The sequence below is a fragment of the Chiroxiphia lanceolata genome, chromosome 16, assembly GCF_009829145.1.
Source record: "Chiroxiphia lanceolata isolate bChiLan1 chromosome 16, bChiLan1.pri, whole genome shotgun sequence".
Lineage (NCBI taxonomy): Eukaryota > Metazoa > Chordata > Aves > Passeriformes > Pipridae > Chiroxiphia > Chiroxiphia lanceolata.
The window spans coordinates 6,591,511-6,729,200 of record NC_045652.1 but is presented as its reverse complement, the minus strand read 5'-3'; the positions used below and the strand labels follow the sequence as shown (position 1 = coordinate 6,729,200).

General features: G+C 38.6%; 3 protein-coding genes and 2 long non-coding RNA genes across 11 annotated transcripts; 2 read left to right on the top strand and 3 right to left on the bottom strand.

Moving 5' to 3' along the window:
* Positions 1-54,385: 54,385 nt before the first annotated feature.
* Positions 54,386-58,979, bottom strand: LOC116794693. Its single transcript, XR_004359859.1, has 2 exons — positions 58,059-58,979; positions 54,386-55,617 (listed from the first exon to the last, which is right to left on the bottom strand). It is a non-coding gene; the product is annotated as an uncharacterized LOC116794693 (long non-coding RNA).
* A 471-nt stretch (positions 58,980-59,450) lies between these two features.
* Positions 59,451-61,664, top strand: LOC116794694. Its single transcript, XR_004359860.1, has 2 exons — positions 59,451-59,821; positions 60,727-61,664. It is a non-coding gene; the product is annotated as an uncharacterized LOC116794694 (long non-coding RNA).
* On the bottom strand, positions 60,505-108,958 carry PARN (poly(A)-specific ribonuclease). Of its 3 annotated transcripts, XM_032703578.1 has the most exons (25): positions 108,887-108,948; positions 108,577-108,654; positions 107,581-107,660; positions 106,577-106,644; positions 106,414-106,495; positions 105,703-105,763; positions 104,894-105,059; positions 104,618-104,683; positions 103,812-103,850; positions 101,905-101,947; positions 101,199-101,279; positions 99,360-99,416; positions 98,570-98,647; positions 97,366-97,409; positions 96,839-96,881; positions 95,122-95,197; positions 94,645-94,755; positions 94,490-94,559; positions 88,518-88,573; positions 85,722-85,808; positions 80,384-80,458; positions 70,368-70,557; positions 63,748-63,941; positions 62,643-62,691; positions 60,505-61,681 (listed from the first exon to the last, which is right to left on the bottom strand). In XM_032703578.1, coding segments are annotated over exons 1-25 (1,914 nt in total). In that variant the 5' UTR covers positions 108,906-108,948; the 3' UTR covers positions 60,505-61,680. The 3 variants fall into 3 exon arrangements, with proteins under 3 accessions (XP_032559469.1, XP_032559468.1, XP_032559470.1); XM_032703577.1 differs by having other exon boundaries at positions 60,505-62,691; XM_032703579.1 differs by lacking the exon at positions 60,505-61,681 and having other exon boundaries at positions 62,542-62,691; positions 107,600-107,660; positions 108,887-108,958.
* A 20-nt stretch (positions 108,959-108,978) lies between these two features.
* On the top strand, positions 108,979-117,533 carry BFAR (bifunctional apoptosis regulator). Of its 5 annotated transcripts, XM_032703568.1 has the most exons (10): positions 109,067-109,436; positions 110,624-110,683; positions 110,975-111,038; positions 111,708-112,038; positions 112,857-113,058; positions 113,400-113,569; positions 114,192-114,336; positions 114,587-114,757; positions 115,276-115,478; positions 116,369-117,533. In XM_032703568.1, the coding sequence occupies exons 4-10, from the start codon at positions 111,773-111,775 to the stop codon at positions 116,559-116,561; spliced, it is 1,350 nt and encodes a 449-aa protein (XP_032559459.1). In that variant the 5' UTR covers positions 109,067-109,436; positions 110,624-110,683; positions 110,975-111,038; positions 111,708-111,772; the 3' UTR covers positions 116,562-117,533. The 5 variants fall into 5 exon arrangements, with proteins under 5 accessions (XP_032559455.1, XP_032559460.1, XP_032559459.1 ...); XM_032703564.1 differs by lacking the exon at positions 110,975-111,038 and having other exon boundaries at positions 108,979-109,436; XM_032703569.1 differs by lacking the exon at positions 110,975-111,038 and having other exon boundaries at positions 109,060-109,436; positions 116,530-117,533.
* Positions 117,534-118,467: 934 nt separating this feature from the next.
* Positions 118,468-126,095, bottom strand: PLA2G10 (phospholipase A2 group X). The gene is made up of 4 exons (XM_032703570.1): positions 125,861-126,095; positions 121,856-122,021; positions 120,493-120,599; positions 118,468-118,774 (listed from the first exon to the last, which is right to left on the bottom strand). Exons 1-4 carry the CDS (start codon positions 125,910-125,912, stop codon positions 118,629-118,631), a joined length of 471 nt encoding a protein of 156 aa, XP_032559461.1. The 5' UTR covers positions 125,913-126,095; the 3' UTR covers positions 118,468-118,628.
* Between the last annotated feature and the right edge of the window lie 11,595 nt (positions 126,096-137,690).

Genomic DNA, 137,690 nt, shown 5'->3' with positions numbered 1-137,690 from the left:
TGAAGCTGAATTTCACAAATCTTCCCTTTCTGACGTCTCCCGAATTTCTAGGAATACCCCTTCCCTGTTACTATATTTGGTGGTAGTTTCTAGGAAAAAAAATAATTTTCGGACGGTCTTGGACTCACCACACCTCCTCTCGGAGGACTGTGCGCCCCGGGGCTCCTGGCACGGCCCCCGCGGAGTTGAGGAGCTCACGGCTCGGGCTCACAACTCCCGGCGCAGACTGCACGTCTTTGTAGCACTGTTGGAGGAACGAGCATGGAGAGGGAGTGGGAAGGGGAGAGGTGTCTTTGTGGCAACAATGAGTGAATCTTCTCTAGTTTTTTTTCCTGGTGACTGCTCTTATTTTTTTTTTCCTCTGCACTTTGTTGGTTTTTGTTGTGGCTTTTCTCTCTCTCTCTCTTATTTTTTTTTTTTAATCTCCCTTTTTCAAGGAAGAGAATCTTAAGGAGGAAAAAAAACCTCTGGATTTTTTTTTTTTTTCTCCTCCGCTTCCCCCTCTCCCCCCTCCCCTCGATGTGGCCTCTTGTTTAGCTTGTGGCGTGACCGTGATGAAGAAATGTTTCAGGGCGCCTGGCAGGGTGATCTTTTTATGTAATGAGTCAGGATTTTGCCAACGGAAGGAGCCGGCTCGGAGCGAGGACCGGAGGGGCTGTCTCCTTTCAAGAACGCGGACCTGCCCGGCGAGCGGCTCGCCGTGCCCGGGATCCCCGCTCGCTGCGGGCGTGGATCCATCCCCGGCCGGGGGGCCCCGCCGGGGGCACTGACAAGCGGTGAGTCGCGCCGTCCCTCCGCGCCCCCGCCCTCCCGCGGGAGCAGCGCGGCCCCCGCACGGCCCCGCCGAGGCCGCAGGTGCGGCCGCCGCCCCGCGCCCGCTCCCGCCGCGGGCACCGGGGCCGCGCCCTGCCGGGGATGGGGCGGCTCCGCGCCGGGGCGGGCGCGGCCGAGCCAGCGCGGCCGCGGAAAGGCGCCCCGGGGGGCGGGGGCGGCGCGGGGCCGCGCATCCCGGAGCATCCCCCGCGCATCCCCGGGAGCGCATCCCCGGGAGCGAAGCCCCGGGAGCGCATCCCCGGGCGGCTCCCGGCGCGGCCCCGAGTCCCACCTGCCGCAGGCCGCGGAGGGGGCCGGGCCCGCCGCGCCCCGCGGGAAGGGGCTGTTCGCCCGTGCCCCGCACCCTCGGGAGCTACAGGTGTGTTCGCTCCCCGCGGGGTCCGGCCCCGGCCCCGGCCCCGGCCCGCCGCCTCCGGGTGGCTCCCGGGGCGACTTTCGCCCCGCACGAACAACTAGAAACGCGCGGTGTCGATGCGAACCGTCTGAGCGGCTCGTGTGGAATCATGGCCAGCAAAGCCACCTAAATCAAATTAGTCGGTTAAAATGTGTGGCCTGTAGAAAGGGGAAATATTTAAACATTTCTACTTAGCCAGAATTTCCATCAACTTCTCTGTGTTTTCCTGTCAAGGTGTGTTTGCTGATTATGCAGCGGTTCAGCTAGGACAGCATTCTTCGGCTCTGTGTTTTGATTATCAATAGCAGAATGAATGTAATAGTGGCTTTTCGAGCACAGTAATTAGTTTCTTTTAAAATAACTGACAGCATTTACCTACTTCAGCCATCCAAGTGTAAACTATAATGCTTTTAAACTTGGATTTTATTTAAAAGTTCTGTTGGAATTATAAAGTGAGGATTTAGAAAACACATTCCTTTTGTCCATGAATCTGTTTCCTCTCACCTTGGAAAGAAGTTCTTAAGAAACATCATACTGAGGGTGGTAGACACATAGTTGAATACTTGAAACTACCATTGTTAATGGGAAAAGACTTGTTTCAAGTAAAGTGAAAATATTTTCTAGTTTATCATACAAATAAGAAATGCAGACTATTGACAAACATTTCTCTATAATGTGTCAACTTTAGTCTGACACAGTGGAAGAGATACACAATAATTTGTTACCCACTTTGAGAAGTAGTCTTAATAGATAGTTTGAGTGCTGGGTCTAATAAATAACTGTTATTCTGGGGAGTTCCATGTCATTTTATAGACACTTAGAGGAGGTACTTCTTACCTGCCTGATAAATAAATCATGAAATACGAATAAAAACAAATAGTATCTCTTAGTAATTCCCGCTGTCCAGAAAATGAAGGAGTGTGTATTGTGACTTGGCTACAATTTTCTCTTTTTATTAGTCTGAAAATTACCCACTCTGTAAGCAATGACTCAGTTGATTGGGCATATCTTACAAAGATACTTTACTTACAAATTGAATCTTGGAAGGTTGTGGTTCCAGAGTCGGGGTTTTGGGGGCGAGATGAGCTTATGTTTTATCCAACTGGCCCACAAAGTCCCGCTTTTGGTGGTCACTTTGTTCTGCAAAAGAAAACTGCACATTATGGCTCTTACACTGGACATTAAACTTAGTAGTAAACTACTGCTGCACTTAGTAAAAGGCTGCTACACTTTAAATAAATAACCGTGTTCTAACTTTAATGTTGTCTTTAGTGATAAAAAGTGGATAGAAAATATTATCATTTCAAAAGTTAAACATAAAAGCTTTCTAGCTGTTGGTGGTGTTTTTCTCTTAAAAAGCCAGCAAAAGATGAAGAAAAAGTTATCTTTCAAAGAGTGGTCACTCAGTACAGGTGAATTGGGAGAAAAGGAAGTCCCCAGAAAAGAGAGGCAGTTTAAACCTTGAAAACATATAAGCACTGGTAACATTTGTATTGTCAATCCCCTTCTCATTTTTTTTGCTCACAGAGTATTCAGTTTTAACGTATCTCTTCAGCTGTTTCTTTATGTGTGTCTGTTTGTGTGTCTCCATGTGTACAGTCTGTATCTATGGATCAATTTAAAGACTACTAATTTTTGTACTGGTAAAAGCCATAGGATATATTTTTATGAGTAAGGCACTGTAAACCTGAGCTTGGTAGAGCTGTTTAAGTGCATGTTATTATTTACATTTTAGTATCAATGTCCTAAAGAATTTAAGTATAATTTTTACTCAAAAATTACATAGCTGTACTTTCCTCATGGGAAAATGACAGTAGATACAGTGGACTTTCTATGGTTCCAAATACACTGCACAGATGTTTAACACTCAAAGAAACACATGACACTCACACAGTGTAATTTCTACAATGGCTCATGTATGCAGCATGTGCACACAAAATACACACAGGAGCATCCTCTCAGTTGGTGTAAACGTGTCTGTCATAGTTCTGACATTTTATGCCAGCTAATCACCTCCTTAAGTTACACATTAAACATCTAGACATTCACATTGTGGTCACATTGTCACTGCAGTCAGATTAATTTTAAGTGCTGACCTATTCAGACTGAACCAATTTGAATATTTCAAAAAGGCCTGGAAATTCAGCTGAAGTTACCCAGTGATACACTGTTCAAGTAAAGTTGTTCTACATGTCTATATGCAGGATCTATACATTTATGCAAATGGATATCAGGATGAATTACCAAGATTTTTCTGTAGAATTCTGACACTTTACATTTTATAGCAATACAATCTCTACACAAGTGAAATAGGACATATCCAAACCTCAGTGCAACAAATTCCTCACTTGTTTAAGACCAAAATCTGATTTGGAGGAGCTTAGGTCAGAACTGTGCTGCTAATATGCCTTTTAGCTACTGTTCTGCATGAAATAATGCTGTTCAAAGGCAGCATTTATGAAAGGTTAAATTTTCATGAGGCAATTAAGCTATGAACTTAACTGTAGAAATTTTTCCTTTTTGAATTATAGTACTTAGTTTGTGAATACATTCCAGACCTGTCCAGTCTTACAGGTTGTCAGATCTGTATTGGTTTAATTCCCCTGGTCTCTTCACCAGGATTCTGAGAACATAAGAGCAGAGAATCAGAGATTAGAAAGTGGATCAATGTGAGGATCTTTAAGGGAAAAGAGAAACAAACCTACATACCCAAACAGCAGCAAAGATCAGCTGAAATACAGCAGTTGCTTCTTACCAACTGTTACTTTGAAGATCTTAAATTAAAACCTGTAATTTTGCACAGTTACTTTCAGTAAGATGTGCTTTAAGTAACACACTTTGCTGATCAGCTATTTTTAGATTATTTTTTAAAACGGGTTCTGTTTGATTCTCTATTGATGATATATAAAATTAACATGCATTCCTGCTAGCACCAATAACCCAGCTGTAGAATTAATGCACTATTTGAATGATTAATGAGCAGTGTTAAAGAACACAGTTACACTTCTCTAGGCCTTCCTCATACAACATTTTTATTCACATTTTTCCCCTTTCCTGAGCTTACAGAAGCAGCTCCTGTTTGTCTCTGGTGTGCAGTAAAACAGACAATTTTCTACTACCGTGGATATCACGCATGTATTTTAAACTTTAAAAGTGTGTTTATTTTCTATGTGTTATTTAAATTGATGATGATTAGACAAAACAGTGATAGATGCCCTAAACATCTGTGTTATAAAAACTGGCTCTCTTTCCCTCACTCAGGTTTTCCCCCCCAGGTTTGCGTGCAGCTTGGGGTGGTGGCCTCAGAGCTGAGACTCCTGAAGTGCACTGTGTATCCAAAGCATTAATAATTAAATGCCTGGGATCAGTCTATCTTGCTATTTGTTATGGAAAAAAAAAAAGAAATTGACAGAAGATAAAAAGTAGATGGTATGTTTGTAATAAAAATTAATTTTTCTTGAGGTAAAAAAATGTCATGAATTATTGAAAAAATAATGTTTAGAAATATCAGGCCCAATTATTTATTGCATTTATAATTTATAAAATTGAAAGTCCTACCAGCTCTCTTTCTATTTAAAATAAATTTAAAACTACATTTTTAGAATGACTTTTCTGCATTTTTAAGCAAACCTTTAAAAAAACCCCCAGCTTACAAACACACTGAATCAGCAGAGGATTATCAAATGGCCTAATCTGTTTACTTTTGAAATTTTATTGAAAGCAGTGAAAAGATCAGGATCTCCACCAGAATCCAGTGGCATGGCTGGGGATTGGTTTGTGGCCTGCATTTTCTGAAGCAGGGCCTCAACCTTTGACATCTCCTGACCTCGTGTTGCAACAGAAAAGTTTTGTGACTCCCCTCTGATCCAGCCATAGAAAAAGAGAGAGAGAGGTAACGACCTCGAGTTTGGAAACTCATGACCTGGAACAACTAAAAATTTTGCCTTAGTAAAGGCTACAGAATCAGTCACCCCTTCCTAGGAAGCCATCCAGAGTGTTTTTCAGGGCAAGAGCACAGACACCCAAGGGCTGATTTTTAAATTGTGCCTTGTCCTTGTCTCCCTGCTGCAGTGTCAGCCACCAGCACTGCTTGCCTGTGTAAAACCTGGACCTCACACCACAAAGAAAATCTATGTGAACACACAGCTGTGTGTTCAGGCATAATTTTGAAAGACATCACTCAAAGTATCATTTTTTATTTGCCAAAAAAATCATATTTCATAGGTTATGAAGCAAAAAAAAGAATGGATTTTTTTTAAATTGCTTTAAAATGTTAGTGGAAAAACACTGCTGTCACCTGGTAGCTGCACCTGTAGTGAAAGAAGTGGTAGAAAAGTAGTTGTATGACATGAAATGCCAAATCCACTTCAGAGACTATGTGGCTTGAAGCTTCTGGTGAAATTATTGAATTGAAAGCATCATTTGCCCAGTTTTCACAGCATATCAGTTAATAAATGCACTGATGTCTTGCTGCAATGTCATATGCAAACAATGCAGATGTGGAGGGAATTTGGTAAAGGATATAAACATGAAAAAAACAATCAATCAGGTGTTTTACCTGTTGTCAAAATGCCCAAGTAATTCCTGTTTCCGAGGTTTCTTTAGGTGTTGTGTGAGCAGATAGGCCTTATTCAGCTTGTGGATTTTTTTCAGGACCTTTCTATAACATCCACAGAGTAAATAAAGATAATAGAAGCAGGACTAACATGTATTACTGAGGTGACTTGCTTTGTGAGCAAGCTGACAGGACTACATGTCAGCAGTTGGCATCAGAAGGTTGCTCGTGGTGTCTCACTCCCTGCTGGATATAAAGCTCTTCAGTCACTAACATTTTATTTTTTACATTGGAATCAGGATTCTCTACAGGCAGGCTCCAGAGTTTTTTTTTCTTTTCCTGTTTGGAGCATACTTGCTCTTAGCTGAGCTCAAAAATCTTAAAAATGATACATCAATTCTATCTAATTTCCTAACATACCAATTACTTACACTGTGGATGCACGTGAAAAACTTTAAACAAAACTATTTTGATCTTTCAGTTAATACTGCTGTAATATTTTAATTTAGCTGTTAATGAGGGAGACTGCAATTCACCAGTGTAAAGTAGTATTGATGCATTTTTTTCCGTTTAAAGCATCTAAGCTTCAGTCAGACAGACCAAATCCTTTCACTGAAATCACGGCCTTTCTATAGGAACCAATATAAAATAGTCTCTAAACACTGAGTTTTATAAGTAAAACTTTTCTCTTGTTTGTAGGTCAGGATAAGAATTAAAACAAAACACACACACAAAAAGGACAAAATGTGTTCTGTCATCTACAACAAGGCCCATATAAAGGGCTTTAGGAAAGGTTGAGAAAAATCCATTCGGGATGTTTCAGGATTGGCCACGTGTGCCAAGAAAAATAAGTGAATGCAGTAATTGCACTGAAGGGGCATTTCTATTTGTTATGGATTGCTACTGTTAAAATGGCTATTAAGGTCAGCAAAATCCAGATTTTTGCTTTGATGCTGCTGCTGTTTGTATTAAAGCTTTCTTTTGTAATCCAAGGCCTATTTCAAATCACACAAACTGCACACACCTGTCAGTAGGTGCCTGGATGCTGCTGTCAGTCAGAAGGATCTCCACTGAATTCACTGGACCTGCATCCATAAAAAATGCAAGTGAGATCACATGAAAATTTCTGGAACCTGAGGAAAGAATTGGGTTAATTTTTTATTATATTTTAACACGAACACAGAGCAAAATGTATTACACAGTCCGTCCTATTAAATAATATATGAGGAATTGGGCATTGCTTTTTTTTTCAGTGATATATTTTATACCTTATGGTACAAGAATCTGTGAAGATTATGTCTGTTAGGTGCTATTAAATGTGGATTATTTTAAAACAGTAACTTTGGGCATGTCAATTGAATAGGCATAACTCAGAGTTCAAACATGCTACCTGTTTTACTAAGGATATTTATAAATATTGAGTATTCAGTCTTTCCTAAGTTGGGATTCCTCTTTGTATTTTTACTCTGAGTGGTCTTTCTGTACGTATAGAAAATTGCCTAGGGAGTTGGAAAATATCTTTAAATTCTTTAAAATGAAAGTTGCTATATGATTCTATTATGTATAATTTTCTTCTATAAACTAATGTTCACTCTGTCACTGAAGTATCCTTAAAAATAAGAAATGCAGGTCAATGGTTAATGATGATTATTCTGTTTTATTTTTTGCTTTTGGGGAACTGAAAGAAGAAAAATTGTCCTATATTGCCTGGGCTTCCTGCAAAATGTTTTGCACTTCCCAATACCAACAGAATTTCTTAGAGTGTTGCCTAAGAATTCACTTTGTTGAATGGACAGGACCATTTTATACATTCAGAGCAATGACTTAGAGGCTGTTTGAAAAACTACAATTTTCCTGTGTAGTGAACTAACAGAAAATGATGAAATCCTGAGGTATTGTTGGAAAGTTGTTCTAACTTAAAAATCTTCTCTTTGTAGTTTCATTTTTGATGTTCCACAGCATTCACCACTTCCTGCATGGCTCTGAACCGCAGGGAAAATGAGGGACTTTTGGGGGCAGATGTGTTTCCTTTACACTATCATAATGCCCCTAAAAATCCTTATTGCTCTTGCAGTATTCTTCTGTGTTGCTGGGCCTGGTGAGAACTGCTCGAAGACCTGGCTTAAAAATACAGCTTTTCTCTAAAAACACTTTAAAAACGCCACTGAGTTTTATTTTGTTTGTCTTATATTATTTTTAGTTGTGTTTACTGCTGCTTAAAATATAAATGGCAAGATATGCAACCACCTGTTGGTAAAGAAATGTCATAAGTCATAAATCCAAGGGACATGCTGATAACTGCATGGTATTATGAAGAGGGATATATTTTAGCTTAAGAGTGAGAGCTTCATTCTTTTGGTACAATTAACTTGTTTTTAACATAAGAATTTAGCATCTGTGTCTCTGAAAAAATGACAGACATTTTGCAAGCTGACTTGAATGACTGCTCAGGTGGACCTCAGTTAGAATATCGATTTTAGAAACGTGCATCAGGTCATTTATCAAATGCATGGATCTGTCCAGTACTTTTATTTAAATTAAATGTACCAAAATACCCAAGTTTTCATACAGTCCCAAAATAAAATTATGATTAAACCTAGAAAAGATATTGTGGGTTCTCAGCTGTTCTGTGCTCATCCAACTCTAAAGGTCTTTGTGTGGGCATTCCTCTTGCTGAGAGGCTTTGGAGGGAGGTGGGATGGCCCAGTCCCTTGGGAATGCTGTGTGGCTCCTCTCCCTGCCCCTCTGGGTGAGCGTGAGAGATCTCCAGGGATCTCCTGGGCACAGTTTATTCCTGCTGGGTGACAGGTTCCCCTGGAGCCTGCAGTTTCCCAGTTCTTGAAGGAGGAGGCAGAACACCCCCCCTCCCGTAAACACGGTTTGTTTGTGCCTGGGTATTTCAGCCCAATATATCATCAGCTTGACATGTGCAGTGCTGGTAACATTTATTTCAGTAGCTGTGTGTGGGACAGCACTGTCACTGCTTTGTGTTAAATGGACTCCTGACTCCATTGACGAGCTTAAAAGAAATAATAGATGGTGTCACTTCGTCCCTCTGACAGGGACTACTGATATCCTTAAATAGCCTCCAAAATACTGGGTGACATAGGAAAGAAACTAACTGGGTGGCTTCACCCCCCCCTTTTATATTAAAGTTTAATCTCCAAGCAAATGCTCTTCATTCTGCTGAAGGACTGTGTCTCATTTTTCAGGCAAGAAAACCTTACAGGTCAAGTCATGTCCTACAGGTCACAAAGTGGACTTGCTGTTACAGCTGAAACTCAGAACTTTTGATGCCAAATAAACACCACAATAACAAGAACGTTCCTTTCTAGGAGGACTGAACAAGCAGTGTTGAACAATATTGTACTCACAGGTCAAAACACACTGGCATATGCATTCTTACAAGGTATTAAATGAATCAATTAAATTAATCGTAATTGTAAAGTTTTTGGCATGTTTTTTTTCTAACCATGCAAAAGTGCATGTTCAGCAAACTTTTTATTTCCAAGTCACATTCCTTAGGTAAAGACTCTGCATCTAATTGGAAATGTTAAAAAAAAAACAACTTGAGACAGCATATATTCTATGCAGTTCTGCAGTGTTAAGATCAGTGAAGGGAGTATTCCCAGAGCTGCAAAATGTATCACCTTGCTACAGAAGACCTAATATGAACAGATTGGAGTTTTAATTACTTTTTAAAAGTCTTTTGGGGGCTATGCTAGTCACAGGATGATGTAAAGAATACTGTGATGATAGATTTGAGCATTAAAAATGATCTAATTTTGTATTTGTCCTGTGTCAGCATCTTATCTTACACGTAATCTTTCAAGGATATCAGAATTAATTTTTTTTCCTAATGTAAGCAATCTTTCATAAAATTTCTTACCTGCATAACTTGTAGGCTTCAACAGCTGATTCTTGCATACAAAACTACTTATATACATCCAGGCCAGAGCAAAAGTCAGGTTCTTTCTGAACATGTGTTCTGCAAATACATAAAAATATATTTATCATATGACATTACTATCAAGAAAAATATATGGTTAGATCTAGAAATCCTGCGATTAAATTCAAGGAAAAGAATCAAAATAAGTAATACTAAATTCCAGTCCCTTTTATATCTAAGAGGAATCACCTGACATACATTTGTCATTTTTTTGCACAATTTTATCACTGAAGAATAAGCATCAGAAAAGAGAGCCAAGCACATGTTTTGAGACGTATATTTAAGCTCTTGAATTCAAACACTTGCTTCAAGTTGTTTATTTTAAGTATTTAAATCATTTTGGTTTGAAATGGTATGTCACAAAAACCTCTGGATCTGACAGAGCCCCAGAGGAAGGCCTGCAAAAGTCATCTGTAAAACTGTCCACTGAAGCTAAAAGCACTTTGGGAATAGGCTGGGAGTAACTTTCAGTATTAAACATTCTGTAAAAGATAATTTTTTTTCTCTGGTCGTTTTTTAAATATGAGCAAAGCAAAGATTTCTATTAGCCTCTTCTTAGGGGTTTCGATTTCTTTTAATTATAGGGCCAAGAGACATTAACCAAGAGACAAATTGCTCTAAAAGTTAGAACAGTAGCAAGTAGGTAATATTTTTCAAATAGAATTTCCACAGTGGAAAAGATATTATGTATTTGCTTTGTGCCAAGAACTGAGTAATATGAGAATTCTTTTATTCTTTTACAAAATGGAGGAGAATTAACAGCATTTCAGGTTTTTATTATATATATTTATTTTATTTTTTTATTATATATAAAATTCTTGTGATTACCAACAGTCTCCTAACAGATAAACAAAAATAGCAGAAAAGACATGCAGTTATTAAATAGGCTGAATAAGAGAAAACAGTCTCATTTATATATTGAAGAAACCCATTATTATCTCAAGTTTTGAACATTGCCTCAACTGTATGTACACTATTTAAATGTTATTTAGACTACAGAATTAATTTGTTGCCATTGATGGCTGATTAAAGAAGTGTAAATGGTTTTGTTTTCTTCTCCTTAACTTTTGAATCCATGCAAATAATTTTATTCCCATATTTAAATCACCAGTGCCAAGATTGTGACTGAAGTGGGTCTTTATGGTTGTATTTTAAACAAGTGCAAGTGTCAGTTAGGAAGCACAGTGCTGACAGAATCTCAGTTAGAGTTGGAAGGGCATACAGGAATCATTGTAAGTTAATAAAGATCATTAAAAGAAATCACACGTTTCATAATCATCAAGATAGATAATATGACCTATTTTACACTTAAGCAATTAAAAGATGAAATATTTGGAGATGATTGATTTCTTCAGTAGTTAGACTTAACAGGTGATATTGCCCAAGAAATAATCTACTGAGAAACTCAATTCTTAATCAAAATTGTTTTTTGGTTGATTACTGGGTATTGGTTTGGTTTCTTAAAGAAAAAGCCACTTTAAAATTTTCCTTACTTTTCAAATGACGAATAGTATTTCGTATATTCTTTTAAAAATGAAATCTACAGCCTTGTTGTGACTGCTGACTGAGGCCTTTGGAAATCTCGATAATGAGAGCACCATAAATATCAAACTAGATTGCAGCAGGTTAATTTTGAACAGAGGAAGCAATAGGATATTCATACACAAAGCCAGGGAATCTGTGCTAGTCGTTTTTGGAGTTCTGAACTAATCCGTAACAGAACTATCCCATGACTGCAGTTGGCAGTAAGGAGAACTGAGTGAGCCCAGAAGATCCCCAGATTGTAGTTTGAATCAAACATAGACTTTGTGGTATAATCTGGGCTCATAGTCAAATAATCTAGATTCAGTACCTTGATAATTCATATAAAATCATCTTATCTTAGAAATTTATTCTAACTTGTACCAGAATTTTATTCTTTTAAAACTCTGGGTGTATTTAAAACCAAAAAAGGAAACAAACCCCTTCTTAGAACATATCTGAAATGAAAATTATAGAGTTCTTGTTTCAGTCTGAGCATTGGGAGATGAATGTTGCATCAAGGGGTGCTGGATTCAGGGTCTGGGCCCTGATTGCCCCCTGGCCAGTCACAGGAGGGTGGAAAATGCCCTGACTAGAACCTAAACCAGGTAAGGTACTGCAGGCACTTCACCTGTCAGAGGCAGCAGTGCAGCTCCCATCTCATTTCAGAATGCATTTTAATCTGGAATAGTCAGCTCTGGCCTACAACACAGTATCTCTCTGTACCAGCTCCATTGCTATCCTCTCCTTTCCAGATTACTCAGTTAATAAACAGAAAATTCCAAGAAATCAAAAAAGGCCCACCCCAAAGCAGAGGTAGCTCCTCCTGCCAGAAGGTGAGGCCTGAGGCCCCTGATAACACACAACCCTCCTGCAAACACCCCAGAGCGGGGCCGGGGGGCCAAACTGCACCCATGAGGCAGCACAAGGCTCTCGATTTCCTCCTAAAGCAGGACCCTGCACGCGTCCAAAGCCGGGGGGTCCCAGGGTGGGCTGGGAGGGGACAGCGGGTCCCTCCGGCAGGGCCGCCGGTGCCTCTGTCCTTTGTGCTGCAGCGGGGCTGCCCAGCGCACACGGCTCACTGCGCTCCCCACACTGCGGCTCACATGTCACCCCCGAGACAGCAAAGAGGTGGTGAACTGCTGCCTCGGGAGTTTCATCCCACTTAACAAAGAAGATTAAGGAATCTTCTTTGTCACTGTTAATAGTGGGATTGAAAAACTGCCTGCAGCCGTGGTTGGCAGACAAAACAAACTTTAACGACAAAATTTTAACTGATTTCACTACGAATTAAGATGAGGAGAGCAGTGCACTTGAACAGCAAATCTGCCAGGTATATTACAATACCTGTAATAGCAAATTTATCTTAATGCAAAAAAAATTAACATTTCTAATGAAGCATATTAATTGGGTGGTATTGACATAATTATATATTCCAAGGATATATTCTCACCTTCTCACAGAGAGCACAAAACTGTATTTTCCCATTCTACCTGTGGAACATTTAAAAACACTTCAGTATTTTACACTAATGCACAAGAATACTACTTGTGTTATGGCAGAAACATGGAGCTTTGAACCTATTTGGGAGACAGGGACTTTGTTTCTCTTCTGTGATTCTGCATCTCCCAGTCCTGATCTACATGTTTAACACTGAGGTATTAAAAGGTTGGAAAGAACAAATAATAACTTTAAGGTGCTGCACCTTATGTTGGAACATTTTTTAGTCTGTAGATAATTATTACCAATCTTAGAGCACCGAAAAATTTGGGCTGAGAAAAACAATTTTGGGAACAAACAATAAAACAGAGTAAACCAAAGTCTCTAGACTGCAGGCCACTTGCCAGCTCTTCTCACAGGAACTTTCAGTTCTGCTGCTTGCTTTGAGTGTAGCAAAAAGATAAACATTTTCTTGTTGCAAGTGAAAAAACACTGCCATGCGTGACAAGTTGATAAGCACTGTCGGCAGTTTATTAGTTCATTGGAACCAGATACAAAAAGTGGTGGAAAGTTTTGATGTGTTGCTGAAAAAAGAAAAATAACTGGTCAATGCCCACAACTATTGCGCTGAAAAAAGGTTTTCTGTTCTTAGTAACTGGAGTTTTCACTGCTATAGACAATTTTGCTTTCTGTTGGCAGTAAATTCCTCGATGTGTCTGCCTCCTTTGTATCCCTTGCACCACTGTGTGGTGGGTCTGTATTTCCAGGTGGGACAGATACAGCAGTCTAAATTCTACACTGATAAGTAACTATGTTCAAGTCATGGCACAACAGGCAGAATTTGTTTGAGTGACTTAGTTATGTTAAAAATAAGCTTTTTCTGCTCTAGGTCTTTTCACATTAACTGCAGATATTGGGATCTTATTGCTATGTTTTTGCCTGTTGTAGTTATTAAAAATTAAACATAGTGTATGTAGGTATGGTACAAAATAGGTGCTATGATAGGTCCTGCTATACAACTCTATTTAGCACTTGCCTGATTAAATTCTTGTCTGATTATTTTTCTGCTGTTGGCCTATGTGCCTTACAACAAATTGGTAGCGTTTGACTCTTGATATTGTCACCAAATCTGTATCTGTACTAAGATCTGCCAAAGTAAATATTAAAAATCCTGCCATACATCCCAAATGTCACTTGTAGTTTCCCTTTTGTAAGGGTATGCAGCATAGTATAAACAAGGAGAAACAAAGAGATAAGGCAGTGATGTAGTATCAGGGTTTACCAGCCAAACTTGGATGTGGGTATATTAATCACAGATGATAAAAACATAAGGAAAGAGGTTGCAGGTTTCAGGAAGAGACTTATATCCTACACTGTAATGACTTTTTGTATCATTTATTTTATTGAACAATTATTTTAGAAAAGTTTTCATGTTTTTTCTTACAAAAGTAACCATGCTATTTCATAGTCCTTTTCCCCCACTAAGACAGGCTTTTTAAGCACCACTGACATTTGTGGTATGCCAATTTTTATGGCTCTAGAGAAATAACAATAACACACTTAGGAGAAAATTGAGACACATTATGTCTGGAAAATGTTGTTACACTCCGTCAAAGAAATAAGGAGAACTTATTTTAATATCCTGTCTCACAATATGGGGTAAAATGGACAAGAAAATTAGGATGGGTAGATGAAATGTATACTTTAGCACATTGTGAGCAGTGACCAGACAGCTAATATTTTCAGTTATTCGCAAGATTTCAATGATTCCCAGATGCCTGAAGTAGGGCAAGGAGGAGGACTAGGAATTTCTTCTGGATTTGATGGTTGCTTGGCGCTGTGGAATGTAGATACCTTTGCCCATTTGTATAAGAATTGTGTCCTTTGCCTTGGCTTCCCAGTGGGAGCTCACAACTGAATACACAGACAGTCTTTCAGGATTTCCTTCCTCCTTTATTGAGGGCACAGACACAGGAGATGCATGTGCAGGATGTTTATGGAAAAGAATTAGAAAGTTCTACTCTTACAGCAACTGAGTGCTCCTGAGAGTGTCACACACATGTGGATATTTGGTGAAAGTAAACACGCTCCTCTCTGTTTTGAAGGAGAAAGAGCAAAGGCTTTTTTTCCTCTGTGTTTTCAGACATTATATAAAATTCTGCTGCAAGAAAGAAATTGTTTGTGTGCAGATGCTTGGCTGCCTTGAAAATATAAACAGTTTTCTTGGTAGCATATTTATTCACCATATTAGTATTAGTCAACTAGAAGTTATTATTTTTTTAATTGAACTGCTCTCAGGCTAATAGCACAGAAGTATTGCTATTGGCATGCTAGATATTTTCAATTAATTAAGTAAATAAGTTCACTAATTTAATAAATTATTTTTCAATCAGTTATTTATTAAATTCATTTATTTAATTGCTTATCTTGGTTTCTTCTGATTCTCAAATCTAGAATATTAAAATTTAAGCAACAGACCAGACACTGACATGTACATGTAAATTCAGGAGTGGGATATGGCTTGAAATTAAAGCTCTCTTGATAGAGGAGACAGTTCCACTATTAAGAAACTGGGGCTAAGAGCAGCTCTAAAGGATTCAGAATGTGAGCAGTCTGGTAAGAGGGCCAATAAGGTGAACATTTCAATGGAAGTCTTTTGTGAGCTCAAAAGCTTCTTGCTGTGCAAAGAAATTCCTCCAAAATGTCTGGTATTTGATGGCAGCAGACCTTTGTATTGTGATAGCCAGCAGATAATCTGTTTTTTTATAATCTATATTGTGATAATCAGCAGGTAACACCTTATGAAACTACTGTACCTTGACTGGGGCATGAAGAAAGCAGGATACTGATGGATCATCAGTCCACTGGATCAAGGGAATTGGTGTAGACCTGTAACAGAAATAGTAACCTGTGAGAATGCAGAAGCAAAGGAGGTATGTCCCAGATTAGCTGACTGGCTGCCTACAGGAGCATCACATTGCTTAAAGAATAAACTGTCTTTCAACTTCACACCAACAAGTTGGGTGCAGGTATTTCATAAGCTGAATAGATCACATATGGCAAGCACAGACACACCAGACAGATGGCATTTGTCTTCTGAGGTCTAAGAATACTTTTCCTTAGTTTGTGCCATAAGGAGCAAATAAAACTAAGATAAAATGGAAGAGAATACTGTCTGATAACATTTGTCTTATGCTGTGCCTGCTGGAGTTAATGTTCAGGGTAGAATAAAGTTCATATATTATAAGAGGTCACTGATCTAGCACTTTAGACTCACTATCCTGCCTAAACAAGATTTTTTAACTTTTTGTAATCAAGTTCTTCTAGGTTAGGTTAGGTCTCCCAAAACAAGTATCCTCTTCTAAGAAGGAACACTGATTTTAAAACAAAATTTTACCTGAATTATCTTAAAAGACTTGTTCAATTTTAGAGTAATGACATGAGACTTCAATGGAGAATTTGCTACTTGTTCTGTTACCCTGACTTAACTCTAGAGAAAAAACTAGACTCCCATGGGAGCTGGTACAGCATTAAGTCAAGTAGTAGTATGGAAGTTCACATTAACTGAAGTTTTGGTTCTGATTGTTCTGGAACTCAGAAAACACCTTAGCACCATTTAGGGGAAAATCTCTCTTCCAAAGAATTATTATCAAGCCAGTTGTAAAATGTCTGAGAGAGATAAACCTAAATCTCTTAGGACCTTTTTCAAAGAAAAGTAAAAGCAATGGTCACACAAAATTATATCTGCATATTGAAGTGTAAGTCAGCAGGAATGTAGCTAGGAAATATTTTATTGTTTTTAACTAAGAGATATTTGCATTTGGCCAAATATGTAATGTTTGAATGCAGGATTTACTTAACACTAAGTTAAAATCTTCTGAAAATAATGTAGACAATGAATGTGTGTTAAAATCTTTTTCTTATCCAAGAATTTATGTACCCTGTTCCAAATGCTGACATGGTTTGTAGTTATTGTTTTTTATTTTACAACGAAGTTCAGACAAAATCATTGAGCCATGGTATCAGTTCATTGGTCTTAACAAATCTAAATTGTGCAGTGGCCTCCAAGTCTTTTTACACAGGAATGTAAATTCACTACTAATACAGACTGAATAGGAAAATATTCAGAAATAGGACTTTAAAATAAAAAGAAAGCTAAACCAATGTTTATTTGCCTCCATTTAATATTTGATGTAATTCTGAAAGATTATGTAAGTATTGACTTTAATGTATTTAAGACAACAAGCTGTTGTCTCATTTTCATTTTGGTGTTGGATCTACTATTTTTGCAATACTCACCAGTTCAAGTAATGACAACGAGCTTGTGATTTCCACTGGTGACAGTGACCACAGAAATGTGGTGAGGGGGAGAACAACAACTCATTGACTGAAATGACTCTCTGTTTTTCAGAACACTCTTGCAAGCAACCTGTTGGCAAAATGAAAATTATATAACTGTTACTATTCCATCTGCATCTTTCAAAATTATTAAATTAAATGCATGAATGAAGGAAAAAGCAGAACTGTTTTATCTGTAAAGATATAAATACATATAAAATTGTTTTCATGAATTACTTTATATGCAGTCAAATGCATAATTCTTCTTCTAGAGTCAGCTTTTTCTCTTGTTTTTTTTTGTGTTCTTTTACATTAATGGAAAAGACATAAAACAATAGTAAGATACCAGTAGGGATTTGCATAATGCCCTGTTATATCACATCTCAATGTACAACAGAATTTGCAAAATTTCATAGGACAGGGCCTTGTATTGAATACTGCAAGACATATTTAGTGTCCAAAGGATTCCTAATTATCCATATATTTGCATAATTACCGTGAAAATTATTTCCTTCTCAATGCACGAACATTTCAAACTTTGGCCTTGAATTTTGTCACTTTTCACACACCTGCCACCCCAGTACTCTGCAAAACTTTTCAAAAACTTAATTTTGGAGAACCAAAGCATTGGCAACCTGTCAGGGAGACAAGCAAAAGAAGACATATGCATAGAGAAGCAAACAAATGTGTGCATTCACAACTCACCACAAATTCATGGAGAAATGATGTGAATGGAGAATAAAAACAATTAAGAACTGCATTTCTTAATGTCTAAGTTCTCTGAGAATATCCAACATTCCTTAGGCACAAAGAATATTCGTGTTGTTCCAGCAGCTGATTTAATTTGCAATATGTGTGTCTCCCAGAGCAACAAACTGTATTTGTCTTTAGTCAGTACAGTGATAACCTGAAATGTATGAGGAACTGCAGCATCACAGGCCTGACTGCACAATTAAGTTAACAGGAGCTGTGCTTCAGCACTGAGACTGGATCAAAATGAAGATCTGAGTGTGTCCCATGTCACCTTTGAGAAGGCATCTCTCCTCCTACTCACACATCATTGCAGAAGTATTTAGAAAGGCACTTCTAGGACCATTTCATTTAAAACAACAGGCCAGCAGTATTTTTTTTTTTTGGAGGATGCATATTGGGAGCACTCCCTGATTCTGAAACACCTCATTTCAGAATATTTTGTAGGGAATTCTGATTATTTGGTGGAGAAACTGTTGTGAAGCAATGGCTCAGACGTGGTGCACCAGGAGTATTGCAGCAGGAATTCATCTCAACGAGCTCTAGTGTTTATCTCTGCTCAAATATCAATATCTCTGCACCTAGATATCAATACCTCTGCTCCTTACCTAATGTATTTCTGCCCTGATAGGAAATTACATAGAGCTCCCTTCTGAATTTCCAAAAATATGAATTAAATATGAATCCTTACAAATTTTCATGAAACTGAGACAATTGCAAGGCAATAAACCTTTGTTGGAAAGGTGCTATTTAGCTGTGTTTGTAGCCTTGCTCACCTCCAATATTATTTGATCCTCTACATTTAAAACTGAACTTTTCCACATTGGAATTGTTTTAATAACAGAAGAGATGTGTTAGTTAGTCATTGATAGCCACAGATTATATCCCTGAGTAAGAATCCAGTCTTTATTACCATAGTAAAAGAGCTCCAAGACACAAGAATGTGGTAGCAAAGAAAGGGCTCTTCCAAAACCTATGTAACAAAAGTACTATCAGAATAATTCTCTAAGTATGTGCTGCTTCAGTATGCAGTTTTTAATCATTAAAAAGTGCAGTCTTTTGTAACTTGAAGATAAAGACTTTAATGAGAATTTTTGTGAATGTATTACTTTCCTGTTAAAATACTTGGAACGCCTTGTTAATCCTAGTAAAGCAGCAAATGGCATGTAAAGATGAATGGAATTGAAGAATATAGTCCTCCTCTATGGAAAAAAAAGTACTACACAGCTGAATGATAAGTTCTTCACAGAAAAGTAGAAACTGAGTAGAGTAATAGAAAGAATTCCTATCAAGTATGGCTAATTTAGTTCCTACTGAAGTAAAAAATGTTACAAATGCAATAAATCTTGATTAAACAATTTTTGATAATATGGGAACATTATCATACATTGTATAACATTATCTGTACTCCCATGGGTGCAATATCTATTACTACTTAATTTTTAGATTACAGCCATATTGATTGTTCTCAGCCAGGGCCTAAATTTGAGTGATTGAAATAATGACCAAACATTTCAGAATACAGGAAATGTATTGTACCAGGTTCTGCCTCACTGCAACAAATGATCATTTAAGGAGCAAGATCCAACCATTGCCTATGTATAGTTATAGCTACACAGATACACACACATATGGTTTGCTTTAGTGAATGTGAAGGAAATACCCCTTTTCTATAAAATCCACTTTTAATGGCTCCAGGATGATTTAACAGCGTAACCTCCCTAAAGATGATGGTCTGGTTTTGCAGAATAAGTCCAGATTCAGAGTAGAATCTTTCAAAACTCAGCAAATTCCTCTTTGAGTCCCAGCTATCTCTGATTCTTGTCATATGAGAGGATGAATAACTCTTTGACAGCACCCATTTCTCTTCACTGATAATAGGGTACTCCTCAGTCATCTTGTTCATCACTGTACCTAAGTTTTAGACACCCAAAGTAAGGAGAGATTAATTATCCTTAAATTCACTATGTTCCTTAAAGGATTAAGAAATGAAAAGCCAGCACATTATTTTTCTTACAATACAAGACCAGAAGAAATAGTGGAAAACAGGACTATTCTAATATTGTCTCACTGTAGCTGCCTATTCTATTTATGACACCACTTTATAAAGTGCCAAGTCTATTCATGCAACCTACAGATATTCTAAATTACAAAATAAAATTAAGCATGAATATAGAAAAAGTCAAGTATTTCTCATGCAGTAATAACTTCCACCTATAAACACATTCTAAATTGTACTAGACCAGGCTAATATCACATAAAAAATTAAGCAACTTCTCACAGAGAAGCAACATGATCAAAGATAAAGTCTAAATGACAAAACAGTTTTACTTAGTAATTGTCTACTTAAAATTATGGGCAGTAATATTTTTGTCATTATCATCATATTGATAAAACTTTAGAGAGTACAAGACTGTACATGAAACACTGTGTTGTAAAAACCCCTGTAGTATGAGGTTATAATGAAACTATTGAATTTCCTTATTTATAGAAGCCCTGCTGAAAATCAAAGACTGCAGAAATAAGTATCTTTATTAGCTGACATCTCCACAAGGCATAGACCCATTTGGAAAAGAAGAAACTGATCTGCACAAAAGTTTAGAATATCTTCGAACAAATACATTTGTAAGAGACCATTTTGTTTCTAATGGAACACAGCAAAATGTTATTCTGACAGAACATTTTATTCTGAGTCCCTATTTCTGTATTTTACCCTATAAATCACTTCTATAAATTATGGGTGTTACATAGGTCAGTGTGAATTATTCAAACCCAAACCTTAATCTATGGAAAAGAATCTTGATTGGGATAGGTTTTGCTTTTAAACCAACTGGAATCCCAGACCAAATTCCCTTTAACACATTCAATATGCCTGAGCTGATTTTGGTTTCATTTCAACACAGCAAATAGTTCTATTGACAGGTAATAACGTGAAACTCGAGACATTTTGGCCCTGATTCATGTGGAATATGGAGCATTAGTAAGTCTAAAGTGTGAGAAACTAGTATGGAAATTAAGGAATTATCCATGCTAATATTTACATGCCAAATTATTTACCAAAATGAAAAGTTTTTGCTACATTCATGAAATGCAGATCCCAAATCGTAACAAGTTCCCTCTCTTATTAAATGCAGAGTGGTTAAACATTGGAGCCTGTAAATGCTGCTTGATAAAAATGGCTGGTGCTGGTCCCAGAGGAGCTTCTCTCTGGAACAGACTCTGAGAGCTGGATTAACACACTGAATAAATAAGGATGATGACCTTCTAGATATTACTGCTGGCAATTTCTTTGTACTCCTTCCTCTGGAATACTCCTGTTGGTTTAGGAGGAGAGGGCTCAACAAATTAACCCCAAGCCATATGCTGAATTCCACATGTAAACAGGCTCCTTGGCTGCGTGGGGAGCTGCCACTGCCACGAGGATGTGTCTGTGTGAGGGGAAGTGTCACCCAGCTGTGTGTCTGTAAATCTGGACATCTGCCTGTCCCTTCACTCCCACCAGTGGCTGGGCTGGGGCTGCCACAAGAGGCAAAAATGAGACTGGGAATGTCCTGCTGACTCCCTTATAAAAAAGCACGTTGCCTGATAACTGGAAAACTATTTTTACCTTCTTTCAGTAGTTGGACCAAACAAAAAAGCTGTTGTGACGTGTTATCCCAGAGACATATTTCAGGTACTTGCTTTGAGCTGCAGCATGCTATGAAAGGACCTGCATAATCCAGAAATCATCCAGGAAAACTACACTTTTTCCTTCAGAACTTTTGGTTTATGTGTTATTTCACACTGTGCAGGACAAATACTTGATTCCATGTTTCAATGACACAAATACATATTTTCACCAAATATTTACACTCTTCACATGTGCCCATTAACAATGTACCTCTCATCCCAGCTGTAGCATGGATTTTTAACTGTAGCATGGATTTTTAACTGTAGCATGAGGTTTATCCTTAAAGCAACTGCTTAACTGAAGTGAATAATGTAAAAAGCACATTTTCAGTCCAGCCACCTTAAACAGTGACCTAAAGGAATCACTACTGGCTAGTGACAGAAAACAACTTGGTTTTAGTTTGCTACTGTTTGGCATTAGAAAGGTCTTTTAATGCTTGAAGTTTTCTGGCAAAATCTTCACTGGCTGCACTTGAATAAGTGATAACCACTTATTCACCAAAACAAATAACTTACACACAATTCCATCAGAATTCCTTGGGTTTTTACCAACATGGACAAATCACAATTTACAGAGGCTTTTGCCTGAAAGGCAAACTCTGTCCTTAGGTGAAAAGTCTGCCCTAAAATGCAATAGTCTGTTTAAAACACACAGAAGAAGCCTTCATGGTGCTCTCTGCACTTCATTTGACTGCAGCCTTCATTTGACTATTAATCTTCTAATGCCATATATACTGTAGGAAAGACATGTTAATAAAAAAGACAGCACTGACACCATTAATCATGCATAGGAGTATATAAATACTGCAGAAATCTCTCTCACATTTAAAAGAAAATCAGCATTATAAGAATTTTCTGAGATGATTTCACTGTGGAAAAATATTTTTACTCTGAAAATATTTTTACTGAAAAATATTTTTACTTTGAAAATATTTTTACTCTTTTTTATAACCACATGATTTTAATTATCATTGTTATTTCTCTGTCAGCTTTTAGTGAAATACTTATGGATATGATATTATTGTATCTGCTCTCTGTTCTGTTCGTGGGAAGGTTTGATTTAGTTAGCAATGAAGTTTGCTCCAGCTGAAAAAATGCATTTCAGCCTCTGTGTCAGAGCTTTGTAAACCTGGATTAGGTCAATCTTCAAATGGCTGATAGTTGGGAAAAACAGGTATCTCCTAATTAAGACACATCACAATGAGGTTGTTCAAATAAAATACTTCTGTGACAAAAATGCCCAAGTTACTTACATTTAGAAAAGATTCAGCAAATAGCTGTTCTCTGATCCAAGTTTGCTGCAGGGTACTCTGGAACCTCACTTGGTTTGTGGAATTTAAGGGCACTGGTGGAATTCACAGATTCCATACACCACATTCCTAAAATGTTGATAAAGACTGAGTTTCAGTTACTTACATGAAATTTTTAAAGGTCATCAAAATAAAAGCTGCAAGTTAAAACTCATCAGAACGCAGCATTATTTTTACAGCAATCTCTATTTTCCAGGTATTTATAAAGCTGAGTTGTTCAGCTCATTTCCTGTTATGAAGAAATTCTTTGTAATTTTGAGGTATGGATAGAGGCATCATTCATAAAGAGGCAGAGAATAAAATGACTTAAGGTAACTATTCCAATATATAACTTTTAGGGGTTTATAGCAATCGATTTCATGTTCTACTTACAAGCTATATTGAAGAATGTTATGTTTGTAAAAGAAATACTTGACCAAAATCGTCTTCCACTGTACTTCTCTCTTCCCCCTTCCCCAGTCACACTGAAGCCTTTACTCTCTTTTACCCTGGAGTGTAAAAAGACCCCATTCCTGGGGAAGTATCCAGTCCAGCTCTCATCAGGGAGTTGGGAATGTTCAAAATATTCAAAAATACATTTCAAAATCGAGGCGTGCAAAATCAGAAGAAAAATAATCTCGTATATGAAAATATATTTTGTGCTGACTGTATGTAGATAATTGAAAACACACATGGGTCTATTACAGTAACATATGTTAAATCTCATATCTTCAGATATTAAATCCTGAGTATTGAACCTGAATGTCAAAATAAATGTAAGGTACTACATTTATGTATTTTTGGCTATGTAAATATTCCTAAATATTACATTATGCCTTCATTTTACTTTATTTTTTGAAAGAAAACCAATTTTACTTGCTTGTGGAACTTCAGCATTGATAAACAATTTCTCTTTGAAGCTATATAAAAGCTCATAAACTTGACTTTTATTGCATTTTTATAGAGCTCTTGTCAATATTCCAGAGTTTGTCTTCTGGTCAGTCTTCTACTGTGAGAACTTTTGTGTCAGAGAACACACAGTCCATGTCACAGCAAGACTTTCAATTATACTTACGTTAAATAAAACTGTTTTCCTGTTTCAGGTGATAGAATTCTGTGATTATTTTTAAAAATGTGTTCCTTACATCTAATATTTAAAATAGTTTCATCTCATCTGGCATTATTCCTGGTTTGTAAGCCTGTGTTCATTGCTTTCCATATCCATGGGTGGTATTCACTACCCAGAGCTAAAGTCTTGTTCTAAGTATAGAGGTGGCTTTGGCTCCAAAATCTAAATCCTAAGTCTAAATAACATTGTAGAAGTAGTTTTTATTTATGATATATAAATGCAATATCCTTCCCTGTGCAAAGTGCACTTTTGCAAGCAGATCTGTAATCTGAATTGAATAAATTCATTTGGTGGAACTCCACAGAGGAATGGAGCTGCCTGGATACAATGCTGTGTAGAACTGAGGATTTTTAATTCTTTTTACTCAGCAGAAAATAAATACATTTGGCTATTGTTTTGCAATGTTTATGGGAAAATTAAAATACCTAAATTTTTTCATAATCCTTTTTTTGCTTATTGCTTTTCTTATGGGTAAAATATTCTATTCTGTTATTCAAAGCTGTGTTGAAAGCGGAGATAATTCATGTCCCTACAAATGTCAGGATTATGTATATGAGTTTTAAGTATTCACACTGAGTATAACTCTGATATGAGTAGAAAACATAGAATATTTTTCCAATACAAACCATAGATTTTTGAAGGACTGTATAATCCTCACAAACATTCTGGGGCCCACTTTTCTCTGGGGCAGGTACCCTGTCTTACATACACTGATTACACGAATAAATGCTAATAAATGAGGCATCTTTAGCTAATAATAGCAAAGATATAATTTATAGTACTACTGGAATTTACTGTATGTACTGCTATGGATTATACTTTCCCACTGTATAATCTGTTTTATTTCAGCTGTAACTCAAGGATGGCAAAGGAAGGTCTGAATAAACATGAATTGGAGATGTTGCAACTGAGCACAGGAGTGTAATGATGGGAAATTTTTCCTACAAATGATCTCTTTGCAAAAAGCTTTAAATGTCTGATTTCCTCCAGAGAACTCAATCCAAACCCCTGATGTTATTAGAATGAGTGTGGCCCTTACACCATCATTCCTTGTGACTGATTTGTGCCATACAAAGATTGCACAGGAGGGAGTTTGCTCCGACCCCACCTATGCAGTTCCCACAAAGGCCACCACTGAAACTTCCCTCAGTGCCTGCCAGGGATTTCTGCACTCTGGAAGCTGAGGAAGATGATGACTTTTAAAGAAGCCAACAGGATCATCAGCTGTATACAATGATTACATTTTTGCCTGCTGATATTAATCCATTCTTAAAAGGGAATGAAAACAATATGAAAAGATGGGAGTTACACCAAACCAGCAGTTTTACTTCTCTCATACTTGGGAATCAGATTCCAATTAAACAGCAATGATGGTTGGCTTTTGTATTTTCATTTTTCCCTTCCAGTAAGATAGAGGACTAAAAAAAAGGAAGATGAGAGAAGGACAGAGGTGGTAAGGCATCTAAATATGACCAAGATGGTTTATGTCAATGAGCTCAGCAAAGGGATTAGCATGTGTTTATGTGGCTGTCTCATGGAGCTGGTTTGCAATGCTCCCTTACCCACTACATCCTTCATTGCTCATATTTCAAAGGTCTTTTTTTCAGGATTCCAAACATACAAATCAAAAGTCAAATTGTTAACTCAGTAGTGGAAATTGAAGCTGACTGTCTCTGTCAAGTCAATGTTTACTATTAGAAATAAGTTTAAATTTCATGTCATCACCCAAATCTTGCACCCAGTAGCTTTGAGTGTTGACTGTGTCACTGTGCTGTGATACATGTTCATGTGTTTGGGTTTAAGCGACTGGGAAGAGCAATTTCCCAATATCAGGCAAATGACTAAAAATTTTTTAAGGATAACTCAGCCATTGAACATAAAAGACCCTCCCATTTCATGTTACAATTCTCATCTTTACTGTGTCTCAGGAATGCTCTGATTCATCCCTATGGAACACTTCATGTACTATAGTTTAACTTTATATTTCCATCATGATACCAACAATTTGCCAAAACGGCAATTCCTCTCCACACCAAGCATTGCTCACTCTTAAATCAATGTATACTGTCTGCTTCCATCCCTGCTCTCTGTCTCAATTATTATTTTGTGTAAGATAAGAAAATCCCATTTTTACCACTGGAGAGCCAGGCTGCTTAGGTCACAAGATTCTCTTGGATTAATCCTTGAGTATGAATCATGAACTTTCCCTAATAAGTCCTGGCATTCTTCAGATGATCAAGCGAGCTTACCAAGGCTTCCAGAGCTTTCCACATTAATTATCACCATGTTTAAAGTATCAAAAGCAGTAGCTGATTAAGAATTATTAAGACTATAAGTTGTTTATTCTTACTTTTCCTTTCTGTCCTCTATTTCTCACTCTCATGTGGCTTGATATTGTGAATGGCAGTAATACAACTCAGCTAATAGAAAACAACACATTAAAAAGATTATGAAAAATATAAAACAGACTGAAAATTATCAATGTGAAAAACTGGAAACAAATTTGCTTGCTTTCTACATTACACAGATCTAAATTAAGCTATAAATAATGCCCATGATTTCAGTTCAGAAAGAGCTTTTTTCTCATATTTAATATGAGAAAATTGTAAGAGAATCAGACTAAGAGTAACCCTCTACTCTGCAAACTTAGAACCTCTGCAACAGTACACACTACTAAGAAGTCATCACAAATGCCATGTGGTTAAATGAGTATTCTGTTAGAAATAAATAAGATAAAGACCTTAGAAAGAAAAAAAAAAGAAATTATTTTTTAACACTTGAAAGTGGAAACAGAATATTCATTCTGGATTTATAGTACAGAAAATTGCTAGAATAAGTTTGGATTCTTCTAAGTGCTTTAAAACTGGAAATGTGGGCATGGGAAAGATTTAATATTCATGCCCCAAATTTAGATACTAAATTTAGCAGAAGTTAAACAAGAATGAGTAATTATTACTTCATTAAGCTTAGCTACCAAAAATATTTTTGCATTTTTACCAGGATTAACACATCTAAATAAAGATTGAGTAAATTCCTCAAAGAGTATTTTAAGTGTGGCACAGCACAACAGGATAAAAGTATATCTTATATTTGGAGAAAATAAGTTCTGTACTTAACTGGCAGTTAATTAACCATGTGTATGTGTGGGTCCATTACACGACACGCCCAAGGCATAGTCAAAATCATCAGGGAACTTTTGTGGAGACAACAAATATTTTTACAATAATAGTGATTAAGCCTGAAAATAAAAGCAAAAAGCCCTGAAAGGAAATCAAAAGTGAGTCAAACTCACTGGTGGTTACTTTCATACTTCTCATCCAAAGTGAGTCAAAATCACCAGGCGTTACTCTCACATTCATCATCATATAAACTGTAATATAAGAATGCAGTCAAGAGGGAAAGAAGAAACAAGATGAAAGGAGCAAATCCAAGACACGGCTTTCAGATTATTTCCAAAGCTGACAAATTTGAGAAGAATACTACTAAAAGTGGCATTAAATAGGAAATCCCTCTTTGAGTGCTCCAAAGAATGAGTTCTCAAAGAGAACTAAAACCAGTGGAATAACAAATCCTTCAAAACCAAATTCAGGTACTGTATTTAGATATTTACAAATTTTAAAAACACACAAAATATCATAAAGGTTCAGTACAGCCCTTTTTTGAGGCATGATTTAGTGACACACTCGAGCAAGTGAGTAGCTGAACATGAGTCTTGCTTCCAAGGACTTGCATAATTTAGCACCCAAGTTCAGGAAACAACTCTAATACCAACCTGATTCAATAAGCTATTTGAAGACACAGGGTGCTGAGCATTGAATTTAATATTTCCTATGTACTTTATCAGATAAAGAGAATCTTTCTCTGGAGTGAAGGTGTCTCTGCAGACACAGAAACATTCTCTAGTTCTATTGTTTTTCTGACAGTACAGTATACAGAAATTGTGTAGAAAATCCAGAATGTATGGGTAGAGAGCGATGCCATCCCAGTCTTAAAACCCCATTATTTGTTAGAGATAAGCTCAAGCCACTTAAGTGAGAGCTAGACATAGATAAGCAACACTTTTGGAAAAAACCTTAATGTATCCTTTCCAGACTTGCTGAAAAACATTGAAAAGTCTTATAAAATCATGCAAAAATTTAAACTAAAATTTTAGGCTACTGCTGCGATGAATGTTTAGAGAAGTATAAAGTTCTCCAGAAGCTGTATTGTTTGATTGTTAACTCTTTTTGTTCTAGTCCTCATTGCCTCTGAAAATATTTTGGTTTGGTTTTATGGTACAGATGTGCTTTTCAGCCTGTTTCACAATTCATGTAAGAAAAAACCCCAACTCTAAAGCTCTGAATTCAACAAAGCACAGCATAACATCTTAACCAAGTAAAACATTGCCCTACATTCTGATTTGCAGACCTCAAAATAGAAATTAAATATTTTACTTCAGCAATGTGGCAAATTTACTTCCTAAGACAAAAGAACTTAAAAAAAGTTACCTTATCTGGGTACTCCTTCCAACCCTACACTAGAAACTGTAGAATGAGAAACTGTGACCAGAAGTGATGATGTACATGAGGTACATGATGTGAATTAGTGGGAGCCACGTTCAGTTACTGTCATACAATGGCATAAATAAGAGGAAAAGATGACAGAAAAGAAACTACTTCCAATGTTGTTTTTTCTTTTGGATGAACTGAGTTTGCACAGAGTTACAAAAATGAACTAAAATTTTAAGGCCAGAGTACAGGCATGGCATGCTCCTAAGAAGAATCTGTCTGTTTGTGTCTTCCATATGGTGTACAAACACAAAAATGATGATGTATCTGAGCAAAAATACAACTTTTTATTTATGAAAAGCAAATTATTATTAAAACTCTTTTCAGATGGCTTTAAAAGGAACGATGATAAAAATAAAGGTAAGAATATAGCAAAAGTGAGGTGATTTTGAGTGCTAGACAGATATACAACTAATTTCCTAAAAGTTCTCTCAGATATTATTAAGCACATTTTTACCCAGAGAGCTCCATCAGGGATCCAGTGCAGATTGTTAATTAATTCTTCATATTCTCTATGTATGACTACATTAAAGTATTAGAAACCTAGCAATCTGAATTGCAAAATTTGGAAAATTATGCTCTTCTGTCAAGTGAAGATACACAGGACTTACATCATCGTTCTCCTCAGTCAGCAGTAACTCCTCAGTTACTTCTGTTGTTTGTTTTGTTTCGTCTCTCAAAGGGACAAGGGAAGGAGAACAATATATTTTCTCTGAAAATACTGCTATTAATATATTATATCTACTTCCAAGTATTAAATTCAACTTAGTGTATGCAGTGATCAATAGAAATGAACTTCCTGGGGCACTCAATAAGGCAGTAAGGCTGCAGTGATTAAACACCAACATAAGTCACAAGTACTGTTGGCTGGTCTCTCTTTCTGCCCTGAGGGTTTTCTTTTGCCTCATGTACCAGCAGTTTTACATGAGAAACCCAACTGATTTTTTTTCTTATGCATTTAATACATTTTAATATATAAGTTCAGCAATGATAATTATATCAGTTTAGCATTCTACACTTCTCCAAGCTGTGCATGGTCTTCATTTAGCTCCCTTACTTATTATGAGATAATGCATATGTATATGCACAGGATTCTTGCCACATCCCACCACTGTTTATGAATTCGAAAAGCAACTGAGTTTATTCTTTCTTCAGAACAAAGAATGCAGCATGTTATTTTTATGTACCACTAGAAAAAAAAAACTGATAAAGAGGAAATGAAGCAGGGGAACAGAAAAACAAAGTAAGAAATGAAATCCAAGTTTCTAATGCAGCGACGTAATGCCAAGAAACAGCTCCAGAGAAACTGAGTAACTGCCAGCTTTTCTACCTGTTGCCAAGAAAACGTTGCTGTGTTCACTGATCCTGTAATTAAACTGAGTATGTTCTGAAACAACTTCTGAATTGTGCCATCTCCTGTGAAGGGGGAGGGAGCTTCATTCCTACAATACACCAATAGAAAGATGCTGCTTCTCTAAAAACTAGGTAGAAGGGTGAGCTTGGTTTAATCATGTACACATATTCTTTAAAGAAAAAAAATTAACATTTGGAAGGAGAAATCTTATTGCATACAGACCTTTGAAGGGAAGCACAGAACTATAATTTGCATAATTCAAAATACTAATGTGAAGGGCAAAAAGTTTTAATAGCCATCCTTTAATGTCCTGTAAAACCAGCAGTCTCACTGCCTCCTGTTCTTTTACCAACATTTTTAAAAAGGGAGTTATTAATTGTAGTGTCTTGTAGTAATTTCTAGCTAGGATTTTTAATATTTAAGTCATTACAATTACCCATGCTAGGCAATATGTTTGTAGATAAGTCTGTCAATAAACCAGATCACACCAGTACACTGCTGCCACAGATTGTCTTGTTCAGCCCAATGTTGTTTAACCAAGATTTCCTGAAGGCTGACTATATTCTCTTTACCTCCACTGTAGTCCTCTGGGGTCTTCTGCTAACGGTTTATTTTACTTTGCACAGCTTTTCTCCATTCCTCCTTTTACATCTGATGTGTTAAAGAAATGTTGGCTTTTCTTGGCTGAATCACCCCTTGCTCTGTGGCTGGCTGTGCTGGGCAGGACAGGCCCTCTCAGACATCAGTCACACAGAATCTCATAACAACTGGGCTTGGAAGGGACCTCTGGAGATCATGTAGCCCAAGCCTCCTGCTGAAACAGGTCCACCTGGAGCAGATAGCACAGGATCTCAGCTTTATTGCATCAAGAAATGTCTGGATCATCTACTAAACACGTGAGAAAGCCCTTGCTTCCAAGACAGTTCCAAATATTCAGCAGAGGAAATTTGGAATCCCGATGGAGGACACCTGAGTTTCCCCTTAACTCCATAGCTCCTTTACTCTTCCTCTGTGATCCTAAGCACACTTGTACGGAACCATTCCAAGTAAAAACATCCCTGTAAAGCCTCACTGCTTCTCTGAACTGCATTCAGCTCGTCCTTAGATTCAGAGCTCAACAAATCAATGCAGTCCAACTTCCTTGAAAGGTCCTTCCCATCCTTGGACACTTTCCCACACTCAGTGTGAGCTCTGCTGTTTAAAGACACCTCGTGTAACTTTAAGCCACTTTACTGAACTTTCTTTTTAAAGATACAACGTTTATGGAACTAAGAGCTACTGTAAGTAAGAGCAGTTTTAATGCAATTTTTGTAATATGAAAGGGAATTTAATTTGTCTCTGTATCTAAATGATCAAATATGAAACATGCTTTGGTTTGGTCATTAGTTTCTCCAATCTTTTTCTTATTACCTATAATTAAGAAACCAAGCATTTTATTTGGTAGGAAGCAGCCCAGAAAATAGCAGCAAAAAATGTCTGCTTGTAAATTAAACTCATTCTCTAATTGCTTTGCTGTAATTTACTAAAATTATCTCTTGTATGCCACCACTTCAACTAATTCTACAAAGAATCCAGGGGAAAAAATAAACAGAATTCAGAGTAATAATATTAATGATTATCAAGCTCCACTATTTCCAGTTTTACTGTTCATTGTTGTTAATTATCTCAACAGTGACTGGAAAATGATGATTAGGAAGGAAGACCTCAGAAAGCTGATTGAGGAGAGCATGTGTATACTTGGTAGTCAAAATGTAAAAAACAAAAAAAGTTTAAAAAAGATGACCAGTCAGCATGTCTAGGCCAGTCTGTTTGTTGTTCATGACCAATGCTCATGTTAGTCATTCACTGACTCTGTTCATGTCAGTGAAGCAAAATGTACTCTGTTAAGTTCCACACTTCCAATCATACCCAAAACTGATCCCATGAACTAAGGGTCTGCCTGCTGTAGATCTGGCCAAACACAGTTTTTCATTCTTGTGCTGGACAGAAGTTTATCTACTGGCACAGCATAGCCAGAGCTGAGAACATTCTGCTCATGACACACTTTTGTCACAATCCCTTCACACCTGTTCACTGCTATAGCTCTGGGACAGGAGGGACTTGAGGGGAAATACAGCTGTTGCATTTGTGTGGAGATAAGCTGAGAAGCCTTTTGTGCCAGGTATCCTATACCTGTCAAGAGCACGTCTCACGGAGATCACATCAGCTCCAGCTGTGGAGTGATTCCAAGCCACAAAGAGAGCTACTTCCAGAGGCAACTCAGACTTTAGGAAGGCTGAGTCCTGTAAAGTAACTCACTCTGAAAGTAACTTTCTGATGATGACACAGGGCCATAAGATGACTGCACTCAAAATGTACAAACCAGCACCTAAAGTATGCAGGACGAGACGTGGTCTGTGAATCACTGAATGAAGGGTTGTTAACAGAAGAACACTTCCTCCTTAGTGCAATGGAAGTATTTTTCAACTTTACATAAAGATTCTTTTCTTGTTCTCACATGCAAGAAATGCTCAGAGTTGAGGACTCCAGAAGACTTCATGTGTGTTGTTCTCAGTACGTTTCCCTTTGATCCTCTTCCCCCGTGCAGTGATAGGACTGTCAGGACGTGCAGGCTGACAGGTTCACCCTGGAGTGAATAGCTGAGCAGAGCTGACACCCACACTCCATTTGGAGGTGGTGAGTTGCGTTGTTTTAATTCTGTTTTGGCTTGTTTAGTTGATGAGTAACAGATCAGAGCTGTTCAGCAGACAGAGAACTCTGCTCCTGATCTACCTCCAAAACAAACTCAGAAGCAAAGCCAGGTCACTCTTAGTTTGCTGCTTGGTTCTGTCCTGCTCTCTATTGGTGATGATATCAGCACCATCCCCTGCCTTCAGTGGACATGAATACACCCAGGTGGCACATTAACCATCATTGCTTCTATTCCTGACATCAACTAATTAATTCTTGTACTTCTAAGCCAAGCTTTGCTGTTCTGACAGTTGAGCAGAGAATGAGCAGTTAGCTGTTGGTGCTGATTCATTATCACCTGTTGTTTCTCAAGCTGTCAGCAGTGACTCCATATGCAGCTCTTTACATTTTCACTGCTGAGCATTTCCACTTGCTATGGACCAAGTGGAAAAAGGTTTCCATAGAGCTGTGTCTCATGACCTAATCAACCACCTTTTTGTGCAAACTGGGAGCTCCTCTCTGTCTCGTGATTCTTTAGTAATTACATTGTAACATTCAATTCTAGCATTCAAGACACCAAAACAGAAAAAATACATGTACAAGACCCCTTTGTAAAGTCCCACCAAGTCGACCATAATTTTTGAGTACTTTTCAACTACCACTAAATCTACAGCAAAAGACTATGCATAAATTTCCTGCAAGGAAGGCCAGAAGGCAGGTGCAGAGTTGTACTGTACCTGTTCAAAGGAGACCGCATTCCATAAATATTGTGTTTTCAGTAGCCCTTGCAGTTGTCATCAGGAGAGCTAATAAAGCTGGCTGGGAGGAACAGCTCAGCCTCTTTGAGCTTGTTTCAGCACTCTCATCCTACATTTCTGCCTCTTTCCCCGTGCTCTCCCTGACAAAAGGAATCCCAGCACACCGGGATGTGCATGAGGAGCCACCGCCTTTCTCAGAGGCGACGTGGTATCAGTAAGAAGCATCTCGTGTGAGATGTGACATCTCACAGCTTGCACAATGTTCTTAATCACACAATTTGGAGGGGGAAATTCAATCTGGCATACAGCCCTTAATGTATGACCTAGATTGCATTTCCCTAGACAGTTTATAAGAATGTTGAGACATTTTTCAAAAGCCTTATTAAAATTAAAATATACGGCTGCCTACCCCTCATTCAGAAGAGCCGCTCCTCTGTTGTAGAGGGAAATCAGACTTGCTTACCATGGTTTGCTGTTCACAAATCCATCCTCTTACTCACCCCCTGCTTATCTTCTGGATGATTGCAAATGATTTTGCTTAGTTTATTCTACAATTTTTTATTTTTATGCTTAGTGAAAGAGAAGTGAGTTGGATCCCTGAATAAAAGCAATATCTGCAGTTAAGTCACAGGAAAGTTCACCTGTCCTTTGCAGTTTATAACAGTAAAAGACATTTAATTTGATTAAGTGCTTTTAAAATGGATTTGTTTCTCCATTTTTCTTCTTGACCTTATATTGTCTTTAACACGCATGACTACCCTTTACAGCTCCATCAGATTAATTTCTGTAGCAGTTTTGTGTTCCACTGTCTCCTTCCTTTTTGACCATCCTCTCCACAACATTCAAGTTCTTATTATCCTATTACGAACCATTTTAAAATCTTCCATGTTATTAAAAAATGTGTTATTAATGGCATTATTATTAAAAATTTGCTGTTCCTACTGCTAATCCTCAAAATGTTTAAAAAAAGAAAACACAATCAGTTCCTGCCTAAAATCCATTACAATAACATTGTCACATGAGTTATGAAAACTGTTATTTATATTCCAATGGATAGAAGCAAAACCTTTATCACTGCACATGACTTCAAAAAAAAAAAAAGAAAGAAAACCTTGAGCTTTTTATACCAAGGCATATTTTGACAATTCAAAAATACATGGATTTCAGACAAGCTTTGCAACAGGTGAAACTGTATTTTTTAGAGCAGTAGGGACATTAAATCATCTTTCTGTGAGGTAGGTTGCATACTTGCCATTGTTTTATTAGTCTCATGGCTTAAAATTAATTGCTTGTTGCAGGGAGTTTTGGATTTCTTTTTAACTTCAATCTACAAGCCATTGAAACTAAAAGTGGTTTTTCTCTATGGATGTTTATTTTATGTATTACCACATAGGCCATTTGGAACATAACAGTAAGAAGTGCTTTTTATATACCCAGAAGCATTAGTTTATAAGAAAAGATTTGACACATAGTGTATAGGTTAGTTCAGTACTTACTTAACCACATCGGTTGCGAAATGCTGAACTCAAACCAGCTTACACAGGATTTGTTTTAATTTCTCTCTGTTGGAAGAAATAAAACATATAATTTAATCCAAATTCCAACGGCCTCCTCTGATTTTTACAAGTACATGCCATCTAAAATGTACTAATAATGCCAAAAAATGAAACACTGAATGTTCTTCTATTTATTCTCCGTGTATCATTTTCTCATTTTGGTAATCACTCTCTAAAGTGATGGCAACTGAAAGAATCCAAAACATATGTTTTTGAAAGTTATTCCTTAATACAGATCTTGAACACCTTTGTGGTGTGGGGTTTCTTTGTATCTAAATGAAAAAAAAATTGTCATGACTCTTTTTTTTAATGCCCCACTACAACTACCTTTTTTTTTACTGAAGGTTGAGACAGAAAGCTGTGTTTTTCTCCCTAGATCTCCTGCTAAATATGACAAATGCATTTCATTTGTGTAGAAAGATGAATATGGTTCAATTATGAGAAAGTAATTTTTGGACCTGAATTGTAAGGGATTAACTATTACATTTATAAAGATTTCTGGACTGTTACAGTAAACACTTCTTTGCTCAATGCATTTAGATGACAATTTACTAGGTCAATCTGCAGGGTCATTCAATTACATTTTTAGAGTGAATTACAGAAACAAGGATGTGGAATTCATTCTGGACAGTGTAAAAGAAAAAGTCTTTCTTTTTTTAGTTGCTACCACATAAGCCTATATCATGTGGACTTTCTGATGAGGACTCTGCCTTCAGAAAATACTCACTGGAAGACTTTCTCAGTGCTTTCTACCAGCGTAAGAAAATAAGAAGAAGCAGCATTTCTATCATGATTCAGGGGGTTAATTTTCTGTAGATATGCAAAAAATATTGTTTCTCTAAATCTGCACTGTCTGTACAATCTGGGGAAAGAGATGGAAGGCAGAAGAGCTGCCTCCTGGAAGTGCTTACTTGAGGGGAAAAAAAAGGTGCCCATCTGCTGGGTGGGGACTGACTCTTGAGGGCCTCTTGAGTAACTAACTGACACTAAACAGCCAATTTTTTAAAAGGTGGGGTGAGAACATTGTTAGAGAAGAGATAAAAACTCTCTTGAGCAAGGATCAGAAGAACAGGCTCTGGTCACAGAAATTACCAGGGAACTGGTCTGTCAGAGACAGATATCTGAATACACACAACTCATAGCTCTGAAATTAATGTGGGGTTTTTTTTTTTTGTAATTGGAAATTCCCTAAAACTAATCCTTCAGAACTACAGACAGCTGCATGCCAAATGTAAGCCTACAGGCAATAGGCCAATTTGTATTGTGTAGCACATATGCAGCACTGAAGACTATCATGGCAACAACATTGCTACTACAGGAACTTTTTGTAAGCCTAATGGTAGCAAAAAAAAAAATTATTTTAAACTAACATTTACTCTTCAAGTTTCCAGCTAAATGTAGCTTTCACCTGAATGTATGTAAGGTAATCTCACTTCACCTCCCTCCAACAGTCACATGAAGGATGCACCTTGTCCTACCAAAAAAATTGCTGGAAAGGTTCAACTCACATTCTTCACAAGTAAGAAATGTCCCTTGCCATTAAAACTTTTCCTTAGGAGTACACACATGAAGTGCCTATGATATATATATATATACCACAATAAAACTGTGATTTTAAATGCACACATGCATATAAATAAAAGGAGCCAAAAGTATTGGTAACAATAATACCATGTTTCCACAGTGCAAAGCTTGTGCCCAGAAGTTTAGAAATCTCACATTACTCCTCATATTGGGACTGTAAAACATTCAAATGGCACTGCTCATCATTATGGCCCATTTTCAGTCTCATTTGGTCTGCTGCCTTAAAACTCTGCATGGTCTCAAAGAGCAAATTTCATAACCTAAGTGAATTTCTTTAAGAATGGCACTTCCTTTCTAGGGTTTTAGAGCTTTAGGACTACTGTGCTTTGGTTTTAAATCACAAAGCTAAAAGTGTCTCAAATACTCTATGTCATTATTTTATCAATAAAACTTATCAAAGTCTATATGCCAGGAAGTTAGCAAATCTGCTCTTAATCACCAGTATACCTGTGAAGCCTTAGGTGTTATTCTGGAAATTACATTCCTGTGTGACAATAATGCTGTTTTAACCTGCAATCACCTTCTAAAGGTACCGCTGAATTGATTCAGGAAAATAAATCTAATTATTTATATGTGTGCACTAAAAGGTACCAAACTATCCTAATGTTGTCCAGTGTATCCATTTAAACCAGTTCCTTTTCACCCTTCAGATAACACAGCCAGTTCCATATTGATATTACCTTCCTGCTTTTGTAAACTTCTGACACCTTTTTCTTCGCTGTTCTCTCTTCTTCTCAATAAGAGCAGCTCCTTCATTCTGTTTGATAAAAGGAGAATGCTGTGACTAACATAGCGCATAAGTTTAACAACATCTTCAAAAATACCAGTTTCAGCGACTTTTATATGTTAATTTGATAATAAATTCATTTTTATGAATATTGCACACGTTCAAGGACAAGTAAGATTTCTAATAAAGATAGGGGATTGAACTACATGATGTGAAAATTGCTATCAACAGGAGGAATGACAACTGGCCATCACTAGACACTGTAGAGGCAACAGAGGGGCAGGTAGCAGATCTCTGTCCAGAGAGAGATGCCCTTGAAATACAGAAAGCCACAAAATAATAATAGGACAGGTAAAGAAACAGGGCAGATAAAGAGGGCTGTGGGAGAAGAGCAAGATTTCCCTCATTGTATTCAGCAGAGCATTTATTTCAAAGTAGCCTGGATATGTCAAGGGGCATAAGACCTGAGATTATGTAGTGCTTTGGTGCTGGAAGCCTTCTGAACCCAAATGCTTCATTTCCTCCTGAACTGGGTGGGTCAGTTCAGACAACACCACTATCTGCCTAAGAGTAGGATAAGCTATAGGGCACAGATCAGCCTGGGGAGCAGCTCGTGCCTCTGAAAATTCCTAGTGCCAAGCAAGTGCCTGGGAATCACCTCGATGGATTCATAAGGGTGGAAAACTCTTCCTGCAGCTCTGAGCATCAAGATAGAAAACTGTGTCAAAAATCATCCTTTTATATGCAAATACTAGTTTGCTGAAAATGTAAGATAACAAGAGCATACAGTAATTCACAATGGCTCCAGGAGTTCTTTGGATTACTGGGAGGAACTTTCAGCTCTGCTTTTTTAAGCACAAGTCAGTATTTCTCAGTGAGCATTCCTGATTAGAGTCAGGGCTTCATTTTATTTTTTTACTTTCTTGACCTTTTCTATCTGGGACAACATATTTGTGTTTTGTGAGCTTCCAAGGATGAAGGTTTTATTTCTTTCTTTCTTTCTCCCCATTCTTGTGCGTGTAGGACAAATTCTTTGGGGATGAATAGAAGCTATTTGGCCTACAAAACTTGTCCTTTTTTGGTTCTATCTTTCTCCCATGATGTCATGCAGTTATTTTTCTGAATGACTTCAATGTGTTTGCCTCAACAAGTCTGCTATTTTGTTATTATTATTATACATTTCATCTTTTTAAAAGGAAAGTTCCACCCTTTCATGAAAAAAAAACCCCAAAACAAAAAAACCAAAACACCCTCAAAAAACCCCAAAACAAAACAAACAAACAAAAAGGAACAAAAAACCCCCACCAAACAGCAACACATTTTTCTTTTTTCTTTTTTCCCTTTTGGTTCTTCATAATATCTGGGAACTGTATTGTAAGGGATGTATAAGATGGTTCTGTAAAAATTAGCTCTGGGTTTCCTGCTACAGTTTCTGTATTGAGAATCTCTGATAACATCAAACTGACTGTAAACAATGAGTAGGCCTCTTATACAATTTTAGTATTACAGTTTTTCAATCTGTTATTGTCACTATCTCTCTACTCCATTCTAACATTTCATTATTATTATGAAAGTATATTATATTTGATACAATTATATTAGCAGGAATTAAAGAAAGATCCTCCCCTCCCTGAAAGACAAATTCATTTAATTTCCTAAAAAAATTATTCAAAAGAAAGGAAATTCTAAAAGAATTCTAAAGACTTCTGTAAAAGAAAAAGTTCTGTGGTAACTGGAAACATACAGAGAATTCCCTCTCATTTGGCTTCACAAGTGAAGGGGACAAATTCCAGATTGCTAGAACAGAATTTTTGATTGCTATAATGGAACTTGCAAGTGTGGAGTTTGGAAAAACTGTGGGGCAGCAAACCTGAATCTGATAAGAAGATAATTTGTGACACTGACTACCTTCCCTGCCTTGCCTCTTGGTAAAACACAGTTTTATGATTGTTGGCCTCTCAGTGCTAAAATAAGCACCAAGTATTTCCTGAGAAGCTTGAGGAAAAGCCTCTAGCACAGCACTTTTTCTCTACTAGTGAGAATTTATAATAGTGTTTTGTCTCTTGAGAATAAATTGCATTTCAATGGCTCCTGTGTACACACTGTGCTCCAAGGTGTCCCCGGGCCTGTGCCAGCAGCAGTTGTGAACAGCACCAGGCAGCAGTTGTGTCCTTCCCCAGGCTGCACTTACAGGGGTGGCTGAGCCTCAGGAGGGGACTCAGGACAACTCCCGTGGCCGGGGGCCACAACACTGTGGGAAAGAGCTCCACTGGAACCCCTCCACAGACCACTGTCCAAACCTGCCCCTCACATCCCTGCTCTGCTCTGTGACACGGCACTGTTATTTATATAATATTTTAAATCCTTACAAATATTCAGTTGCTGTTGGCTTATTTCCCCTTTATCCACTCAAGCCCTTGATACACCACAGCTGTTCAAAGATTCTTTTTTGATCTTGAAATTATTTTCATATTTTAAGTTAAATTCAAACTCACACATACTCACCCAGTTTTTTGATTTTTCTCACTTCTTGAAAGCCCTATGAAACTCAGATATATCCATTATGAATTTTCATCCATTTTGCCATCAGATATATTCTTCTGTACATTTGATCACTGACAGAATGACATGCCTTTGCAAAGCCCCTTACCCAGCTTTTGGATTTGAACAATTTAATATCAAACATTTGAATTCAACACTCCACAAAATCCTGAGTAACTTCAGAAGTTTATAACAAGACTTTTCATTCCTTTTCCATATTCCCAAATCACTTGTACAAAATAATGCCCCTCTGTTAGGAGCTCTGCTCTCTGAAACCCTTTGTATGTGCTGTGGCTTTATTTGTATTATCTCACAGTGTGTTCATTTCTAACCCAGCAGGTAAAGGCAAGGAGGAGCCCTGGAAATAAAACAGGAGAAATAAAACCTTTGTGCTTTTCTTTCACGTTCTTCAATACCTGTCTAGGAAGAGCCCAGAAGAAATCCACATTAGAAAGGCACACAGGAAAGCTGTCAAAGATTTTGATTAGGCAAAGAAAGAACCCAGAAAACACAGTCACACAAATATTTGCACTATGGGAATGTGGTAGGAGAGTCTCTCTCTGGTTATCAAGATAAATTATGTTGTAACTGCCATTTCTCTCATTCTCCAAGTTCTCAATGAAATTCAGCTGGCTAAAATCTCAAGCTGCTCAGACTGTGGTCTCTCTCAGGAGTTGCTCTATGTAATAACTGTATTTTTTTAATTTTTATTTTTTTTTTTTAAATTCATGCGTTTTTATTCCCTCTCATGCAAAAAAAGAAAACATCTCATTCTGCAAGGGAAAATTTAAAGACTGGAACTCAATATTTACACTATTTTTGTTCACTTATAAGTCATGCTTTATGGCAGCAATGCATGGGATTGTCTATGTATTTCTTTTTCCACTAAACTGAGAAATTCTGCTTTATATTTTCTGCATATTTACAATACAACTGTGTTCCTCACTACCATAAACAACCAGTAGCATCCAGAAAACCTGCTTAGCTTCTTACTGGAGTATATATCAAGCTGTTAGAATATTTATGTTGTGGAGTAGAGGGGGCGTGGAATAATTACTCACTAAATGGAACGTTTAGAAAGAAAATACAAAATCAAAAGCACAGAAACCCCTCCACCCTTTCTTTTCTGCCTTATTAGCTACAGTTTTCTAATAGATTGCCCATACAGATCAACTGATATAAATTACAAACTGTAAATTTACATATCATGCTATGTATTAGTAATTTCATATTTTTAACTTATAAATCATCTGGTCCTTTCAGGAAATACACTGTTTACTGAAAAGATGTTTTACAAAAAAGAGTGGATTCAATAGGTATTGGAAGCTGCAGGATGCAAAGGATGCAGCAAACTCACTGGAGTTTAATTATGGCCCCGGCTTATCAGAAAGTCAGTTATCCAAAGTATTTTGAATTACTAGAAAAATAGTATTTTCCTGAGACTGAGAGGAACTGAGAAACTTTTTAGCACAGCTGGAGAGCGTTTTTAGCAGACAACCACAACACTGAGGAGCTTGCTGGAATCCCAGAGGTACCTCTGCCACTTTGTCACACTCAGCATGAATCATCTGTAAGAAAAATAGTAGTTGACTTACAGAGAATATTTTTTCTATTGCATAAGCTTTGCAAAGGTTCAATAAGCTCAGGAGATAAACCTAATCAATATAAAATAATTGTTTACATGGGGATTATTTAATTCTAAATATTATGTTTCTGTCAATAAAAATGAAAGCATAAAATAAAAAGCATCTGGAGTTAATAGGTAGAAATTTTGGGGGCCTTATTCACTCCTTTGTGGCACTTGACACTTATATGCACTTCTGTGCAAACTGTAAGTAAAACAAAGATTGTGTACTCAGTGTTTCTAACAGTTATTTGCACTAATTTTATCTGTTATGTAACAGACACTGAAGAGAGCACAAGGTGAGAGGTGATTTTTACCTGTTGATTCCCCTTTACAAGTTACACATGTAGCTTTATATGTGCATTTGTGTGTGCTCAGGAGACGACTGGAGTTTTGCTGCTCAAGATTTAATCCCCAGCACAGTTCTGTATGAATGCTGAACTCTTTCTGCACCCAGGCTGCTTAGTCATAGTGCAGTCGGGAACCTGATATTTAAACAGAGCAATCACAAAAATTAGTCACCGAAAATCTTAATTATTAAAGATGATTAAGGCCTGAGAAAGGTCAACATTAAACTGATGTTCCCAGTAAGTTACTTCTTAACGAAATATTTTTTTGCAAACATCTGGATTCTTAAAGAAACTGTAAATGACAAAGTCATTACACTTCGTACTTATTTAGTAACTACTACAAGGAGTGACAGGAATTACAGAGAGCAGAATTAATGCTAAATCCTTGAAAATAGTTCATTTATACAGCTACCAGTCACTCATATTAGGTGGTTCACACATGAAGCTGATACTGTAAAGAAAAATCTCTAACTGACAGAGACAAAGCCAGTTCAGAACATTTGCAACTCAGCAGATTTGCAAAGTCCTTTCAACAGAATCATTTCTTTAAACCACCATAACCAGACAGAACTGTCATGTCTCTCTTAATAGCAGGTGACAAGGTTGAGTAACTGGAAATGCTTTGTAACCATTACTGGTACCACCAAATAGTGCCACCCTTTTGCACACTACCTTTCCATGCCAGCCACAACTACAATTTAGGTTCATAACTTTCTTATGCTAATTCCTCAGAATAAAAACTGGGGGGGGGGAAACTCCTACAGTTCCCTGCCGAGCAAGTGAAACTTAACAAAAGTTAAATTTTAACACACAGAGCCATGACCTGCAGTGACCACAGAGCCAACATTCCTCTGGTTCTGTTCTGGGACAGGCACTGACAGGGGAGCTCCAGCACAGATCAAGGCAGGGAAGACTTTAACCAATGTGCCATGAAATCCCCCTACCTGGGCTCCCCAGCTGTGCCCAAACACTTCAGTAACAGCTGTGATACTTTTAAGATGTCACTTCTTTTACTAATTTTTTACCATCCTCAAGCCCCAGTAAATGGGATTGCCTTCCTGAGCCAGTTGGGTTGAGTTGGATCCCTTTCTACAGCAGTGGCAGACTCTCAGATTCACTGGGCCCCCAGGTCTGCACTGAAAGGGACCTGCAGTGCACTCACACGGAGACTCCCAAGGGGCCAGAGCACACCCAGCAGCTCTGTGGAGCTCACAGCACACACTTCATGTGGACAGAGGTTATGGAAATAATTGGGGAATGCAGTTATCAAAGATTTTACTGTTTAAATCTTGCAAGCAGAGATCATACCAGGAGTTATGCCCCAAAGGGTTAAAACCTGGTTAAATATGTAGATTTTTCTCGGAAATAACAAAAAGCACATGCTTAAGAGGCTGGCCACTTTCCTGCCAACATCAAATCTCAATTCCAAGCCTTTGGGTCATTCCAGTATTTCAAAGAATAAAGTTGCCAGAGCTTTTTTTTTTCCAATGAGGACAATACAGAACACTCTAGCATAATTTAAAAAGAAATTATTAAAAAGAAGTTTACCATGTTTACACTGGATTTACAAAAAAATATCTGTTCTATGGTATCTTCTTTTTAATAGTTACTGTATTATTATCATAAATCCTTCTACAAGAAAATAAACTTCATCTTTGTTGTTATTCCTTTGGAGTTTGGGTTTTTTGCTTGGTTGGTTTGGTTGTTTGTTTTTAAGGATTGTTATGGTACTCAGAATTAGCCAAGCTCAACCTCAGAATATCACATGTGGATATTGGGTACAGCAACATAACCTCTTGGAATATTTGTTTAGAATTTGTAGACACTTGGACCCAGAGACAGAACATTCATCCCACACAATCTGAAGCTTAAAATTTCTCTCACTCTCAGTTATAGTCTTTGTATGCAAGAAACATATTTACTGTTATGAGATTCCAAGGAGATACAATAAAATGTACACTGATATAAAATTATTACACTTAAAACTGCCCCTTAGTAATTCTTCCTTCTGAAAGCTCATTCGATTTCTAAAGAGTTTTTGACACTATGAGTTTTAGCTAATAGGTTTGTATGTACGTTAGCCTGGAAAAATCTAAGGAAAGCAGTTTAATTTGAAAATGCTCAACGTGACAGAGAAGAGGGGATGATGGAGCTAAGGGAACACAATTACTTAAGTGCTGGCATAAAGGGCTTCTCTTGGCTGCAGTCACACAACCTCATTCCATTCCCTTGAACCTGCATCTCCTGACAAGTTCCTGGCCAGAAGGACCCCCTCACCTTTTTCAGTGAGCTCAGGGAGTGCAGCAAAATGTTATCCTTACAAAAAAGGAAATCATCTTCTGCCAGATGACTTCCCTGAGCTGGTATAACAGAGAGGTTAATCAAGCCAGGATCAAGATGACCATTCCCATCTGGAATCCCACGTTAGACACGCCAACTGCACACTAAAGGCAGAGCCCAGAACCAAGCAGAACTGACACTGCTCCAATGCCTTTGCAGAAAGTTTACTGTGTGCAAGTCAAAAACATCAGATGATGCCATTATTCTCTTTGAAACTAGAGCAGGGGAAAAAAAGTTGTGGCTTCAGGGATGACAAAAGCCACAATTATGCTTCCAAGCCTCAAGCCTTCTATGTGTCTATTGGGTTTGCTCATGTTTCTGATTCATAATCAATGTGAGATTCTTCTTTCTGTGACTCTGTGATTTTATATCTTAAGATTTAGATAAAACAGCTGCTGGCTTCATAACTAACCTTTATACTTAGAAGTGATGTGGTGTGATAATTCTCACTTTTCTTATTTTATTCCACTCTAACACCTCTTACATACTCTACACATAAGAAGCAGGCAGGTGAGTAACTCTTGTGTGAAATGCAGAATGCCACCAGTACAGCTTGAGAAAATACCTTTGTAAAAGCATCTGTGATGATGTGGGAAATCTATCTGTGTACAAAGCAGGAATCCTGGCTGTGGTTCTGAAACTGCTGTATCATTAAATACCTCAGGGGATGTGAAATCAGCCATGTGCTGTCAGGGCTGAGTCACATATGTCTCAGACATGGGGCTGTGGAAAACAGCCCACCCTGGCAGCTCCCAGTGAGAAGAAAAGGACAGTGGGGTGTCTGAGGCAGATAGCAATCAATTCATCCAAACTCTTCCTGCAAGACAGGGTTTGAAGCGACAGAATTTCCCCCAAAAAATGAAACAACTGGACCTCAAAAATTAAAGCATTTGGGAAAGGCCATGAATCCCAGAGAGACAGAAAACTTGTGTATGGAAAAGGAACAGTGAGCAGTGCTTGGCTAACTGTGGGTCAAAGGAGAAGGGAACTGGCTGCAAAATTGTGACACAGGCAGGTATGCAACATGATCTAGAAAAGTTCTCTACAGAGCTGGGTGGCACAGAATGCACAGAGTGTGCCCAAAACCACATCCAAAACTGAGGAAGGGAAGTGTCAGTATTTTCTCATCTGTATAATACACACCAGGTAATAGAAAGAATCATTGATTTTATGAAATCAAGCACCCCTGTGCTTGTCTGCTCCAACTATCACATCTTTCTAAGAGGTGAACTATAAACCCTGAGTGAGTAAAAGGGGGGCCCAAAGGAAAAGATGTGTTTAATCTTTCAGAGAATGTCGGGACACAGCAGTCCTAGGGGCAGGAGGGACATGTGCAAGCAGCCAGTAAAGTCTCACATTTACCAAGGAATAGAAGACAAACAATCCTGACTGGAAACTGAACTGGGGACAAACCTGCTTCCAACACAGATCACAAAGGTGGGAGGTGTATGGGCTTAGACAGAACAGAAACAAAGCAATCCAGTCCATTTCCAGCACACTGGACATTACAAAGCCTGGGACAAGCCTGTGTTTCTTCTCACTGTTGCATCAGTTTAAAATTGCAGGTCAGTTGTGAAATTTTCACTTTCAATAAAAGCTAACATAATTATGATGATTTTAGGAAACCTTCCATACAGTCATACTTACAAATGGCTCTTCATTACAGAAGTGCTCTTCATTAAGTAATTTAACAAAATTTGAGCTGTTACTTGTCTATTTTTCCCATTTTCTTAGCCAAATACCAGAGGAAGATTTCCTGCCTGAGACAAGTACTTCTTCCTAATGGAGTCTATATTCTTCCACATATTGTAAAATTACACCCAAACTACTAAACTGGAATTTCAAACCATTTGTAAATATACCAGGACAACATTCAGCATTGCTTTCCTCACACTATAAGTAACTAATTTTGTCCTTGGCTTCTTTACTCATAAGAATCATTTGACTACAACTTTTCGAGATAATAATTTGCATTTTCAGTATTTTCAACTCCTCTTCATTATTATGTACTTCTTATGTGTTCTTAGAAAAAAAAAAGTATGAGGGTGCATTGTCACTGTCTTCTTTTTCTCTGGGTGGAGAACCGCAAGCAGGAACTTTGGAAATCACACATTAGCAGAACATTCAAGTCAAACCACGTCCAAACAGCTCTGCCTGCCCTGCACTTCAAAGCACTGGCAAGGCCTCACTCAGTGTCCTTCCAAGGTTTGCTTGATTGCCACAGTGGTGAATCATGACCATAAAAGAAGCTGTGTGAATGTTGGTTGGGGTTTTTTTTTCCCCTCTCCACACAGGAAACAATAAAACAGTAATAAAAAAGTAAGGTCAAGAGAGAACTATAGAATTATTCTTCGGTGAGATCTAAGTGGCCAGTTTCTCTCCACCTGGGACACCCAGTCAAAACGTTTGTTATTGAAGACCTCACTGTGACTCACTTGCTAAAATTCCAGATACAGATTTAACTCACCCTGACTGACAGACAAACAAACTCTGAAACATTTTATATCATCAGATCTGACAGCGTTTAGTGTAACTCACTCAGAGCACTCTGCCTTCTTTCAGACTTATCACTCGGAAAAAAAAAATTAAAGCATGGCAAAATTCTTGTCACTTAGCCCTCAGAAAATGTAATGTTTTGTAAAATTAGACATCAAAGCTAATGAAGGAACTATTAACATATATCATGAATTTGCATTACCACAAATTCTGATACAGAGATTATGAAATCTTTGTCTTTGCTTTGGAAAGGCATTTCAAGGACTGTCACCAGTTTCACATTAAGTGAGAAGGTATTTATGTCCTCAAACGAAATTGCTCATCTGTCCAAACTTTTCAAAGCAAACCATTTTTCAAACTGTGTGGAAAATCTTGCAATATTTTGTTTTGTACAATATTTCTCCTGAAATATTTTCTCTACATCATTTCACTTTTTGTTTGCTTACAGATATAAACCCGATTTTCATTTCAACTGCATAAAGGAATGCACTTATTTTAGTGTAGGATAGGATGCGCTCTAGCAAATCTTAGTTGCTGTGTGCTAACTTTCAAAAAAATCTGTCTTAAGGGACAGATAGTCAGGTATGAAAATACTAGGAAATTTAAGACTTCTGTGCAGCATTAGATATCACCCATTCAACTGTCAGTCCTACTTAAAAACCTGTTTTTATTTAATAATTTTTGAAGTAAGCATTAACCTAATAAACAGCCTTCGTAGACAAATTTTACAGCTTCAACTCTTGTCTAGATTAAGAACATTGAAATTTAAAGATCATAAAAATGTAAAGGTAAAGCTGTAACATTTCAAAGAAAAGACCTCCTATTTCCTGGGAACATAAATCTGTATGAAATGTGTTTGCTGTTGACAGGAGCTGATGAGAGCCAAACGGATTCAGCGTTAATTTACAATTGTTTCAAACACACATAATACAGAATATTACGCCAAAGTCAGATGAGAACAGCAAAGCTCCTTTACAAAATACAGCTATGTTTAACAATTTCCATTAAGTTGGTTTCTGGCACCAGAAAGATTCCTATGACCCAGTTTCCACCTGCTTATTGACTTTATATACCATCCAAAGTAAAGTACCAAATGGGAAACTGCAAAAGGTAACAAAGCAGGAGGTTTATAACAGTTTGCTGTGTGTATGACATGATTTCTCCACTTAACTTAGGAAAAGGCAAATACTTATGGGTTAGGAAAGCGATGGAGCCTGTGGACATTACAGCTCCTCAGGGAAATGTGAGTTAGGAGGCTGGCTGATTCTTGTTTTGACAATTTATAGCAGCAAACAAGTAATCACAACAATTTATTACGGTTGCTATAAAAATCCCAATATTTTTATATCCCTGCCTGTGGGTTTCACATAATTAGGAATACAAGAGCCACCAATTCAATAACAGGTAATGCAGACACAAATATTAAATTCCACATCCTAGATCATTTTCAAACAGATGGCTTCCTAATGGCTTTGTTTGTTGAAGCACAACTCTGGTTAAGCTTGTCAGGGGAAGATTGTTTAACTGAAACCCTATTTAATCATTTCCAATTGTATATGTGCAAAACAGTTCAAGCTAATGCACGGTAAGTTAGGAGATTTCATGCTGCAAATCTGACACAATATTGGCAAGTGCAACAATGGCAAATTTATAACATTTCAAATAGAAAACTCCCCCAGGAGGTAAAACTGATGTCTTAAAATTCTGGGGAGAAACACACTGTCGACTGCCCCTTGTGTGCAGCCTTTCAAAAAGATTTATCTCAGTCTCTGTCAGCCTCCCAAGAAATGTCAGTAATCAAATCCATTGCAGCCACTTCAATTGCACCTGTTTGCACACGACTGGAACTCTGACTGGTCTGAAGTTGATTTAGTTTCCAGAATCTCATTAAATACTGCTATTTATTGACCCAGTCATTTTGAAAATCAATGGGTTTGCAGAGGCCTGTGCAAAAGCAAAATTAAGCTCAGCCCTAAATGCATTCAGTTTGGGTGTCCTGTTTATTAATTTGGTCTTTTCATTAAAATGTATTTAATAAAAAGCAGTTATTTACTTACTCTATATGAAGTCCCCAAAGATGCACCACAGTATTTTTAAATTGAGGTCCAAGAAATTACAGTACGCTTTTGGGAAAGAAATATTTTAAATGTGCTTGTAGCAGAAGTTTTCAGGAAGGTCAAACCAATGAATCTTTGGAAACCCTGACCTTAATGTCCTAATTAGGTCATTCTGAAATAAAAAGTAACTTGTTACATCATTTGGCTCTTCTGCAAATAAGGATGATGTTTTCTTAATTCCCATTTATTTATTACTTTAATAATTGTTAAGCACCAGACTGTAAAGGGAAAATTTGCTTTGTACTTAAAAATAACTTAAAATAGTTGGTTTAAATACACTTTTCTTGCCTGGTACCTTACACCAAAGGGAAAGCTTGCCATTTAGAACAACTCTGATGTTTTAACCACACTCACATTTTGAGGTGTACCTTCATCATAAGGGACTTGTCATTACTGTCAGCAATGTCAAGCACTGAATTATCAATCACAAGGTCCCACTCATTTGCATATAGCCACTCATAAAATCAAAATAATTCAGTGTCAGCATGGGTTAAAGGTTAGTCTGAGAGTTTTTACTGTAATGTTTATAGATCACATAATTCCTACAATACAGTTTGTGGCACCTTTATATCCCCTGGTCTTGGAAATCTACACTACAGAAACTAATTAGGATTACTTTTTTAAAAAAATAAAAAAGAAAGCTATTTGTATTTTTACTTTATATTATCAAATCTCTTCTTAGTATATTTGAGGAGAAAGAACCTCAAAGTGCAGCAGCACGTTAGGGGGTGTTTCAATACTGCAATTCCATTAGCCCTGCTCCACCACACTTGTCCTTTCTATCCCCCCTTCCTTTACCTCCAAGGCTTCAGAAGGTGTTCAATCCTTCCCATCACACTCCATTCCTGACAATGTCCTTTGTCCCATTGTCCCAGGAGGCTCCAACAGCCCAGCCTAGGACAAGAAATCTTTCTTTAGAAGCTTCTGTGGCAGTAAAGTCACACACGTGCCCACATGCTGCAGCTTCAGGACAGGGGAAATGTGTGGAAACCAAGAATTGCTCACCTTTCAAATTGACAGCACTGTGTATGCAAAGACTCCACAAGATTTAATCAGAAGATTTCATTACATTATTTCAGTTTATAGAGGTGATGTTCTGTTGCAGCAATCTAAGACTGCAATTTGGAAAAAAAAAATCAGTTGAAAGGAGACTATAAATGCTAAAATTAATCTGCACAAAAATCCCCCTCTTACTGCACACATTCTACACTGCCATCACAGCAAAGTATTTTTAAACTTTACACTGTAAATTAAAAAAAAAAGTATGGCTTATGTATGGTTCAACTTACCTAAATTATTTAGGACCAAATTAATTTCAAGTAATGACTTACTTGAGGTGCTTCTATTTTAGAATCAAATACTGCACTTTGCAGACAATGCAAACCATACATGAAGAATTATACCCTGAGCAATTTAAAAATATTTTTTTAGAGTTTGTTACTTTTCTTTCTGAGCCCCAGAGACTTTTTTCTTTAGACTCAAAGAACTTTCTCTGCCTAAATAATATATTTTATGAGTTTCTACTCTGCAGTTGCTAAACCCCAGAACACTTCCAAACCACCTTTCTAAGCCTTCTCTTGGAGATATCTGGCTCACCAACAATATGTGTAGTTGGCAGAATGTAGGTGACCTTCAAAAAAGAAATCTTAACTTTCTGCTTAGAAGTTCTAATAAGTCCAAACAATGCACAAGAGAAAACACTGTATTGGAATAAAACAAAACAAAGACTTTGCTGAAACTTTTTTTAAAAATCTTGAAAGTTAAATTAATGTTAAAATTTTCATTCAAAAAAATAAAACTATAAGAATAAAAAGAGAGTGTAAGAAGAAGCTGAAATAAAAAACAAATTGAAGCGCTGTTTCTTCTTTGGTGTGCTCTCTGTTCCACACAAACATTAGTGCAAAAATAGGAGGGCAAATTAGATTATTACAACAAACAAACCAAAAAGCAAATTCAACTTACCCCCATTTTTAATGCAATCAGAGCTTTACAAGTAAGTGGCCTGGACCTTGGAGTCCTGGTCTGCCTGTTAGGGAAGACTGAGCACACTAGATATGAACTGAAATTCGTCTGTCTAGAACAACTGACCACATGGAACAGCAGAAACCTTTCTCTTTGTGCTTACATGACGCTTAAACTACACCAGGAAAATATCAGAAGGGAATTGTAGCAGATGGAGAATGTCACTGGAAAGTATTTTTGCATATTTATTCAAGGAATTTAAAAATCTTAATGCCATTTCCTACAAATATCAAGATGAATAGTTATGCGACCCCAGAGACCTCCATTCCTGCACAAACACACACTTAGTGTTAACCAAGAGAACCTGTACTAGGATTTCCAAGAACAGCTAATTGAATTGTTCTTTTATTTCATCTCCCCTGTCCCCTCCCAGCTGGATTATTCCTGTGTAATATTCCAGTTGCACAGAAAACCAGGCTCTGTGTAGCAGTGTAACTCCCCAGGTTAGGTTTGCAGTGAATATTTACCTGCTTGACCTCAGACATGCTTTCCTTACCTATTGTCGGGAAGACCTCTCAAAAAAATAAGAATTTATCTTTTTTGCCTGAGGCCACTGCTCAGGGGGAACTTCTGTACGAACTCTCTGACATTAAATTAACTTCCCAATGCACACACACTCAGTACACGTTGTTCAAACCAACACTCTCACCCAATGAACACACATTTCTAACTTCATGCTCTCTGCTGGCAGTTTACAATACCAGGAAAAGCTGCATTACAGGTCTTTTCAGGACAAGAAGGCAGGAGGGGCAGGGGGGAGATCATTGCATAAACTAAGATTCTCTAGCACAACCGCCCCTATACATTTAATTAGCACACAGGATAATGCAGTCTAGTTAAAACACTGGGGAGACAGAGGGGAGGGGAAAGGCCAAGACACAAACCCATGGCAGCTGACAGTGCAGACAGCTCCTGGGATGGTTGCAGACACTCAGATGAGGCACAATATCTTTAGGGGTGTAGGGTCAGATTTGTCAAACAAAATTGAAGGAAACAGTCAAACCTGATTCTGTCAAACAGTGTATAACAGATGTAAAAACAGTTAATTCAACATGTATTGCTTTTATGGACAAATTTCACATCATAAATAAGTATTGAATTAATTTAAGAAATGATTCATTTCATATGCAATAATGCCTCACAAAAAAATAAAATATACTCCTGGAGCTTAACTGAATTCAGGCTCAGAGTCATATGGGACATGTAACTCTTACCTCCATATTACAGAGGGAGAAACTAGAGATACAGATGGGTTAAAGTGTCTTGCCCAGTGTCACCCTAAAACTGGTGGCTAAGCTGATGGTGACAAAAATCAGATTATCCAACATTGTCCTACCAGGAAAAAAAAAATTATCTGTTTCATAAATACCAGAGCAGCTCAGAAGTGTTTCTCCACTTTGCCAACATTGTGGGTAAATGTTGGCAGTGTAAATGTGTGGAATTTGGCATAGAGCCTCTTTCCTTACAATGTGTCATTCATCCTCATTTTTAGCATTTCAGTGGCTGTTCCTTTTAGGTGGCTATTAAAGGGAAGAATAACAGAACAAACCCAGACAATAGGACACTTATATTACACTAATGAAACATAAGTGAAGTAGAGCATCCTCCAGTAGCTTTGGAGCATTGGAACAGCTCTACAGTAACCACCAGATTAAGTGCTGGAGTCATTCTAGCCCTCTAATCTATTGAAATATTAAAATTTTGGGGGTTATTTTGTTGGGAAAATATGAAGCTCTTTGTGATATGATTTTATAGTAAACTGAAAGAAGTGCCAGTAAAATTGCCAGAGCAATTACTCCATACAGAGCTAGGAAAAATAGGAAATGCTGTACCACTTCCCCTTATAATGCTGTAAATCTTCACAGGTTCCCTAAAGAACCATCCTCAACCAGGAACTTTAGCTAAATACAATATTAAATTCATATTTACAAAATCCAAGAACCTTTAACCTCTGCAGGTTTAAGTGGCTCAGTTTCACTCTATGTACTGTCTGACCCTACATAAACCAACACTGAGTCCCCAGCCACAGCTATTTACATATAGTTCCAATAATCAAAGATTTCTGTATTTTGAGAATAAGATCGTGGTGCAAGAATTAAAAGCACTGTGGAGGCAAGTAAGGAATCCCTTAAATTGCATCTTAATGCACATTGAGTTTGAAAACACATTTGTGAGCTGCTCTAGTTCAGTTGTATGCTGCTGTATAATCCTCCACAGAGTGGAAGTACAAATGAACTAAAGGAGAAGAAAAAGTCATTATTCATATTTGTTACAAAATCTGAAGTACACACAAAAACACAGATCAAAAAGTTCGCAGATTCCCACCAACCATGAACTTCAGTGTTAAAGCTGTGATAAACATCCTAGGGTGGAATACAGACAAATCACTCCATGAAGAATTGCTTTAGTTTCAGACCAATGATTTCCAGCAGCTTTCCAGCTTCCAAGCTCGGGACTGTGTCGAACATGAGATTCAGTAGCATGTATGGCATGAGAGCTGGGCGTTGTACAAGGGAACTCCTGCAGCTGCTCACACTCTGAGCTCTGCATTTGTAGCTCCCAGTCAACCCAGAGCTGAAGGCAAAGAAAGCCTTTCAGAGCATGAAAGGTGTGAGACAGTTGCAGCCACGTGAGAGGGAGCTGGATCACAGAGCAGTGCATGAACTGGCATGTCTGAATAGGCCTGGGTGCCAAGTGGCTCTGCAGTGATTTAAACAGAGCTCAAACTTCAGGAAATGAAGGGGGAGTGGGAGACTGTGCTTTTGAATGTGGCATAATATTATTCAATCACTAAGCCATTACTTTTTTCTAATGAAATACAAGTAAAGCACTCTAGATTTTCAAGTCAACTATGTCAATTCTCCAGCTATTCTGTTTAGATATTTGGAATTTTATAAGGGTTGTTAAGTCCCTGCCTTGGTTTTCTTATTAAGCAGATACTGTGTATCTATGATTATGGATGCTTTAACTTATTTATATTACCCATTTTTTCCATTCCAGTTTCCAGTACTAATTCAGTTACCTAAAAGCCAGCCATGCTGAAATGGATCCACCCATCCAGAGAGATCAGTGGCACAGTCCTTATTTTCTCTTAGGATCATTCACAGTGATTTCTATTCCACAGAATAAAACATCTGGAACGTGGCAGCACTCTCAGTTTGTTATCAACAGTTAGAACTCTGTGCTGCTTGCACTGCAAGCTTTGATAATTCAGTGTGATGATTTTTTTCAGTTTGAATGTGGGTAGATCTTAGTAAGACTCTGCTGATCTGCAGTAAACATCCATGTCTGGTAGGTTCACAATACACAGAGCAAGGGCAGCAATGGAAAATATGTGAAAGGTAACAAATGAGTCCTGCAAATTCTTCTCATCTACTACAAGTCCCTGTATTTACATCTCACTACAGCAAACACTTTTACTTTTTAATTTTTCTAGGTTGCACTACGTTAAACTTGGTGTGCAACTCACCTTCCCTTGGAGGAAACTTGAAAATCATGTGACCTTTGAGCCAGACACAACCCTAAACCTCTCTGAAATGCAAATACACTTCAGCATTAGGGAAAAAAGCTCACCCCCAAGTCTCCTGAACTTGAGTTAGCTTGCACTTCTGTTACACACAATCCTAGACAAGTGTCAGCTTCCTGCTGTTTTTTCCCAGAAGTTTCCACAGTTGGACTGTTTGCAAATACAACTTCAGTTGTATTTATGGGCCAAAAAAGATCACTTACTCTGTTCTGTTTCCCACAGTGTTGGGATGTCAATGCTTGGCCTTGTTCTTCCTGAGCATATCATATCCACATCTGCAGTCACCACATACTTACACTTACAGCTAGACATTTTCATGTTTTATTTTTAGAATGTGCCTTGCAACACAACCAAGCCCTCCCCAAACCATAAAGGAATAGAAACTGGATATTCTCTTCAAAGAAGACTGCTAAGACAAGCATGTCTTGTTGTCGTGATGTCTCTCTCTGCAAAATCTGCTAACACCCTCAGTAATTATCTATAAACTGAAAAATTAAGCAGAAGACTGAAACATTTGGAGTATATATAGAATCTTCCAGCTGTCTCAAAGAAACACACAGATAGCAAACCTATTAAGAATGCTCAATAAGAAAATATTTCTCACTTTTACAAATTGAAATTAAATGATTAAATGAGGAGCAAATGTTCTTATTAAGAATGTACAAAGAAGCAAGGAAAGGAAATTGTATAATACAAACCATTTGGTTCTTTCATCTTCCAGTGTCTATTTGACTAAATGTTTGCATATTGTTTGCTGGCATAAAAACCAGTAAAGACATAAATACCACAGTACTGGCATTTAACAGAAGAGCTGTGGGAAATAAATAGTAACCTTAGAGCTTGTTACACTTTTACAGGCATGTAAAGTTAGAGAACATGTCAGTGACTAGGAATTAATTGCCCCTAACAAGGGCGAGACACATAAAATCTGCTCCAGTGTGGAACATCCACATTCTGTGGCCCAGCTGAGTGCTCAACACTTACAGGTGTTAATACAGTTGCATGTTATTCAATAAAACAGGGAAACAGTTTTATCTTTGCTCAGTCTAGTGTCACATTTGTCAAAGGGCACCCCTGCATGAGGTCTTACCTGCACAAGACTTTTCAGTTCTATTAAATGTGAAGACATCCTCACAAGTTTTTCTCATCTTTAGTGAAAACCTTTGTCCATTTCCTTTCAGTAATTTTAGGATTTGTTAGGGTTTGGGTCAGCTCTTCAGCCTCCAAGCAAAAAACTCTTCCAGTTTTCTGTAGCTTTTACCATGTTTGTCACTGTCCTGTTCTCATGAGCTGTTTGCCAGTGCCTCCAGCCTTGCTCCAGGAATTCCTTTGCACTGGTGGTAGCGTGGCTGAGCAGCCACACAGTGGTTCCACCATCCCTGCAGGATGTTGAACACTCATCATGCCAGATTAGTAATTTTATGTTGCATTTCTCATAAATATTCAGCCTGTGGAAATGGAGTGAGTGCTCCATCCGTGGACACACGGAGATTACACAGATTGCCTGAGTCATCCAACAGCCTGGGAGAGGCAAAGGCTGCAATTTCAGACACAGGGATAATTTCAGATCTTGCCGAGGGGAACAACGTGAAATCTATTTGCCAAAATGAGTAATGGAGCTCTAAATACTGATTACAGTTCACAAATCTACCTTAGATTGTATGATTATACTTGAAATTGTACTCTATGCTCCATTCACAGCAGTATTTGTATCCAAATAATTTATTACTAAACATAAAGGTAAAATACACACCAGTAAAACTATATGTAGAGTAAACATTCAACATTTTTCTAAGGTTTTTTTTTTTACTGCACTTTTACTGCAGCAGTTACAGCTGTGTTTATGTGTGTGCTTGTTTTTCAGGAAAGTATTCAAGGGACAAGAAAGTGTTTGGTTTGTTTAACATTAGTGAGCATTTCGTAAGTAGAAGTAGATGAGAATGTGGTAGCCACTGTTAAATTTGTTGTGCATTACTTCAAAGTGTTGATATATGCTCAGGAAGGGATGTGGGGAACTACCTTTATTGAAGAAATTGGACTTCAGAACATATCACAACTCTGTCTCATCTGAACTCCTGTAGCAGCAGAATAGAACTTCCCAAATTCCTTATTCAAACTGAGAAAACATCTATACTAGATTGAAAAGCATCTACTGACAGAAAATCTTGTGTTTCACTAAAATACATTGTCCTGAGTGCATGTTTTGGCAAACTAGAGTAAGAAAAGCTGCTTTTTAACATACAGGCAGAAAAGCTTCCAGCTCATGACACACATACCCTGAGATCACATATCACAGACACAAAGAGAAACCAGACAGGGGCTCTTCTAACATCACAGAGCTCAGTTCGTGCATTCAGCAAGTCTTTGCAAATTGTCAGACTATAACTGGGAAGCCTTTCTTTGCCATGAAAAATAGTGCATTTTCCTCAGAAAATGCTACTTTTTACTGTTGCTCATCAGACTTATGTGTTGGAGTAGTAATTTCAAAAGCAAGACTTTTACAGATTGCTCCCATGGTGAAAAAATACCTCCACCTGCTAACACTTGAGTGCCACTAGTATGGAAATACATTAAATTGAGCATCATTCTATTCTTTAGTCTTTTTATAAACTCAACAGTTTCTTAGAGCTTGTATAGCTGCTACTGTCATTTTTTTTTTAAGATAAACTACATTAAATTTAGATTTTAGTACCAGCTAGTACTCATACTGAATCAGCACATTACTACTGTCATCACAAGTGTTTAAAAATGACTTTCAGAGAAGTTGTATTTGTTAAAACTGTCAGTCTAAAATAGAGTTTCATATTTAGTTTATATTTAGTCTAATTCTTTGAGCTCTTTCATCAAAAAAAAAGGGCATAAAAAGAGTAAAGGGTATTAAACAAGTGACTCTGTCACTGAATTTCCATTTTTCTTTAGACACATCCTGAGCCCAAATTTCGTGTTAGACATGAATTAGATGAACAATTAGATGTTAAATTCCTGTTCTTGGACATAATTCAAACCAAAGGTGTGAGTCTCGAAAACTCCCCTGTGCATTAATTGCAAATATCCATTAAAAATTATTATGAAGATGTTATAAGTGCTTTAACACCTTGGAGCTGCACCCTCTAAGAGACAGAGGAATTTATATCAATTAAGAAACCTGACTGAAGTACTAAAAATACAGTGATCTGTTCTATGAGAATGGAATATTAAATATTTCAAGCATCACCCCATTGACCTCCTAAAATTTGCCAGTATAAACACTTCCCCTTAAGTTCTTCACAGACTGATCATTTAGTACCACCATTCTTTAATCTGTTTTAGTAACAACTACTTCAAAGCCCCAGGGGAGTGTGGTACAATCTAGCAGAAAGGGTTATTAGTCTACATGTGAGGGAGTCCAGTAATATCAACGTGAAATTATGTCTCTGCAACAGAGAATTATTCTCTGATGACAGTATGCTCAGCATAAGACCAGACAACTAAAATACTGTATCCACTGTCAGTATTGCAGTAAAGAAGTTTCTAATGATAACTGGCAGCTTCTCAGCAGCACATTAAAAATATAACTGAAAGTAAATCGAGCACATGAGAGAATTAAAGGGCAAGGTTGAAATGCAGACCTTTGACAAAGACAATAGAGGGTCAATTTTAAATTACTGTGGAATTGTTGGCAAATATGTATCAGTTATTTATTGCAAATGAAGCAATCAAATTCCCCAAATGCAAAAATTTTAAATGGTAGAGACACATGCTGTACATGCTTGGAGCAAACTTATTTTTGAAGTCAGGAGCATCCTACAATGAAGTCATCTAACTTCTAATTTAAAAAAGAAAAAGAACAACAAAGAAATAAAAACCCACCCCTGAGTATATACATGAACCAAACCACGATCCCTGAACATTCTAAATTTAAAATCCCATTTGAAAAAGATATTCAAGGTAAAAGTTAAAGAATAAGTATGCAGAATCAAACAAAATAGCCATTCTTACCTTAATAACAGTGCAAAGTTTTTCGAGGCTTATATAAGGAATTGGTAACTTCAAAAGCTGTTTTTGAAGTAATCAGATTGAATATAATTGCATTTTCAGTCATTTGATGGGTTGAAAACAGATCAGAGATTAGGATGCAACTGGCTTGGCACAGCCACAACCTCCAGATTCTCACATTCAGCCACACACCAACCCCATCCTCCAGGGTCACTCTGGGAATAAGCCAGAACACTGTTTGCAATATTTTCAGACTATAGACTGTTCATGTACAAATACAACTATCAGCCATTTTAAGAAATTAATATAAGCACAGGGAAATCTAATTTTTCACACTTTGGCTGAATGTTTTCAATATGGCATTTATGAATAATGTGTTCCATACGAGTTCACGTTGAGCCCAGGCTGACTTGTGATCTGCTATAGCGCTCATGGAAGCACATGGCTGCCAACAATTATTCTGCTGGAAAAGGAGTATTTTTTTAAAAGAGCTTCCTGCATACTATTAAAGCAAATAGGACATCCTAATTATGAATATATTGCCCCTATAAACCTCAGTCTAACCCACCATCCATTGCTCCTTGTGCAATGAACGTGTGGCAGTATTTCTGTGAAGCACACAGGGAGCGTTACTTTAGTGTAAGTCTAATGCTGCAACAGTGCAATACAGGCAAGAAAATGTTTATTCATTTACTAAATGTACTGTGGAGTAACTTGAGGAATCTTCTTCAATGTACACATCTGCTCAGCTGGCAGTAGTCTAAACATTTCAGAAGCCAAGAACTTTTGATTACCAAGAGTCTCCTTGCGTATGCTCTGACACTGAATCGCAGAGGACATTTTGGTCTGCATTACGTTTACCAGGATTTTAAGAGAGAGAACACATCCAGGGTACCAGACATTTTCTGGGCACCATGACAGAACTCAAAGGTCTAAAGAAAGAAAGAGTTACATTTACTTTTTCCCACAGTCACCCAAAGTTTTAGCTTTCTATCTCTCTCGGTTTTACAACTGGATCAAAACTGAGACCCAGACGGGCTGTTGCACCCCCAGCAATCTCAATTTTACATGGGATTAATTCATTCTCTCTTACCTGTGCCCATTCAAATCCATGCTTTAGGGACATTCACACTCCCCCTCCTTAGCCTACGCTACACAATTACCTTTATCTATTTGTCTACCAGCAACTTCCAATACCCTGTGCTGTAGTCCTCTGCATTTTGACACGAGCTAACGCTTCTCACCCATAAATGCTTGAGATGAATTTGAAAATGATTACTTCAAGTACAGTTTTAACCTGCTTTCTGATGCGAGCAACGAAGCGCTCCATCACCACAGATAAATTAGCGCTGTCAAGTGTAAGTTCCAGCCAAACAAGCCCATTCTCATTCCTCTGCAAGGGCAGGGTGCCAGCTCACCTACCTCAGTTGCTGCTGAGCCAGACCTCCCTCATGTTTTCTCCACGCCATTTCTTCAGATACTCACATGTTCAGGCCCACACTCCTTTCCTCAACACCACCGACAAAATTCCCTCACTTTCTCAATTCAGTTCCTCACTTCCTTCAACCCCTACTTCCAGCACTTCTATATATTGTTGCTTGTTGGTTCCTACACCCTCCTCAGCGTCTCCCCCTCAGCTCTGTCCCCTCAGAGCCTGCGGTGGCCTCAGCCCAAGCAGGGACAGCCCGCGTTGGGCACTGCCCGCCACAGCAAAGCCCCTGACCGGCTGCTGAAGAAAATGTTCCACAGCGCGACTTGACCGCAAGGTAATGTTTTCTAAAGGCTGCTTTACGCCTTCGGGAGGCACGAGCAAGAACGCTGAGGGCGGTGAAGCCCCCGGCCCCCCACGGCTCGCAGGGACGGGAGGAGGGGACGGGCGGCGCCGCCACCGCCCGGCCCTGAGGGGAGCGGGGCGGGGCAGCACCGCAGGGCGAGAGGCGCCGGGACAAAGCCCTCAGGGACACGGTGGAATTCCTGGGGTCTCTTGGAGCTCTAGTCGATGCTCCTTGTGGGTCCAGCTCAGGATATTCTGCGATTCAATGACCTCTGGAGTCAGTAACAACACACAAAGCGCCAGGGAGCAGGAGCCCAGGAATCCCCAGAGCCATCACAACTAGCGATGACAGCTCTGCTTTTCAGAAACAAATTCTAGGCACATATTTTAAACACACATTATGAAACAAATGTGGATCTAATTTAAGAAGCTACATTCTTTCCCTTCTAGAATTAATGATTTCACTTCAAGCGCAGGGAAGTGAACCAAACCCCACAGAATAAGGAGGTTTGATGTGGTATCAGTGGGGTCAGTCCCTGCTTAGGACACCACCTCTGACACACTGACACTTGTCAACCCAAACTTAGTATTAAAAATAGCATAGCCCCGCAGCCAGCACATTTTAGTAGCTTACCCAGGTGCTCACTGGTAAAATCAAGCACACGTAAGGACTAGGAAAGGGAAAAGCGCTATTTTCTTCAGAGGATTTAATTACAGATAGAGATAAGTAACATCCAGCTCCGCAAAATGACAACTGAGGAGGGGAGGAGAGTAGAAGTAGTGGGTATATCTATTAACTTTCATAGTTTACAGAAGTATGTACACTGTCTGGTTTGAAGAAACAAATTTTTAAGGGATTGTATTGTAATACAATTAAGACTTGTATTTTCCCTGCAGGTATCTAAGTGTTGCTTTTCAAGAACAAAGATGATCCTAATGGTCTTGGGGTGAAGACTCCACGTGGATTCTCTGTGACAACGTGGGCCTCTATCTCTTGAGCAGAGACTCCCTCACCTCTTAACCTGTACTTTGACAATCTCTTTAAATGCTTTTGTATCCTTTTGTCATCATGGCTCTAAGCTCCATTCCAAATCACATGATGCCAGTTCTTTTGGATATATAGTTAATAACACTCTTCAACATTTGCACAGAACACCATATAAATGACCTGAATCATCCCCATGAGGACTTTATACAACTTCTATTAAGTGTTGCATATATTATGAGAGCTAAATTTGCAATTGGTTTGGATACTCAAGATGAAAGTGATTTAAGTATTTAGTCCTAAGGTCATGAGTCTTGGGGAAGAAAAGTCTCTGGATCCTTGAGAGCACAAGAGTTCAGTTACTAATTTTCCCTTGCATCACTAATAGAGTCTTCTTTCCCACATTTTAGTGTGAGAATGTGATGATACGGCTGCTATTAAAAAACCAAATTAATTATACTACTTCTGGGAGTATTCCAAGGTTAGAAATATAACATCTCACATTTAACATCTTTAAATTATTTTTCCCTTTGCAGTGCAAGTTCACAGTAATTTAAAACCCCATGAATTTTGGCATAGCTTTAAACAGGTTACTGCATTGTTTAAATGACAGTGGCTCCCACTCTAATGTAAATATAATCTCATGAAGCCTTCTTGATATTCCACTCTCCACAGCAATGGTTTTGATTGTTTGATAATTTGTAGAACTCTCTTCTTTTGTTTTCATGTCTTCAAGGGAAACACACAGCAATTTAAGACTCGTGACATTAAGCTTGCTTTTCTTGGTTACATTTCACAAATATCTTGAAAGTAGTCCATGGATCAAGAGGGTCTGCTAATCACAGGCTGTCAAAAAATTGTTATATTCTGAAGGAGAAAAAAAAAAAGATTTCACTAAAAACATTTCAGAAGCTAATAAATAAAAACAAACGAGTTCCTAAGAAAATGTCTTTAATTTTCATTTTATGGAAATACATACTTTGTTTTTATTTCCATGATACAAAAAAGTTAAATATCAAACATTTTCTGAAATCTATCAATGCAGGTCCTTTTTTAAACAAATAAAGGGCTGGTGCAGTTAGCAGGTTTATCACAAAAAAACATTTTTACAAAAGCCCCACAAGCTGGGGAAGAAGAAGGAGGGAAGAAACAAACCAGAATTTAAAGGCGAAAACAGCAACAGATGTGAAAACAAAGAAAAATTACCTCCCACCAGGAAATTAATGTTTGAGAAACTTTTAAGTTACAGTTTTTTGAAAAGGTAAGGTATGTGTAAAGCTGGCATTTAGATGAATACCATCTGCACAGGGGGTGGGGGTAGAGAGCAGAAATTCAAAAGATATTTCCAGATAAAGTAAGTGGTAGAAAGCAATATGTGAAACTGCAGTTCTACCTGTTTCCAGAATGCTGACAGCAAACTGATACTGCCTGGAAAAACAGCAAAATAGGAGGAGATTCGTGGTAACTCCCCCCAAGCACAGGAGACAGCCTAGCATGGAATCATGGAGTGCCAGTTGGGTTTGGACAGTTCAGAGCCAGCATGCCAAAGGAGGTGACCAAAATACATTTAGTCTTGCTTCTTAAATCTAACATTGGTTACGACAGCAAGGATTTCACATGATCAACAACGAGTCATACACTGGTTAATATACACACAAGCAAAACTGACAGTGATTGTTCAATAAACAGTTTAAAATAATTAAACTGATTTTCAGGACACAGACTGCTTTGTTAACACCACTTTATTTAAATAAAGTATGGCTTCCAAGAGGTGTATTCTCTCAACTGCTTTCAGTCAATTCCACTTGTTAAGGCAGTTGTTTCCTACCATGTTTCAGGGACTTCAAAAATTCCAGTGGAACTAGTGGTGAGGCTTCCTAAAAGACAGTCATGGGACAAAAATTAAATCAAGAATTTTTTTTGTTCTGTCAGAGCACATTAAGACATATTTTCTCCTGTAGAGTGAGGTTCCAGATACATTACTGGCAAGTCAATATTTACAAAGAGAAACCAAGAGAGTGTTTATGAATAGGCACTTAAAAAAAAGAGGGGGTTGGGGGGAATGAAGGTTAATACCGGGTTTCTTATCCAAACAGTAAATACTGCATTTTTAATCCAAGTAATTAAGTAATTTTGGTTTTGCAATAACTGGGATGATAAAGTTAAATAATACTACTTTCTCATGTGTACTTGTAGTTATTTTTGTTCTAGGCAGTTAAGATAGTGAAGAATATTTCCAGCCCAAATTAATTGGAGAATAAAGATGAATCACACTAATACCAATAATGCATATTTCCATAATGCCAAATCCAGAGCCTGAATTTTATACTTGGAATTACAGTAGACGCTCCTGTCATTTTGCATATGCTTACATGGCCCAACTGCCCTCCTAAATTGCAAGAAGAAAGCAATTTCCAAGCACAGCTTTTGAATCAGCTACGAAAGATTTTACTCTGCCAAATCAGGAGAAAGGATGCTTGGTATACAATACCACTTTCTGGATAAAAGTTGCTAATGCAGATATATAAATGAAGTTTTATCTATGAGTATTTGAATATATTTCAATACAGGGAGTGCTCTAGATGACTAATAACACTGAGTAATCTTGAATAGAAAGTCACATTTAAAAAATATTAAGAATAGCTAAAAAAATATTCAGTTTTATCTTAAGAAAGAAAGTAAGCAAGTAATAAATCAACTACATTCTGCTTCATTTGGTTGGTCTTGGGTGGGGTTTTGGTTGTTTGTGGGTTCTCTGGTTTTGTTTTGGTTTTGTTGCTTGTTTTTCCCAATTTTTGTATAATGTAAAATTCATCACTTTGTAATGGAGTAACTCACTGCTACAAGCAAAGACATTCAAGAGAACAACTTTGGTTCTGTTCAGGCCCAGGGCACTTTCAAACAACAAAAACGTGTACCAACACTGCACTCACCTGCTGGAACTTGATCTGTCTTGATCTTTTTCAATTTTTTGGCTCTCTTCTTACCATCTGGAAGGGCCTCTGCACAGGAGTCTGTCTGATCACATTCTGGACCTTGGCCCTCTCCCTCTTCCATATCATCAGAACCAGTTTCTTCCTCAATAGGACTCATGCTTCTCTTGCCCACTGTGCTGGTACCTGTAAAACTGGCACACAGAAGAGAGATGATTAGGAATGAGTCAAGGATTACTATTACATAGGTACTAGTTGTTGTACATCTATTAAATGCTTATGAAGGTAGCAGAATAAACTGTAGTAAGTGGTGTACCATGAAGTGACATTATCTGGAACTATAACTTAACTATAAAATTCCATAACTTGGCTATCTAATCCAATCTTATGGAGATCAAGGTATTCATTCTTTGTACTATAGATGTCTAAGGCTTGGCTGCTGTTCTGATGAGATCACCCAACTGAAATGTAATTAAAGCTGTTCTCTGTCCCTGCTTAGTTTTAACTTTTATTCTCATGGTTAAAGCACTGTCAATAGACACCCAGTTACACACGACTGAGCCTCAAACACACATCTCCATATTGAAGGATTCCACATGTTCACTTCATCCTCTCTCCTGGAACTACAGAGGGTTTTAAAAGCATTTCTATTATATAAAGGCAGAGAAAACCATCAAGTTCCATATAATAAACTTTAAATCTGACTTTAAAGCGAAAAGTCCTATTATCCATGGGGCTGGTTAAATAAAAAGCACAAAAAAATCACACACTCATTTCATTAGTAGTATCTAATAAAGCCTGACTAACAGGGGATGAAGATGAACTCAGAGCTCCACTTCATTCAGCACACACTGAAATAACACTGGGTAGGTTTGTGTTCCACTGCAATGCTATTGTTAAGATCCCTTCAAAGACAAATGACAATCTTAAAATCAAATTAGCATGAGTACAAGAAAGAATGCAGGAGCAAAGGGGCTAAATTAAAAAAACAATTCCCACTATGAACTTCTAGATATGTGAACACCAGCTATTTAAATGTCTAATTTAATGCTCTTTTAGAACTACCAATTAAAAAAAAAAAGGTAGTTTTAGACTTATGAACCTTTAGTTTTCCATTAAGGACCACACAACACGGCTGTATGCATCTAAGCCATGTTCCATTCTGTGGCTGAAATATTAATAGTGTTATAAAACAAAGCTTTACAAGGTATTGTTTTCTTTTTAATCAATACCAGGGAATTATGGTGTTTCAATAAGGTTTCACCTAAAGGAAGGACTTCTAAATTTGGTAGTACAGTTTTGGCTTTGAAATGGAATTTTTTCAGCTGAACATTTTGCAATTTAAAACAGACCCTTTCTGGGATGTCCAAAGGCAATAAACAAACATGAAACATATGATTACGTCTCATGCTCTTACTTCCACTTTAGGAGCACAAACACCATTTACTTTGATGAATAGTTGGCTTTTCTTCCAAACAGTCACACACAGAAGGCGTTCTTGCATGATTTCTTACAAATCATCATTTGGAGTCACACCACAACTACCATCAATAAAAAGATGGAAGCCAAAAAGCTGGATAGAACTGTTTATCCTACATACACAACTCAATATGGCAAAACAGGCAAAAACTGGGTTTGAAAGAAAAAAAAAAAATCTAGTCAAGAAAGAGCATTTAGGGAATTAAAAACTACTATGTTTTTTTAAAAATTTTAAAAATTTTTTTAAAAATTTAGAAAAGCTTGTAAGAATTCTACTTTTGGGAAAGACACTCTGAAAAACACATAAGGAAGAAAAACTCAAGAGCCATAACTTATGATGCCAGGATCACTGCAGGAAGAAGCTCCCTTTATGAATGGTCTTATGGTTGAATTTAATTTTTTTTCAGCTTAAGGCTCTTGTGAAGTTATTGTGAATAAAGAGAAACAAGTTCTTCCCTTTCAGTGCACATTCATCTGTGTACCAAAGTACAAAATAAAAATTAATTTAGGCCTTACATTCCTCCTGCAGATACTTTAGGGGGGGGAAAAACCCACCAAAAAAGTGGCAGTACAAAATACAAAAAACCCCATAATTTTATAATCAGGAACTGTTGGCATCTTACTTTCTCCCAACATATTAATTTTATTTTACATTCATGCATTGATTGTATGGCTAAGGGTTGATTTTTTTTGTGTGTTATTCTTCTTTAACCGAAAATAAGATTCAAGATTACAGCAATATTATTTATGAACTTAGTAGCTGCATATCCAAGTTAGAGAACAGCTTGGAGCAAAGTTCAGTTTTCCAATAATACCCATTATTCTGGATGTGTCCACATGTCTGTCTCAATTTCCTTAGTCTGCTGAGAAACAACTAAACAAAGTTTAGTTGTTTAGACTCAAACACACTAATACATATCAGCAGTTGTCCAATTCGGATCAACTTCCTTTATTATTTATCCAAACTCTGGATACCTGAACCAGTTAGAGACAGAGATTTCCACCATCCATAAACTACACAACACTTAGGTTTCAAAACACACAGGTACAACAGCTATCCAAGCAATAATTTGATTTTGTTTTAAAGAATATATTTAAACAGGCTCTGAAATTTCTTTTGCATATTGAAATGGAGCTTGTTCTCATTTTAAAAATAAAATCACTAGCCAAGTTGTGGGGTTTTTTGGGGGGTAGGGGCACTGAGAAACCACCAAAAAAAAAAGGTCCACCACAACAAAAGCCAACATATGTTGGCAGTTGGTAGATTTAGCTGGTGAACAATACAGCTTTCCCAGCAGCCAGGGATAATGGGAAGTGGGGTCCCAAGACTCTTCACCAACATTCCCACCCATCCCTCTTCCCCAAGCTCTCCCTTCTGCTGCTTTCAGTGCCAGCCCACGGGCACACCTGGTGAGGATGAATGGCACTGCAGGAGGGTGGGAGAAACAGGAAACCTGCATTTGGTTCTTGATTTCTCTCTGTTGATTTCTAATCAAAAGGAATTTGTGTTAAATTCCAGCAGCAGGAGTAGCACCATGAGCACTGATCACAGCGTGATGAATCAACAGCATGTGGAGGTCCTGCACTGCCACAAAGGGCACAGACTCCACCTGATTAAAATGGCCATGGACTTTGTAATGCCATTTCAAATACTAAATATCAGCAATCCAAATAGTGCTCTGATAATTAATTTGAAAGAATCAGCAGGTGGAGGGGGGGCAAAAGGGAAAACAATTATGATGATGCAGCATTTAACATTTTCTGTTTTGGGAAAGCACTTCTGAGTTTTAAAAGAAACACTTCATCACAACAGAACATTTTGAATTGGCCTGGATATATGCAGACCTTCAACTTCAAATAAATTTCATTTAAACAAAAACATAAACCTTGTGTTCTCCTGAGACTTTGAATAAAATTAGAGGGGTGGGAGTAGATACTGATCCATCATAAAAATCAGTCATTTCGGCTTAAGAGCAGGTGAAATCACGTGAAATAACACTACAGTACTGGCCTATTATAATAACTGGCTTGCAATATTTGTTATCCATATATTTAATGACTTAAGTTTCTCCCAATTCCTATCCTTTATTTGATAATAAACCATTATAAAAAACCCTTCCTGTAAAAAACAGAATCATGGGTAGAAATACTTGAACATTTCAAAAATTAGATAATCGACAGTAAAATTAAGACATTCAAGGAAGTGGTGCTATAAACAGCACCCTGACTGGACAGGAGGTAAGATGCAGCTATTGCAGTTTTAAGTACAAAATTTGTAAGGTAAATGACACATCACTTCCTGTGCTTCACACTAGTCCTTTGCCACTGGCCTTATTCTATTTTACTATTCCTAGATGATGATCAGGAAAACTAGAATAAGTACAAGTAGGGCAGGATACTTGGTTTTACACAGAACATACTCTATTTGGCTTTTCTATGGTTTAACACTATTTTGCTGAGGGAAGGTTCTCACATGCAGGCGTTTCAGAGCCCTGGCAGAGCTGGCACAGCACAGCCAGTCCCACCCTGTCCCACCTCTGTTCTGAACAGCAAAGGCTTCAGAGAAGGGGATCTGAGTTACTGCTTCAAGTTTTGTCAAATGCTTCAGTTTTCCCTCTACTTCTCCATCTTACATTAATAATCTGGCATATTTCCACCAGGATAAATTTTGATATTTAGCAGCAGCAGTATCAAGGAATACACGTTAAGTGATTTTATCTTGTGACTGCTATTACACCATATTTTCTGAAGAGTAATTCCTCTATAATACAATTTTTTCAACAAGACAGGGATTAAAGAACCTTTGTTACATACCTATCAATCTGGCAGTTTAAGACAAAGTTCCTCACAAGAAATACCCAACAACTCCATTACTGAATGAAAGAGTAGCCAGGACACATTGTCATCGTGGAGGGGAACAGCTACTCTGCAGCTGTGCTCCTTGGCAGAACTGATTCAGCAAGCTTATTAAATAATAAATAAATAAAGGATGTAGTAACATGAAGCTATTAAAAGAGATCAGCTGCTGGATACATCACAGCACTGAGTGCTCAGCTAGATAGGACTTACAGTAATCTGGACAAATATACACACATAGAAATGCACATATATATATATATTTGTCCTGGTTGTTTATATAAATATTATGCTATAGTTATTATATTTTATATTAAAATGGTTATATATAATATATAATAATATAATATATAAAAATATAAGTATTTTATATACCTTTGTCTGAAAGCAAAAAGAAAATGTTCCTCTTGAGTGAAAGACCACATGGTTTGCAGTTCCATATTATATCTAACCAGATTACACTTGAGAGGAAGCATTTACAAAAGATTAGTTGACAAAAGAATACAATCTAACTAGTAACAAATAAAAATAAAATTCATGTCAAAAGACCTGCATGAAAGGGAATTTGGGACAGAACAAAATCACTTTATCAATTGAGTAAGAAGAGAACAAAAATTCATGTAACATCAATTATAAAGGAAGGTCTGTCAACAAAATAATGCCTTCTATCCAAGGCTATCTAAGTGTTGATCATCTAAAACCAAAAAGCTGCTTCTTGTGAAATTTTACAACACTAGATAGAAAAAATATATTAAAACCTGCCAAGATTAAGTGCTTAGGCAAACAACTCATTGGGGTATGGCAAACTTCAAAGGAAAGAATTCACTGAAAATTTTATTCAGCGATTTTCCAAATTGTACATATGTGGCAATTCTCAAACTTATTTACAAGACAACAGCAAATCAGCTTTCTGCATTTACTATTTTCCATGTGCTGTCACCCTCACTATCTGCCTAGAACCTGTGATACCAACTTAATGACAGACCTAAACCTGAGCCACAAGCAAGCTGGTGCCAGGACAATCTGTAGAGCTCCCCATCTCTCCACAGCACACACTTCCAAGTTTCACTGAGTACAACAGTTCCATTAAACTAACTCCATTTGATATGGATTTTATCACCAGGTTCCTCCATATGGTTTTTTGAATCAAACACGTCTATAACACATTTAGAATTCCCACCATGACAAAAGCCATGAATATCTGACAGCTGGCCAAAATACACACCTGCAAAATCACAGGGTTATGTCAGTGGCAAGAACAGAACAAGTTGAGCATATTTGTTACATGACAGACCACATTTACAGGAAGATATAATGAGCTGGAACTTGTCATAGCATTCCCAAGAAAGACACAGCAAAAGGGACAGCATTGGTTTTGTGACCATTATATTTGGTCTGTTTAACCACAGGGTGGGAAAGGAGAGAGAGTCCCCCCCAAAAAACCAAACCAAAACACCACCTTAGAGAAATGTAGCTTGCACATTCCACTTAAACTTATTTTCATATATTTTCATATAGAATTGATAGAAAGAATGGTAATAACTTGATAGGTTAATTATACAGTTACATTAACACTAAAAGACCATTCTCACACACAGCTACACAGATGACTGAGAAAGAAGCTGCCTGTTACCCTCATATCCAAAACCTGTCATTAAGACGAGGGTAAAAATGGAACAAGAAATACATAAAGCAACAGACTGTGCCAGAATCAAAAGCAGCATGTCCTGACTTAATTTTGTCCTTCAAGTTTTATACCAAAAGCTTAAAGCCAGGTAAGTATCATCATTTGTCATCCTGTTCCTGAAGCATAAGGACAACTTCAGCAGGACTGCTCCAGAAGGTAATTCATGCCCTTCCTTGCTGCACTATTATCACCATGGAAAGTCATCCAAAAACCAGCATGGCCTTCAAAAGGTTATAAGATGACAGCTAAGTATCAGAAGACACAAGCCATTCAAAAGTATCAAATGAATGGAGAAAATAAATTTTTTAATGTGGTTATAAGGAATGATGCTGCTACATGAAGCTCAGAAGCTGTGATTTGACCTGTCCCCAAGATCCCAGAATTTAAAAATCTGTCTAATCACACTGGTGATGAAATTCTCTCTGCTCTTTCACTTCTCATCTTGCGACAGGTGATGTACCACTATTGATTTACATGCAAAGAAATAAATGCAGGAAAAAAACCCTCATTTATTAGTTAAGAACTACCTGAAAATTGCCAGACTTCTAACAAAAATGCAAGAAAAATATTAGAGTTGGCAAAGCAGAAGTCACCTCACCTGTTAACACAGTAGTACCGACCCTGGGAGATGTAGGGTGTGCACTGAGTTTTTAACCGTTTCCTCTCCATCTCCTTCCAACTGTCTTCTGTACATTTTCTCTTTGTCTGTTTGTCTTCATGTTTGTTCTCAACATATTCTGCATATGTCTGGATCCTATAACTTTCAGCATACCTGCTGGTGTTTACAGCTGTGGAGAAGAAGAGTGATGTTACATAGAGAACACTGAAATGACAGTATGTCCTCCCCCGAAATAACTGATTTTGAAAAGCAGGAGGCAGCGAGTTGTTTGTTCTGTTCATGTAAACCATTTCTAGTTCCATTGTTAGCAATTAAAACAAAAAAAAACAAAACAAAACCAACCCCAAATGCCACACGCTCCAAAAGTCTCAGTGTCTGAATTAGATGCTCAGAACTCTTTTGAGGGTCAGACTTCATGCAAAAAGAGTTAAATCTACTTAAGATGCTTCTTTTAAATTAGAAACGATCAATTCTTCAGTCGTAACCCTCTTCCAGATTGCTTGTTGGCAAGAAAAGATTTCCTGGATTTTTTCCCTTTTAGTCTCATTACTTAACCCAGCAGGTTTATTTTGCAAGTCTGCCAGGAAAAGACGACATTTGCAAAGCCTTTGCCAAAACTCTGTTTGATTGCTGTGAAACATAAGCTTATTTGAGCTGCATTTTTGGTTGCACAAGATATCCATGGAAGAAGCACTTAACTAATATCCAGCTGTTCCAAACTTGTATCTTTCTAATGTTTGGTCTCAATTTAACTAAAAAACACTGCCAGTTCAAGGTAGAAGGATTTCTGTCAATGCAAAATTAGAATCGCTTTAAAAATAAAGAAAAAAAAAACAACTTTCACTGCCTCCACTCAGCAACAATTTAACAACATTCCTTCAAGTCCCAGCATCTTCACAGCTCTCAGCCTCCAGCGAGCGAGCCAAGCTCTGGCCTGATGCCATCACTGTAACAGATGAATCAGCAAATTAAACTGACTGTCAACTGGTGTCTTCTGCTGTTTCCAGCCTAACTCTCTGAAAGAAAGTATTGTAAACCAACCAGTACACCAGTTTAAATATAAACCAAAACCAACCCAGCAAACCCCAGATTGTTTTTCACATAATCGGGCCGCACATTTTTAAAATACCGTAACTGTAGTGGAGACAAAATCCTGATTTTATTATGTCCTTCCAATTTTTGTGCAGCCATTTCAGATGCAAAGCCAACTTTCTTTTCTAGCTGAAGTGTTGTTATCTCCAGTACAGGTATTCTGTGCCACCTCTGGTCCAAGGAGTAGAAATGGCAAGCTCCAACACTGCATTTCAGAAAAGCTGAGGAATACGGGTGGATGGGTGGATTTGGTTTTCCTCCTCTTTCAGGACAGATCATCTATTCTGTATATTTGCTATGTTACAGTGGAATGAATTACCTATAATATGTGCCATGGCATAGAGATGCTGCTGCTGCAAAGCCTTTGTAATGCACATAAAACTGGGCCAAGAGTGTTGTATATTTAACTTTAATACCAAACATAAATAGCAGCAGTTCTGATTAACAGCTCCTGAGATTGGGGCACTAACCAAGAGGAGTGAGGCAAACCCCCCCTTAGATTTGTTTTGAACTGTGAAGTTACAGGATCTGTTTGCAGGAATTAGGAGCATATTTATTGCCCGTGGAGTTATGGTGCAGGCACCATGAATGAATTACTAAGGCTCACTGGAGTTTGCTGCATGCCAGCCCACATTCCTCGGGGTAACATTTGTTTAGTTAAACTCAAGTATGTTTTTACTTGCTAAACTCAAGCACAGCGTTACCATGGATCATCTGTTACACAGTCATTTGTTAAAACACAATAACCATTTCACGTTATTTGTTTTGCTACAAACTACGAACCAAAGTTACGGGTCTGCCATTTAGTTCCCTGATATACTCAGCCCTTTTTTAAGGAAGAAAAATAAAAATATATGCAGGCTAAAAATAATTTTAAAATAAATCTGTGTAAGAGTCAGTATTTTCGAACAAAGACAACTCTGCTTTCTTGAAATAAGGCATGTATTTTACAGCAACCCATTCATATGTCACACAGACACGTAAATATATACATATATATTTAATATAAAATATTACATGCTGAATATATTGCTTCATCATGGAGCAATTGAAATGAAGGCATATGGAGAAGTCTAAGGAGACACACACATAAATCAATCTTGCATGGTCTTGAGCTGAAGAGCAGCTCTCTGTAAGAGTTTAAAATATATTTTCTCTGATGCTTTTTTGATGAATGCTGTCCGTATTGCCAACCAAAGCAAATACAGTTACATCCTTCTGCATTGCCAGCAGAAGAAATGCATTGCTAGAATGCTTTGTGAATTCTAACAAACTAAAGAGAACTTAGGGAAGTTATTTCCTTATTTATTAAAATTTTAAGAGAGGAGACAACTCTTCCTGTGAGAAACCTGACCTAGTAACCAGCTCTACATGGCTGCATTTCACCACACATTATCTGCAGGCCTGAAGCAGAATAACAGCAATTGCAAATTATTTTCGGAAAAGCATTTCTGGAGGACTCATCTTCTCTAGTTATCAGGCAAGATATTGAGCAGGCTGACAGTTGTCGAGTGATCCAACAGGAATGTGTACAGAGATACTCTTTTGCCAAGTCCTTGCTTTTATGCAGAGTAAAATCCTGACAGATGGCCACTGACAATATTAAGCCTCTTAATAAATAGACAAATATGTCAGAGAACTGTGTAGGTAAAAGAAAAGCAACAATATACAAATAAAACAAATACACAGAGCTACACAGATTAAGGCTGCAATACTGAACACTCAGGCTTATGAAATCCTGAAGTAAAATTTCACCTGTGAAGCCTCAAAGTGACCTTTGTATCGATGCTGCCTCAATCTTATCTGATCATGTTCTACTTCAAACATGGGGCTGCTGCCTCAGACTGTTCAATTAGTGAGCAGCTAAGGCAGTATTTTCTTTTACTCTCATTAGTCACTCCTTGGTTCCACAGCCTTTTTTATTGCCTTCTAGGGCTGTCCATGCTGCACCTAAACAACCACGTTTCTTTAGCAGGAAAGAAGCAATCCTGGGAGTAACTATGTAGCAGTTATTGCCCTATGGAGTATGTTACTCTTAGCCCTGACAAAAGGTTAATTCCAAAAGACAACTAAATGTAGTGGATTAGACCATTTTCTTCAGTCTGGTTACAAAAATTGTGAAAAAACCAAAAAACAAACAAAACAAAACAAAACCAAAAACAAACAAACAAAAAACCCCCACCAAAACACCACAAATGAAGGGAGGTAAAAGACTACATTAATCTTCACTATCCATGAAGAAAATCTCAACTTAGTAAAAACCACTGACTGAACAGAAACAGAAATTAAGGCTGGTGAACGTGCATTTTCTTGCTCCAAGGAATCAACATATTAGAGACTGATGGAGAAAAGTAATTTAACAATTTGAAGGATCCATAGTCTCTGAATTCTATTTAATAACAGCAACAATCTGCAGGCTGTATCAAAACTGAAAACACCAGTTTGCACATGGTGCTGCCCATCCCTTTGTTTCCTCTCCTGTATTAGCTTAAGATAGAATCTGCATAGGCACATTCTTCTAAAATAGACCTAAAATAAGAGTATTTTACAAAGGTTGTCATCTCTCTTGGTATCTGAATCCAGAACAGGGAGCATCAAGGTGGTGACAAAGCAGCTGTTCACTTTATGAAGAGGATGGCAAGTTACAGAGCAAACCAAAATAAACCTTTGGATCTCCATGCTGGAGAAAATGGAAAAATGATTAAGTGATCTGAAGGAAAAGAGTTTTACAGAAGAAACAAAAAATGCCAAGTACAAAGCATGGCAAAGAAAGGGAAAGATCCTTAGGCAACGTTTAAACTTGAAATATTTCTCTTGATGAAGAACACAGATGACGGTATAGTCCAGTGAGACATCTCATGCTATGCACATGTAAGTAGATTCTTATAAAGGATTTTAACTCCCTTAAAGATGAAGTCATTTAAATACTGAAAGAATTCAAGCTGCTTAACCTTTGCACCCTGTTTAAATACCTCGGTAATACATTTTGCAGCTTTTGTTTCAACTCATTTCAAAAACTCCAAATCAAATGAAAAGGTGGTCACGATGCTTCCAACATTACATTAAGAAAAAAACCCTAATATATTCAAACTTACAGAGTACAAAGGGTATTTTGGGTTTGGGGTTTTTTTTGTTTATTTCTTAATTGATGAGAAAAAAGTATGGCTGCAGGTGCCTTGAAGGCAAGTCTATAATCTGTCTTCTTAATTCCACATCAGTACTGCTGGAAGTTGTACAATAGCTATCTCTAGATATGATTTATACCACTGGTTCCACTGTAAAACCAGTAATTCATTTTCCTGGTGCAGTCAAGATTCCTGAAGAGAAGCAGAAATCCACCACATCTCAATCCCTGCATTTACTAGTACAGGACTGGTTTTGAACAAACACTGCAGAATTTTAACTTTGAGGATGACTAGTGAAGTGTTCGGATCCGTGTATGTACAAATTCAAAGTGTAACATGTCCAGAACATTTCTGTTCTGGTCAGAAAGGCACAGTGTCTGTTATCACACAAAGCACAGAGAGCTCAGACCTGCAGGACTTTTCAGACAGAAATGGAACACACAGTCTGATTTCAGCTGATTTCCTCTTGGTAGGAGATGAAGATGGAGAATCCCATGTTGCTCCTTGGCCCCTGCTCCAAACCACCTGGTCTCGTGCCTTTTAAAAACCTCCAGGGACAGTGACTCCACTGCTTCCCTGGGGCAGCCTTTGCAATTCTTGACAACCAGTCCAGTGAAAGCATTTCCCTAATATCCAATCTGAACTTTCCCTAGTGCATCTGCAGGCCATTTCTTCTTGTCCTATTGCTTTGTTACCTGGGAGAAGAGACCGACCCCCACCTTCCTTCAACCTCCTGGCATAAACTTCCCATTAACTTCTTGGTGAGAACACAGTATGTGAATTTTTGTTAATGTAATTTTTCAAAGACTCTGGGTAATACAGTACATAGTACCTGCCCTTTCCCCAAATTCAGTGAGAAGAGCCTGATACATGCACGATCTCAAAATGCTTTCATATTTTGAAATGCTGGTAGTAAGCACTCATGCTAAGCACAGGGTTCTACAGTAAACCTTATAAAACACTAATAAGCCATAAAGTCCAGCCCTGTCTGAGAAAAACTCACGAGTTCAGAAAGATTAATGATTTAAACACAAATCATTGAAAGGCCGTCACAATTTCAGCTGCTGCACCTGCTTTAGTCCATTGCTCCCCTGCTGTCTAAATACATTGGCCTGCTCAGTGCCCAGAGGAAGAAGATATCCTGTACACACTAAATTCTGTATGAGCTCATGTATCAGGGCACCAACACATGGAAGAACTTAACATTATTTCAATGCCTGCCATTTATGACAAGCAGTTGCTTTTCACATGTATTTAAAATTTCAAGTTAAGTGTATTTATTGCATTTTAAAACAGCAAGAAAAACATTCCCAGGAAGATTCTTGAGTTAAAATTACTCTAAAAATCGAACCAGTGGTCTTAAAATATTGCAGAAGTTATTCATAATCAGAACATAGATGTTATTAAACTGCACACCTGAGCCTTAGGTAAAAAGAATTAAGTGCAAGTGTTGACTGCCAAGGGAAAATAAATCATGTATATTTTTGAGGTACCACTGATAAACTTGCCCATTATTTTCATTAACATATAACCATGTCAAATGCAAGACCTAAAAGCCAGAACTGTATGCCAAAAGTTGGTTCTGGGGTTTGTTCCACCCGTGCACACACTGCTTTATCTTTTGCCACCCATTTCACAAGTATGTGCTTCATGTCTGACACAAATGCTGAGCCCACACGAAGCACAACTTGGCAACAGAAAGTTTTGTCTCCCAGACGTCCAACTAAAGGAATATCAACCATTTAACAAATTCTTATTAATTACCTACTTCAAACAGCAAATTCCAGCAGAAGACAGATTGTGTTTAATGTCCATTCTTGTTTTCAGGTGCTGAAGTTTATGTTCTAACTGTAAAGGGTAACATGATCTGGTACAAGAACAAACCTTTTCTACTCCTAATAAATTTGAGAGGCTGCCAATATGTGAGTCGCACGAATAACCAAATAAAGTGAAGATTCTTGGACATTATTATAGGCAGCAAAATGAAAAGTTTAAGTCTTGACTCTCGTTTTCCAAGGTTTCTGGTTTGTGTGTTTTAAACATGCCATACTCAGTTTGAAAGTTAGGAGCAGCTCCAAAATTGCCTATAAAAATACTGCCCTTTCCCCTACTTATTTTTCAGGGGAAAATAAGCAAAAGAGGAAACAAGTCTTTTTATGCTCTGCAAAGATTCATGGGTTCTTCAGGGTAACAGTTTAACAACTAGAAAATTGGGATGTGCATTCTCCCTGGCAACACCCACACTAATTCCCATGTGAAATTTGAAGAGCTGCTCATTAGTTGAATTCAGCTGATCAGATGTATCCTTTTCAAACAGAAAAGCACATGGCCCAATGTTTTATCAATCAGTTTGGGACCAGGGCTAATGGTTACCATCCACAATATTACCTAACTGAGGAACATTGTTTTAAAGAGCACTGGGGGATGAACAGATACGTTTTATTACCTACACATTCAAAATGGATTTCTATGCATATTACCATGAGAAATCCAACATATTCCCAGGGTGCTGATGAACAAACTTTTAGTCCATTTAAAATACCTGAAGCCAGGAGAGTTAGAAGCAACAGAAACAGCAAAGCTCAGCAGAGCACAGCAGAAACAGCTTACACAAAGTGTCACATTTTAGGAGGTCTGCCACCGTAGAGGTTCAGCATGATAATTAATTATTTGAAATGTGAAAGACAACTATCAGAATTTCAATACAACTCTTAGATACAGTTACACAAAACTAGTACTACAGACAAATCATATTTTAAATTGTCTTATAAGACCTACAAATCTGAACAAATTAAAAGGCACTGGAGATAAGTTTTTAAGAAACCAGAAAGATCCATCAGCTGGTTATCCTGAGTGTGTTTATCACGGAAGGATGGTAGAACAGTCTTTAAATCATCTGCTGTTCAAGTCTATAACTTTACATTAGTTCAGCCAAATACTCTGTATTTGGATCACTGCTGCAACTAAAAAACAAAGACACCTTCCAGATATAAATGGAGTTTAAAAAATCTGGTAGACCTAGAATCAGATAACACTCCATGCAGGTTATTACAAAACTGATCCTATTTTCATAGCTTTTTCACACACAATTCCCTTATTAAAAAGGTGCAAAGTAAGTCTGGAGGTTTTTGCAGTGCTCAGGCTCATCTATAATGCAAATCTGAACACTTCATCAAAACTTCCAAACACTCTTCATGTTCTCAATCCATTTATGTTCCAATAAATGCTCTTGTTGCACAAGTGCTTTCTCAATTATATGTATCAATACCAGCTCAGAGTCAGAAATGTCTTTAAGAGATAAGCATAGAAGTAGGTCTGCAACAACATCTTGAGTTGTATCACACTGTTTGACAGTTCTCCAAGGCTTTTTATACAGTCCAGAAGATGCAGACATTTAAATAAACAGGTTAAAAACCAGGCCACATTATTAGTTTTTCCTAAGTTCTTCACATAAGCACATCTCACTAAATCACAAGTACAAACAGTGACTTTTATTGCCAAAGCAGTTCATTAAAGAATTTAAGATCAGGAAATAGAATAAAAGAATTAATTTTATGACCTGTTTATTACAGAAAAGAAAAAAAAAACCCACAAACAAAAAAACCAACCAAAAAAACCCCCACTCAAAAAAAAACCCCAAACCAAACCAACCAACCAACCAAACAAAAACCACCAAGAGTTTTTAGCAATTTTACAGTGAAAATCTCACAGATTTTTGGTAACTGAGGTTGCTGTAGCTTATCAGCTTGGTTGGCTCACTGCTTTGACTACGAGAATCTATTGACCTGATTTCATAAAATCTATAAAAGACTATAATCACCTGAGCTTTCAAACAAATAACATGTTTTCTAGCATGTAGGCCACAGATCAAGCCTCTCTGTTTGTCAGAGCACCAAAAAAAAAAAAAAAAAGACACACAGACAGAACAGTGCCAGAAAGATTCAGTTTAAATATTCTGCAAGCATTCGGCTCTTTCCACAATACAGAGTTGCTGTAACAAACATAAAACAACAAAAAAACATACCATATAAAAACAAAGAAGTGGTGGTAATGTGTATACCAAGCATTTTGACAATGGGTAAGTAACTGAGGTGAAAGCAGTGGGGAATTTACTGCAGCAGCATCTAGGAAGGTTTTACTTGACATAATTCTTTATCTGGAACTTCTCACCAGAAGTTACATCACCCTTATATCTACATATACATGAAGAAACAATGGCTCGTGGTGCTATGGAGCAATTGCTGTAAGGAGGCTGCTGCAGAGCTCTCCAAATCCTCTGCAGAGCCCTGGATGGACGAGGAAGGATGATAAACCCCCACAGGGTGTTAATAAGGAATTACAGAGATGCACTGATTGTGCATCCACAACCTGAAAGCCTCTTTATCTGAGCTTAGGAACATGGATGATGGGCAACTCAGTGGGCTTTACTAATCTGGTTTTTTTTTTTCTTTTAAGACCTTAATCATGGGAATTCTGGCAGGATACCTCTTAAGTGCAAACAAAATTTCAGCCACTTAATCAGAAGTGCTACATATACTGCTGTTCTTGCTGGCTCCACAACATTTGATGAAGCATTTCAGTAAACAGGGATGGCACTACCATAACATATCCCAAATGATCATCTCTGATGGTCCACTCCCAGTCATTGTTCCCAAAAGTTAAGTTTATAAGTCAGTCCTCAAAAGCATACCAAGGAACTACAGAAACCACTACAAGCTTGTGGATCCAGCTACAGTCAACCAAAAACCTTAAAAACCTCCACCCAAATACACAACTAAAACCCCCCCAAAACAACATAAAAACCTAATGTAAAAACCCTCCACACCAAGAACATCAGAAGAAATACTTTCAGTAAATTCAGAGATGTTGGACTCTTCCTCTGTTTTTAACACAGTTCTTGATTAGTTGTTGATGATTTCTCCTGTTATTTATTCCATATTTCATGATGATATTTAGATAATGTTTTGTTCCGTGCTTCTTATACTGAAAATGGTTCTTTCTAGAGTACCTTGCACAACTGTAAATAGTAAAATATTGTTATCTGTCCTAATTATGTGAATTAGAAATGTGGGTTCATTGAGTGTATTTATTCAGTCATGTACAATTTTTTTCTTTAATCTAACCCCTCTCCTAAGATCTAAACCAAGGAGCAATACCTAAAAAAATCCAAATGCAATGAACTTCCAAGAAAAAAGGTTAAATGTATAGTTCCTACAGAACTTACGCCCATCAACTCTTTTCAAAGCTAAGCTCATAAAGTCAAATAAAAATTGAAAAATCTCTGGAGAGATTGCACATTGTAAATGCACAAACTTTAGACACATCAGCAGTCCAGACTATTCAAACTGTTACTTTGCACGTGTTCTACAATACACCAAAAGGCTTCTCACTTCATTTCTTTCTTGCAAACCAATCTAAACATGTATCAGCCCAAAGGATATTTGGAGGCAAAGACCATAAAAGTCTTTGACAGTTCTCCTCTGTGCAAACAATAAATAATCTCAATAAATACTCCACCAAGTGAAGGAACCAGCACTGCTCTACCTACAGGTTTGGGGACTTAGAGGATCATGGAATGAAACATTAAACTCTCAGCCAAGTCCAGTCTGGGCTTGTCTTTGCTGCCCCACATGTGCTGGTACTGTAAAAGTCTAATTCCTCTGAGCATCAGAACCAAGTCAGTGGTTCTGCCATGGCAATCACAGACCCTGTGGGCTCAGGGCATTTTACAGGAGCCAGTTGAAGCCTTAATGCCAAAGTAAATCCAGCAACACTCACCTATTGGTACTTGCTCTGGCTGGCTCAGTGACACAAATGCTGATGTATCATCAATCCACGACACCTGAATGTTACCTAGAAAAGGTAAAACAAATTATTATGACTATTTTTATCTTAGGCTCAGTCACAGATTTTATCTGATGTGACATGACATAAAAGAAGAGAGTCAATTAACAGTAACTGCACCTGCCAAGGCTTTTGCCCACTGTAAAGGTGTGCAGTGCATGCACATGGGCCTGGAGCTGTTCAGAAATTTTGGGCTGCATGTGCCCCCTGTACACCCTCAGACCCTCATGTCCTCCCTTCACGGGTTCTATACAATTCTACTCAATCAATTGAAGCAATTTGCTGGGAATTTCAGCCCTTGACTCAGATAAAACCAGCTCTTTGGGTGCTGATGAATTCCAGTAGAGTGGGGCGGGCAGAAGATTGATCACACGAATAGAGAACTCCAGTTATTGTGACACTAAATCTTCAAACTCTGGTTTGTTTGGATCCCATCTCCCATCATTTCCTGCATGTGCAATAAAAACTTCATTTGGGTCAATATAAGGACAAATGCACAAAATCATGGACCTCATTTGGAAGCTGTTACAATGGAACAGTGACTGGAAGTAAGTTCCTCTATTCATCAAGCAGTTAGTGCATTTTCTGTGTGAACGGCTTAAAATGTCACATTAGCACTAAAAGAGCTCATAATCAAGCAAAAACAGAGGAAAGGATTCCCACTCCAGACACAAAGTCTTATTATAGTCTGAAATCCATTTACATCTCCTGTCTGCATCTAAGTGCTCTACTGTTAGCACAGTTCAGATATTGAAAATTGGTGCCATTTTTTTTCAGGTAGACTAGGAAATCAAGTTATATATAATGTTACAGCACCATTTAACCTTCAGACATTACAAGGTTAAAAACAATGATGCAAAAAGGCTTAAAAGACATTTATTCTCAGTTGTTTAATCTATTTAAATCTAATTTAGCCTACAGGTTACAAGGTTATAGCAGTCTCTTCTGAAATCCAGCCAGATTATAAACAGATTTTCTAATTATAAAAAAATAAAAGCCTAGATAGATTTCATTTGCATGCTATGTATTTGAGCAGCCAGCTATTTAGGAGTTTAAGTTATAATCATTTTGATCATTGCCAAAACCATAATTAATTCAGTATGGTTTCTGACATTTCCCTGTACTAAAGGGCTAAGGCTGCTATTAAGGAGAGCCTACACTGAGATTTCAGATGTTAGAATTTCTTTAAACACTTTTTAGGGCAAATAAATTCAATTTCTCATAATTCAGCTTTGAAGAAGAACACAGGTCTTTGTTGCCTGTGGGTAAGGGTCTTTACTGTAGAGAGAACACCTTTTTGGCAGGACTCTAACATTTCACAACCCAGGAAAAGCCCAACCTGATTTACAACTACAACTCAAAACTGTGCATTTGGTAGGACCCAACACTGAGCTTCCTTGAAATGACAGAAATTACTGCACAGTTTAACATTGTTCCACATGTGTTGACAAGTTATCGCTCTAAATTTCTTCATCTATGAAGTTTTCCTTTTCTGCATTACTAATTACAAAATTTTCTAGAAATCATTTGACACAGCTGAGACCATAATCTCTTGTAACTCTTCAGCGTGGCAGTGCTGCCCTGTGTCCCTTTCCTACATATACAGTCAATTAATTCCAATCTACCCTAAACAGACCAAATGAAAAATCAGAAAGGAGAATTCTCCTGAACATCTTGCCCTTGGTGTAAAACAGCAAAGAGGATCAGGGACAGATAAAAAAAAAAAAATCTCCTGAAGTTCAGCTACTCAAATGGAATTCAGTGCCCATATTTTCACTCAGTACTTATTTTTAAAAAGTTAATAAAAATCCAACCTATTGATGGCACGTCATTTTAGTCATTGTTTCAGAAAGGCTGCTGCACTCTAAATGACTTCTGACTTTGTATTTTTAGCTAATTAGAGGTTTCAATGCCTGCCAACACATGCTGCCTTTATACTCAGATTTAAACATTTTAAAAATAATTTAAAGAAAAAGTCAAACATTAAACAGTGCTGAGTTGCAATCTGAAGAGAACCGCAGCAAATGCTCTTATGCAATTCTCCGTGCTCAAGAGATGCTCCTTTCACACTGTGTCACATCTCATTATTATTAAGAAGCAAGAATTTAAGAGAGATAAGATTAATAAATTAGATCATTCAGCAATACTGCTAAGCCCTCAGTAAATACTGTGCATTTCAAAAGGATGGTGAAACGGGAATAAAGCTCTGAAAAGCAAATGCATCTGCACTTGCAGTATAAGATTTAGCAAACGACAGAGCCACGTGCCACTTACTGCAAGGCCAATGCAGATGAGCCACACACTGCAATGGAAACCAAGCAATACAGCAGGAAACTTCCCTCTCTACACTTCTAGAATGGATCAAATGGCTTCAACACTTTGAAGATTTTGGCCTGTGTGACCCTGGTCTGCTCACTGCTACACACAACGTCAAACAACGGCCTTTGCTAAAGAAAGGGGAAGTCAAGTAAAGAATTATCAAGTGAAGTAAAACATCTTTGCTCAAGTAGGAGACGAAAATCTGATTTTTTGCTTCTGAGATGTAGGCACAAAGCAACATGCATCTTTTCTGTAAATAAATTTGAAAATTCTCCCTATATAAACTAAACACGCAAACAACATTAAAATCTACAAAATAAAATTTTCCTTTTTATACTCTTTTTTTACACATTCCCTACCTGACTGTTCCTGGCAATTAACCACTCAGTATAGATAGTAGGACTATATGGGCCTTCATTTAACCAAAAAAGTTTATGAATATATTCCATATATAATTTCTTATCACACAGGCAAAAAAAGTTTGCCCACATTGACACCATGACAGAATTGCTAACAGTTCCTGGACCCTGACTGCATCAGATAATATAAAAGTTTTATTCTATGAACAAGGGTTGAAGCACATATTAAACACAAATTATTCCTGGTGAAAAACTGAGAAGGGTTAACAGGGCTTCCACCTTTCTGGCAGGAAGACACGGTACAAAGAAAGCAAGAACAGCTGAAGGAAACCTTGGCATGAGAAGAAGGAGGAAAGGCCAGAAATGCACAGAGAAAAAACAGAAGTAAAATTTTTAAAACCTTATTAACAAAAAATCCAAAACCAATCGAAACAACAAAAACACCCCACAATGAAAAAATACCCAACAAACCAAAAAAACAACACTCAAAGCTCAGATGTCTGTATGAACACGAGCTTAGAAGAACACTTAACATATATGAAGTGTGCTATAAGTTTTACTTAAACTAGATTGTCACCTTTGAAAGGGACGTTTTACAAGCTCCATTTTCTTTAAGAAAAGTTAAAGAGCGAGTTTGCAGTTCAGTGATTAGCAGGAACACACACCATAGTCTATAAAACTAGAAAACATGTCTCAAAAATGTACTTCAAAGTCACTTAACACTCTAGTAGCTTGGACTACCAGAATGTGACTTAAACACACAAATGACTGGCTACATTTTAGAAGTAACTACATCAGCATTCAGCTCCCTCTTAAGGACAACTCTGATGCTCTCCCAAAATACAATGCAGTCTTTGCACTGCATTTGCATGCAGTCAGGTTTGACTCCACTCACTTGGAAAAGTTTTAAGTAGTAGTTTTTATAGTACATTTATAGTATGAGATTTAACCGAAATTCCATCCAAGACATCCATTTATGTAGAAGTGAAGGCTATATACTAAAGCTGTATTGCAGCAAATCCGATTTTAATACCTTCAGATTCCACATCAGCATGACCAAATAAACTACACAAATTTAAGAATCTAAAGAAACAGAGCCTAAGCTAAGAGACTGCACAGTACTGCAAGTACTGGTACAGTGAAACTGCATTCACCCATGAGACTATAAAAACATCCTGCAGGAACAGGTGTCCCCCTGGTCTGCACAGAGTCCTGAAGGATTTCAGGATCATGAACACCCCTCTGGAGCAGCAAACCTAAACCAGCCCAAGGCTGACACTGCAGCCCCTTCAGCTGTTTCACCGCTTTCATTAGAAGCTTCATAGAAGATCAGAGTTCTGCTTCAGTTCATTCTAGGTTAGAACAAATTCAGAATGATTTTTTACAGATTACAACTAATACTGATATTCAGTACAACAGCTGATTAATTTCAAAACATTTTTGTGTAACAGATGTAAGGAATTCGGATAATTCACGTCTGTTGCTGCCATATTTTTTGGCTTTTGGCAAATCACTTAACCTCACACTGCGCTACTCTGCCTCTCCGTCCCCCTACGACTGGAAAAGCATCGGCATTCCCGGGATTTTGGAAGGAATAATCTGCAGCTTATTTTGAGATAACACGGCGATAAACCAAAATCTAGATGAAGCAGTACCCAAACAGCAGGAGTTCGCAAACCCGAACGCGGAAACGTTCGGCTCCAGAACGCCGGGAAACGGGAATTTCCAGCGGGAGCGCCGCGCGCTGGGCGAGCGCGCCCCCTGGCGGCGCGGCCGGTCCCCGTCACACCGAGCCGAGGCAGCGCCGCCGGGGAGAGCAGAACTGTGAGCTGGGGGTGCAAAACCCACGGAAACACCGTCCACACGGCCGCTCCTGACCCCGAACAGCAACTCTGGAACCTCTGCCACGTTTTACAGTCTCACATCCTACATTTCCAGTAGGGACTACTCAATTCTATCCCTACACTTCAGGTGCAGAGATGCTGCACAGGGCACCAAACCACTGAGTCAAATATCAGGGGACCACTGGCAACTAGTTCAGATCTCCATGTCCCTGCATTTTATACTTCTGCTTAGTAAAGGAGCAACAGGACTACTCATCCCTAGTTATTAAACAGCTTTTCTGTTGTTTCTTCTGTCTTGGAAGGTGTTCAACATCTTGAAATCAAACTGGCTATTTTCAAGCTTGCTTGCTTGTCTAGACTCACCTAAGCTGGAGTCTGGCTTTATGCAGACTGCAGGATGAACCTTATTCCTAAAGCCTCAATCTGCCTTTCACACCAATCCCCGTTCCCTTAATCCACCTCCACATAAACCCTCCCAGGAGAGGCTGTAAATAAAAGGATCAAAGATCCATGATTTTCAACAATGAGCACACATAAAGATTTCTAAAGAGCAGTTAATAAGGGCAGACATTTTCAATGCATCACTAGGAAGAAAGTCCATAGGACACCATTCAAAAATTACAAAAGGCTGTTCCTCATTACCTGTACTAGGAGTAAGTCTGAATCCACAGACTAAAAATAACAAAACAAACCAGAAGCACTTGCTAATGACAAAAAAAAAAGTGAGGAAATACAGATTATATCACTCACCAAAGGCACTGAAAAGCTGGTAAAGGTCACTAGTCTTCCACTCTTTGGGAAAAGTAACATGAAGAACATGATCTCGTTTCGGCTGCACTATAAAACCAAAAAAAGCATTTGTTAAAATCAGTGTCTTTAGAATATCCAAAAAAGTCATCCAATGTGGTAAGGTAGCTTTCCCCCCCCCCTTTCTTTCTTATTTTTTAAATAAGAAAACAGGCCAAGATCTACAAAACTACATCAAGTACCAACGCTCCACTTTGCAATATACTGCTCCAGTCTGTTGAAGGTAACTCAACAGTTAACTACACCCAGCTTGTGATCAGATTTTAACTAGACCACCTGGTAACACCTGCAGGAAAAACTTCTCTTTTCTTTGGGTACAGAGACACAGGGACTGACTTACATCTTAGTGAATTACCCTCCTGAATTCTTCTGTAACACAAACTTTTCTACTTTCCGATCTCCTTAGCTTTCAGCACTAAAACAGGAGAGTTTTTCAAGGTGTATTCTCATTCAAGGAGTACATGTCCAAAATCAGATCATCAACCACTTGTTATTGCTAAGTGCTTTAACCTGTTTCACTCAAAACAAGCCCGGGTTAGCCTGAGTTTACCAGACCCTCCCTGCTAATAAATTACAGCTCTACATGAGCAGCTGAGAGTAACCTTAGATTGGACAGAGACACAAGTAGTTAAAGAAAGCAATTCCTTCATGAGCACAGGTGAAGTCCTGTTAACTGAATCTGCTACTTGAAAAAACAAAAAGGACACAAAAATTTTAAAGTTAAGCACAAATTGTCTTAACAAGCAACTGCAGGTCAATTTACTGCTGTAGAGCCTACTGAACAGCCAGCAACTCCAAGTTTAACTAGTTGTAATCCAGTAGTAGAAAATTACAACCTGAATAACTCCAGTTTCAGATGTTACTACAGCCTTTTCCTGTTGATTAGGAGAAGAAACTATTCCTAATCTTCCAGTATCAGTTTATTCCTAAATTCACTGTAAATCTGCTGTTAAAACCTCTATAACTTCTACCTAGTCAGGTGAGAAATATTTGATTCTTATTCTGCCTTGCAGTCACTTTGTGCAGCAACTTCATTCTTTTTAAAGGAATTTCTAATACACAGTAACAAAAGAAGATGATTAGGATAACTTTCACTTAATTTTTCAATACTATTCAGCCTGGCATATGTTATTGAAAACCATTATTTCTGGGAAAATTGCACAAATTTGCTATCACACTACAGGACAAACAAACTGACAAACACACCAAAATTTATGACAAAAAATTATGAGCTGTGCTGGTCTGTTTTTTAAAAATACAGTCTCCAAGTGCACCTGCCACCGTGTTCTTTGCACGGCTTTACTTGTCTGTGTCCCCTACAGACAACAACCACACAGCACCCCGGACCTGCAGCAGCGTTTACATCTCAGAATAGCAAGAAAAGCCCCTAAAGCAGCCAGCCCAACATGCCAGCCCTACGTGTGCTTTCTGCCCCGAAGCTTAGAAAGCCCCCCTCGCCCAGGTTCTCCTCCAGCACGTGCATCAGTCTGTTCTACCGGAGCGGCTTGCAGATAAAACAGACAGACTTTCAGAGCCAGACTCTTTCTTGGCAACTCTTCTTGGCAAAGCATCAAAACAATCCTGTAAGTTGGCTAGCAAGGGGAAGTAGCATCTTTACAAATTAGTAGCTTTGGCATTCTCTCAATGACCCAAAGTATTTATCCATTCTTCCACTCAATATCAAACAGCTGGGGAAGGAAGTATGCAACATAATTAGATAACCATTCCAACAGATCCACCGAGCCAGAGCTCAGTGATCTGACCACCTAACTGAATTAAAAATTAAATATATGCCCTTACAGCATATATTTTCCTCTCCAATAGTTACTTGCATCTCTCCAGAACTGCATTCTGTTACTATTAAACTGGCATCTAATGAGGAGTCACACCCCAGTCTGAGCTTTAGGATGCACAGAGTGGAAAACTTCACATCAGTGTTGCTTCCAGATGGGTATCATTTTTAAGACATCTGTGTATCTGATTTCACATTATAAAATTCAGCTTTTATCTAATCAAGGACTAGACTGACCTCCACGACTTCACATTTTCTTAAGTCAAGGCATCAGTGGAAACACTTATCCAAAGTTTTCTCCCTCATAGTGTAACATCCCATAACAGTACGGACATTTACATTAGTAAAATCTGCTTTCATATAAATGTATTATCAACTCATTACAGCCCCGGGTCTGTAACCTGAAATAACTTGAAATGTAAAAATATTTCAAGTAATATTTTTCCATTTATCACAAGAATTCTGATGTTTAGGTTGAAGTTAAGTAAAGGTACTGCTGCACATCAATTACACAGGACAGTGGCCACAAGATTTTCAGAACCATTTGCTATTCTCTAGTTTGCATCCTGTATTTACTGTTGGGGTGAGGGGGAAAGTGTTAAGATCCCACATCATATGTAGTATGGTATGTAAGAATAACTACCCCAAATAACCATAAAGCTGTTAATTTCCAACTGTTACATTTAGCAACAGTAACTTGATCTGTTCTCATTAATCCCCTTTATAATGCAAATTCTCTGGTCAAAGTTGAAGAATTTATGGATTTACTATTTTGTTAAAGAAAAAAGTGGGGGACACATTTGATAAATCATTTGATAAGTGGCCAGTAGTAACCTAAACACAGCTGATGTCCCATGCTTAACATTCATGATAATTAATCTTTACACTTCTTCCCCCAGGAAATTTGTCAGAATGGTACAAGGTTTACAATGAAAGAAGCTACTCACAGTCTGGTCCTTCCAAATTGAGATATGGTATGTCCATTACTCTCATAAGAAACAACCTGAAGCAGAATGGAAAGAACTATTAGCAAATTTCTGCCTGAAGACCTTTCAATAAGCTTTCCTTTTTATAGTTTTTCATGTGTCTGTTCTGGAATTAACCACCCCAAACATATCTTCAACTATATTAAAACAAACAGACCCTTTAATTAAGTCAAATCCATTACCTAACAATCCATATTCAAAATGTTACTTGGTATCATGCTAATAATGTTACTTATTCAAAAAAACAAGGACAAAGAAGCTCCAAACTGTTACTGCTGAAAACAATTAAGACAAGTGGGGAAGTGAACATTTAGCAAGTAGCAGCTCTGTGCAGTAAGAGCCATTGCACAATGGACAGTGCAAAAGCTGTCATCATTCTAAATACACATAAACTTTCCCAATTTCTGAGCAGTGCATCATGCTTTAGACAGAATGGATCCTAAAACCCTAAAACTGCAAAAGCCACCATGACTTCTGTGGAGAACACCAGGATGAGGTTTTGCCCTTTAACATGTAACTGAAGAGTTTCTCAAAACATTCAAGAAATGTTTTCAATAAAAGCTCTTATTCAGCTCTGAAACCTATTTCCCTCCAAAATAAGATAAACAGCCTAAAATCCTGCCATAGGTACAGATGCCACATTGTTACAAAACATTTGCTATGCACAGTGTTCACTGGAGGGCTAAAATAAGTAACTTTTCCCTCATAACTTTAAAAAGCTTCTAAAATGCTTATCAGATTACAATTACAGTGTTCAACTAAGTAATAACTAATGTAAACAGCTGACAAAAACATATTAAGTGTACAGACTGATCTGTAATGCCCTACAGATTCTTTGTATCACACCACACTCACTGTTAGTTTCTAAGGGTTTGAATCCTATGTCCTTATGGTCACCTGTATCCCTGAAAAGTCTACTGGAATGCAGCTGATAACTTGTTTTTGCTACAAATATTCAGGAGAAAGACAAAAATTCTAACACTGGGGGAAAAAATGGGCTCTATGATAGGTTCACATGTGAGCCAGAGGCTCTTCAGAGAACTGGCACCAGTTATCACACACTGTCCCACCTAATTTCTCCTCCTGAGTCTCAGGGAAGATACAGCACAACGTGCACTGTGTCCCTCTGAGCACTGCAGAACCCAAAAGGAACTTTATCAATAAAAATTAGAAACATCTGCATCAATTACTTCAGAAACTTCACCAATTCCAGCACAGCACTGGGTAATGAAAACATTTTACAGAAGAAGCCAGAGTTTCTTCTTATGTTTAGCCTTTGGTGCCACACTCCTGTAGGCTTGGCCCCATCACAGCTGTCTGTAAACTGAACACCAGTGACACATTGAGAACAGAGCCAGCTTCAAAACACAGATTCCAGGAGGAAACAAAGGAAGATATCCTCACTCTGACATATCCAGAGAGATCCAGGGTAATACTGACAGGTAGGTAGCAGCTTTCAGAAAAATAAAAGATGAAGTCTACCAAAACCACAACAAAAACTCCTAGGGAGAACACGAGTTAAACTTCCCTCCCCCAGCTTTTATCATGTTGAGGAAAGCAACAGAGTGGCCAACAGCAAGAACAGGCTTATGCCAAAAAACCACATATACCTGAAATTAATGAAGGTCAGGTTTTTATCCTCAGAGATAAATCCTACATTTATTTCTTTGGTCAAACAACTACATGACTAAACAGCAAACACACACTCTCTATAGGATAAATGCTGACTGTAATATTAAGTGCACTTTAAGTATATTACATAAGTAACAGCAGTAACTTACACCACATGGATTGCACATAATGCATAATTAAGTATCCATAACTACAGTTCTAAGATTGGTTATCTATCTGCAGAACATTTAAATTAATAAGGTTGTTCTGTAGGACAATGTGAACTCTATATTAAATTAGTTTGATTCATGAAGTTGTAGCTGACATTGATTTTCACTACATTAACTCACATTTATTTAAAAGATATACAGACCAAGCTAAAAAGACAATGTTATTTCCTGCAACGTTGAGGGACTGCAGGCAGATCCCACAGTCAGAGGACAGAGACCTGTTTCTCAGCCAGGAACTCTGAGATATTTTGAGGAAGCTACTTGGAAGACAATTGTTTCTATGGCAAGTCAGGTCAAATGAGAAGAGGAAGGCTATCATCTGCCACTGCACAGCAAGGCACAAAGAGGCTCAAGGAGTCAGCACTGTTCCTCTGCACTGAGTAGGATGAAGGTGTGTCATGAACTGTGTAGAGAAACGGATTCAGCAGAAAGAAAAGGCATCTTTCTAAACCCAGACCAGTTTACCAGTGAACTGGTACAGCCACATGTGGCTCAAAGCAGAAGAACAGCCATTGTTTACTCCTACACTGCAACTGGAAAGTTATTGGTCAAACTGCAGAGGAGCAAACTGATGTTCTTTTGCAATGATTTGGTAAAGAAAATTAAATTAACATAGAGAAGCAAAGGGAGAAATGAACTTATTTGCAACACAGAGCACCCAACTCCCTGGTGAGACATCTTCCACAAATACAGCACCAAACCAAGTGATTTCCATAGATTTTGGTTTTCTGATATCCCTTTCTATAAAAAAAAATATTTCTAAGCTAATTTATATTTCTATAGACCATGATGCTATTCCACTCAATAAAACATGGTGCTCTCATTTCTCTACACCCCTTTCCCTCACTGCCTCCAGCTACATCAAAATACACAGCATTCAATCAATCCAGAGATACAAAAAAACATTGCCATTAAAATTTTGGGAGGGGCTTGCAGGTAGGGGCAGGGAAATGTGGAAGAAGAGCTGTTGCCCTAAACCAAAGAGTCAAAAAATTTCAAACCAACTCCACAGTACATGAAACAGTAACAGTACCCAAATTATACCCACAAGAGTTTAGATATTACAATAGAGTCCCATCATCTCAACTCATAAATGTTCATCAGGGATTACCCACAGCAGACTGTTCACATGAATGTAATTTTTCCAAGATGCTGTATATACAATAAAGCATAAAGATTACAGATATGCATCTCTGGAATTCTTGGCTTATTGAGTTGTTTATCATATAACTTACTGCATTATGCCTAAAAGAGACAAATAACCCTAAGGCAAAGTCTGTTTTTAATCAGACTTCAGGTTCTACTCTTACAAAAAACCTGAAACTAAAGATTTTACCCATGTTCATCACTGACCTATAGGAACATTAACCCATGTGCTGGTCACCACTCTTGAACAGCAGGCCAGGAAGTCCCATAACTTTGCTGATATAATGGAAGACATCAAAAATTACTACTGAAAAAACTATTACGTTCCTTTGAAGGCTAAGTTCATAAAAATCAAAGCTTGACTTTTTAGTTTTAAATTTATTCCCCCTAATCACACTAGTGACAAGCCTATTGAACAGGAAACATTTCCAAAATCCTGTCAGCCACACCAGTGGTGTGAAAGTTAAATCACTAAACTGCATTGAAATACTAACACCTTGTATTCAGAGATCTTGAAATGAAGACTTCATGAGCAATCCAAAGATTCATCAAGTAGTCTCCTTTGAAGAACCTTTTCAAGACTATCCTGATATATGTTCAAACTGAGAACACTGCTTCTAAATAATTGTCTTATAAGAAGCTCCTCTGTTCAGCTTCTTTTAGGAAAAAACTTTTGTGACATAGGGTATAACTTTCATTTGTTCAGCTTACTGTTCACATGTAGCAGTTTGTGTTTTGCTTGAAGAACATGACTACAGCTCAAAAGAAAAGGTTTCCTTGTTCTGACTGCGGCCCACAGGATCAGGTAGAACTTCTGGAGGAAGGAGGAAGAGAGGTTTTTTTTCCCCCCAGAAGGAAGAGGACACTCAGCTAGGGAAAGCTTCTAGACCAAACCAGAGACAAGTACATGCAGCAGGAAGCTGGCTGGCAGCTCAGAGCATTGCCTGCAAAAAAGCCCCACAGGCAAGAGACTTACCAGGGATCTTTAGATCTAAACTATGGGAAGTGCACAAGCCCTGGATGCACTTACAGGTGCTGGACAGAACAAGTTCTGCCAACAGAGACCTGGTCTGCAAGGACTGATCAGAGCAAAAAGATGTGTTCATTTAAACACCAACAGCTCTGGCTTCTCACATGTACTTAAATCTCTTTTATTTCTTAAAAAATAATTAAAAAAATTAGTTGTTTTATGCTGGTTTGTTATTTTGCTTCATAGGAGAAAGAAAACTAGCTCTACAAATCCAAGCTTTGGCCTGCTCACTATAAGGGAAACGTGAGACAGTCATGTCTCTGAGCTCTGACTTGGGTGATGTGGCACATGTTAGTTAGAATATGACAAAGCTTCTAAAATCACATGGAAGTAAGACATGGCAAGTCTTCCAAGTTTCCATGATTTAAAAATAATATACAGCTTTTCTGAAACAAGAAGCTGCAAGTTCTGAATAATGACAGAGCGGATAAACATTCTTTTCTTGCAAACAGCAATTTTCAGTTCTTGCTTAAAAAAGAAAATAAAAAGAAGCTGCTTTCCCTACAATTTCTTGTTAACTTTCCCTTCCCTTACAGTTAGGCAGTGTGGACAGTGAAGCCAGAACAGACACAGCAGGCTTCCTCTCACCCCCCCTCAAAAATGAAAAGTGACTTTGAAATGTCACTGCTAGAAGAATGTCACATTTCAAATATACAATTAATTTGAAAAGCTTAAATTTAATGTATTATTGTGACAGTTTTATAAGTTTCAGTTTGTACTTATTGCAAATATGCATCTCTAAAAAGCATTTTGGTTAATGATTGAAAAATTAACCCCCTCAGTTGGCATCTACTGGTTAGCACGTGTGTGTGCTGGTGTTCCTGGAAACAACCTTGTGGCAAATCCTGTCTTATAATGGAATTGTGCTGATCAATTCTATCTTCCCCTTCACATTCAAATCAAGCAGCCACTGCTGGTCCATGTTCAATCTAAGGGATGTACATACAAATTGTAACATCTGCTGGAATATATGGAGTTACTGCCTCACATGTCTCAGTGTCAAAGGAACTGTTGGTTTCCAGACCAATGAAAGGTGAGAGCCATGGATCACAATTAGTTCCTCATTCCATCTGAAGCTAAAATAATTAATTTTGCCATCTCCTACAGTAGAGGGTTTGAAAGGATGGGATTTCTCCTGAATTTAAAAAATAACCAGACAGACTAAGCACTAGCAGTTTTTTTAATTCAACTCCTTTTCCTTTATGTGACAGATTGTAGTACCCCTAGAAGCTTCCTAAGGTAAAATCTACACATTAAATATGTAAAGAATCAAATCTGTGCATAAAGGCTTTTAGATTTCTCAAGTCTTACTTCAGTTAGTTCAAGGAGTTTGCATGAAGTTCCAATTCAAAGGCCAAACACTCATCACAGCATCATCCCATAAACTACTAATCACACATGTATGTTTGTTATGCCTCTTCAAAATGGGTTACCTGACAATGGGGAGACAAATGCTTTGTGTTCTCTGGATTGATATCACAATGGGGATATTTTTCCAGACTGTTTAGTGTACTCACTTTTAAATATCACCACTTTCTGACAGTCCAACAACATAAACAACACTCCAGCAATGTTTCTTTAGTTCCACTACCCGTAAAGTTTACTCCAGAAATAACTTTCTAAACTGTAAACATATTATCAACATGGGCATGGAAAGGCCATTAAAGAAATGCAGGTACTCTTTGAAGTGTCCTTTCACAGCTTAGCAGAAAGTAAACCATCCTCCTCAAAAGAAAAGGTACTGCCTGTACAACCTCTGGCCTCCCTGCAGCATTACCAGCACGAGCCAAAAAGCCAATAAAACCAAAGTTTAAAGCAAAATGTAGTTAGCCATTGATTCCAGGGCTGGAGACAGATATGCTAAGGACAGTGTTCCATTTCCATGTGTTAGCAGGTCTTTTAATACAACTACTTACTTGTTAAAAAAAGGTTCAATGAGTTTTGATCTGGCAGACACATGGTTTTTCGGAGGAGTGAGGAAGGAACCTGATGAATGAAGAATAAATTCAGTGTGTAATAAGCAGCTCCAGGCAGCACCAAGGAGAAGGCTTGGAAAAGATCACATAGGTACCTAGGAAATTAGCCATAGAAATGAAGCACAGTCCAGTAATGTAGGCATCATATCCTGCTTCGTGGAGTTGTTCAGATGCTGTATCATAACTTGGAAATCCTTCTGCACTTTCTGAGGGGAAAAAAAATCATTTATAAACACGTTAGCACAGAAGATAAAGGCAGCCCTGTGTGCTTAGCCACATGTCACAGCACAATATCTTTTGGGAAAGGTTATACAATTTACAGAAGTTCTGAAATTTCAAAAGTCCTTAAAAAAGCAGTTTTGCTTTTTTAGGTAAGAATAAGTTCCTAGGACAGAAAGACTTTCTTATTAAAAGAGCCAGGAATGCCCACACCTACTCAACCAAAATGAGAGTATTAAGTCTGAGACAATGACTGCAGGATTCCCCACAAAGTGTTTTTTTTCAGACTGACTTGCATTTAAAAGAGCAGAGGAGAACATTTCAGAAATAAGAGCAGTTTGATGTATCCTTACCAACTTTAGGAGGGCTGAATGGAACCTCTTTTAAACGCTTTTCCAGTTCTGCAAGTGATGTATTATTAATGATCTCCTGCAAGAAAACACATCATTAACTGCCAATGCCAAGCACATTTTCCCTGGACACTGAAATCAAATAGGATCAAATGAGTATTTACTGCTGCCACCTTGTGTTCTCTAAGGATTTATACACAGCCCCACTTCAAACTAATGCACCAGAAAGTCAAGACAAGTTCTAAAGTTAACTTGTCCCACCTACAACATAATGAGTCATAAGGAGTTATTAATACTTTTCAGAATCACTGACAATGAATTATGCAGATGTTACATTTCTATTTCAGTCTGGTTTCATGCAGGGTACATGTGGCAAGGGAAAAGGCAGCACAAACAGTAGGGAAAAATATCCTAAATATTGATCATAATGGTTGAAGGCATTCAAGGTGAGTATTGAAATGTGCTTGACAACTGGACATTCTTGAATAGTTTTGTAAGTGTAAGTACTGCTGATTTAAAGTAATACAAAGACAGCCTGACAATCAGAGAGTTGGTCTTACACTTCAGTTTAGCTGAGTTGCATTAGTGAATCTAAATGTGCATAAAAGTCACAAAAATATATTACAGATTAATTCCTTACTGAAGTTCTTAATCAAACATATGTTGGCAATCAGTACAATGGAAACATGCAGATCAGTAGCAGAGAAAACAGAACATCTCACAGTCTTTCTTACAGTTGTCTGAAATCTCTGAGGACCAAAGTTCCTTTGGTTCTAACTCAAGACAGCTGTTTACACTTATCATCAAGTCTGCAGTCTGAAAAGTTATCAAGAACTAAATACAAAGAAGAAGCTGAAATGATGCATTAATTTGGCATCTGGAAGCAGCATCTGATAACGATATCCTAAACCCCAAGCACTGCTGTAGAAATACAAATAACAACATAACTGTACCAAACATAAAACCTGTGGAGGATTTTTAGCTTTCAGAATACCAAAGCCTCTATTCTTACTACAGTACAACACAAACCTGACAAGTTTTAACATTTTAATAAGACTTTCTGCTATGCAGTGCTCCAGAGTCACAGAGGTTTGCACAAAGATGCTGCTTCAGCAGCATGTTTTTTAATTCAAAGGCACATGAGAAGGCAAGAGAGCATGAGCACTTATCTCAATACTTACTTAGAACAAAACTCATGCTGCAAGAGGTTTTAAGAGAAACCTGTCATTTTTTTCCTCCTGTTGACTATCCACTGAACATCAAGGCCACAAAAGAACCTAATGATGATCAAGCATTTTTCTAAACAAATCTAAGTCAGCATCCACAGTATTCTAAATATTTGAATATACAAGCAGCTTCCAGACCCTACTTGTTCATAAACAGCACTTTTTTTTTTTCTCCTCACGTTGCTGCTATTTTACATGAAGAAAATAATCTACTGACCACATTTTAAGTTGCAAAAACTCTACATATTTTGGAATGTAAAGCTGCCAAGTTACTTTAAAACTTCAAATACAAAAGACAACGGTAGGGAAGTAAAAATCTATATTCCAAAAAATTTGTAAGTTTAAATAAGGTGTAAAGGAAAATCATTCTTCTACAAAAAAAAGGAGCATCACAGAAAACATTATTAGACATTTTTCTCTAAAAAGAAATAAAATTTGTTTCAATACACATGTTTGTATCTTCAAATAATTCTATATATTATTAATTAATTTACCTTGAAAGGTTGTGTACTTGCCATCAGTTTAGTGTCCAATAACCTAGAAGCAAAGTAAGAGCTAAATAAGTTGAAATGGAAGAACGCCCATTTTGCCAAATCCTCAAAAGTCTTTTAGCATATTAGGTGGGAAACAGCAGATACACCTCCTGGAAACTACTCTCGGATCTTAGAACAGCCCAAACATTCCTTGGCTTTGTTCAGCATGGAAAATGACAGCAACTAAGCAACAGCAAGAGTTGCAAACAACTAATAGCAAATAAACCTTGTTCCAAACGGAGATTCAAAACACCAATCATCATGCCAGAACCAAAGGAACAGCAAAGGTGCATCTTTGCCAAAAAGTAAACCAACTGTACTGTTTTTCTGAGAAAAAAAAAGATGTTCAAGAATACTTTAAAAACTCTCTTTATCTAATTTGATCCCCATTTTATCTCCAGTCACAGCTAGTTTACAGGGCTAGGACAAACAGGATCAGCCTGCTAAAACTGTACTAGAACACTTGAAAGTTTGAACTAAGAACTTACCGGGGAAAGACACATGATGTTACTTCCTTGAACTCACTTAGGTCCTAATTCAACATTAAATTGGAAGATAAAATCCAAGTCAGTTAACTGGTTATCAGTCTTGGAATGACAATAGCAGTAGCTACAATTATCCAAACAGCTTCTAACAGTGAGATACAGTAACTGAATTCTCACCACATCAGAGATGTATTTGCATCACCATAGATACCACCTGCAATTACACACAACTACAGACTCATTATTTCTGATCTGTCTGTGATGAGCAATAAAATGTTCTTCATTTCCAGTACCCTATCCTATTGTAAGCCTGGACTACCTCTAATTTCAGCTGTGTTAACAGCTCTACTTAAAATGTTCCCAGCATTTAATATTTCAGTGGAATATAAGCAGTCACTCCAGGTACACAGTTGATGCCTACAGGTTTAGATCTGCCAGATGTAAAAAGGACAGGAACAACTGACAGTTGCTGGTGTTCCAACACCATCTAAACAGGTCCCAGTTTTCTTTCTCCCATCTCATGATCAAGTCTTTCCCAAAACACCCCCAAGTCCTTGAAGTCTGCAAGTAACATAATGTCCCGTGGGCCATCCTTCCAATGAGACCTTTGGCTTCTTGAATGTTCTTGGTGCCAATAAATTGCTTAGTTTATATTAATTGCTGGACTAGTGCAGTGATGAACTGTTAGACTGCCCCTGCTGCAGTCAGCAAAGTGTGCTCCCTCCAATTATTCTGACATTGCATCTCCTCACCCCAATGAAATCACCCTGCTACAGGATTTCTTAGCACTCTCTTAGTTCTCTTGTATGAAAATACACATTCCCATTTATTAAACTGCAGGGGGGAAATACCACATAGTTATGCTGAAGCTCCAAACCAGTTTTTTAACATGTCTGTCAGTTAAACATGCCTGCCATTATCCAAGCAGTTTTGTGAAGGACTAACAGATACAAGCAAACCCCACAATTTCAGTGTTTAATTTGAACGTTTTAAAAATGTAAAGGAGAAGAATTCAATTCAACTAAGCTTTCTACATAAAGATTTAAGAAAATAAGGCAGTAACAAATGGGCTTTTTAAAAATACTTTTCTGTACTTCTTAACAGACTGATTAATGCTTCCATTCACAAGAAAGTGTGGAGATAAGACTAAAAGTCAAATACATTAAGGGACTCGTTTCATCGTCTGAACACTCAAAAGATTACTTACATCAGGCAGGGGACAATAGAACTGATGTATGGTGTGCATGACATCCAGCAGCATATTGTGCCCAATAACCAGCTTGCCCTGTGAAAAGAACATTAAATGCTGCTTGCACTTCCAGCCATGGCCATGGCAAAGGCAATATGTGAAAAGCACCTGATGTTTGCCAAGGGCAGCTGGGAACAAAGACAAATCAAACCTCTCCATTTGCTCTCTGCCTGCCCCACACACTCCTCCATTCTCTCAGAGCAGCCACTCCTTTTTCCTCTACTCCCAATCATTTATCACAGCCTTCAGCAGCAGCTTCAAATGTGAAGATGCACTAGAACAGATACTTACAATTTGGTTTCCAAATGTAATCTATTTAAGGTTGAAGTCAAGTAATTTCTCAGTCCATTACCTTTTAATTTACAACAACTCACAATATATTCCTCATGGTTATAATATATGAGAGTTATTAGGGGCTTCTCACAGTGCAGAACCTTTCAGGCCAGATGCTGTAGAAGCAAGCTCCTTCTTAAAGAAGTACAAGAAGTTTTTTAAATGTTAACTTTGATACATTTGACACAACTGTCCTTCTCTGATTAGCTTTTAACTGCCAGGAAAAAAAAAGGAAAAAAGTCTCCCAACAACAATCTTTTCAGAACAAAGAATGAAAGCCCTCAAAGCCTATTTACTGAAGAGCCCTAAGAAGTTGGTACTGTTGACTCTTACAGGTAACAGCAAAAGAATTCTTTCTTTAAATTATTTATTTTTTCTTGCAAGCAAACTTATATTAAAAATCATGGTAACTTACAGAATTAGCAATGGCATGAACAACTCTGGAAAATCCTACTGCATCATTCAATTCTTCCTGTAAGGAAAGATTCTGACATTAGTGAAACATAAACACAAATATTGCAAAAACTGTACCTGCAAACTGTTTCTCAGACATAACCAAGAACAGACCACAGAGGAAACATCAAAAGCAGGATGCTGCTGACAGAACTCCAGTTTGATGTGTAGCTCTACTTCACTGTCAAGTAGGACAAGTCACAAGCTCTTGTAGTGGTTGCCCCTGGCCAGGGGCAAAAGCCACTCTGCCTTTTGCTCACTCCCCTCACCCAAAATTCCAAGGCAGGCATTAAGACTTGTGGATAAAGACAATGAGAGCCCACCCTCCAGGCCTCCTTGCTTTTGGGGGAGGGTGGAAAAGAAAGTGTTGACACTGTGCAAGTGCTGCCCAGCACAGACAAAACACCTGTGTGGTATCACTGCTGTTTTAGCCACAAATGCACAGCACAGCAACACACAGCTGCTACAAAGGGTAACTTCATCCTCCCCAGAGCAGTAACAGCTGCAGTCAGCTCAGTGTCAGTACAGATCTTTAACAGTGCTCACCTGCTCTCAGACTGCAAACAGCTCAACAAGATATTAAAATTAAGCTGTATATCTTCACTCATATTTTTAACATATATTGTTATATATGCAACAGGTTGGATCCTGACTGTTATTTCTATTCAATCAGGTTGTACTTTTATGCCAACATTGAGGTTGGGGAAGAAACATTTTTCACTATTTACATAAACAAAACCAGGAAGAAACATTATACGACTACAGTATTATACAAACACAATATTACATAATGCGAGTTACACATTTTAAACTGGTTTGGGGGGGAATCTGACTACAGCACCTATTTTAGTTTCACTTAAGGAATTTTTTTGTAACAGATTTTTCTTTTTCAGGTCTAGGGAAGTAATTTCTGCCTTGCTTTATTCATTTTTATCCAACCAGAAGTGAAATTCAATAAAACATTCACTGTTATTTCTGTTCAGCTCTGAATGCCTCTAGTCAGAGTGAGTAATACCCCCATTAAGAATGCCTCAGAAAAATCTACTCTGGTAGTAAATTGTCCCTAACTTGCCTTCTGGAAAAACAGAAGTCACATTAGTTAATGTCTCTGTTACATATCTTTTTTCCTCCTAAAAGGCATTCTGCATGCAAATATTACTTGCTTCACCCAAACTTATGTATCTTGAAATACATAAGGACAAATCACAGGAGTTTGATCAAGAATTCCCACAGTTCAAGTCCTGGGACCTCCTGAAACCTCCATGAGACTCAGTAAGCAAAATCCAAAGTCCCATAAACAATGAGAGTGCCTGAGTATACCAGGCATGACCTTGTGTTCAGCTTGTTACCACAGCAGTCCCTGCAGCACATGTTTCTATGGAGAAACGACACAGGAATTGCACAGGACATTGTACTGACAACTAAGAGCAATCAAGCTTTGTAACAGAACACCCGGGACAGACTGTGCATGCAAACAATGTGACAACTTGCTCAAGAATTTCTGCAAGAAACTGATGTTTCCTATTCCTAGGCCACACTCCTCTGATAGAGCAGATTCACAGAAGGAGGCATTCACTGCTCCAGAACACTGGTTCAGTATTCCACAATTTCTCATTTAATTTTCTAGAGTGCCTTGCAGCTCTTCCAGCTTTACTGCAAAGCCTAAGTTATCTGGCAGAATTTGGAAGATGAGTTTCAGAAACGTTACCAAATCCTAGCACACAATTTTGCATTGCTGACTGAAGGCAGAGATTCTCCCCCTCCCTCTTTCACGTAAATGAATGAAATGCAACTTATTTACCTGTTCTTTTGCTTGTTTCTGCTGTTCTCTTCTTTTTCGTTCCTCTTCATCTACCTTACTAATAACAATATATCTCTCCTTCTAAAACAGAAAATGTACAGTTTGAGGAATGACTCTGAGAAGCTCTTATTTAAGTTTCTGTAAATTTACATTGTAAAGAAAACTGTCACCTCAGCAGCAGTTACTTGGCAACACAACTGTTTCTATTGTAGGCACCACTTTATCACCTACTCCCAAAAGTCTACTTTAGAAAGCTGTATTACATTCATCCACCAAACCTAACTTTCACTAAGCCCACTTTTTAACTCTCAGGAAAGGTTACCAGTATGTCCTTGTAAATAGCTTATTTCAAATATCTTTTGGAGCAGGGATTTTTGCTGGGAGGTGAGGACACAACAGCATGTGAAGCCAGTATTTTTCCTCTAAGATCACAATCTACATTTTGCCAACACTGAACATCAGATATATCTAAGATACCTCTTAAAATACCTTTCAGGATAAAGGAATAATATTAAGCCACACAAATACATGCTGATACTCCATATGTTGGTCAGATTTAATATTTAGAAACTAGTTCACTGTATTCCATTTAGAATGTTTTGTATTTGCATAACAAGGCTCAAGTTATATCTAAAAGTCAGGAGATTTGGTAAAATTGAGAAATACAATTTCCTTCAAAGAGAACAAATGTTAGAGGCCTAGTTACCTTATCTGACTCCAGAGTTTCAACATGAATACCTTTTGGATACCTACATCAAAACAAATGAAAAGTAAATATAAGTAACTATTAATTTGGCATTTAGCAAATTGAAACCACAACAGCAATTCAGTAACTTCATGTTTCATTATTACTATAAGTCTTAAGTGCAAAAGAACTATTAAAAGTCTCTTTTTAATTTAAAATAATGGAAAATCTGAAGCAACATGCTAATCTGATTGGTCTCCTTACATTACTTAAGAGTAACTAGGACTAGAATATATTATCTTATGCAACTTCTCATCCTACTGCTCTGGGACCTCTACCTTCTTATTTTAGTAATATTAAGTAAATATCATGTAGATATTTCATCACAATCTACAATCTCTGCTTTCAAGAAATCCAAACCAAACATACTGGTGAGAATGCTCTCATTTACTTGCAGCCACAGGACAGCTTCTTTGGAGACTGCATTGCCTTTAATATGTCACTTATTTTAGGATTTATAAACAACCTTGAACTTTCTGCTAACAGTAGACTCCAATGGGAATTATTAACTCAAATGTCACTACCTCTGCTTCAGGGTTGCATCACTCCACCACAATCACATTTAATTTCCAGAGCACTACAATACCCAGAGCCACAGAATCCAACTGATAGCAAAGTAAGAGAATAACATCTTTTACCACTTAACCAGTAATTTTACTGCCTAAGCAGCAATTACTCTCATTTTCCCACCATAATAAACTAACCACAACTGTACAACCACTGCAGAACCAGCATGTTTCCTTGTCCTCTGGCTACTCCTAAAATTAGCCCTGGAGAGCACATCCCCAAGCACTGCTGTGTCCTCTCCTCCCTGACTCCTCACACAGTTTGGAGCCTACACCTCCCTCACAAGCTGCCTCATGTCACAAACCTGGGATGCATCACCACACTGATGCACAAGAGAACACTTCAGCAGAGAAAACGACCTGTGAAGAGTTCAGGACACAAGGGCAATCAATAACCCCAGTGTTTTCTGCTTTAATTATCTCATGTTCACTTCACAGCTTGGCTTTGTCTCACCAGAACACACAGGACCACAGCTGTGTTCATGGAAAGCAACACTGCAGCACGTTACCAACTCCAACTCAAGAACACCTCCTTCCATCCACTGAGAGCAGATGCAAAGCTAAGTGTCAGACAAACACAGCACTGTGTGCTACTGGGAGCTACAGATATTCAACCCAGGCATTAAAAAATTCACACTGAAAAATTCTTGAATGCACCTCTCAGATTAGTTCTCAAGCTCACTTCTTGAGATTCCATTTTACAGATAGAAGCTTTATTTTATCCACTTCCAGTGTAAACCAAGAGGATCAGATTCAGTGCTGCAACACTGAATTAGCTAAATGGACAAAAAATGCCTTCTACTGTATTTCCCACATTTTACAAGAGCAGTCAGAACAATGAAAATCTTACTCTACAGCCTCAGTGCTTCTCCCAAGGCCTTAAGGGATATTTTTAAGCAGTATAAGTTATCAAAAATGCTTATGCTTAGCATCTAACAGAAAACTATAAACTTAGCAGTACCTCCTATAGAACTCCTAGTTTTTCAGTAAAGCCCACAATCTGTATAAGCACATGCACTTTCTGTTCACCAAAAACCTGGCAAGTTGCATTTGTCACATAATTCTAGGCTGTGCTGTTCTATTCAGACATTTCAGATAGGAATAATAAAATAAATACTAAGCTTTAAAATATTCAAGTGAATCATCACAAATAAGTGTTTCAGAACATTATAAAAGTCTTCTTTTAAAGGACAAAACAGTGTCTAAATGAATCACCCCAAGATTAAGTAGATCAGCTCTTACCCAGATTTCTTATCAAAAATACTAAAAATATACAGTAAGGCAGTATTACCAGCAACTTACTTCCAGCTCAAGGTCTGATAAATTAATTTCCTTTGAAATCTAAAATCAAAAGACAATTTTGTTACTAATAATCCTCTTACAGAGTGTTTTCAAGTAGTGATACCCAGTTAAAGCTGACTTCATGTTCATTTGCAGAAAGATTTTTAAAGCAAAAGTCACTGCCACCAGAACCTAGAGGCTCAGTTGGGTTTTACTGAATTCTGATGTCCAGTCCCCAAGCTGCAAAGGCATTTACACCATTTTGTACAGTTACCCACAGATCTTCTCATAAAAAAATATTCTGGAGCCATGATCACTCCATATAGATACAGTGATGATACCTCACCTCATCTCACAATGTTCTGCTATTTCTAAATTCAATTTTTTTTTAAATTTTTTAAACAACCATACTCTCCAAACATCCAGACCCCAAAGCTAAATAGATTTTTGGGAAGGAGACCTAATAAAAACAGTAACACACTGTCAACTACAAACAAGTAGTAGTCCAACAGATTTGAAAAGTTTATTTTTAAAATGCATATCCAAGGCTTATGGAAAACTTCAGCAATAGCAAGAGGAGGCCCATATATACAAGACATTTTTTGGCTGTACTCAAATATGTTGCCACTACATGCAGAAGTTACAGCTCACACAGCAAACTATGACACCCATGTACAGAGGCACATTTTCTCAACATACAAAAAATCAATCAAATGTAAATTTTGCTACAGTCAACCCAAGTAAAGAAAGTCTTCCTTGTCACTCTCCTAATTCTGTATGACCAAACAACAAATATTTTTAGAAGATATGCAACTTCAGAAACTCACCCTGTACATGGCTCCAGTTCCAAACTTTCACTTTCTTCATTCTTTAATAAGTCTTCTATCTGTTCCCTGTAGGAAATAATTATTTGCTTCTATATCTGTTTTATTTTTTGGAAGTTTACAGCTCTTCCCAAAAGACAAGAAAACACTTCAAAACAAAAAGAGCAGCATTTTAAACCCAGTGAACTAATAAAAATGGCTTCAACATACAAAAATATATCACTACAGTTCACATTTTACCTTCAACAACATCAGAGGATATGAAACAATTTAACTTACACTACTTTCTCAATAAATTTTTTCTGATCTTCAGGAATTGTTACAGGACACTTCGTGGAATTAGGAGAAATGTATGACAGAGATCCTGCACCATTGGCTTGAGAACGCTTTTCATCATACTGTTCCCTTAGCTGTCTTTCTTCTTCCTGGTTTAAATATGGAATTCCTAACAAAAAAAGTAAAAGCTCATCATAATTACAGACAAATTAGGGATGTGTAGGGATTCAGCAAAGACTTATCACTAACCAAGCATCTGCCACTCTTACAGCCCCGAAGGTGAAAACAAACCCTTCCTTTCAGCCCTCTGTCCCACATCCCACTGGTTATCTGTGTCCATCCAGGCTTCCCTCCAGCACATGCCAGACTAGCTGGTACCACTGGACAGGGAATGAGCCCAAGGAGCCACAGGTCCCAACCCCAGTAATATTTAGCCCTCCTCTCCCTTGCTCCCTGCATCACCTGAATCCCAGAGTGCAGCAGCAGTGTTACAGTGCACTGATACCCTTCCTAAAACATGATTCATTACTATGGATCTCTCCATTCATGCTTTGCCACTGCACAACAAGAAACAACCAAACCCTCCTGTAAGCAGGAATTCCATTCTGTTGAATGGAACAATGAATTCTTGGAAAGGGAGTTACTATCAGCACAACAGTAAAAGAGAGAAGAATAACTCAACAACTTCACTGTGTGTTAAGAGAGTATCATGAACAGCAGCCTTTTTTCTTCTTGCAGAACACATTGAAAGGTGTCATCATAAATATTGCAGACACTGAAAGAAATATTAAAAAAAAACCCAAGCAACTCACCGTTGCGAAAAACTTTATTAAAATCAAATCCTTGGTTTGCTAAAAAATCTATACTTGAACTCTGCAACAAAAGAGAAAGACTTTACATTTGGAAAAGGAGCTGTGGCATAAAAGATCAATTCGGTTATTTTCACACTTTTTAAGAAATTATACAAAGTCCAAAGTCAAGAGCAACAACGTTTTTGACCCTAAACAAGAATTCAGGCAATATTACTGTTGTTATTTATTTTGAACTTCCATAGAACAATAAATATCCTAAGGGATAGAGATGAAAGAATGAGCTATGTGGAGAGAGGAAACTAAAGGAAGCAATATGTTCAGGAGAACAAATGTGAGACAGGAAAAATGCTGGCAATAGCCTAGGAAGAAATAAAAGTAAGACAAGCAGATGAGAATATAGGATAAAACAGGAAAAGGGAACATGAAGTCCAGTGAGAAAAGGGAAAAAACTAGAATCATCTTGCCAGGTTTGGAATATTATCTCCAATTCCAGAAACCACACAATGTAATACATAACAAGATTTAAAAACTGAAGTCAAAGACATTGCCTGAAAGCTCATTTTTAGGGATTGCTCTTAACTGATGTTTATTTCTCTTACAAGAAAAAAATCAAAACCAAACCCCAGAAACTTCTATTTTTCCACCTTTTAAGGTGAAGTTTGCTGCAGGTATACCTTAACCAAACAAAATCAAACTTGTTTTTCTACTAACCTGACAGACAAACTTGACATCTGGTGAATTTCTGTTAAAGGGTTTTGGAAAAATATAGAAATTAAATGACTTCATTATATACCTGTGGAGAAGATGAGTTGCATGTCAATAGAGCTTTAGAAAATCCTCAATTAAGAAAACAAGAAATAAGAGAATGACATACTTTTCTTCTGTGTCACCATATTTAAAAGTGCAAAGGCCAAACTGAAAGAGCAAAAAATCCATGGAATGCTGGAAAGGAAAGGAAAACTTTGCATGAGAATATGACCTGTACACATTTAAAGATCACCAGGGTGCATCCACATATGACTTCTCTCCGTTTCCAAATTAAGTAAACTGAATCTTCTTAACCAACGTTTGTTTTGCTGGTAATTTTGAAATAAACACACCAGAGCTTTTCAACTAGTTTTCATCTGCATTTAATCATCTTACTACTGCCCAAAGATGATTTGCAGTATGCACTTCTACTCCATAAACAGACAAGAACTGAGGGAAGTCCCATCTCTCCACCTGTTGCTCACACTCACAGGACATGCTGCACCCAAAGCAGCTTCTCAGTCCTTCTCAATGTTCATTTACATTCCCTACAGTATGAGAGGAGTTTTCAAATAAATGTAACAACATATTTAATATTCTTCTAATCCACATGGCTTACACTGGATACAGGCATTCAAACCTAGCCCCCTCGAACATAAAGATCAAAATTATCAATTAATCAAGTTATTCGATGTTTAAGGTAAAGCTTTAATAAGGTGACAACAAAGAATTTGGGTCTGCCTTCTGATACAACAGACTTCTTCAAATGTTAACAGACACTGACTGTGCCTGCAGGGCCTGAACTGATGAAGCTTCTCCTCACTGAATTCCTCTCACCCAATCCCCCTTTGAACTTGTAAATGTTCAAACTCTCAACATCCTTTAACAAGATCTACGTCTTTACTCATTTTTGTGTGAGGAATCATCTCTGTCTGTTCTGACCATGACTTCTGCAAGCTTAATGCAACATTCAATTCTTGTGTTAGCAGAAAGCAAAACAAGCAAATCCCATCTGCTGCCTGTAAGTCAGTTTTAGACCCATGACATACTTCCCTGTGTTGTCTCCATGATGAACTAAGGTATTCTAACCTTTTTCCAGAATTTTCCTTTCAGTCAGTGCAAACACTTTACCTTTTTAAGTTTTTGATACCTTTCTTCTGGAGTGTCAAAGCCATTTGTTAATGCACTAACAGAAGGCCCATCACTGATCCCTGAAAAAGTAGAACATGTTTTGCTTTGGGTAAGTTTTTCAAAATTAGCCACAGCAAAGAAATGCAACAACTGATAATTTAAGAAAAATGGTTTCACTTAATGTTAGAATTATTTCAGTTCAGAAGGATTTCCTACTGCATAAAAGCCACCCATTTTAACAGTAGTGTTCCAGCAGCAAAGCTCTTCTGCAGAAGTTCTGCCACTCTGGTTCCTATTCAACGTGTCAGTAACAGGCAAAGACCTTCCAAAAAATAACATAGATGGGCTTTACAGCACAGTGCAGGATCAAAGCCAAACTAAAAATGGGAAGAGTGCTGCCCAGGGATCTATGGAATGACTTAGCCACTTCAAACAACACACAACAACAACAGCAACTGTATTTCCATAAGCACCACATCTAACAAAACCAAGTTTTGATCACATTCATGGCTCAAGATCCACACGGATCGTGTTTCATGGACGACTGAACTCTACATCCCAAAATCAAAGTACCTATTAAAGCATCTCTGTGACACACACACCCTCCGGATTTTACAAACATACAAGTTCTCAATGCTGCCCTTCCCTGTCCAAATACTTGCAGGGCCTTTCTCATTTATCTGAATCTTTCACTTTCATGATATATTACATATAAAGGTATTACATGTAATACCTTCTTTTTTCCCCTCAGCTGCAATTGAAGATCAATTAACACATTGAAAGATGACTGCGGGGAGGGAGTAGAAGCAGCATTAGCATGACATGTATCTTTGACCAAAACCTTGCTATCGCAGATATAACGAGTAGTTCGATCACTTTGCAATAGCCTCAGCTTTAGCTTTTTTCAAGCCAACACTGAGACAGCGAACTGGGGCACGGGGACCCCCACACACACATTGCCAACACCTCACAACCACAAAACCGGCGCGACCGTACCTGAAAACTCCCCATCGATGGCCAGGAAGTCTGACTCTTCAATGGCTTCATACACTTTGTTTAGGTTATCCTTAAAATCTGCGGGGAAAGGGGTAAAACGCACCTGAGGTTACGCACCACACCCCGGGGCAGCCCGGCGCCCCTCGGGCCCCCTCAGCCCCGGGGCCGCGCCTCCCGCCTCAGGGCAGCCCCTCACGGGCCAGGGGAGGTGCGGGGAGCCCCTTCGCCACGAAGGAGAGGCCGAGCCCGGGGCAGGGAAGCCGGCAGGGCTCTGCTCAGGGGTGGGGTGTCGCTCCGGGCGGTCACTCACTGCTCCTGGTCACCTCCATCCCGCGCCCGCCGCAGCCCGGCCCGGCCCCGCCGAGCGCTTCCGGGGCCGCCCCGCGCGCCGCACGTGAGCGCGCACGTGAGCGCGCCCGGCCGCCATTTCCTGCCGGGGCGGCGCCCTCAGGGCACGGAGCGCTCTGTGCTGCCCCGGGGTAGGCGTTGTGCTCTGCCCGCCTTGCCCCGCACTGAGCACGGACACGGCTGCCTTCGCTGCTCTGCCGGGCTGTTCGGGCTGCAAGGGGCCCTCAGTCGCCGGCCCTGCCCGCCGCGGCAGCGGAGCGGCTGTAGCGGCGCTGCCCGGGGAAGGAAGGAGTCCCACCCCGCCGCTCTCCCGTGGGGCGTTGTGAGATGTCACGGCCCACAAAGCCCTCGCCTTTCAGCCCAGAAATGCGTAACTAGCACCAGGAAGGAAGAAGGGATGGGAATCTGCTGAGGAGACACCAGGAGAGCTGCTGGTGGTGGTGCCTTAAAGATGTCAAGTCCGGAGGAACTGGAAGGTTTGGCGTGTTACGGAAGAAGCGTTCGCCTTCCTGGTAAAACCAGCACTTTCACACGTAATTGTATAATAACAAGCGTTCTGTCCCCGCAGCAGCGCTGTGGGAGGAGGAGCTGCCCAGGGCAGGAGCTGTGGGTACGGACACTGTGAGAGTTTAGTGAATGGGCTGCAGGGTTAAAGCTCACACGGCACGGGAAGCATCTTTTCCAGAATCCCAGCAGAATGAAAACAAATGGAAAAGTCTCCATACATTGAGAGGCAGTTTCGGCATAGAGAAGAAGATAAAGAATTACACCAGACTTAGCGGAGAGAGCTTTTAAAGATTCTTCAAGACTAAGTTTTGCCTTTTCAGTGTAAGCAGTTTATTCTGCACGTAGTCCCAGCAAGTCATCCAGGATGATTAAATGGTGCCAGTAAGGCATTAGTTAAAATAAGATGTTTCTATTTTACAGTAAATTGGCTGAAGCCTAAAATTTTCATGTTACTCCTCAATTTTTTAACATACATTCCTGCAGTTTCTCGTTAAAGTGCTCATGGCACTTTAAAGTGTTGATGGCTGTTTATAAACCTGACATTTCCCGCCAAATCCAGGAATTCCTAGCTGACAAATCCAGGAACTCTTTGCTGCTTTCACCTGTAAAATAAACACCAAGTAGTTAGAACTGACCCCGGAGTCCAAAAGTCCAGCCTGGCTGCAGCCTCCTTTCAGGTGGTTGTACAGAATGAATCACTCATTTTTCTTTGGACTCGGTCGAAAAGAATTGCAGTAAGGGAACAGGGATTGATATGTAAATAATAGCGAACGCGTGTCTCTGTAGATAACACGGACGGCCCGGCAGGGCGGCTGCGGCGTTACCGCACCGGGGGCAGTGCCGGGGCGGGCCCGGCTCCTGCTGGGAACGGGGCTGGGAACGGGGCACCGCGGGGCTGCCACTGCGCCGGGCCCTGCCCTGCCCTGCCCTGCCCTGCCCAACCCAGTGCAGGAAACGCGGCGGAGGAAGCAACGCGGCGGGGGGGGGGGGGGGGGGGGGCAGGAAGGCGGAGCTGGAAAGAGGAGGCAGGAGAGGAGCCAGAAATCGTCCTGCTGCTGCTGGGTCTTAGTTTGGTGGAGACTGGGCGGCGAAATATTTTTCCACCCACGGAAATCCTGCTGGCTCTGCCTTCTGGGAAAACCAGAAGAATGCTTTTAAGTGCAAAACCTTGGTTTTATTTCTCCTCCCGTAGGTGCTGTTTCAGGTTTGTGTTTTAGAAAGCCGACGGTCCGCGCTCTGCCGGGAAATACAGGTTTGTAAGCGGTCTGAGGATTCTGTTTTCACTGTTGTGTTTCTGTACTTGATTGTTGTTTCGTTTCTGTTTTTTTTTTTCATTTCCGTTCTTTACCGGCTTGCATCCTTACCTCTTTGTGCTTGATCTGGATGGCAGATAGGTAATTTGGTAGTAAGCAGGAGCCACACAGTGGAGAGTGTAGTCATATTTTGGTTTGGTAGTACCTGAGGAGAAAATTGAGTCGTTTTTGGTATCTTCTGACGTATCACGAGAGATGAGTGAGTGATCTGGATCAGTGTTTTTCTTAAGAAACTAGATACTGCCATCTGAGAGAATGGAATAGGAACATCAAGCAAATAGATTTGTATCTTTGGTAAGCTTGGAACAGTCTTAGCCTCTTCTTGTCTGTGTGTTTTCTGAAATACTAACGAAGTAAAACTGTCAGTAAAGTTAATGCAGGGCTCAGACCTTCACTGAAGTGGAAGCAGGTAATTCTGTAATTCTGGAACATGTGACTTTGTGGATCAGACTTTTCTTCTTTTTAACATTGCCCAGCAATGTCTAGCGTTGACTTTTGTAAGTAATGTTTTATTCTGTATGCTTGGAAGGAAGAGGGCTGAAGTAAATTAGAGCCTTATGTTATACTGGTGTTTTATCTTTGAAAATACCATCTCTGATGGTATTTTCTAATTATATTTCTTTTGATTGGTGTCTTTTACTAAAGCCTTGATTAAAGATAGTCAAGTCATGTGGGTCAGTGAGTTATTTTGTTTCACTTTCATGTGTTTCCTAATGCAGGAGAAGAAAGTAGAGGGAGATGAAACCTAGCTGTTTACATCTAGAATCTGGTTTTGATTGTAGTTTGCAATGAATATGTTGTTGAAAAAGTAGATCATGTTTCATTTTGGGGGCGGGCTGTGTTGCTTAGAAGTTTAAAACCATCCCAGCGGCAAAAGCATTGCCATGAGAAATTATACTGCTTACCATCCTAAACTTCTATCAGAACTTTTTTCTTAGTGAGGTTTATTTTGTTGCTTTGCAGAGGTAATGCCTTACGTGGTTTGAAGATCTGAGAGGGCTTTCTGTTTGCGTGAAGCATAAAAGAAAATGGAAGAAGATGAGACTTTACAAGGGGAAAGGGAGAGGGCAGAAGGTGAAACAGGTGCCTCTGCTGACGTGGGTGGGCAGATCTCAGTCAGTGAGTTCCTTTGCCACTGCTGTTACGACATCCTGGTCGATCCCACCACCCTGAACTGTGGCCACAGTTTCTGTAGGCATTGCCTGGCCTTGTGGTGGGTGTCGTCCAAGAAGAACGAGTGCCCCGAATGCAGAGAAAAATGGGAAGGGTTCCCCAAAGTCAACATCCTGCTCAGGTGAGTGTACTCTTTTGTGAAAGCCATTTTTGGATAAATCAGACCACTGAAATCAGCTGTCTGGTTTCTTGAGTTTCTCAGAATTTTGTAGCTTATTGGTAATCTGAACTGTCACAAGGACATTTAAATCCCAAAGGCTTTCATGTTCTGCACTTGTACTGAGCTGTTCAAGCCCATTTTTCTGCATGGAACTAAGGAGTGTGTTGGTTGATTTTGTTTGGGGGGCTGGAGTGGGGGAGGTTTCTTCTGAATTTTTTTGGGAGATGGAGAGGAGGGATCCTTTTTTAGCATTGAGACCCTTGAATCTTTTAATATAGCTGGTTGTTTTCTAATAATTGTAAGTTAGATTGATCTTTGATAATTGTGTAGTTATTTCTGTAATAGGAATTATTGCACAACAAAGCTAGAAATATGTTTGATGTTTTGAATTACCCACAACTTCTTTTGTTAATAATACTTTATCTGGGTTAATAATATTTTAATAATTAGATGGTAGGATTGGGGGTAGGCTCTTATGTTGTCTTTTACCATTTTTTAATAATCAAGACTTGCCAGTAGCACACAGAATTCTAATTTTACATAAGAAATATACATGGGAGGAGTTACGTGGTATCTTAACTTTAGAAGCTAAGCAAAACGTTGTTTGGAAGTAATTGATATAAATTTAAATTTACTAAGTATTAATAACTGATTTTTCATTGCTTTCAAAGATGATAGTCTACAATTGAGGCTGGAAAACAAAAATCCAAAAATTAGTCCCTTTTCTGAATATGAACCCTGAATGGTTTTGGTACAATGACAAATATTTTTCCCATTAGGGATGTTATTGAAAAGCTATTTTCTGATGCCATTGAACAAAGAAAAGAAGATATTCGACAAAACAGTGATGTAGCACGCAGCTTAGCAGCCTTCCAAAAATATGGGAGTGACCAGATCCCTACAGTTCCGAACACAGGAAGATTTAATCCTCGAGGAGGAGGGTTTTTCTCAGGCGTTCTGACAGCTTTAACTTGTGTAGCAGTAAGTTTCATCTGCTTGGTTTTCCATATTTCCTTCATTTAGCATGCAATCAAATCTTCTTCAACTGCATGCACATAAAAAAAAGCTTGTCAGCACAGAAGAGCCTTCAGCTGAGCAGAGTGGCCTTCAGAGGTCTGTCAGGAACTACAACTGCAATGTAGTTTAGATGGAAGTTTGGCAAAGTGGGGAAAACTTCAAGATACTTTTTTATAACCTGAATATTCTAGGGCCCACGGAGTGGAAAATTCTACATGCCGAGCCTCTTATTGCATGCTTATCAGTAATGTATTTGCTTTGCAGGTAAAAGATGAGGGGTTTTTATCTTTTTAATCCACCCATAGGTAGTTCTACTCGGCTATCACTGGAGTAGTAGAGAATTTGAAGAAGATCATCTTGTCCACAAGCCTGTTGCTAGATGGACTGCTGAGGAAGTGATCCTCTGGCTAGAGCAGCTGGGCCCATGGGCTTCACATTACAAAGAAAGGTTTTTACTGGAGAAAGTGAATGGAAGGTGAGGGGCCTGATGGCCAAGAACAACTGTCGTGTGTTGGGCTTGCTGACAGATTCATTAGGGATGCTTGTTGGGAAATGACTGTACTGTGTTCCATGGACTGTGGGAATATTCTGTAAGGTACCAGAATACATTATAGGGGAAGTTATAACAATTTTTGGTGAAAACTTGAGTAGCAGATACTGAGCAAGCTACTTGAAAATGTTCTAAGAACTTCTTAAATTGCTGGCAATGCAGACTGAAATGATACTGAGAGTAAAATTCTATTGTGTGTTATCCACCACTCCCACCTTCCCTTTCATTTGGAAGTATCCATGTGCCATGTGCATCATTGCATTCCACCCAAGAGAAATGCTGAAAGCAGGCAAGAGGAAACTGGAAAAGAAGTATTTAAAACCCCAGGCTCTGAGATGCAGTTGGTGTGAACACTTGATATGGAATGTAATTTAACAATGATCTTTAAGGTCTTCCAACCCAAAGCATTCTGTGATTCTTTCTGTAATCCAAAAGGTGCTGCCTTCTATCAGTACCTTATTGTTTTGGTATTTAGTTGCTTATTTGTGAGTCATATCTTTGTGGTGAAGAGACACTGTTTGCCTTCTGAGTTCTTCTGCTTTTGTAGGCTGCTCCTCACACTGACAGAGGAGGATTTCACCAAAGAGCCTTACAGTATAGAGAACAGCAACCACAGGAAAGCCATCATGGCAGAGCTGGAATGTGTGAAAGCTTTAGGTGTTAAACCACCACAGAACCTTTGGGAATATAAGGTAAATTTTATATTAAGTGTGTCATATATATGAAGTATTTTTAAAATAATATCTGTAAAAGAAAATTTTTTAAAGCCAGGTGGAGTGTTGAGGTAGTGGAATTGTGCTTGGAAAAACTGCTCAGTTTAATGAAATGTGGTATTTGGAAAATGATCCTTTGAAAAATAATTGTCAGAAAATCTAAGAACTGGCATATCTCTTTCATTTTATTTTTTCACTGATTGAAACTAGATAATTTGATATCTTTCAGGCTGTAAATCCAGGAAAATCCCTCTTTCTTCTGTATGCCCTGAAGAGCTCTCCAAGACTCAGTATGTTATACCTGTATTTGTTTGATTATGCAGAAGCTTTCCTACCTTTCATCCACACAATTTGTCCTATGCAAGAAGACAAGCATGAAGATGTTTTCACAAAACTGCTGGTAAGTGTTCAAAACATTAAATGTGCTTCTTGCTTTAATTACAAGCGTTTTAAGACTAGCAGCATAAAAACATAAAGTAATTATTCACCATTTCATCTCTTTACACTATGACTTTAAAAACAACAAACCTACAGAGTAAGTGGTTCCTTGATTTTATTTTATGTGGTCACCAGAGTTGGAACCATTACCTTTAATAAGATTGGTTTAAGGCTTTTAAGACTTCAAATGTGTGACAGTCATCCTTCTGAAGTTCACAAGACTACAGAAAAGCTGAAAAGCTCTTCACTCAAATTACCTGTGTTTTAAGAAAGGGCATTTTAAGGTCTGGCTGTCTGTGATGTTCTAATCTAATGGAAATTACTGAGCTATAGTATTATCTACCCACAAGTATAGTAAAGACAATCTGCTACTTTCAATGTATGAAACAACAGCTTTTCAACAAAAGACTAGTAGAAATAAGCCAGTATTGTATTTGTTTAATAGAACATTTTTAACAGTCTTTTTATCCTAATTTACAGGACCTTAAAGATCCTTCATGGAAACAATGGAGAGAATTCATTGTAAAATATTTATTTTTGCCATACCAGTTGATAGCTGAATTTGCTTGGGATTGGCTGGATGTGCACTACTGGACATCAAGATTTATAATTGTGAATGCTATGTTGCTCTCTGTTCTGGAATTATTCTCTTTTTGGAGGCTCTGGTCAAGAAGAGAATTGAAGTAAGTCTCAGTGATTTTGTTGAAGAGGGTAGGAAGTAGATGGCCTTATAAATAGTAACAATCTCATGATTTCACAGTTGCTCACTGAAATGACAGTGTCTGACTGTAACTCTGAGGTTAATCAGAACAGGTGAATCTGAATTCCTACATATGCTAGTACTTCTGAATGCCTTTATTTATGTGAATATTTGATAGGGTTTCTTACAGCTGGTTTTACTTATCAGATGTAGCAAATGCAGAAACAGTAATAAACATGTTCTTAACCACTGGGAAATACTAACCCTTACTGTGAGAACTGCCTTTTATGGTAACTGGTATTAGTTGCCAGCTGAGCCTAAATACATCAGAATTTTGTCATGATATGCTTCCAGTGTAGTTATTAAAGGATGAGTCCTCAGAACCATAAATAAGTTTAGCTATGCTGGTATTATTTCTGGTAAATTACAGGAATTTCTGTTTTCTGTTATGACTTTAATCGTAATTCGAGCATATTAATATTACTTGATAGTTGCTGTGGTCTCATTTCTAGTTTTAGAAACTGCATGGGAGAAATTCTTGTGGTGGTGTGTGGTGGGTTTTCCCTTTGCCAGCCGCCAGGGGACAGAAGAGCACAGGGGACACGGAATAACCTGTGGCAGGGCTGGAATGTGACACTGGAACCTGCTGGGCTTTGGGGTCTAAGTGCACTGACTTAATGCTTCCTCTTTAAGTTTGGTACTGCTGGGTTTTAAGAAAGCTTTTCCTGGAGTGCAAAATAGTGGTTTACAGGTAAAGGGTAATCCCAAGTAAGGGCTAAATAATTTAAGGCTGCAACACCTATTAGCTTTTCTTAGAGTGGGTAAAAACAAACCAGGCAGTCCCTCTAAGCCTCTCCCTTTCCTTTTTCACAGGACTATTCCTCACAGAATGTGGAGACATTTCTGGAAAGTCTCAACCCAGGGTCTTTTTGTTGCCATTTTTTGGCCTTTTATTCCTCAGTTTGTCTGCAATTGTTTGTTTTACTGGGCCTTGTATTTTAACCCCATCATAAACATTGATCTTGTGGTTACAGAGCTGCGGCATCTGGAGACACAAGTGCAGTGATTGCCTTTGGAACTTTTGGGCTCTTTAGCTTCTAAAAATGGACATTTGAAATAAGCTTTGCTTTTCTTTATGTATGTGGCAGCAAAAGTGGTGGATTGTGTTAATTTAACGTACAAAAAAGCCTTAAGGTAAGTTACTCTTAAACCAGTTGATTCCAAATTGGAGGATGGGCTCTAGTATCCAAAAGGAATTTTCCATTGGAAAAAAAAAGAAGACATTCCTGTGTTAGCCATGTAAAATTCCTACAGTCATTTTGCCTTATTTTTGATCAGATCAAACTTCTCTGTTCTGTTCTGAGCATTCTGTGTATTTTCCAGCCTGCCTTAAAGGATTAGGAGCTGCTATAGTGATCTCTTTCTTTTTAAATATAGCATTTCATCTCAGTGATGTGTTCCTCAACTTAAGTTTGCCAAAGGAATGCCCTTCCTGGATAGGCTTGATATTGAAAGTACATCAGTTATTTCAGTCTTCTTTACATGTAAGGCTGTGACTGTCTCTGCACAGTCTCACAGCAGAGTTTGCTCTAAAATTCCTGCTCTTGAGGGCAAAGACTTGAGTTTTCTCATCTTTTGGAAAATGTGGTGATTGCCATAGGAAATCTTTTATTCAGACCAGTTACACCTCACCAATAGCTCCTTTAATGCTTTCCTCTTGAATTCTGTTGCTAATTCTTAAATTCAGGGTTCTCTCTCAAAAATTATTATTTTGGAAAAGTGACCTGACACTGTAATTACATCTTGCTGCAATACAATGTGTGTCTACATCCGTGAGCAAATATTGACTGGAAAGTTATTTTGTGTAAACAGGACTGACATTTGTTAATGTATGTTTTTTTGACTGAAGAAAAAGTCAAAAAGATTTTTTTTGCATTCTACATTGGTTTGTTGTTTGGGTTTTTTCATTTGTATCATTGGTATGAACTTTAAATTTGCCTGTGAATATTTTGAAAGATTAAAGATCTCTTTTGAAATCGTCACTATTGTAGGAGTGGGTTATTTTGTTTGGGTTTGAGTTTTTTATATTGAAGTACTTGTCATTAGTTTTGCCTTGTGCAGACTCTTCTGTAGGCCTGTGTCTTTGAGTAAGTTGAGGTGGGTGAAAGTAGACATGAAACACTCCTGGTTCTATAACTGTTAAAATTAGCAGTTATGAAAAAGTGTATTATTCAGCAATTCATGGTGCTGATTTCTCTTCCTAAAAAGTTAAAAAAGCCTATGAAGTGACCCCAGTTAGAACCATCTTTACATCCTGATGAGGTGTATACACTTCTGAACTTGGTAAACTCTTGCTGTCCAAGATCAAACACTTGTGGAAAAGGAAGTTGGTCCCAACAACTGCTGCATTGTCATGTATCTGTTTTGGTGATGGTTTGCATTTGCACTTTTAAAGGTGGCTCTAAAGTTTTAAGGGCAGAACTTCTCCCTGTGCTTACAGGAAGTTCGAGGTGTACATAGAGTAAAGGAGCTTGAGCCATATCAAATGAGCAGCTTTTTTAGAAAACTGTATTTAAAAAGTGAATACTAGAAAAATAGAATTAATTAGAATTAATTCTTTAATACAGGTAGGATTGCTTAAGATGAATGTTAAATTAGTTAATTAGCAACAGTTAAATTAGGCTTTTATTGTAAGTGTTTAGTGTAGTTGAGAGGGCTCTTTGTGCTGACACTGTCACTTCATGCATTTTTTCCAGTCAGTTCCAAGTTAACAGATGTTAAGATAAATGTTAGTTGAAGAGTTTGATTTGTATCTCATAGCCAGTGGAGGGAGGATGAAAAGTTCATAGCAGGTGATATTATGAATCTGAAAAATCTGTGAATCTCAATATAAACAAAATTAATGTTGTCAGGTCTTATCTGATAAACTCAGATTCCTATTTAGTCAATAAAAGGGCACTGCACAAGGTAAATAAGAGGATAAATGTTTACTTTGGCCATTCTTGGGCAGAGAGGCTGAGGTGGCAAGAAGGAGCATCAACAAAGAGCAACATCATTTGTTGTCACTACTGTGACCCAAAAAAGTCATTTTAGATTTAAATACAGAGTTTTCATGAGGACTGATGTTGGATGCCTAATACCTACACAAAGGCTGGATCTCCCCACACATAAAGTCTGGCCACAAAAGGTATTTTCTGTGATACGGAGCTTTAGAAAAACATTTGGCAGCTTCCCGGTCACATTCACAGGCCATTTTTTGACATTTGTCTTCTAGTGAATCTGAAAGAAAACACAGTAAGTTTGATGTTAGTCTGGAGTAATAAAACACACCAAATGGAATGCCAACACAGAATGGTTTGGTTTAGCAACAATTGATCCGTGGATCAATCAGTGATCACCGATCTTGGCAGGTGAAAATACAATAGTCAGATAAAGACTTAAATATTCTTCTTCATGTTCTTTAATAAAACAACTCTGATTCCTCTTTAGAAAGTGGTGTGTGGCCTTCCCTGCTTCCCTCCTGCTATAGAAGCTTGAGGTTGGGAAGATAGTTTCCATCACATGTCCTTTCATCTACTAAAGCACCAAAAATATATACACAGGATGCAAAAATGTTCCATGTCCAGCTCAAATTGCTCACCTCTTTTTTATCAAGGCATTCAGTAAGAAGTTAGGTAAAGTGTGTTTAAGTGTGATAAAATCCATGTCTTATCATATTTGTTTTGTAATTGTAGTGTTGCAACTTAACAGATTTCTTGGCCTGAGAGTTTCTTCTTGGCATGAACGTTTTCTTCCACAGCAATGTATTTTGGGTTTAGTGTGCCAAGGCAGAAATGTGTGTTTTTTTCTCTCTGCAACTGTCTGTAAACTGAGGAATCCTTGATTACATTTTGTCTGAGTATTTAACATTTTAAAAGCTTAGCCAGATCTCTGCTTGAGATTTGTCCAGGAGCAGAACAAGTGTTCAGTTTTGTTATGAACTCAATTTCTGCCATGAACTGGAAGCATTCATGTATCTGTGTTGATGCTGCAACTCCCTACCCTAAGGACTTCTCAGTAGCATAAGTAGCATGAAAACATGATAGGATAAAAAAGCCAAAATACATTAACTGAGAACTATTCCTTCTCCTGTAGTTGCTCTAAAGTTTGTCTTTGTGGTATGACAGGGACTTTGTTTCATCTTTGTTCCTTGACAACATGCCTACTGTCTTGGCCAGTATTTTAAAATATTATCAGCTTCTGGACTGGGACAGAAGCAGAATCTTTACAGGCAAGTAGAGATGGACTGTAACATGACAGGTTAATTAGTCTGAGAGACAAGAGGCTTTGTGCATCTGATGCAGAGAAAGAAATGAGCAAGGAGAGATTCTGCGTGGGGTGGACACCTGGGCAAAGTAAAGGCTGAATGTAAAGGAGGAAAGGAATTAATGTCAAAACTTTCATTTGTTTTCAGGTCAGGCAAATTCTAAGTGGAGTTATGAAATTCGAGGGGTTTGTGTTCCCTGTGAATGGCCATCAGTGTGTCCTTTAAACCATGGCAGTCAGAAACTCAGACTTGCTTTGAACAAGTTCATGTCAGGGTTTCTCCAGCTAATTTGCAGTCTGGGTAGAAGCATAAAATTACATGCAGAGTAACTGACCTCAACAAACATCAATGCTGAGAAAAAGGAGGAGGTTTGGGGCTGTGTTTTCTGAAAGGGTAATAGGAGTTTGTAGATCAGAATTTTGTTTGCTTATGTGTGTCAATAGGTGGGGATTGAGAATAAGAAAGTGCATTCAGTTGGGTGGCATAGCTGTGCTTTCTGGAGGCACAGTGCATCCTGGCAAAAAGGTCACAAAAGGAAGGATGGTAAAGTCAGAATTTTACAGATAATTGAGAAAATGCCTTTATTCTATGAAGTCAATGAGATAATCAGTAGCAGTAAAAATGAAAAAGCACCCAAACCAACACCCCCCCCCCAACACCCAACACCAAAACCCCCCAAGTGCTCACTCACCACACACAGCAGAATTGTCTTTGCATTCCCAGTGGTAACTCTCAGTCTTGGGCTGACAACCTGCTTGTTCTGCCTTGCCATAGCAGCAGTCGTGGTTAAAGCAGCACCTGAGAGGAACAGAACTGGTGATTTATGATCACACAGTCAGTGGGTTTTATCAGCATGTTACTGCAGCTGGGAAATAATAGAACAGTCAACATATGTGAGTGCACAGTTACCTGAAGTGTTAGCTCAGTATTGTGAGAAAATACAGAAAATCGCTCAATATTGTGATTTTAAAGTTGTTCTTGTCATAAAGTCATAGACTTTCTATGACATTGTGAAACTGAGCAGTACAGGTGAGCATTAATGACACATTTTAATGCTTAAAACATTAAAATGTGCTGGGGCAGAGTCTGGTGTGGAGTCTCTGGTGTGGAGTCATTGGAAGTGCAGAAGAGCAAGTAGGGGAGGTAACAAGGACCTGAAATTAGGGAGCTTGTAAGGTTTTGCTGTGAACTAATGACACCCTTTCTTTTTTGACTTGGTGGGTGTATCCACAAACTGTGCACTCTGCATTCATTCATTCCTTCTGTTTCCTCCTGGTAGCCTAAAACCATATTACAGTAGGCACATGATATTTAGATGGTGTTTAGGTTGCCTGAGGAATTTGTGTCTGCAATAGGAAAAGTTAATGCTGTGAGCTCTCACTTTGCAGTTACTTCTTTTTCCTGTGCTTATTAAGTAATTACTTGGTAATACCACACAAATTGCTGTGTAAAGATCCCGTGGAATGTAACAGTTGAACAGCACATGCCCAGGAAGTAGATCAATAACTCAAGGGCATGCATAGAAACTTTAAAAAAAGCAAAAAAGTCCAGAAAAAAACCCCAGCAAATAATCTTCTTGTCAGCTAATGTTCAATTACAAATTAAACTGATGATAGTCAATATGCTGAGATTTAGTACTAAATAGAAAGGTTTGTTTTTTAGGATTATTTTTATTTTTCAACAGGTTGGATTTTGCATAATTTTTATGTATTGTTTTGAATGCTAAGAAAAGGGGACATGGTAGTAAAATCACAAGATTTTTCAATTGCCTTTTTAATTTTTACTTTTAGAGATTTTTTGAATGTTTGAGCTTTAACCTTGTCCAACAAGACTTCAGTTATTCAGCTCTTGGTTGAACAGCACCAGCAAAGCAGCTCAGTTGTACTGTGAATCCAATGTTAATGCAGGGGAAGTTGGGGTTAAAGTCAATCAGCGCTCGTATAGATCTACAGAAACACAGTGTTTAAACTCGGTCCCCTAACGCTGTTAAATAGGCCTGATTTATGTTTTAGTCCTTTTAGCACTTGGTTACTCAGCTGAGCAGTTCCTCTCACCAGTCCACCCTGTCCTTGGGCCATCCTCTCCCTCCCAGCCCGCAGTAGCAGCCGTAGCGCAGGTACGCGAAGGGCGAGCGGCCCGTGGTGCAGCGAATGGCTCCGGCCAGTTCCAGGATCCCCCGCCGGTGCCTGGAACGGGCTTCCCCGAAAGCACCTTTATAAACTGGGGAGAAAAAGCTGGTTTTTATCGAATCAAACGTGCAAATATAAGATATTTAAGCGCTGATAATAAATGACAGTCCTTGAAAGTAACAGAGTTTTGGTTTTTGACACTCTGGGGTCACACTGCTTGACCCCGTCCCGTTGGCCCCAGACCATTCAGAACAGCTACAGGGGTTTCCTCCCATGGAGGCAGCAAACAGAGACAGACTTCAGTCATCTCCAGTCTTAAAACTGGTAAGGGCAGCATCTGTTCTGTGGCCCAGGCCCACAGATTTTTAGGACTGGCTGCTCCAAGGGTTGCAGTGTTTACTACAATTTTGCCCACATTGTTATTTTGTAGAATGTAAGCTTTACATTGGAACAAATATGTCCTCTATGATAGGGTTCTGGTTTTCCTGATTTTTAGACAAAGCAGACAAATAACTGGTGGGGATGGTGTGGTGGATGTAGAGCAGGGAAACGAGCGGGTGCTTGGAGTCATTTCCAGGGAAATTAGAAAGGTGGGGTTGGGATATTTTTTTTCTGTGTCATTTTGTTTGGGTTTTTTTGTTGTTTAAGGGATTCTCACCAGTATTTCCCCAAAACAAACTGTATTTAGGAACTATATTTTAACTGTCCCATGTCAGTACTAAAGCAATAGGTCCTGAGCAGCAGAACAATGTTGAGACACTGGGTGACAATTTTTGGGGCTTCATGTCCTCCTGCAGGTTGAGCTACCCTTAATGGTAATGGGCAGCATCTCCTTGCACTGCTGGCTCCAAGCTATTTATAGCACATTTTAAGAAGCTGAATGAGTACAAAACAAATTAGTGGGAGGTTTCTGATTACAGTTTCTTAGTAATTAAACTAATTATTTATTTTGATATGAGGAGAACAGTTTATAAAACTAAACTCCCAGTGCTGGATACAGATTGCAAAAGACATTAAGAATTAATAACTGATAATACCTTGTGAGGGAGACAGACAGCAGAAAAGTATTTAGACTTTGTCATTGAAGGCTTTGATATTTATTTTCCTACAAAATAACCATGATGATTATGCAGGTTTTATATAATCTGTATAATCACATAATCTATTATAATAGACTAATAGAGTAATCTATTATAATAGGTTATATTATAATAGATTATATGATTAACTGTAATCAGTTAATGGAAAATCTGCCAGAAAAAATACTGTTCCCAGCACCTCGGAGTAACTTGAAACGCGTGGGATGCTCATGACCTCCAGCACTTGTAATTTCTTGAAAACAATGGAATTTAAACACCTCATGAAATCTCCTCATTAAGAAATACAATTGGTTTGTGTATGAGAATGGTAGGAAACCCTTTTAGAAAGAACAGCAAGGCTTCCTGAGGCAGCAGTTGGTGCTTTCCTGACTGGGACCACTCCCAGAGCTCTTTCCCTCCCGTTTTGTGGAGGTGTGATCCAGGGAGAGAAGGGGTGTTGAAATAAAGGTGCTTAAACTTGCACGTGCAGCTCTGGCCATTGATTGAAAGCCATCACATCTTGAGGAGCTAAGAAAAGCTTCCTTGCTCTGTCCTCGAATGCAGTTTCATTTAAAAACTGCTCCACTGGCACTAAACTTCCTTGCTAAGACAGTGAATAGTATCTGTTGTGCCATGGCTCCTGTTCCAGAATATTATCTGTATGTTTACTGGCATCTTTCAGCTCTGGGTAGCAGAAGCATCCATTTGATTATAAACAGATTATCTTTGTGAATAAAGGAAAAGGGAAAAAAATTAGAAACGCATTAATTTTTTTGTGAAAGGTCGTATTTCCTATAATATTTTACTCTTTGCAATGGGTTCAATGCAAACATAATAATTAATTTTGCAGATGCACAGTCATATTTTTATTGAGATGCACAATTTATGATACATAACTACATTAATCATTAGCATCTAATGCAGTCTGTGATGTTTTGTGGGTTTTAAAAGAATTTTTAAGCCATGCTTTCAAAGACTAAGGCTACAGAAACATTTTTTTCATGTTAAATATGTGTAAGATTTCCTGTAGGGATATTTTCCCTGTGCAGTCATAGTGCTCTAGTAGTTCAGAACTAGAAACTTGGGAATAAGCAGAGTTTCTGATGTTCTCCAAGAGAGATGTATGCCTTACAGAAACTTCTGGGTGTTTGCTTAGATTTTTACCTCTTGTTTCATAAGCCATCAGGGGTGACCTTTTTCACCTCACTTTATTGCCCAGCCTGCTCCCGTGCTATCTCCACGAACTGTGGTCACATGGGAGTTTTTCGAAAGGATAAATTTGCCTGTTTTGCTCCTGTGGCCCAAGCATTGGGAAACATGGATTGCATTTCCCACCCTGCCCACTGCCCACGGAGTGGGTGACTGCAGTCCTGAGTCAGCGCCCTCGGAGCACAGCCAGGCTGAGCACAGCCAGGCACTGCAATGAGCGCCCTGAGCTGGCACAGCAGCGCTTCCATGGCTGTTCTTACTGCTCTGGCTGAGGTCTGTGCCATGCAAAGGATGAAGTCTGGAGGGTGATCAAAATGCTGGAGGACTCATGGGGCCGTGCTGAGGTCAGGAAGTAGAATTGGGGCAGGGAGCTTGGTGGGGCCTTAGGTTGGCCCCATTATGCAAGCACCTTACCTCGTGGGCTGTAATCGTGCCACTGCCTTCCCCCAGACCCCGCTTCATTCCATGCCCAGAATCTGCTCTAGGACTGAATTGGGGCCCTTGTCCTCTCATCCTGTTATTTGCACGATCTGGTGTGGTGAATTTGCTAGGTGTGTAGGAACGTGTAAAAAAAGAAGTGCAAGAAGACAAAAGAGAATCTCTTAATTGAGGCAGCAGAATGCTATTCTGGAAAAGTGGATTTTGTCCTTCCAGCTGTCACAAAGGTTCAGCATGAGGTTAATTTAATCACTTTAAAACGATTCCTGTTGATGTTTACTAATAGTTTGCTCCTTGCCTGCTGAGTGTCCTGGGGTTGGAGTACCAAGCTGCAATACTCAGTTGAGAGCCAGGCTTTGAGTAGTTGAAGTTCCACATAATTTTAAGCAGTTAAAATTGGGTTCTACCATGTCACTATGGGAACGAAATAAGTACATTAAGATACTGTACTGATGAACTCCTCAGAAAACCTATGAGGAAATGGGCTGTAAATTACTACAACTGGTCTTTAATACTGCTTAATAAATAGAACATATGAGACAAAAAAATTAATTAAATATTTGCAAAGTGAGTAATTGGCTGTGCTCAGGTATGAGGCAGGGGTCCTTTAATTACGTTCTCTCATCATAACTTATTTATAAAGACTGACTCATTTTTTCAGGAGAACTCAGGGTTCTGCAGGCAATCTCAGTTCTCACAGTTCCTGCCCCTGAACGGCTCTGGAGCTCGAGTGCTCTGCGATAGCTCGCTCGAGTGAGTACCCGGAGAGGAGCAGGGGTGAAGGTACTGGCTTTGTAGATTGTTCCTGCACGTGCGAGCTGCAGTCTGGTTTCAAACCCCGACCTTCGTCGGCACAGCTGCGCATCGCTGAGGAACTTTGAGCAGCGCCGTGAGACCCCCAGCCCGGAGCCGCGGGGCAGCTGCAGCCGCCGCTGTCAGCGGCACGTCGGGCTCTCCCTTCGGGCGAGTTCCACCCAGCCGTGCCCGAGCGCGGGGACACCTGTCACGGGGACTGTGCTCTCCGGCGTGGGAAGACAGGCACGTCCCGTGATCGCTTTTCCCCAGCGCTCCTTCCTCTGCCCCTTCTCCCACCTGCCCCCCGGCGCGGCCGAGCCCCCTCCCTCCGGTGCGGAGCGCCCGGGCACGGGAGCGGCGGGACGGGGCCGCTTCCCCGGCGGTCAGGACCGTGCCCGGCTGTACTCACGGGCCGCGGGCAACAGCAGGAGCAGCAGCAGGAGCGGGGGCAGCGGCGCCATGGGCTGCGGGGTGCGGGCTGCGGGTCCGGCGGCGGCGGCGCGCTCGGCAGCGGAGCGTGTAGGTGTGAGCGGAGCGGCGGCGGGCCGGCTATAAAAGGCTGCTTTCTGCCCCGAGCCGGGTCCCCCCGAGCCCCAGAGCAAGCCGCGCTGTCCATCTGGCCAGAAGGGAGGAGCTGCCGCTGGAAGAGCCGGGGGGAGATGGAACCTGTCACTCGGCAGCGGAGCGCGGTGCGGGCACAGCGGGAAGGAGCCCTGGAGTCTCTGAGGAGGGGGATCCGCTCCTCCAGGACCCTCCTGCTTTGGTAGCTATGTTTTCTTTTTGAATTACAGCACTTCCTTGGTAATTTAATCCAGATCTGGAGAGTCAGGGTGGCAGCAGACTGTTGCAAGTTAGGCTGGTGGTTAATTACACCCAGTGCCGAAGTCATGCGCTCTATCTGGAGTCTGCATCTGCCAGACTTCATCTCTTGATTCCTCCTTTTCTTGGGGGACCACAGAACAACCAGCTCCTAAACTGGTTATGGATATTTGTAGCTTGATCAAAACAACTTTTTAATCGTACCTCAACCAAAATAGAGTCTCAAAGTGAGTATTTTTCTGTACGTTGTATAACATGTGCATATATTTTCCTCTCCCTTTCCAGCTCCTGTATTATTTTGTAAAACCTACATATTACAGTTTCACTGCCCTTCTCAACACACAGACAATACAACTTGCTTTTATATGATTTTTTTTCTTGCTCATACTTCCCAAGTGTTTCTTCAGGCCTTGCATTATTGCACTGAAACCAGTGCATTTCTTGTCAATTGTTCAAGCAGTCAGGAGCCCCAGAATTTGGAGTATTGATTTTGTGTGCATGTGCATGGGTTTTTTTGTGCTGTTCATTGTTGGGGTTTTTTGGCATTATTATATTCCAGGACATTATCCCCACTGGATCTCACCAAGGCTTACACTGCTAGGATATGGACAGAGATAAAACGAACTTATGGAACTTACCAAGAACTTGCTCTTGGTCATGTTATCTTACTGTTGGAGACCAGCTGGTAGTTTTGGGTTTTTTTGTAGTGAATGGTATTTTTATCAAAGAAATAAACCATTTTTTAGTGTGCATACTGAAGGATAATTCTACTTTTGCATTAAAATGCTGTGATTTCTGCATTGTATCGTTCCTCTTTAATCTGGAGAGGTAGAAATCATCTGTGGTACGATTCCAACAGACAGAAAGCATGCACAGACAGATCAGATTTGTTTTTGTCACGCTCTCATTAATCCACGCTCTGTGAGATGTTTGTGTTGGCACTGAAGTCAGGGCAGCGTGGGATAAATGTGGAAGCAGGCAGGATACTGATAGGCAGGATATTGATATGCCATTGTACACTTGATAGGCCTTTGTGCAACTGCGTGCAGAGCACCAGGCGTGGCCCGTCAGCCGGGACAGCCGCGAGCGGTGCCTGGAGAGGCACGGGGGGGGACGGGATGAACTTGTCACAGCAGAAGCTGCAGGGTTTCCACCGAGTGCTGGTGTTCTGCAGAGGGACGGAGGTTGCTGGAGGCTCCCTGTGTGCCTCTGAGGCCCTGTGGATCCGGACCAGGCAGCTGGGACACGCTGCCAGCCCGTCCTTCTCTCCCTGTGCCTGCGTCTGGCCAACGGAGCGGAGCTACCACCCTGTCTCCCAGCAGAGTGGACTGGAGCACTCGTGAAATGGGATGTGTGGCAACCACAGATTTTGTCCGTGACCCTGAGAAATCTTGGTAGAAAACCCATCTATTTGGGATATTTCTTTTTTTGTTTTTTTCCAGATTTCGTTGCTCCTGCCACCATCTGGGTCAGGGCAATTTCCCTATTACTCATGGAGTCACAGCGCTAATTACTGTTACTCTGGGCTCGACTGTCACTTCTGCATTTGTTTACCGGCTCTTCCGGTCAATAAGTCACACCTATTAGAACGTTTTAATGGTCTTCAAGAGCTGTTTAATGAAACTTCCAGTTGAACAGTGTCCCATCCAGCATACCATTGGATATGACAATGAAAACAGTATCCAAGGGAGCAAGATGAATTACATTTCATGTTTGTTCTTCGGGAGTCTGATGCAATATGTTAGTGCAGCTGATACGTTTCTCTCTGAAGAAAGGAAAGTATCCTTAAACCCACTGAAAAATCGAGTGAGACTGAAATGTTCAGACTACAGCTGCTTCTATCAGAAAGTACACAGAGATGTGAAGTGACAGTAACTACATAAAGTGATGAAGTAAGGAATGCAAGTCAGGAGTTCTGTTTCCTATGAGTTGTAGGAAAAGTTCAAAGGAGACCATCTAGTGAAATTGGGGTGTAGGGGGGAAATCTGACAGAAGGAAATACTTTTACTGAGGAGCTAGGATGTCCAGCTCATTGCCATGGTGTATGGCTAAGAAAAGACACTAGTAACAGATTGGAAGTTCATATGGATTACAACATTAGAATCATATTTTTTTAATTAGATTGAATTCCCTTTAAATTTTTAATTAAAAACTTATGTGGCAGTGAAAACCTGTTATATATTTTGTTTTGTAGTGTTCCTTTTTTTCCATTTGAAGCACTTGAAAACTGGCCTAAGTCATATGTGACAAATGGCATTTTCCTTCTTACTGATGAATTCTTTCTCTCTGTCAGCTGGAGCTGTGCAGGAGTGGGCAGAAGCATTTGCTTTTCAAATATACTTTCTCGAACAAGGTTGCATGTGCCTCATGATTGCTTCAATTAAGTTGTTTTTAAATCTGAGGAATAGATTCATGTAATTGAGGCACGTAGTTCTACTGAGGAACATTCTCACAGCACAACACTGTTATTGGCAAACTTGTTAAATTAGTTGCAAAAGCCTCGTTTCTCAGTGTCTGTGATTATGTACGTGCAGGAAGATGATATATTACTCCAAAATGTTAATATGTTTATGGAAAGTGCTGGAAGGGCCTAAAATACAGTTAATGTAAGTGCAAGTTATCCACTGCCCCATGAGCAGGTGAAGGTAGTGATTTCGAGAGCAGTGTACAGTAGATTTACTGCTGACTAAACAGATGCAAAGCTGTATTTTTGTAGTAATAGTGGGTCCATTAAAATTTGTTATTTAGTAGGAACAGTTATTTTTCCCGAGAAATGAAAAAGCATGGCACCTATCTTGGTCATATTTATATAAACTCTTGTTGTGATCATCTGTAGTGATGATGATTATGATGAGTATAGAAGTACTTGGATCTGTAGGTGTCTAAGCAAAGTCCACAAACTTAGGATCCTACAGCATTAAGCATGTGGCAATTAAGCTATATGATGTTTTTGCCGTCCCACTGAATTAATGAACTAATAAAGAACGGTGAAAGAAATTATTTTCTCACTGTTAGAGGTGGGAATGGAGGCAGGGTGATTTGCTCAAGTTGTTTTATGATGGCTGTAGCAGAGCTGGGAAACAGGAGCTTGGTGTTCTGCATAAATGTCCCTGAGTTATTCCACACCTTCTTAAACACTGGACTGGGACACAAGGTTCAGCCTGGAATATATCCCTTACAAGTGTATGTTCCTCCAGATACTCGATGTCCAAGTAGTACACAATCACCTTCTTTATCACTGTTATCTTCATTAAAAAAACCCAAACCAAACAGCCTTCCTTACTTGAGTATTTGTTTGGAAACATTCAGTGTCTTTGATCCCATTTTTGGAGGTTTGGCTGGGTTTTCTCACTTTCATGTCCTTCCATCTTCTCTTAGTTCCTTTTCACAACCAATGCTTGTTTACCAATGTTCCCTTCACTCATGTCACTGGGAATGTTGTTCCAAACTGCATGAGAATTGTAAAGCTCCATATGGAAGATTAGAAACCATTCTGCTAAGCCATTTTATAATATTTTGCAATGTACATGGTATTATCTCAAATCCATTCCTAGCACACAGAACAAAATCCCACTTTAGGGCTATACCAGCCTCTACTATAACTTGCAATGTGTGCATTTTGGTAAAACAAATTCTGAAGTGCAAAGCATCTCTCTGGAAGGATGTTTGACTTGCTTGCTTTATATAAGTTACATCAACTTGGATTCTTGAAATGGCTGATCTAATGACCAGGGTGATGGGATAGAGTGACCTCTCAGCACATTTGTGGGTGATACAAATTGGGGGGAGTGGCTGATACTCCAGAGGGCAGGGCTGCTACTCAGAGAGACCCAGTCAGACTGGAAAAATGAGCTGTTGGGGACCTCATGAACTTCAGCAAAGGCAGATGCAAAGCCAGGCAGCTGGGCTGGCATAACCCCTCCTGGTGGGACAGCTTGGGAACAGACTGGATAGAAAGCAGCTTTGTAGAAAAAGAGCTGGGGGTCAAGTTGAATATGAGTCAACAGTGTGATCTTGGAGCAAATGTGTCCAGCTGCAAACTGGGCTGAGTGTCACTGGTGGGCTTGGAGGGAAGTGATTCTTCCCCTCCATCTGACACTGGTGACACTTCATCTGGAGGTCTGTGTCTTATTTTAAGAAAGCCACTGGCACACTAAAGCCAGGCTAGTGAAGGCCACCCAACTGTCAGTGGGCTGCAGTTCATGACAGCCAAGGTTCAAGAGCTGGATTTGCTCAGGATTAAAGAAGATGGTGAGGGGAGGTCATACTGCTGTCTACTATTTCCTGATGGAAGGGTGTAGAAAAGATGGAGCCAGATTCTTCCCAGAGATGCACAAGAGGCAATGGGCACAACTTACAACAATTCAATATGGGAAACAATTCTATTTGTTTGTTTTAACCAAGGAGGGTCAAATACTGAACCAGCTTGCCCACAGAGGCTGTGGGAACTCCATCCTTAGAGATACATAACTCAGCTGAACATGGCCCAAAGCAACCTGCTGTAACAGGACCTGCCATAAGGACAAAGCTGGACTGCAGACTTGCAGAAGTCCCTTTGCCACCTTCATGATTCTATGATATTGTGATGTCATAGCAGATACCTTCAAATTAGCAGTTCCACCCTGCCAGGGCAAGAGACTCCAATACCACTTCCTTTTTTCCTAAAGGTTTTCATGAAACCATGGCCTGCAGGCAGGGAAGGCAGTAGGCCTGTTCTAGTGCAATAACAAATTGAATGATAATTATGTTTTCCACTTATCACCAACTAAAATATGCAAATGCACAGGGGAAATCATCTGTACTGAATTCAAAGAGACTTGAGACTTTGCCTACTTTTATTACTGAGGCAGCTTTGACACAAACAGAAGCAGTGCCCTTTTCATAAAGAACTACTGGGATTAACTAGAGAATTTATGAGTAGGAAAGAAGTGAATACAGGAAAACTGGTATCTTAAGACATGTGGGATCAAAAGGGTGCTCAATAGTGCTGAAGAACCAAGTATGTGTCACCTGTCAAATAGGCCCTGAATTATCTCATCTTCAGATCTCTGTGGGATGGTCTCCTACTTTTATTCTTTGCTTTTGTAGAGTGATTGGGATGAGGGTTAATTGAACCAGAGAACTGTCAGCTCTTAACATCATGATTTGCTATCCCTGAAATGAAGCAGATTAATCCAAATCAGTGAAAAGGTGTAACAGTCATTTGCTGAGAGTACACACAGGGCACAACATGCAGGTCAGTGTTCAGGGCAATGTTTGCTGGGCTGCCCTTGTTTAGGCACCAGCTTCTGTTTTGATTTCCAGTGAGAAGTGAGGACTCTCATCTCAACAGAAGGTAAGAGTTTAAATGCCTTCTCAAATCTGGGCCGTCCTGACAAACGTATTATTATGTTTTCTGTGTAGGCCTATTTTCCACTGCATTTGGAAGGCAACAAATGCCATGGGTAACTATACAATATAAACAACTAAGAACGATTTATATAACCTGTAATTATAAAGATTTAAGCTTATGCTTCTTTGCAGTATCAATTACTGGCTTAAGAATACCTTTTCCTAAAACTGTGAAAGGTTTTATGATTCTGTAGGCTTTATATTTCCTTAAAAATGATCAGTTATGGACAAGAGAAGACAAATTCAGGACACTTGGGAGCAGAAGACTTGTAGACTGACTGTCACAGAAAGCTAAGAAAACAGTTGAGTCTGAAGGAAGCTGCTGAATTGAAGTGCCAGTACCTTGTACGTGTGACAGTGCTCAAGGAAGATGGTAATACTTAACTCTTGCAGAGTTCACTGGATCTTCAAAGACATGTAGAAATGTTGCATGATTTCCATGGTACAAATTGAAAACTAGCCCACCATTGGGTTTGGCTTGGTCTTTCTTCTTGGTTTCATTTTGATACCAGGAAAATGACCTTTGCATGCCCAAGCACTGGAACAGATTGTCCAGAGAGAGTGTAGAGTCTCCCTCACTGCAGATATTCCAGAACCATCTGGACACAATCCTGTGCCGTGTGCTCTGGGATGACCCTGCTGGAGCAGGGAGGTGGGACCAGATGACCCACTGTGGTCCCCTCCAACCTGACCCATTCTGTGATTCTGTGATCTGATCCAAACACAGAAATTGCTTCCTTGGTTTAAAATAAAACAAACTCCTAATGGTGATACTGTATTTACTGTATTTCACAGAGAGCCATCTAGAAAAACTCTACAGGTCCTATAACTAATAAATTTCATATAATCCTGAACACGTAGAGCTGTATTCTTTAAAATAACATGTATGAAGACCATTGTTCCTACATGCAAATGAGAGAAAGTTTTAATTGCATGTGAGATGCCATCAGAACATCAAGAGGACAAATGCCATGGAACCACCCTGTTTGTATCAGCAGGGCTGGCACCTTGTTCTCTCTGCTTTTCCTGTACAGAGTGAGGCAGTTGGCTCTCCTGTGTGTAACAGGCCTTGCTAACTGGCATCAGGATGTGCAAGACAGACAGGAAAAAAGGGACAAGGAACCAGTCCTAGTAAAGCTTTAAAAAGAATAGTTTTCCACTGTTAGAGGTGTGAATCTTGCTAAATGGATTTCAATTCCTAAAATATACACAGCATCCAGTCATAGGTGACCTCAGAACTAGCAGTCAAAAGGTAACAGAGTAGTTCATTTGTCTGCCTCCTCCTTTGGAAGCTTTCTAGCTTGAAATCTCAGTTACAGCTTTCACTGATTTGCCTTTCAAAATCTGCAGAATTAAATAGACATCTTCCCAAACAGCCATTTTACAGTGATCTGGGAAGTCTTTCAGATGGTAGGTACAAAATATAGTTTTATCTTTTTATGGTGTAAATCAGCACATTCTAATTGTGTCTCAGTTACTTTACCGTAAGTATTTTCATCTAAATTATGTTGAATGGTAAAAATTTTATCTAGGTTTGTTTTGTGACTATGGTACCCCAAAAATAGAAGTAATATGCTGCTGCATACAAATTTTATGCTGAACGTATTCAGATTTTCTTTTAAAATAAACAGCTTGTGCATACTTGACATTTTTACTTCACAGAGCAAAACAGTACTACATACACAGAGTATTCTGAATTTTATGTGTGATCTGCATGTAGCATCTGAATGCTCAACCTTAATGTTGATTTGATAGTGCTGTGAGAATCCCGACAACTTAATTTCCTAACTCTGTTTGGAATTCTTTAATGCCACATTAATGTTTCAATGTTGCTCTAGTTACTTCCTCTCTCAGAAAGAAGAAAAGATAAACCCTTATTGGTTTATGCACCATGTAATCCCTAGGAAGGATTTGCCAGCAACAGATAATCTTTGCTTGTGTTCAAGTCTTATTTAGAATGGAGGGTCAGGGGGAGGCATACCCCAACTTAATTACATAAGCAAGCCTAATTTTTATTCTGTAAAATACTATATTGAATTTTTGTTTAGATTTGTTCTTTCTGACAGCCACCAAAAAACTACCTGTGTAGTTTGTATTAAAAAAACAGTCAATACTGTCTATCACTCTTCCTAATCCATGGACATTCAAGGATAATTGTGTGCTGAGATGCTGCTGAACATCCATTTTCTTCAGTTCCCATCAAGGAGTCATTTTCATTTACTTTGTTTTGTTGAAGCAGCAAATAGTTTGTCTACGGATGTGTGCAAGCATGTTTTCCATGTGCATGCAATAAAGTAGAATTGAAATGTAAAGCAATGTAAAGGAGTTAATTCTCTGTAAGACTTCATTCCTGGTCCTAGGGAAGGGAATGCATCTTCCTCGGGACAGAAAGCAAGATCCAGATAATACAGGCACCAAAGGATCACTTCTTTCATGTCAGGAAAGAAACATTTTCTACCATAGCACATGTATTGCATCCCCCCTTCAGTTTTCTGTAATCTGCATAATTAGCTGATTACTGCACAACTGGAAGGACTGGAATTAGGTGGGTCCTTTTATAACCATTATGACACTAAGTTGAAGGAAGAGGAGGAGCTGCAGCAGTCCTAATTTTACCTGAAATACTGGACTTGGACACCTATGTGAGAACCCTGAGCAGCACAATCCCCTAGAGAATGGTCCCCCTGCAAACTACTGTCACAGCTGATTGGTACACTGCTGCTTTCAGTCTTTTTGGGTCTTTGAATTTTGCTTTTCATCGCTTTGTTTTGACCTCTGCCCATCATCTTTTTATCTTTGGTTTCTTCAGTCACTTGTCATTTATTCAAAGAGCTGAAGGTCAGATCATCTGATCTGCCTTGTGTGCCATAGGCCCTGAAATCTCTTGGACCAGCCCAAGTAATTTCTTTTAGAGCAAGACATATTTTCTGTCAGCTTAAAGCATATAATTAAATCTGGAGTCACACAACTTCAGAAGATAAAGAACTTCCTGTTCTGTTATCAGAAGAGCATCTTGTAAGGGGCCTGTGGAAGAAGATTGAATGGAGTAGAAACCAGAGGTGGGGATGGGACAGCCTATCTAGGGGAGGATTTATTTAAAAGTGGTTGAGTTACAGTAAGATGGGACTATGCACATTTGAAGTGGGTCATATTTTTATAGTAAAAATAAAACTAATAAAGACAATTTTTTCCCCTCAGGAAAAAGGTGGGTTATTAATTACAATATTTTTTACTGGTAATGATTTGGAGAGCCTCTGAGAAAAGGAAGAAATGGCAGTAAGCTCAAGACTTAAAATGTTTCAATTGACAGCCAGAGAAGGTTTAGTCTTGAGAAAACATAAATGAAGTGTAAACAATCCTTATTACAGGTTGGGGTCTGACCTCAGTTAAACCAGTATATTCCTACTATCTCTAAAAGGTAACATAAAAAAATGTATAAAACTATCTAATATCTGAGATTCAGCAGTCTGCAGAAGAAAACTACGTTTTTATGTAAAAGAATAATCACTGTAACAGCTGCACAAGTATAAAAACTTAAAGTTCCATTTTACAAATTTAAATAATGAGACCCAGGATAACTCTATACAAAAGTCAGGGAAGCTCTATACAAAGTCAGTGGCAAGGTGGAGATTGGAATTTGGAAGAGCTGAGCTGCTTGTCATTGTCTGTGCTATAAAGTGCTATAAAGTGTTATACAGTGTGCTCGTGCTTATCCTCTCAGCAATAACAATGCTGGAGTTTTAAAGAAAGGCTGACATGCCCAAACTACATGTATACAGAAAAACCTCAGGAGGAAGGCAACATTTCCTTTTAAAATTGCTTCTAACAATGCCTCAGTATAATTATACAGGCTCCAGACTGAGGTCTGGAAGAATGTTAACCCTCCTGTCAATTAAAAACCTCCTTTTGTATCCAGCCAATGGGTGGGGTGCCACATTTTAGAGTACAGCCTTCAAGTCAAAACCCCAAAACCTCCATCCAAGGTTTGGTTTGAGTCCTGCAGCATAAACACAAACCACACGGTGTTAGAAACGCAAAAATGGATTTATAAAACTGATTTTAAAAGCAGGAAACGAGTGAAAAGCTGATTAGAGTATGAGAAACAGCAGGACCCTGCCTGTTGTAGCAACTTCTACATTACTGGCAGTGCAATTCTGTTGCAATTGCAGTTGTTTCCTAAAACCATTACTCCATGTGCCCATATCCTCCCTGCAGTACCTGTGTGCACTGAGATTGTTGTGAAAGGTCTTGCTGCTCCATCAGTGCCATTATTTGGAATGGCCACTGTGAACTGCCTGGTCTGCTGGATTCTCTCCCATGCTTCAGAACTGGAACTCCACGAAACCAAGGATATTGTGTTAGTCTGTCAGTCCACTGTCATGGAGCTCCCATCCCTGCTGGAATTGCCCATGTTTGGAGGAGTACTTTGTGTACTCCCAGATGCTGACAATGCAGCTCACAGCTGCAGTTATGTCAGCACTACTAAATCAGGCAGTAGTAACAGTAGTTCACACTTGCTTCCCAGAATTCTTGAGCAGTGTGCTTACTGGGGAATACTGGTTCCTTCAGGGAAGAAGAAAATGTGCTTTCCTTATTTTTAGATATATTAATTTCTTCAGAATAATTCTCTGTGGAATCACTGACTCCCAACGATTGTGTTCCTTATATAGCAACTTCAGTGGTAAATCAATCAAAGCCCTAAAATGTTACAATTTTATTATTTTAGAGTAAAACTTTTATAATTTTAGAGTTAGAACTCAAATACCAATGTATAATTCTTTAAAGAAAATACTCTCTTAGGGTATCTACGGCAGCATTTATGGGGGCATGGAATGGTTTGGATTGGAAGGAACCTTAAAGATCATGTAGTTCCAAGCCCCCTGCCATGGGCAGGGACACCTTCCACTAGACCAGGTTGCTCAAAGCCCCATTAAAAGCATTCTCATGTTTTTCTGCTTTACTTCTATGATTTCCTTAAAATACTGATCCATCTTTTTTGACAAACAACAATTAAAAATACTGTTTATCCTTTTTGTATTTTAAAACACTTTGTTGCCCACGAAAAGTCAAGAACTGAAATGAAGTTTGCCAGGAAGGAATGAAACGTGAATTCTACAAAGAAATTTTATCTGGAAAAGTGTGTGTTTTTGGAGGGTGGGAAAACTCTTTTCTCCCCTGGTCTCTCAAAAAGATGTATTTTAAATCCTGTATTTCACTAATGATTGTAAAGAAAACAAAAAAGCCCTCTCATCAGTTTGATGCTCAGCAATATAAAAACAGAAGTAAGCTACATCAAATGCATCAGTTAACTTCATTCACCTTTGTTTTTCTGTCAAAAGTTTTTTCTTTGAAAGACCCTAGTCAAGTCTGGCCACTCCTTATTTAAAGTTTTATTTAAATTGTTAGTTTCATAGCATGACTTTTGTTTCACTACATTTTAGGAGACATTATTAAAAATAATTTTTTTTTCAGTATTTTCTCCAACATGAAGTAGAATGAGAGAAAGCAAAAAGTAAACACTACTGTAATGGACTTGAAACTCCAATTCCTTGCAGTGTGTCAGAGGTGAATCTGAAGAATTCCTTAAGTCTATTTTTATACTCAGCTTGAAAATACTGTGCCTTTTTTGCTAGTGCTTGTAAACCTGAGTTTTGGAAGAGTTCTTGACCTTTTGGAATAAGTATGACAGTTAAGATAAGCTGAAGAATAAATGCTTATCCTGTTTGCAGGAATTAGGGTATTGGTCTCTCACTGGGTGCCATTCTCTGTGTGAAGGGCCTGAGCTTCCCCCATTGTACATGGAGAGAGCTGAGAATTCCTAAGAGCCGATATGATGATTGGGGAATTTCTGTTTTAGCCACGTGGATATGATGAAGCAAGACAGAGAGGTGTTAACATTTAGCCTCTTTGACCTAAGACTGCAGGGAAGCAGTCTCAGAGCTGATGTGCTAATTGCTTTCAGGATATGAGAGATACAGTTTAGAGGCTTTGAAGATGCCTCTAACCTACTTAGCTCACCTACGAAAAGA

What these genes read in the sequence shown, in the direction of transcription:
- PLA2G10 (XM_032703570.1), bottom strand. Translation starts at nt 125,912, where the DNA reads ATGGCGCCGCTGCCCCCGCTCCTGCTGCTGCTCCTGCTGTTGCCCGCG. An exon ending in CCCAAGGACAGGGTGGACTG is followed by an intron (nt 120,600 to 121,855) that starts GTGAGAGGAACT and finishes TGTTCCTCTCAG; the next exon opens with GTGCTGCTTTAACCACGACT. An exon ending in AGACAATTCTGCTGTGTGTG is followed by an intron (nt 118,775 to 120,492) that starts GTGAGTGAGCAC and finishes GTTTTCTTTCAG; the next exon opens with ATTCACTAGAAGACAAATGT.
- PARN (XM_032703577.1), bottom strand. An exon ending in GGTATCAAAAACTTAAAAAG is followed by an intron (nt 106,645 to 107,580) that starts GTAAAGTGTTTG and finishes TTTCCTTTCCAG; the next exon opens with CATTCCATGGATTTTTTGCT. An exon ending in CAAGTACACAACCTTTCAAG is followed by an intron (nt 95,198 to 96,838) that starts GTAAATTAATTA and finishes GTTTTCTTGCAG; the next exon opens with GAGATCATTAATAATACATC.
- BFAR (XM_032703564.1), top strand. Translation starts at nt 111,773, where the DNA reads ATGGAAGAAGATGAGACTTTACAAGGGGAAAGGGAGAGGGCAGAAGGT. An exon ending in AAAGTCAACATCCTGCTCAG is followed by an intron (nt 112,039 to 112,856) that starts GTGAGTGTACTC and finishes TTTTCCCATTAG; the next exon opens with GGATGTTATTGAAAAGCTAT. An exon ending in AGAACCTTTGGGAATATAAG is followed by an intron (nt 114,337 to 114,586) that starts GTAAATTTTATA and finishes GATATCTTTCAG; the next exon opens with GCTGTAAATCCAGGAAAATC.